Below are 144179 nucleotides of genomic sequence, written 5' to 3'. Positions count from 1 at the left end.
TCTGCCCTGGTAAGACCTCATCTTGAGTACTGCATTCAGTTTTGGGCTCCCCAGTTTAAGAAGGACAGGGATCTGCTGGAGAAGCTCCAACAGAGGGCTATGAGGATGATTAGGGAACTGGAGCACTGTCTGAGGAAGAGAGGCTGAGGGACCTGGGGCTGTTTAGTCTGGAGAAGAGAAGACTGAGAGGGGAATTAATAAATGTTTATAAATATCTGAGGGCTGGGGTTCAGGACAGGGGGGACAGGCTCTGCTCACTTGCTCCTTGTGATGGGACAAGGAACAACGGATGGCAGCTGCAGCACAGGAGGTTCCACCTCAACACATGGGGAAACCTCTTTACTGTAAGGGTCACAGAACACTGGAACAGGCTCCCAGAGAGATTGTGGAGTCTCTGTCCCTGGAGACTGTTAAGGCCTGTCTGGATGCATTTCTCTGTGACCTGAGCTAGATTGTATGATCCTGTTCTGGCAGGGGTGGTTGGACTCGATGATTTCTTTGGGTCCCTTCCAACCTCTGACATCCTGTGATCTTGTGATCAGACACAAATGTGTGAATGTGTGAAAGTTCTCATTCTCAATTTTCTTTCAGTGTCTATGGTGCTGCACTCAAATATTATTTCAGGCTAAAAGTGCTAAAGGCCTGCAGAAGTATTTAAACACTTCAGTCCTAGATAGCTCTTTGGAAGCAGGATACCTGTTTGCCATCCAACACCGTAATTACTTGGATATTCATGGTTGTGTTCATGACATAAAGTACTTGAGAAACTTGACAGCTAAGTTAAGGCCTTCCTCTGCCTGCTCATTTAAGCCTTTTCTAGCATCCGAAGGCTGAAGGAGGTGTTGGTTTGAACACTGCACAAACCACTATTTGTTTCAGCAGATGCAACTTAACACCTCTCACTTTAAACTTGTGGTTCCCCCAGGAAGCTTAAATCTTTTCCACTGCTGTTTTGGACAGCATGAAGAACAACAGGTCACTGAATACATGTCAAGTATACATAACCACAAGAAGCCTTTTCTGCTTTTCAGTACTGAATTTCTATTGCCATGTGTTTCTGGTTGTTAGAATGAATTGGATAGGATAAGAACATTCAATAATCTATAGCAATGAGCTGTTTTAACAGAAACTTCACTCACACTTTGCACTAAAGCCCATGTTCCAACTGTATTAACACAAAATAATTCCACAATTAACAGTTAATATGAAAGAAGTCTAATTTTAACAAGATTTGTCTATTTGAAGAGAATTTTCAATGCTAGCTTCATATTTATTAAAATAAAAGGTTTTGTTCCTTTTCCTTTTTTTTCTTGATGTTTTATTCATAAGATCCCTTTTTTTGCTTTTTTCAGTTTAAATAAGGTACTGTGATTATCTGTAAAACTGATTGCTTAAAGTAATTAATCATTTTCCTTATGAAATTTCCTGGGTAAATTAAGGGTCTTATAATTGAAGGGTTTTCTCTTGTGTAAATGGAACATGCTGAGAGCTTAGGCTGAGAAATAAATGTACTGCCCAGACTCCTAGAGCTGTTTCTTTTATATTCTTTTACTAGAACTAACAGCTGCATGACAGCAGTGTGATAAAGTATTGGTTTTAATTAATAGAAGCACAGTGATATCTTCTTAATAATAATGATTTTCTAAAGGAAAAAAAAAAAAAAGGTGAACCTTTAAAGAAAACAGCAAATGAAAATCTAGTACCAACATTACTTTTGCACTCAAAGTTTATGTTCAGCATGCAGGTCAATTATAAACATGGATGATAAACTGATGTTTACTTACAGGTAGCTCAGCAAAGCTCAGATGCTTCCTCGTATAATGCAGGCTGGAACCACATCCAGAACTCCAGTTGACAGGTAGTCATCTAATCAAAAGACTCCCCATTTGCTCCTAGATCAAAGCCAATAATACTGTGAGGTATCAGGTAACCAGGTGGAATGAAAAACCCCTAAGACATCAGAAACCCCTAAGACATTAAAGAGACAGGATGTATATATGTGCTTAAGCGTGCTAAAAAGAAAACAATAAATACTGAGACTATTAAAATCATCTAAACATGTCTGCTCCTTCAGCTGGTTAAGAAGCAGCTTTCTCTGTCATTGATCGCAGAATCACAGAAACATCCAGGTTGGCAAAGCCCCTCAGGATAACCAAGTCCAACCTATAATCCTACTCTACAAGGCTCACTTTAAACCATATCCCTAAGCACCCCATCCAAATGACCCTTTAAACACATCCAGGGTGGATGACTCCACCACCTCTTTGGGCAGCTCATTCCAGTGCCTGACCACTTTCTCCATGAAAAACTTTTTCCTAATGTCCAACCTAAATCTCCCCAGTCTCATCTTGAGGCCATTCCCCCTTCTTCTGTCTCCAGTTACCTGTGAGAAGAGACCAGCAGAAGCCTCTCCACAATGTCCCTTCAGATAGCAATGAGATCTCCCCTCACCTTTCTCTTTTTCATACTAACCATCCCCAGCTCCCTCAGTCGCTCCTCATAAGATTTATTCTCTAGGCCCTATCCCAGCTCTGTTGCCCTCCTCTGGACCCTCTCCAGCACCTCCACATCTCTCTTGTATTGCGGTGCCCAAAACTGAACACAATACCTGAGGTGTGGCTTCTCCAGAGCCAAGTCCAAGGGGACAATCACCTTGCTACTCTTGCTGGACACAGCATTTTTAATACAAGCCAGGATGCCATTGGCCTTCTGGGCCACCTGTGCACATTGCTGGCTCATATTCAGCTCCTGTCTATTACAACCTCCAGATCCCTTTCTGCCAGGCAGCTCTCCAGCCACACTGCCCCAAGCCTGTAGCATTGTTTGGGGTTATTGTGACCCAAGTGCAGGGCCTGGCATTTGGCCTTGATTAAACTCAACACATTAATGTCAGCCCATTCATCTAGCCTATCCAAGTCCCTCTGAAGAACCTCTCTGCTCTCATTCAAATCAACACTGCCACCCAACTTGGTGTCATCTGCAGACGTACTGCTGACACTCTGTACCTGAATCAAGGTCATCAATAAAGACATTAAAAAGAAGTGGTCCCAAGGATGTTAAAAAGAAGTCATGAGCAGCAGTGAGAAACATTAGGCATCGAAAAATTATGGAAATGTGTAAGATTTTGAGAACAATAACAAGGAGACAGAAGGAGGTGAGTCAACAAGAAAATATGCCAGTCACTTTATGCAACTGACACCAAAATAAATGCTTGAGATGGCGATGGGAGTGGTTGGATTCAAACCCCACAGGACAGAAAAAGATTAAAAACGTAATGAGAGTTTAACAGGAGTACAGTTGTAATAAAGGATTGTTTGTACTGATGGTTGATACTAATTTGGTTCTATTGTGAGTGGGGGAAAAAAAAAACATCATCTTGATTTCTCCCATTTGCTCCTTGGTGAGTTAACTGTGGCTCAGAGAACTCTTGCTGTGTGAATGTGCCATTTAGTCTTATTTACGCCATCATCAAAACTGCAGTAGTGTGGTTATGAAACATTGTCTCTAACACATTCATCAGAGAAACCTGCAATTAACAGAGTTCTACTGATTCAAATTTTGAAGCCAAATAGGCAGTCCCTGCCAAGCTACCCTACAGATAACATGGGTAAAAAGAAGTTCAGAAACTGGCAGTGAATGTTACAAACAGCCCATTTCAAAGAAGGCAAAAATGCTGCACCCTTGGCCCATGCCACTTTCTACTACTCTGACTTAAGTAACAGTCCAAGTAATCCAGCATCCAAAAAGGGGAAGAAAATGCAATTACTAATTCATGCACAAGCTACAATAATCAATGTCTTTCTCTGGAAATAGTTCCTTTCTCCAGATAATTTGTGTGACAACTCAGTATATAATGTAATATTTTGGCTTTGTGCAGGAAGCCTTGGGTCTGAAAATGAGTATCACATCAGAATCGAGGTCGTTTCCAAGGCTAAGTAATATCAGAGGCAGAAAAAGCAGGCAAATTAGAACAAGAAGTAATTAAAACCCTTGTCATATCATCATTTGGATTTTATGAGATTATTAAACAATTTAGAAAATCCATTTTTATTACTTGCAGTCTACAGAGCTTCCTTGGCCAGGGCTGGGTGCAGAAACACCACAGAATATTGAGCCACTACACAGCCTGTGGTGCTGAATACATGAGGATCATATAGGTCTTTACATAGGCACACACTAATGGTTCAACTCCCTTATCTCACACAGAACTTAACAAGGCCAGGATTCCTCTGCCAGCCAGTGTACGACTGCAGAGGTTTAGGCATGCAAATAATGCACAGACAACCAAGCCAGGATTAAACAAGCAGATGTGATAACCAGTGGGTAGGTGCCCAATGGCCCTGCAAGATAGTGCCCACAGAGTGAGGAGGGAGCACAGCAGCCAACAGCTCTCAGCTGGTTAGGGAAAAGCACACTGAAGGAGTGAGGTGCCCGTGTCCACCTGCACAGAACACAGGGGCTCCTACTCCAAGTGTTCTGAACACAGGGCTTAGAGACCTATTTTTTCATCATTAATTTCTCTACAGCTAGAAGTCTGGAGGCAGGCACTTAAGGAATGTGTCTGAGGATCTGAATCTCTAATGGTGAAGATTTCTCACAAGAACTTAGGCAGATAGTAAAAATTCTAAAAGCACTAAAGGACTTAACCTTCATTACACACAGTTCCCATCTGCCTTTTTTTATTCTCCTTCCTGCCAGTGGTTGTCAGCAGCTTTATTTCTTTAGGTGAAATATTAAAATGTTTGCCACAACTGCATGATATTTTTTTTTTTTTTTTTTTTTGGTGGACTGGGGATTTGAAAGCTTCACTTATTTTTATAGGTTGATGTGTTTGAAAAAAAAGTGTTTGAAAGCCTACTTGAAATGAAGCTTTAGAGTTATAGTTAATGGTTGGACTTACTGATCTGTAAGGTCTTTTCCAACCACAGTGATTCTGTGATTCTGTATTAGAGATTGAATTTCTATTAATTGCAATAAAAATTGCATTTCTGTGGGTATTTTGGGTTTGAGTCTATTTGGCTCAGTTCCCAAACTGCAAAACAGGGTTCACAGGACTTGGATTTATAGGAGTTGTGAGAGTTTTAAACACTAAAATTTGCTCAGCTGAAGACACTGAGGTGTACAAATATACCTGAAGGGAGGTTGTAGTCAGGTGGGGTTGGACTCTTCTTCCAGGCACCCACTGACAGAACAAGAGGATACAGCCTCAAGCTGTGCCAGGGCAGGTTCAGGCTGGATGTTAGGAAGATGTTCTTCATGGGAAGAGCAATTGGTACTGGAATGGACTGCCCTTGGAGGTGGTGGAGTCCCCATCCCCAGAGGTGTTTAAGAGGAGGCTGGATAAGGCACTTAGTGACATAGTTTAGTTAATTAGAAGGGTTAGGTGACAGGCTGGACTCGATGATCCTAGAGGTCTTTTCCAACCTGGTTAATTCTGTGATTCTGTAACAGACTATTTTAGAGTGCCTACATGTAAAGCAGAAAAGGAACAAACTGTTACTGAAGTAGAAGAAAAAAAAATAAACCACTATATGATGTTTTTTTTTCTTCATCATTCTAACCATAAAATACAGGAATATTTTACTGTTTAAAGTAAAAGCTACTGAAGGCTTACACAGAAAAGCCCAGTCAAGATATGTTAACAGGGGCTCAGCATCTGAAGATACAATCTTGTGTTCAGTTTGCACAATAAAGACAGATTTCCATAATTTAAATGGAAACCTAAACAGAGGAGGTTCAAATGTAAGTTTGCATTATGTTGAAACAGTTTTCATTCTTAGGGAGTTAAGCCTTCCTTTATACTATAAGGATCAAAACAACTATATTAAGTGTGCACCATTATACAAGGCGGCCTGCCAAAACTTGTAAAATGTCAATGTTGTGTTTTTTCCTGGAATCTTATAATTAATTCATCATCAGAATAGCTTTGGGGCCTTATTCTGATCCATTTTCTAAACAGTGTTACCAGGAAATTATGTTCTGTGCTCCTGTTTATTTAAAGAATATCACTGCTGAATTTCCAATGAGCAAACTAGTTAAAGCAAAGCCTGTGGGGGAACGTAGTAAATTAAAAATGAAAACACAATGAGAATATGGAATATGGAATTTACAACCAGAAAAATCTCATAAAGGAGTGTACACTTGGAGATTTATATAAATCAGATACAGCTTCTGTAAATACTTAGAGCACAATAAATAAACGATCGCTGAACTCGAAGGCTGGTAAGTTACGTTACCATATCCTGCCTGGCTGCTCCATCCTATTACAATGGGAGGCTCCCACCTAGTAAGGGAGAGGGATTTGTTTGTAACTGCAATGAAGTAACAGGAAAAGTCAGGAGGAGATTTACCTTCCGTTACTGGCAAAGGGTCTGACCCAATCACGCTGAAGGTGCTAATAATCTTTGCAAATATCTCGAGGGCTTTGACTCAGAGATATATCAGATTTTAATGCGAATTACTCATGACTCCTTTATGGCCAATTTCAGTGAAGTTGCCTTCACTTACACCTGGGGAAAATATGTTTCCAAAGTGAATTCACCATCACGAGGGATATGTGCATGAATAAAAATAAGTCAATAGGATTACAGAAGACATAAAGTAAGTCCTTGTCTTTCAATAATGTTAGAAAGGTTATCCTAGCAATCTTCTTTAAATGGCAAAATTATGCAGTCTGGATATTAAGAAAGTCTGGATAGTAAGAAAAAGAGCAGAAGTAGCTAGGGTGGGGGAATTGTAGCTTTCCCCATCATGTATTTTTGTAGATTCCATTCTGCTCAGCTGCTTACAAGCTGCCCTGCTCCTAGTATCTAAATAAAGGGCAGGCACTTCCTTTCAGTTGCACAGAACTCTTGCAAAACTAGAGCTGGAGCTACAGTCAGGACTTAGTGAAGATAGCAGAGTACACTCTCAAGTGGAGGAGAGTCAGTGCTTCAAAGGCATTGTGGATGAAAAGGACAAAACTGCTATGAGGAGAAAGACACAACAGGGCAGCAGTAACTCGCCGGTTACACACGATTTAAGCGTTTGGATGTATCTATCTTGCGTTGTTCCAGTGTCTCTGAAGTGTGCTTCCTACAACTTCCCTCTCCTCCCTTCCACATGTCTTGTGACTTCAAGTGCACAGTGTGCTTCCCATTCTTTCCTTGCTCTGCTGAACTTAAGAAGCAACAAGAGAAAACCCTGTTGAGACTAAGGCAAATTGAAAGGATGTCAGTAGTCGCTTGAATCTTCTCACAGATCTTCAGCTGTGAAGAAAAGGAATGATCTGTGAAGCTCATTCGGATGACATCCAGCAAGCAGCAGCCTCTAACTTGACACCTTCATGTGTGCACTAAAAGCTCAGAAGGAAAAGATTAACAAGAGAATGGGACTGGAAGCAGCAAGCTGCAGAAGAAGTAATGGGCAGTATATTGCAGGAGACCTACTTACACAAGCAAGATGAAGTTTGTAGTGGTAGCATAACCCCTCCAAGCTTTCCACAGCAAAACTGCTCTTCCTATAAACCACCTTAAGATTCCCAGTTGCCCAAAAATAATCACTGTGATTTTGCTAAGTCATTTGGTCTACATTTTAGATCGAATGGTTAATTCTTCTCAATGGTGATTTGTTCAGGTAATTCTCAGCTGTAAGTAGCAAAAAAGGTGCACCCACACACAGGCAAGGCAAATTAAAACTCAGATAGATATGGCTATCACTACTCCATAGCCCAAAGCCAACCTAAAGACACAGAGGTTGCTTTGGGTTTCCCTGGGGCAGATTATACCAAAGATTTGTTATCATTTTCTAGAAGACAGAAATGTGATGTACCCCAGATGCTCTGCTTACTATTCCCTATTCTTTTTAGCAGTGAAAGACAGGCTAGTACTTTACCAACTCTCTGCTGCTCCTGAACACACAGAAAACTCCACTTAACAGAATGGTTTGGAGCATCCTCTAAGAAAAAAATTAAAAATCAGTGTGTCAGATGATTATTTTTAAAAGAAAACTATTTTCATTAGGAAAGTTGCAATCTTACCTGGGTAGCTTTAAAGTACAATTCTTGGTAAGCTCCATGTGCAAAATTGTGCCTTGTTTCTCACAGCTTCTACTTGGAGTCTTTCAGGCTTCTGGTTGCTCCTTTCCCTGGGATGGATTTGGTCCATGCCTGGAGTGCACTGACAAACGCAGAGCATGTTTCTGGCACAGGGAAATTGTTTTGACAGTTGCTGACTTAAGGGCGATGGTGATGTCTGATTTATGACCTTTATCATCTTTTATCTGGACACTTCTCATTGTTGAGGGATTTTTTTTCTCTCCCTTTCTCTTCTTCTTTTACTCTACCTACAAGTTTGACCTTCTATTCATTTCATGCAATCTTGGATAGCCTTCTGGCAGGTCTTCAAAATTTAGCCATTTCTCACCCAACTGACAAAACACCCTACCAAAAGACCAGGCACTGTCTTCAAGGCAGCTCTTATTTATTTCCAGAGTACAGGCTAATAGAACTAGAAATTATTTGCATCAACAAACTGTTCAGGAGCAAACCCTGCAATGTTAGGATGTTCTGATGCTACAGAGCTTTTGAGTGTTTGTGGAATGCTCCCAACTATTTGGATTTAGGACTAAGTATTAGTGAAAAACACAGGATTTAGTACTGCATGTTTTGGTTAATTCAGCAGATTTCAATAGAACCTGTCTTTCTGATCCCACACTTTAGATAAGTACTTGAAATCATGTAATAGCTTAGCCACCTGCTGCTGGTGTGATGAAAAAATTGTTTGGCTATGTTAAGGAGTCACATTAGATTATCAGAATGGTCCTTTCCTAACTGTGAATGTACAGGCCTCCTCTACCTGAGCTAATTCCTGTGTGTGAGAAAAGGTTAGTGGAGATAATCCTCTTCCAGCTACCTAACCTTCAAAAGTGAAAGATCATTTGGAGGCTGATGCCCAAAGAACCCTCTGTCAATTTTCTTCTGAATTCCACAGCAATAGAACACAATCTGTAAGTTAAATGAACAAAAGGCAAGTAGTGCCCTTGATGGCTTTTTCATACTAGAGTGGAAAATACTAGCCATTTTGCCCCATAGTAAATAAAACATCTTAAATCTTGCAATAGATTTGTTTCTTTTATTGTTGCATTCTTTATTAAAGGGATTTTATAATTTCAATTACTAAGGAAATAAACTGGAAGACAACAACCACACTGACCAGATACTTAATTCTTTAAACAAGAAGTACAATTTGGCTTCTGTCATGGTTTCAGTTAAACCTGCTGCTGTTATTCACACCATGCTGCAGTCATTATAGCTTCAAAAATGAAAGTGTTAACTGGAGTGAAGCATTATGGAGCTTGAAGTTCAGATGGCAACATGGGAGGCTTCCTCTTCTGGTTGCTGCTTCTGGGTTCCAGTTTCTTGGGTAGGGGCTCTTATATTTCTGCAGGCATGGTGGAGTTGGGTAGCTGCTGGATTCACAGGATCACAGGATGTCAGGGGTTGGAAGGAAGCCAAAGAGATCATTGAGTCCAATGCCCCTGCCACAGCAGGACCATACAATCTAGCTCAGGGCACAGAAGAACGCATCCAGACAGGCCTTGAAATACTCCAGGGAAGGAGACTCCACAACATCTCTGGGCAGCCTGTTCCAGTGCTCTGACGCTTGGAGTTGGGTCTTCTGTTTTATGCTGCTGGCTTTTACCCAATAATTCACTGTGCTGCTTCTGCAATGTGGTGGTTTGGGTGTTCCCTGCCCCCCCCCCCCCCCACACACACACACTTTAGAAATACCCAACTAGACTCAGCCGGCTCTGGGAATATAAATGAAGCTTATATTTACAGCTAGCACAATATACAAGCAGATATTTACAGTATATACAGTTACAGACAGAAATATACAAGGTAAAAGGTAATACAGAAACACAACTCCCCTCCCAGAAACCTGAGTCCCCAGGAGGGGCTCTCAACCACCCCTGCACCTTCCCCCTACCCCTCTCAACCTTACCTCAGTCCTAAGGAAGAATGGAGGTTCAGCCAAGAGGTTAAGAAGCAAAGGTGAGTGGCAGGTGAGGTTAGGGAGATGCAGCTCAGTCAAAGCCCAGCCCAAGAGTGAAGACAAAATGGCAAGAGTATTATCTAATGTCTACATTTCTTGTTCAGCAAGACTCTGAGGGCAGTAGACATCACCGTTGTTTTCCTTTCGCAGCCTATGATCTAGTGTTTCTCACCAAAACATTCTCCCCTGCTTCAAACTAGCACATGCAAATAGGCTAAGATAAGGTAATCATACATTGTACTATTACTTAGATTATTAGCTAATGTATTTAGGCATTGTGCTTGTGATATTTTATGTTACCTTAAACTCTTATCTCTTTATCTCAGCCCTGACTTGTGTGTGCTGCTCTTCACCTCAGTCCTGTGTTGGGGAGCAGGCAGTTTAGCCCTCATGCTAAGCCATTACAACTGCATAAATCCTTCCATGCTGCAGTTTATGCACCTGAAAATCTGTGTATTTTATCCTGCAGAATTACAAAAGTTCAACAAGAAGAATGAGCACCCAAGAAAAGGTGGCAGATAAAGAGCAGGGTTTTGGTTTTGTTTTACAATTTCTTTTTGGAGGATACTGTATCTAGCTACATCTTTCTTAGTGTGCATCTGTAAGTGAAATACCAGTAGTCAGTTACTCTGTGGATTTCTCAAGAGTCTAACTTGGTTGAAAACCATCAAAAAAATAATAAGCATGTTGTAACATTCAGCTATTCCATTCCTACTAGTTGACAACAGATGAAATTACTAACACCTGTGATGGTTTGGGTGTTACCTGCCCCCCTACACTTTGAAAATCACCCAGACTAGACTGAGCCAGCTCTAGAAATTTGAATGAAGCTTATATTTACAGCTTAGATCAATATACAAGCAGATATTTACAGTATATACAGCTACATACAGAAGTATACAAGGTAAAACGTCATACAGAAACACAACTCCCCTTCCAGAAACCTGAGTCCCCAGGAGGGGCTCCCAACCACCCTTCCACCATCTCCCACCCCTCTGCCTTACCCCAGACATTGCCTTCTGCCCCAAGAAAGAATGGAGGTTGGCCAGGGAGGTTAGAAAGCAAGTCGATTAATTAGAGAGATGAGGGTGAGGTTAGAGAGAAATGTAGCTCAGAGCTCAGGTGAGGAGCAACTCCCTTATCTATGTTTGGATTCTTGTTCTTCTACATCTCAGCAAGCCTATGAGTGAAGTAGACATCACCATTTGTTTCTCTTTCACAGCCTGTGATCTAATCCTCCTCACCCAAACATTCTAGCTAGCTTCAAACTAGCACAACATCACAAACTTTTCATGGTTCATGTAGAAGTAACAGCATCCTACAATCATATCACTGAATTTGGCTGTTGTGCCTTTTTTTTTTTTAATCTCAGAATACTATAATTAAATGTTACTTCTACACTGGCATTTTCCATTTTCTATATATAAAGAAATTTTCTCTGACACTAAGTTGCCCTAACTACCATTTGAAATATGCTTTTTAATATTAAACTTCTGCATTGTAATATAATACAACCTGGCCAGTGCTGGAATGCTGCATATTTATATGAGTAACTTATACTGTTATGGAAAAAAACAGTTCAGTAACCCATCAAGAACCTAAAAACAAGTATCCCACAGACATTAGAGAACACAAAAGGAAGCCCTTTCTTTCAACCTTTATAGATCAACCTTTCTTTATTCTACCGAGATCTTCATACACACATAAGAGGGAGACAAGAGGAAACTTTGAAAGAAATTAATTACAGAAATCCAACCTCGTTTCCAAGCCATTCTGTCATTGTGCTGCATAACAGGGATGATGATGTGAGTCCTAGCAGTTGAGGACAGCAGCACACAGTCTCTAGCTGTCTCCACAGCCAGGTGGGGTTGGTCTCCTCTCCCAGGCACCCAGTGACAGAAGAAGAGGGCACAGTCTCAAACTGCACCAGGGTAAGTTTAGGCTGGACATTAGGAAGAAGTTCTTCACAGTAAAAGTGATTAGCATTGGAATGGGCTGCCCAGGGAGGTGGTGGAGTCCATCCCTGGAAGTGTTTAAAAGAAGGCTGGATGAGGCACTTAATGCCATGTTTCAGTTAATTAGAAGGGTTAGGTAATAGGTTGGATTCAATGATCCTAGAGGTCTTTCCCAATCTGGTTAATTCTGTGATTCTGTAATCAGTGTCCTCACAGAATCACTTCCCCAAACTGTTCAAGTAATAGAATCTTTACTTAGCAGCTGTATTTGAACTGCTTGAGAACTGTATGCAGTTCAACCTGTACATGAGGAATATTAGTCTTTGTGCTCCCACAGGAGCTGATTTCAGCATGACTGTCTCAATAGTTGAAAGAGCAACAAAAGCCTGTACTATAATACACAATATCTACATTTCTTTCTATTAATCTTATAATTTCTGCAATCACCTTTGGCTCTACCTGATAGTTACCTTATGAACAGAAGCTATTTTCCAACACCAAAGTATTTATGCTTCTATATACAAAAAACTGTGTTAACATCTTGCTGTAAATCACAGCATCTGTTGACATAGCATTAAGTGCATCGTGACTGAAGAAATATTTGCCTCCTGCAGAAACTGGTTGAAGCTAATAGATTTTGGGTTTTGATTTAAGTGGAAAACTGATACATTTACCTTTTAGCCTGGAGAAGAGGAGGGTCAGAGCAGACCTTATTGCTCTCTACAGCTACCTAAAAGGAGGTTGTAGTCAGGTGGGTTTGGTCTTTTCGCCCAGGCACCCAGCAAGAAAAGAAGAGGACACAGTCTTAAACTGTGCCAGGGCAGGTTCAGGCTGGATGCTAGGAAGAAGTTCTTCACAGTAAGAGTGATTGTCATTGGGATGGGCTGCCCAGGGAGGCAGTGGAGTCATCATCCTTGAGGTGTTTAATAGGAGACTGGATGAGGCACTTCACTTAGTGCCATAGTTTAGTTAATTAGAAAGGTTAGATGCTAGGTTGGACTCGATGATCTTGAAAGTCTTTTCCAACATGGTTAATTTTGCGATTCTGTGAATTGCTGGAGTTTTTTTAGCCTGAAGAAAATAATTTCTGGATTCTTTTTATTTCTACGGTGATGCTGAGGACACAATTCTATTCTATCCATAGTCAGCTATTGAAACTAACAAGATTTAAGGAAAAAAAAAAAAACAAAAAAACAAAAAAACAAACAACAAACCAACAACACTGCAAGTAGAAAGAAAACATCAAGAAAACACATCTTTGAGGTACTGTACTAGCAACACCTTTTTCTTCCATAACCTTTCTTTTACTAGTCTATTTCCCTTTGACGTCTCTGAAAGCACAGTTCTTTCATTCACTGCTTAAAACCCTGTCTGAGATGGTGAGGTGGGCTAACAGGCAGCTTTTTATTGTACTGCTCAATCTAGGGAAATTAACAAGGACACATTTAATTTTAAGCAAGACAGAGAAATTCATGTAGGTCTTGTCAGATTAAGAAAGAGCATTTTAGAAAAGAATACCTTTATAAATACCTGTAGTGAATTTCCAGTATGACCTCCTGACCCTAATGTTTTTGAGGTATACAAGCAAACCCTGCTCTGTAAGAAAACATCTCTGTGCAGCACTGATGGGAAAGCTGATATCTGCCTGCACTTCAGGAAGAGCAAAGCAGAAATTGAAGAGGTTTTTAGAAATATGCTTTGAGAATGAGCTGAATTCTGGAAATCATGGCAGTCTTCACATGAAGAGGATACTCTTCTGTAAATTCCTACTTAGAACAATCTTTCAACCTAGCAAAGTAGAACACAAGCAAGCCATAAAATAGAGACACTAAGACAATGCAATATAAAGCTATAATTTGAGTTCATAGAATTAGAGAATCAAGGGCTGATTCTCAACAGGGGCTGGAAGGGAACTTGGAAGCTCATCCAGTTGAACACCCTTGCCAGAGCAGGATCACCTACACCATATCACACAGGAACACATCCAGGTGGGTTGTGAATATCTCCAGAGGCAGAGACTCCACAACCCCCCAAGCAAACTCTGCCAGGGTTCTGTCGCCCTCACAGGGAAAAAAATTCCTCCTCGTGTTTACATGGAACTTCCTATCCCTCAGCTTCCACCCATTACCCCTTGTCCTGTCATTGAGCATCACTGAGCAGAGCCTGGCTACAGCCTCCTGGTACTCACCTTTACATGTTTATGCTCCTCTCCAAGCAGCACAGCCCCAGATCCCTCAAGCTCTCCTCATAACAGAGATGTTCTATTCCCTTCATCATCTTTGAGGCTCTGCACTTTACTCAAGTAGTTCTATGTCCCTCTTGAAGCTTTAGATCTTTAGTTCTACCTGAAAGCAAAAAATTCTAATGTAAGAGTTTCAGTAGGAAAACATCTACTGAACTATATAGCAACTCATTATATGGAATAATCCATCTGAAAGCTTAAATGATTGGGTTTTGTGTTGGTTTTGTTATTCATTTTGGAGCTTGTTTGTGGTTTGTGTGTGTATGGGGGTGGGGGGTGGAGTTTGTTTTTAAAACAAACTTCTTGAAGCATGGCAAAATTGCTGGTGAGCACTCAGCAGTGTGCCATATAGAGAAATCATAAGGTCAAACCAGCAAATAGCATGGGGTGTTTTCACTTAATCATCCAGCTCTAATATGGGAAGCAGCAGCAGTATGTTGAACACAGTCACTCATTCAGTTAAGTACACATTTATAAGCATGGGGGGGTCACATGTTAGAAAACCAAAGCAGGAAAAGCTATAGTGTGCTAATAAAACAAGACAAACAGGGCTAGACTTCAAAGTGTCTTTTGTTGTGAAACCCTCAATCCTTAATTGTAAGGCATTTGTAGGACTTTCTTCTTTGCCAGGTTCTGAATATTGCTTTGCACAAAGATTTTGTTAAAACTCAGGCACCCAGGGAGCAGTAATGTTTATGATCAATGTATTAGAAGAGTGCTCGAAGCATGAGTGCTACTTATACTATTCATCTTTTCCTGGCAGAAATATGAATGTATATTGCTATTATTTTTAAAACATATTTCATAAGTGAATGTCTTAAATAGACAGAATTTTTCCCCTTTTGGAGGCTTGCTTTGGTTCAGTGGTCTACACTGTAACAACTGCATGTCATAAGACACGCATGGCGATTTGGTCTCCTAGAATGGTATCTATCCACTGATACTCTGTACCTGATTGTACTCTAGTAAACCACAGAATCACAGAATGTCAGGGGCTGGAAGTGACCTTGACAGCTCATCCAGACCAACCCTCTTCCAGGGCAGGATCACCTACACCAGATCACACAGGAACACATGCAGGTGGTTTTGAATACCTCCAGAGAGGGAGACTCCACAACCCCCCTGGGCAGCCTGTTCTGTCACCCTCACAGGGAAAAAACATCCTTCTTATGTTCACATGGAACCTCCTGTGCCTCATCTTTCACCCATTGCCCCTTGTCCTGTCATTGGGCATCACTGAGCAGAGCCTGGCTCCAGCCTCCTGGCACTCACCTTTACGTATTCATAAACATGAATGAGGTCACCTCTCAGTCTCCTCCAAGCAGCACAGCCCCAGCTCCCTAAGGTTCTCCTTGTAAAAGAGATGTTCTAGTCCCTTCATCATCTTTGTGGCTCTGTGCTGGACTCTGTCAAGCAGTTCTATGTCCTCTTGAACTGAGAGGTCCAGAACTGGACACAGTCTCACCAAGGCAAAGTAGAGGGGGCAGGAGAACCTGTCTCGACCTACTAACCACAGCCTTTCTAATACACCCCAGAATGACATTGGCCCTCCTGGCCAGGAGGGCACATTGCTGGCTCATGGTCAACCCATTAGGACTCCCAGATCCTTTTCCCCTTTGTTGCTTTCCAACAGGTCAGTCGCCAGCCTATCCTGATCCCTGAGGTTGTTCTTTCCCAGGTGCAAGACTCTACACTTGCCCTCGTTGAATTTCACTCAGTTTCTCCCTGCCCAACCCTCCAGCCTGCCCAAGTCTGGCTGAACCTCAGCCCAGGCTTCTGGTGTGGCATCCACTCCAGCCAGTTTGATGTCATCAGCAAACTTGCTGACTGTGCAGTCTGTACCCTCATCCAGGTCATTGATGAATATATTGAAGAGAACTGGTCCCAGTACTTACCCTTGTGGGACTCGACTGGTTACAGTCCTCAAAACACAGTTTTGTGCCATATGAGGCCCGAGAAACGCAGCCAAAACAAAGCACAGGACTACAGACAGAGCACCACGTCCTGGTTGTGTGTGCAGGATGGAGCAAGTACTCATCCATGCCTTCAGTTCTACCAAACAAGCTGTCCACTGCTTCCACATGAGTGTTACCACTGGCAAAGCAACCAGCACAGGTGTATAGACATACTTCTGAAGATGATTTTGTTACAGCATTTTATGGAAACTTTAAAAACTGGACTCAAAAGATATTACAATTGCAGCAAAGTACCTGAGCAGAGCAAGAGAAAATAATATTTCATTAAGTCTTTAAAGTCATTGGTTAAGTGTAGTAGTGGCTGTAGGTAACCAACTGGTATTTTTTTAGGTAAAGTCAGCTGCTAAGGTTTTTGGAATGCATCTTTTAAAACAACCACTGTAAACTATCTGTTTTATTAAGCAAATGTTATAAATAATTGCAAAGGGCTTCTGGATTGCCTGAGATGTACAACAACAACACAGGAAACCAAAAATACTATTGATGTGAGCGGTGGAACATCCCCAAATAGAGGAAAACTGTAAAAACCAGATGTACTTTCACCATAAATAGTGCAGGGACTAAAAATATAAGTTGTCAAGTAAAGTGGGTATTTTCTCTTAGTCATATACAGTTTACTTGCTGTAAGCACATGCTTTTTTCTTCCAGTGTAATATGTCACTTTCCCCCTAAGTATAGTGTTATTTTGTGATAAATCCCTAGTCAAGAGATTGAATCACCTCATACAATGCTGACAAAACTGTACTTTTAAAAAACACCACCACAACATCTCCTGAGTTTTAGTCTATGCATAAAAATGAATTATCTCCTGAAAATGCTCTGTATTGTAGATAAGCAGTTGGAAATTTATCAATTTATATGACATACCTGTTGCAACGAAAAGGACAAACAACTTAATGCATGCTTCTTAGCCTTCTGTTAAAGTTTATGTGTGCCTGTCAGAAAAGCCATCCAGAATTGCATATACTGGGATGAGCCCTTTTGATTGATCAGAAACTATCACTGGCCAATCAGCTCTTTTAATTTTTAACCTCCAGCTGTAATTCCTGGCATTTGGCTAGTGCCAACACTAATGAGATCTAAACTATGAAGATTTTTACTCGGTTCAATTCAGATTTCAGAAAACCATTAAGAATGGTTAAATCACTACAAGTGAAAAGCAAAAGCAAGCACTTAGCAGACATCATCAAAATGTTCTGAAGCTGCCCCATAGCCATAAATTGTGCAAAATGTAGATTTGAGTTTGAACTGTCAAAAAACGTATTTGTTTTCACCATGGCTCACACAGCTATGTGAATTTCAGCCATCTGAACAGATTTCCTTTGCTGAGCTTGCAAATTGTAGATGATTGAGTCTGAAAGATACTTACCATGTTGTCATTTTTCACTCCAGTGTACATGCCTTTATTAACCAAGAGCCTGGGGGCTTCTCACTCTCACAAGAAAAGATGTGACACACAGAACTAAACATTATCAGTTATGGGATAAATACATGCACAATATCCAGAGGCTGATGTTAACTTGCAAGCTCAAAGAAGCTCGTACTGAAGATTGAATGATGCCTTGTTAATTTATGAGTTTGTTCCATTGTATTTGGCTACACAAAGCAGTTCTCACATACAGTTGCAAAAATCCAGCCTGTTAAGCTCGTTGGGTTTAGAATCTTAGAATCACAGAATGGTTTAGGTTGGAAGGGATTTCAAAGATCATCTAGTTCCAATGCCCCGCCATAGGCAGGGACACCTCTCACTAGAACAGGTCTCATCCAACCTGGCCTTGAACACTTCCAGGGAGGGAAAATCCACAACCTCCCTGGGCAACTTGTGCCAGTGCCTCGCCAACCTCACTGTAAAGAACTTCTTCCTAGCATCCAGTTTAAATCTCCCCACTGTTAGTTTAAACCCATTACTCCTCATCCTGTCATGACAAGACCTTGTCAATAGTCCTGTCCCAGCCTTCTTGTAGTCCCCCCTCAGATACTGGGAGGCCACTGAAAGGTCTCCTCGAAGCCTTCTCTCCTTCAGGCTGCAGAGCCCCAACTCTCATAGCCTGTCCTCATAGGAGAGGTGCTCTCAATTCCCTAATTCCCTTGCACTGTAATTGCCAGCAGTATAAGGTGTGCAGCACCCTTTGCTAGATTGTATGTATTGCTCCTGTTCTGAGTAGCACAGTCTCCCTGCAGGTTGCCACTCTCTTATACTGATACAAGAGAATCTGAAGAAAAGCACCACTCAGTAGGTAGGAGAATAACTTGAGCCTCAGGAGACCTAATTTTGAGACCCGATTTGAGTGTGCCTGTTCTGATTGTGATTTTCAGTGAGTCACTACATTGCTATAATTCTTGTGTCTACTAAAAGCACATCTTTGACCATTCTGCTCAGCAGCTGGGTTTGCTGGAAAAGCTTGTAGCTGCTGCAGTGAGCATGCATAGGCTGCCAGTATTGGAATAATTTTGGGGTAAAGTAGGTGACAGAGCTGAGTTTAGACCTTTCTTAGTGCAGAAGACAACCAATGTGAGTGTGTTGAAAACATTGTCACCTCTATTCTGTTGCCAGTGAGCTGTGATTACTCAGGGTGTTACTACAACATTCAAAAAATTCTGGTCTTAAACTCACTCAGGAGACCACAGCCTGGCTGGCCTGGTGCAGTGCAAATATCCAACAGGAGGAGTATGGATTTAAAAAGACAACAAGACACCTAAACCTCCACACACATGGCATAGGGTGAGACAAGAGAAAGGTCTGTTGGCTGCGGTAGGAAATCTAATTCAACAACAGAAGCTGCAGCATTTCTGACAGCTCAAAGTCATATTTCACATATTTTGGGGAAAAGTGCCTTAGTAGCAAAAGTGTCTACCAGTGTTTTGCATCTTTAAGTTGTACTACTTGCTATATTAAAACCAGTACACTAAAACTGGATTGTCTTAGAGAACATATCTAGGTACTTTCAACATGGCAGTTAAAACTGGTCTACTACAGCTAAGGTTTCCATATTAAGTGCTGCATGACCCTTTCTAATTGTCTGACTATGTATCAGTTTTTCTTTATGGCAGGATAACAAATCTGTTGTTATTACCATATCAAATGAGACATAATATGTTTTTTTAGAATCTGTCCTCCAAATATCTGGGTTTAGATCATGACATGAAGGATCAATATTCTTTGTTTTCCTGATGATTCAATTGCTACATAATGTATGAGTCACTGAGGATGTTCTATTAACTTTTATTAAGTGCCCCAAGGCAAAGAATACAGATCAGATCTTTGGAAGTTTTGGTAACCATGTTCATGATACAAATACAGTTTAATAAAGCTCATTTTAATTGATATATTTTTCCCTCTAATTATTCCCTCCAGTCATAGGACAGACAGCTTCATCTCAGATAGTGTCACACACTGGTATTGAAATAAAGTATTTTCTCAACTACATAAATTAATTAGCAGCCATAAAGGCTACAGCATGGCTGAAGTAAATGGCATTAGGTATAATTAAGGGTAAACAAAGCTTGTCCCTAAATTCTATGAGGCTATGTACAGTTGGATTACAACTCTATTGGGCAGTAACCTATTTGCCTAGTAATTGTGACTCATGCAAACAATATACCTACACTGATTAATTTTACTTACAGACCCTATGGTAGCTTAATTAAATGATCCATTCTAAATAATGACAGCCTTTTAAAAGTAGCCCTGCAGGAACTGAACTGTTGACTCAAAAGGCAAACAGAATAAACAGACTATAACAAAGGTGAACCATAGAAAATCCATTGGAAAATATATAGAGAGAATACAAAAAAAAAACCTCATTTTGCTTTTCCAAATGCCATGCTGTTGAGTATTTGACTGTCTTGTTTACTGATTTACTGTCCCTTGCAGTAAAAATAAAAACAAACAAAACCCCCAAACAAACAGACAACCACCCAACAACACCAAAAACAAACAAACCAAAATATAACATTTCACAGTATCACAGTATCATCAGGGTTGGAAGAGACCTCACAGATCATCAAGTCCAACCATTTACCACAGAGCTCAAGGCTAGACCATGGCACCAAGTGCCACGTCCAACCTTGCCTTGAACAGCCCCAGGGACAGCCACTCCACCACCAAATGTGGTTGGGATTTCATGATAGAGCACCAAAAAGATATCACATAGCAATATCTTACTAAATAACTCAGTTTGCAGCTGATGGATTCACAAATGAACTAGTGTTAAACAAGTTACCCAGACCTAGCTCTCCACCACCCAGACCTCTTTTGCAAGGTCACTGAAAATGATTCATTTTCATCAGCCTGTAAAAATGTGGCTGCTCATGCCTATGAACTGCACCACAGATTCTCTTTCTAACTTTCAGCCTTCCAGAGCTCAGGGACACTGGGTTTGCAAATAAGATTTTAAAACTACCTTAATTCATCAAAATCACACACAAGTATTGTGCTAAGTCAGGTAAAAAAATGTAATTAGAATAATAGATAACAATCAATAATGCCAAAAATTCTGCTGCTAGAGACAAAACATGTTCATGTAGGGTGTTTAGGCAATAGGAAACAAGAGAAAAGCCAAAAATTCTGCTTCTTCATCCAAGACCCATCATTGTAAAAATATCAGGAGGAGGATCCAGTTTTCTTCTTTACTACCAAATAAATATAATACATATATATTTTTTTAAAAAGAAAAAGTAGCTTTTAAAACAATGCTGAATTCAGGTGAATGGATTAGTGCTCAGCAATGGAAGGATGCCCTATCAAGAACACACACGAGAGACAGCAAAAGGGTTTCTTTTGTCACCTCAGTAATGTGTGAGGGTGATAACAAGGATAACAGTCCAAAGGAACCCTTCAGACTACATAAAATACTTCAGTAGGTTGTTGGGAATTAGTTCTGTTACTGTCACGTCCCTATATCATCCTAAGAAGTATATATGGAGGAGGTTGCTCTCTTCTCTCAGGTGGCCAGCACCAGAATGAGAGGACACAGCCTTAGGCTGCACCAGGGGAGATTTAGGCTTGAGGTGAGGAGAAAATTCTTCACTGAGAGAGTCATTGGACACTGGAATGGGCTGCCCGGGGAGGTGGTGGAGTTGCCGTCCCTGGGGCACTTCAAGGCAAGATTGGACGTGGCACTTGGTGCCATGGTCTAGCCTTGAGCTCTGTGGTAAAGGGTTGGATTTGATGATCTGTGAGGTCTCTTCCAACCCTGATGATACTGTGATACTGTGATATGAGGGGGGGGGGGGGGGGGGTTGGTGTATGTGTACGTATATATATATATATGTGTGTGTGTGTGTGTGTGTATATATATATGGTATATTATGATACATATTGTGGTGGAAGGTGCAAATTATATATAGCATACATATCCATCACACCCCCTAAACACCTGCCTGAATACCCACCTTGGCCCCCCTTCCTGCTTCTTCTTCCCAGGTGGAAGACATGGGAAAGCAGAGAAAAGCTTTGGTGCCTCTCAGTCTATGGCAGCCACCATATTTGGCCTTGTTTTGCAGCCTGCTTTGTTTGTGCTAAACACAGGTCATGGATCCTAGACCTGTGCCTCTTCTTTTTTTTTTTGGACTAATAATTCAGGGTTGGTTCTAGGGGCAGTTTTATCTGTTGCTATTGGTCAAAGATGCTGGTCAAAATGCTTACAATGTAGCAAACTGCTTGTTTGCTGCTGCTGCTCTTGTTTTGTTCACTGTCCGTGTGCTAGTTTGAAGCCAGCTAGACGTTTTGGTGAGAAGCATTAGATTACAGGCTGTGGGAAAAAAAAATAATGGTGATGCCTACTTCCCTCATAGGCTTCTTGAGAGGTATAGGGAAAAGAATCCAAACACAGATAAGGTATTTCTTCTTGGGGCATTGCTTGAGCTGCATTTCTCTCTAGCTTCTCTACCATTTCTCTGCTTAACCCACTTTGCCTCCTAACCCCCTGGCTGAACCTCCATTCTTCCTTGGGACTGGGGTAAGGTTGAGAGCGGTGGGAGAAGGTGGAAGGGCAGTTGGGAGCCCCTCCTGGCGGCTCAGGTTTCTGGGAGGGCTGTTGTGTTTCTGTATTACCTTTTACCTTGTATATTTCTGTATATAAATGTATATATTGTAAATATCTGGTTGTATAGTCTGCTAAGCTGTAAATATAAGCTTCATTCAAATTTCAAAGATGGCTGAGTCTGTTCTGGGTGATTTCCAAAGTGTGTGTGTGGGGAACACCCAAACCATCACAGTCCGTTTGCCTTATGTGCCTCTGTGTGCCACAACACTTTGCACGGCGCTCAACTGGGGTCTTGCCTACGACCGGCAGCCCTGACCCTGCCTGCCCGAGCCGAGGGACTGAAAGCGGCTTGCCCTTAGGCTGGGACACAGCTGCCCGCTTGTGCTCAGCCGAGCCCAAGCATAGGTAACGACACAGGCACTGCCTAGCAACGAGTTGCTGCACGGAGACCCCCGGGCCCGCCGAGCCCGCCCGTCGCTCCAGCCCGAGGGCCGACGCACTGCCATGCACCGCACCCGATCGGACTGCGCCAGCCCGCAAACCGGGCTGCTTTGCCCAGCTGTCTGACCACTGCAGTGGCCTCCCGACAGCCGCAGAGAGCCTGTCTCATGTCCGTGAGCCTCCTCAGACAACGTGCTCCGTCTGGACTAAACGAGCAGCCAAGTCCCATCGCACCACCACCACGCGGCAGCGACTTGTTTCTCCCTTTTGTGCTTTCGGATCGCGAGTATTGAACCCCTTAACCAGGGAGCAAACTGAGTCTCTTTGCTCACGTCTGTGAAAGTTTATGCTTAACCTCTGAGGGGCAGTTGGTGCTGCAAGACTCTCCAGTTACAAATATTTTCTAAAAACACCTTTCCCAAATCATTTAAATTTAATCTGACTTTAGAGATACATTCTGCAAAATTAGTTTTACCAACCACATAATAGAATCTCCAAGTGTTTTAATGGTAAATAAGTTTGGGGGAACCTTATATGTATATATTTAATAAACTATTTAATAGCTTTTATATTGGCCTCATTACAATTCACTTCTAACCCAGATTCAAACCCCTCCTTAACATAGATAGATATAGATATATATCATAAGAAGCATATATATATGAGGAGAGGGACCTGGGAGTGCTGGTGGAGAAGAAGCTCAATGTGAGCTGTCAGTGTGCTCTTGCAGCCCAGGGAGCCAACCAGACCTTGGACTGCATCAAGAACAGTTTAGGCAGCAGGGTGAGGGAAATGATCCTTCCCCTCTACTCCACACTGGTGAGACCCCACCTGGAGTACTGCATCTAGTTCTGGACCCCCTGTTACAAGAGGGATATGGATGTGCTGGAAGGTGTCCAGAGACAGGCCATGAGGATGATCAGAGGGCTGGAGCACCTCTCCTGTGAGGAGAGACTGAGGGAGTTGGGGCTGTTCAGTCTGCAGAGGAGAAGGCTCTGAGGTGATCTTGCTGTGACCTTTCAGTATCTTAAGGGGGCCTGCAAGAAAGATTGGGAGGGAATTTTTTAGGATGTCAGGTAGTGATAGGACTGGGGGGAATGGAACAAAGCTAGAAATGAGTAAATTCAGATTGAATATTAGGAAGAAGTTCTTCAACATGAGGGTGGTGAGACCCTGGAAGGGGTTGCCCAGGGAGGTGGTGGAAGGCCCATCCCTGGAGACATTTGAGGCCAGGCTGGATGGGGTTCTGGACAGCCTGATCTAGTGTGAGGTGTCCCAGCCCAAGGCAGGGGGCTTGGAACTAGATGATCCTTGTGGTCCTTTCTAACCCTGACTGATTCTATGATTTTCCAGGTGACTTCTCTAGTTAAGAGAAGATGAGATCAGGCCTGATAAGTGTTACTGAATTCTCACATGGGTCCACCTCAACATGCAAGAACCTACTATGGACTTACTGCTCCAGCAGTGTGGAGTGACAGTGAAATAATAGAGGATAGACCACCTGTACAAGCAAGGGCATGTACTTGATGCCACCCATACTTCATCCATCCACACCTTGATTCTTATGATTTACATGGGTGAAATAAATTTTTCCTTTATTCAGTAAAATCTGCATCCAACTTGAAAGCCTCTTCTCCTCCAGTTTCTCAGTGGCAGCTGTCAGACTCCATCATCATTCAGCACAAGAATATAAAGCTAATGGGCTTCTTGTAATATCAAAACCAAATGGACTGCTGAAACTCAAAATACTATTGCTGAAAGGATTCTTTTATCTGCTGCTTTGTGCAGTGGGGAAAAAAGATTTAAAGCTTGTCTCCTTTAAATGTTGGACAGTAAATGACTGCTGTCAAGACTAAATAAATGTACTTTTGACTTGAGTCCTTGCCAGTGTTTTTTTAAAAAATAAGTTAATAAACAGCTGGATGTTCTCTGCTTGATATTCTGTAACTGTGGGTTCATAACACAGAGCTATTAGTAGCACATGGGAGGATCAAGAGTTAGGCATTTTTTTAAGTGTTTCAAATTTACAGGATCCTTCTTTTAGCCCTTGAAACACTACTGAATTAGAGTCTTTGCTCTGCACCAGGTCACTATGTGAAGGAGATACCCTACAGCATGGAGGCCAGCCATAATAATGGTGAGATAAGTAATATGACTGACTGTAGAATCATAGAATGGTTTAGGTTGGAAGTGACCTCAAAGATCATCCAGTTCCAGTGCCCTGACATAGGCAGGGAACCTCGCAGTAGAACAGGTCACTCAAGGTCTCATCCAACCTGGCCTTGAACACCTCCAGGGAGGGAGCAGCCACAACCTCCCTGGGTAACCTGTGCCAGTGTCTCACCACCCTCACTGGAAAGAACTTCCAACATCTAGTCTGAATCTCCATTCTGCCAGTTTAAACCCATTACTCCTTGTCCTGTCATTACAAGACCTTATAAATCTTCCCTTCCCAGCTTTTCTGTAGCCCCCGCCTCAGATACCGGAAGGCCACTCCAAGGTCTGCTTGAAGCCTTCTCTTCTCCAGGCTGCAGAGTTTCAACTCTCATAGTCTGTCCTAATAGTGGAGTGGCTGCAGCCCTCTGAATATCTTTGTGGTCTCCTCTGGACTCACTCCGACAGTTCCACGTCCTTCTTGTGTTGGGGGCTCCAGAACTGTACACAGTACTCCAGGTGGGGTCTCAGGAGAGCAAAGGGACAGAATCTCTTCCCTTGCCCTGCTGGCTGCGTTGCTCTTGCTGCAGCCCAGCACACAGTTACTGTTTGAGCTGCATGCACACTGCTGGCTCATGTCGAGTTTTTTATCAACCCAGACTCCCCAGGTCCTTTTCTTCAGGGATGCTGTCAGCCATTCACCACCCAGCCTGGATTTGTGCTTGGGATTACACTTGGCCTTGTTGAATTTCCTGAGGTTGGCCTGGGTCCATCTCTCCAGCCTGTCCAGGTCCCTCTAGATGGCATCCCTGACCTCCAGCAAGTCGACTGAGCCACACAGCCAGCTTCCACATTAAGCTGAAATAAGTAGGCCAAGGATCATCATCCTAGAAAGGAGACAATCAAAGGATGATACAAAGCAGGTCTGTAAAATCACAAACTATAAGATGTGAATTTGGCCTGGTATTTACTCTCCTGTGGAAAGAAGCCCACAGTGGCTCTGACATTTTTGCATTTAATATAGCTTTCGTAACATACAACTTCTCTCCATGCAGATGTCATTGAATCACTGCAGCTACTAGAAGTGAGAGTTATTGCATGCTGCTTACATTTCTGGAAACTGCTTTTCAGGTAGAACTAGAATGGCCCATCACATGCCTAAGATCAAACATCACTGACCAACTACTGTTTCAGACACAAGAAAAATGAACCAGGAAGGAAAATCCTTTTTATGAGAAGAAGTGTATGAACCTGTGGTTTCCTATGCAAGCTTACAATGAACAGATGTAGAAGATATATGTCAGGGTTTGGAAGCTGGCGAGAGGCGAGATCGGGGCACTGAAGAGTTGGCTCTGTAGCTTCTATGCATCAGTACAATTTTATTAGGGTAGTGCAGTGTCTTATATAGTGCTCAGAGGAGGTGTATCCAGCCAGCCTGGGGCTGGCACAAATGAACAGTACAGATTGGCCCAAAGCCACGTGCAGGGTGCAGATAGGTTACCCTTATCCAAACAACCTGTGGTTCCCACCCCAGGAGGCTGGCAGGCTCAGCCCCCTGGAGCTGTGCATGGGTTGCTCACAGTGCCTTCCAGCTCAAGGACATCTCCCATCACAAGTTCTCATGTTTACAGCTCATGTCCCTCTGCAGGAGAAATTCTCCCACAGATGTAGATTGAAGACCATATTCTAAAACAAATTTACAGAGATAACATCAAACATTAGTTGCCCTATTTTACATGCATCTGACTAAACAAGAAAAGCATTTTTCAAAGCTTGGTGCCTTCTCCAGCCACTTGCAGCTGAAGAGTTCTGCTGCCCACTGAGTGCTTAATATCACCAAATTGTTACCTGAAAAGCAGAGCGTCACTGACCACAGCTCTGTGCCAAAATCCTTCTGTTCAGATGCAATGCTCTTGGTACACTAGGAAGCTCAAAACCACCGAATGGATCATCCTCTTTAAAATCTCAGATGTATCAAAGCTTCATTAGATATCCAATTCTAATTATAACTTTTCATTTTGAAATTTAGGAGCTTATACTGGGGAGAGTAATGTGGCAAAGGAAGAAGAAATATTTAAGATTTGAAAGTTATTCCCCTCAATAGCTGAACAATCATCAATGCCTCTTTGGGAACACCTTATATAATTCAAAATAAGCTAAACAAATTAATTCAAATAATCTTTAGCTAGACTTTCCTATATTAAAAAATATTTAGCTTCAATTAATGGGGAAAATACTGAGTATAGGAAGTAGCAGAACTTCACATACCTGTATAGCTGGGAATTGATTTAATGGTTAAATGGTTTTGAGAGTTTTTTTTCCCACTAGGCTACAACAGTTGTGGCTGTACTAATGTTCCATCTGAACTCTCTCTTTGACACTTACCTGATTACTTGTTTTCCTTCTCTTACAGATTACTGGCTAATCAGTAAAGTGCCATAAAGACACTTGTTTAAATCTAGCTCTCTTCCCTCTGCCTTCTCTCATTTAATTTTATTACTGTCTAGCTAATTTGGAATTTCAAATTTCCTACTGTTACTTCAGAAGTGATATGAAAGTGATTAAGTCCCACAGTGAGCCCATCTAAGTGGTACAGGCCATGATATCCTGTAATTTCCACCTGAGACAAATCACAGAGTCATCTTAGTTCTACCCATGACAGTCTTTAGAGAAAAAAAGAGATGAGGCATGGCCAGGCAATGAAAAGCAAATTAATTAAAGAAATAGATACTTTAAGTGGCACTTGCTTTTACGGCAGCTGACATTTTAGGATGATGTAAAAAATAAACAACATAAACCAAATCCCACTTACTACATTAATCAGAGGCTTTTGAAAATATATAGATGTGAATTTTCTCCATCCAGCCACATTAATAGCTAAAACAAGCAAGTGTAAATGTCAGGGAATAGGCAATAGAAAGCCTTCTAAAACATTACTCGTGACATAATTCCACAAAATTCATGTTGTGTCCTTTGGGAGAAAAGGGTGAGTATTAGAATGAATATTTCTGCAAGATCAGAAATGAGGGACACAGTCCAGCTACTACTGTACATATTTTCTTGTTCTCCATAGCTTCAAAGGTAGTGCACACAATTTAAACCTCAGTGACAAGACTCCATTGACTTCTGTGCCAACAATTACTTTGTTTTCACATTAGACGAAATTTATTATTAGGTAGTCTCAGCCTAAATTCAGCATTTAGCTGAGTACACTAATCCGAGGGAATTTCATCTGAGACATCAGCATCTTCACACATCTAAAGCTGAACAAAGTTATTCCTGCTAGGCAAGAAGAATACCTTTCACAGAGCAAGCTTGCTGAGAAACATGATCCCTGTTATAAATTAATGCCAATCAAACACACTCACACTGAAGTCAGATGGCTTCTTACTTTTACCACTTTTCTACCAGTTTCCTTCTTTGGAATAACTGCTACCAGTTCAATGAATTTAAAATAAAAACAAAGCCAAGCATAACAGGAATAATAAGCAATGCCTGATTTATGTTTAAGGTCTGGTATAATCTCGAGTGGTGCACAAAGCTAAGTACAAAGTCAGAAAGACTGAGGTGAAGTAAGTTTGCTGTGAGTAAATGGGATGGCAGCCTCACTCCCTCTGCAACCACATCAAAGACCAACACGGGTAAAGAATCAGGCAATTGGCAAAAGAATCAGAATTATAAACACTAAAGCAAAGCCAGAAATAAATGCTTCTGACAGGTCCCACAAAATAAATAAACTCTCAATGTCACAGAATGTCAGGGCCTTGAAGGGACTTCAGAAGCTCACACAGTCCAACCACCCTGCAGAGCAGGATCACCTAGACCAAATTACACAGGAACACATCCAGGTGGGTTTTGAAAATCTCCAGAGAGGCAGACTCCACAACCCTCCTGGGCAGCCTGATCCAGTGTTTTGTTACCCTCACAGGGAAAATAATTCCTCCTCATGTTCCCATAGAACTTCCTACACCTCAGCTTCCACTCACTGCCCCTTAATTGTGCCATGTTAGCCTTTATCTGAAAATCACATCATCTTTCTTTTTTCATGTGTACAAATAAAGTCCAATAAGAAATACCATAGAAAGTATCTAACTGGGGCAAGGACACTACTAACACAGCTATGTTGATGGAGCACTGCTTTCACATGGCACTGGCCATCATTACAGGCTGGAGTATGAGTGTGGCAACTGTGTCCTTTCTAACCATCACTGGCCAAGGGCAGTGCTGGAAAACTAATATGCAGAGGAGCTCCAGTCTAAAAACCATGTGCAGGTTTTACCTCTTCTGTTGTAATAACTCTGCACACATCACAGAGGCTTGCCTCTTCACTGTTCAGCGGCCAAGACATTCAGAGAGACTGAGAGCCCTGGGGCTGTTCAGTCTGCAGAAGAGAAGGCTGAGAGGTGAAATGATCAATGTCTATAAATATCTGAGGAGTGAGTGTTAAGTGGATGGTTAAGGAGATACAGCTACAAACTGGGACACATGTTCAAGCTCAACACGAGGAGAAGCCCTACGAGGAGAGGCTGAGGGAGCTGGGATTGTTTAGCCTGGAGAAGAGGAGGCTCAGGGGTGACCTTATTGCTGTCTACAACTACCTGAAGGGTGGTTGTGGCCAGGGGGAGGTTGCTCTCTTCGCTCAAGTGGCCAGCACCAGAACGAGAGGACACAGCCTCAGGCTGCGCCAGGGGAAATTTAGGCTCGAGGTGAGGAGAAAGTTCTTCACTGAGAGAGTCATTGGACACTGAAATGGGCTGCCCGGGGAGGTGATGGAGTCGCCGTCCCTGGGGCTGTTCAAGGCAAGGTTGGACGTGGCACTTGGTGCCATGGTCTAGCCTTGAGCTCTGTGATAAAGGGTTGGACTTGATGATCTGTGAGGTCTCTTCCAACCTTGATGATACTGTGAAACTGTGAAACTTCTTTACAGTGAGGGTGACAGAGCCCTGGAACAGGATGCCCAGAAAGGTTGTGGAGCCTCCTTCTCTGGAGGCTTTTAAAACCTGCCTGAATGCATTCCTATGTGAACTACTCTGGGTGATCCTGCCTTGGCAGGGAGGGTTGGACACATGCTCTCTGGAGGTCCCTTCCAACCTCTAAGGTTGTTTGTGATTCTGTGATTTAAAAGTATGGCAACCAGATAAGATTTGCCAGCAACATATATTCATAACTACACATATTCATAACAACAATATATTCATAACTAAAAACTCTGGGTCATATATCACCTACTCTACATGATCCTGCCCTGGCAGGGCAGTTGGACTAGATGGTCTTCCGAGGTCCTTTCCAACCCCTAATGTTCTGTGATATTTCCTGGATGACAGAGCAGAAGGAGGCAAAGGAAACAACAGTTTATCTGCTTTACTGTAAGAGTAACATCTCATTTACATCTCAAATTTAGTCTCTTCAAATGCCAACAATAATTAGGGTAAGCATGGGAACGAAATACAAAGCCTGTGTCAACTGAGAGATCCACACAACCAATTTTTAGCCCTTAAAAACCTTCATGCAGGCCCAGTCACCCACCCTCAGTGCTACATTTCTGATCTGAGACAGGACAGGCTTCACCAGTCGGAGGCAGAATAAGACATCCACCATTTCCCCTCAATTCAAGAAAGATGTTGAGGTGCTGGAACATGTCCAGAGAAGGGCAACAAAGCTGGTGAGGGGCCTGGAGCACAAATCCTATGAGGAGAGGTTGAGGGAGCTGGGCCTGTTTAGCCTGGAGAAGAGGAGGTTCAGGGGTGATCTTATTACTGTCTACAACTACCTGAAGGGGCATTGTAGCCAGGTGGGGGGTGGCCTCTTCTCCCAGACAACCAGCAATAGAACAAGGGGACACAGTCTCAAGTTGTGCCAAGGTAGGTATAGGCTGGATATTAGGAAGAAGTTCTTCCCAGAGAGAGTGATTTCCCATTGGAATGGGCTGCCCAGGGAGGTGGTGGAGGCACCGTCCCTGGGGGTCTTCAAGAAAAGACTGGATGAGGCACTTAGTGCTATGGTCTAGTTGATTGGTTGGGGCTGGGTGCTAGGTTGGACTGGATGATCTTGGAGGTCTCTTCCAACCTGGTTGATTCTATGATTCTATGATTCTATGATTTGTCACCTTGCAAAGTGGGGAGTAGGGAGAAAAAGCATCAAGAGAAACATTCACCGAAGGCAATATGGAGGCAAAAAATGAACACAGCAAAATGAAGCAGCAGTGCCTCATCTTGTTGAGACTCTTGAGGTGGCATTTGTGAGAAGATCAAGGGTCATTGCACCTCTCTCTTCGTACACTGGTGATCATCTGCTTCTGCTTGCCTTGCAAAAACATAAAAGTATACAAAAAAAAAAAAAAGAGAGAGAAGTCAACAATCAAAGTGCAACATAAAAAGTAAACAGTAGAAAAACCAACACATTACAAGTTTCCTAAAAGTTTGCAGCCTTCCCCTTGACACAGTTTAAAAATCTGAAGGTGGTCTGCTTTACCTATCCTCAGATGCAGGCATACAAAATGAATAATTACTATGAAATCTGCAGACAGCCCTCTGAAGAGCAAAGCTTTAGCCTTGCATTCCATGCTTTAATTTTTAGCATTTCTGTCAAAACCAGTTTGCTTTTTTTTCATTCCATTTGTTTCTTTGCTATTGGAAAGATTTACATTTACCTTTCCCGTGGTGAAGGTCACCAAATGATGGATTAAGCATTAAAAATAACCAGGAAGCATAGCTTAAAGACAGAAAAGGCACTGAAAGAATGCATCTTTCTGTGATAACGTTTGAAGATGAATATTTTGTATTCGTGATGAGTGTTTCTTAAAAAGCGAGTTCAGAGTCACATCATTACACATAAAAGATAATAGTTAAAAGAAATTCACGGCACTTTGGTTAATGCACAAGATATTTATAGTTCCAGACAAAATCCATTTTTGAACCTAAGTTTAAATGTGCTTGTTAGTCTTAGTTTTGTATCTCATTAATGCGGTGGTGTTAAACCAGAACAGACTTAGACAATGACTAATGGGGGCGGGGGAATGACACTGGATACAAAGATACAGGGCAGTACAAACTGCCAGATAGAAGACTGCAAATGCCACATGCTTGTGGTGTAACATCTCTCTGGTCAAGCAGAGGTGCAGAAGTATATATATATATATATATATATTGCAGCACAGGAGGTTCCACCTCAACACAAGGGGGAACTTCTTTATTGGACACTGTAATGGGCTGCCCGGGGAGGTGGTGGAGTCGCCATCCCTGAGGCTGTTCAAGGCAAGGTTGGACGTGGCACTTGGTGCCATGGTCTAGCCTTGAGCTCTGTGATAAAGGGTTGGACTTAATGATCTGTGAGGTCTCTTCCAACCCTGGTGATACTGTGATACTGTGATACTGTAAGGGTCACAGAGCCCTGGAACAGGCTGCCCAGAAAGGTTGTGGAGTCTCCTTCTCCTGAGACTTTCAAAACTGTCTGGATGCATTCCTCTGTGACCTGAGAAAGATTGCATGGTGCTGTGTTATAGAGGGGTTTGAGTCTGCGTTTGGGGTGAGATATGAGGCCGATTTGAAGGGATTTAAATAATTTATTAATATATACAAAGGGAATTTCCCCCAGACTTATGTACAGCTAACCCACACAAATTCTTTGTACACGGTTGGTGAAACTATTTTACAGAATGTCTATTTACAGCCAAATTAAGCAATTTGGTAGAGGTTTTGGAAGTGTTCTGGTCAGAGAGTTTGTGGCATAAAGTGCCACTGGTAAAGTCAATGAAATTCCTTAGCAGCTTGAATCAAGGGAGTTCAAATACTCACTAGTTGGAAGTCTCAGTATCTGTTGTCCCAAAATATGTATAGCAAAAGCCTCGTGGTTGACTTCACCTGGAGCTGATAGCTGAATTCGAATTGGGGCAGGCTGCCTGAGAAGATTCCATGGACACGATCGGGCTGATGTGGCAGGCTGGAGCGGCGGCTGGCTGGGAACGCCTTGTCCGATCACCCACTGGATCGGTGTAGAGTGCCGCGGAACTAAGGGTCAGGTAAAACGGATAAAGGTAGCGGCCCCAGGCAGCAGGCAGGGAGAGGTGAGCAGAGAGAGTGGCAAGAGCATCTTGTTTACCTGGACTGCCCTATTTATCAGATGTGGGCCAAGATTGATGGTCCTTCGGCCACAGTATCATCCAATAGGCTTCTGGCAGTGAGCCAGAACACACCAAATTAGGAAGGGTCCACAGGTACCCCAAATATGGAGATAGCATGGGCCCTACACCCGGTGGGCCATAAGCTAAGCACGTGGGCTTCCACAACCACTCACGCAACACATTATAGAACCTGGACCCTGGGCAGGCCAGGCTTTGTGGCACCAGGCCTGTTGTGCCCCTTTTAGCCGTTTAATGTGCTTACCTCTGGTGTGGGCAGGAAAGCATGCTTGGGCAGGAAAACATGTCCAGGCAAGGCAAGCCTGTTTGGGTCTATGTCGTCCTCCACTACATCCTGCTCTGGCAGGGGGGGCTGGACTCGATGATCTCTTTGGGTCCCTTCCAACCCCTAACATCCTGTGATCCTGTCATTTGGCCTTGCCCAGCCACAGGAGAAGCTCTACTGGTCTATTACATGACCCAATTCTCCCGCAATGCCACTTTCTGACCAGTTTTGTAACTGCTGCTAGAGGCAAAGTGCTCCACAGGAGCTTTGTTTCCCGTATTTTGAGTACTCAAACCTCTCCCTTTGAATGCAGTGATGGTTATCTGAAATCAAAAACTAAATAAAATACAGTCCAAGATATCTATTTCATGGTATTTCCAAGTTAACTTGCAAACAAGGAATCCTGTTAGGCTTTATTCTCATGATCAAGTTCAGCTTGTGCAAGATCAGCTTATTCAATCAGTGGGGTAGAAGAAATGAATCACATTTAGAACGAAGGCATCAGGAAAGCTGCTTACATTTTAGGTCACTATTAAAAGGCTAGAAAGGGTCTGATTTTTCAGAAGACTGGCAATCAGTACCTTCCTTCAAAGCATCAGCTTTTCAGTATTTGAAGTTAGGCACATCTTTATGTAACACAAATTTCAAATCTCACTTTCTTCCTCCTGTACACACTTGATTTTAATTGCACTTTTCATGCTCTGCTGAGCTGAACCAACTATTCCTCATGACGTAAGCAAGGACAAGAGTGCAGGTAAGATGCTGTCTAGACTTGAGCATGGTGGGCACACTAGAATGTCATTAATATCTCATTTTGCTGTCCACAACAGCAGCCCTTCAGAAAGCAAAGAGCTCAGAGTGGGTCATGCAGATCATCTCCTGCTGGAACAGTTGTTGCCACAGTCACCAAACAAACCTGCCTCACTGAAACGCTGTTGGAGACTGCAACATAAGGCAGATCACAGAGAGGGAAGCAGAAAAGGGGGACATAGTAACAGGATGAAGAGTAATCACAGAACCACAGAATGTCAAGGGCTGGAAGGGACCTCCAAAGCTCATCTAGTCCAACACCCCTACAGACCAGGATCACCTACACAAGATCACACAGGAACACACGCAGACAGGTTTTTAACATCTCCAGAGAGGGAGACCTCATAACCCACCCTGAGCAGCCTGTTCCAGTGTTCTGTCTCACTCTCACAGAGAAAAAATTCCTCCTCATGTTTACAGGAAATTTCCTATGCCTCAGCTTCCACCCACTGCCCCTTGTCCTGTTGTTTGGCATCATTGAGCAGAGCCTGGCTCCATCCTCTGGGCACTCACCCTTTACATTTCAATAAACATGAGTGAGGTCGCCTCTCAGTCCCCTTTTCTCCAAGCAGTACAGCCCCAGCTCCCTCAGGCTCTCCTTGTAACAGAGATGTTCCATTCTCTTTGTCATCTTTGTGGCTCTGTGCTGGACTCTCTCAAGCAGTTCTATGTCCTTCTTCAACTGCAGGGCCCAGAACTGGGCACAGTACTCCAGATGCAGCCTCACCAGGTCAGAGTAGAGGGTCAGGAGAACCTGTCTCAACCTACTAACCACAGCCCTACTTAGACACCCCAGGGTTTTAACCTAAAGGGTAGAGGATTCATACTAAGGAAACTTGTTATAATGAGGGTGGTGAAACACTGGCACTGGTTGCTCAGAGAGCTGGTAGATAGATACCTTGTCCCTGGAAACATGCAAAGTCAGGTCAGTCAGGGCTCTAAGCACCCTGATCTAGTTAAGGATGTCCCTATGGAGTGAACTTGATGACCTTCAAATGTCCCTTCCAACCCAAACTATTCTATGATTCTATTTTCCACTATTCCCAAAACACCTCTGAAATGGAGGTATAGGGCAGCACAGGGAGCAACAGGAGATGGAATCTGGTGTTGCATGGCCAGAGAGGCAGCTCTGTGCATACAGGGAGGCAAGTTGGAGGAGTTGGTGGCAAGGATTGTAGAGGAGATTGATTGTAGCTCCCTGGATAAGGGCTGAAGGGCTTTCTTTTGGGGCCAACTTACAGCAAGTTGGCTAACGTGTAGGGAAACATGATTGGGAATTCCCTTTCAGACCAAATGCTGTTTGAAAGGATACTCAACTGTTGTCACTCCACCACAAACCTTTCACTACATGGCTACAGCATCTCAGTTTAACAAACTTAAACCTCATACTCCTGTAACTGAGTATGCTTTCACTGCTTCTTAAAGCACCCCACACATAGGTATTACTTCAATAATAAACCCTCACAGTAAATGAATAATCAACCAAAAATAGAATCATAGAATCAGTCCAAATTGAAAGGGACCACAAGAATCATCTAGTTCCAACCCCCCTGCCATGGGTGGGGACACCTTACACTACATCAGGCTGTCTAGAGGCTCATCCAGCCTGGCCTTAAACACTTCCAGCTTCCACCACCTCCCTGGGCAACCCATTCCAGGGACTCACCACCCTCGTGGTGAAGAACTTCTTCCTAACATCTAGTCTGAATCTACCCATTTCTAGCTTTGTTCCATTCCCCCAAGTTCTATCACTACCTGACAGTCTAAAAAGTTGCTCCCCAGCTTTCTTGTAGCCTGCTTAAGATACTGAAAGGACAATAAGGTCTCCTCAGAGCACTCTCCTCTGCAGACTGAACAGCCCCAACTCCCTCAGCCTCTTCTCTTAGGAGAGTATCCTGTTTTCCTGTTTACTCTTCCAAGGGTTTGTCTCTTCCTTCCTGACACTGCTCCTGCACAGCTGGAGCCCATTAAATTTAACAGCAGCAGAGCCGAGCAGAGCCGTTTGCACAGCCCTTAGACCTCCTCCTGCAATAAAAGAACTTTATTTTTAAAATGAAAATTAAAAAGACATAAAAGCAATTGGCTTCCATGTAATGAGATTATAATGGGAAATGATTGAAAGATGAATAAACCCACTTATTTTCACTCCTCTGGAATTAGCCAAACATAGTTCATTCATAAATATTTGAAAGTGATGTGATCCATCCACTCCTTTCTACATAAAAAGCTTCATTTCACTTCTCTCTGGCACCTAATGTTTGAGAGCTTCAGTGCATCCTATGAAGTCTTTTGTTGCAGCCATTTGAATTAAAAAGGGGTGGTCTGCTCTTAGCTCCTAGCAGGACTAAATAAGTGTTAAATGCATACCCAAATTCAGCATTCATCGTTAAAGACTGAATAAGGAGTCCCAAGAGAAGAGAGAGGTTGCTTTACTTAATGTTCAAATAATCTGTTTCTTGCTTTGCCTAATTACTTTTAAGATCCATTTTCAGCAATCTGCTAATAGTGAGACTGCAGTGAGATGGGCACTTTTTAAATGTATTTTTTTGTAAGGAAGACCTTGGGCAAGGAAAATCTGACAAACAATGGATCTCCTAGAGAATTACCATTATTCTGTAAATTCCTCAGAGTTTACTCTGGTGGGATCCTGAGTTGGCAGGAGCCTTGAGGCAGAGCACCTTTTGAAAGAAGACATGCCAAAAGGTTTCAGAATTCTAAGAGCAGCTGTTGTTTCTATGCAAATTACAGAAAGAAATAAGAAAACAGAATAAGACAGGCTCTTTAAACTGGAAAACTCTAAATCTGAGAGACAGGAGGCATTGCTGCAGTCAACAGGCTTAGAGCCACAAGGCTAGTGGGAGGTGTCCCTGGCCATGGCAAGGGGTTGGAACTAGATCTTTAAAGTCTTCTCCAGCCAAAACAATTCTGTGACTCTATGATTTAGAATCATAGAATGGTTCAGGATGGAAGGGTCCTCAAAGATCATCTAGTTCCAACCCCCTGCCATAGGCAGGGACAGCTCCCACTAGAACAGGTTGCTCAAGGCCTCATCCAATCTGGCCTTCAGCACCTCCAGGGAAGGAGCAGCCACAACCTCCCTGGGCCACCTGTGCCAGTGTCTCACCACCCTCACTGGAAAGAACTTCTTCCTAACATCCAGTTTAAATCTCCCCTTTTTCAGCTTAAACCCATTACTCTTCATACTGTCATTACAAGACCTTGTCAATAGTCCCTCCCCAGCTCTCCTGTAGCCCCCTTCAGATACTGGAAGGCCACTCCAAGGTCTCCTCAAAGCCTTCTCCAGGCTGCAGAGCTCCAGCTCTCATATAGCCTGTCCTCATATCAGAGCTCCTGCAGCCCTCTGAGCATCTTTGTGGCCTCCTCTGGGCTCACTCCAGCAGTTCCATGTTCTTGTGTTGGGGGCTCCAGAACTCCAGAATTTCTAGTGTTTATTATATGGATCTGTAAAAATAATCCTGATGTGCTCAGAAGCAAATAAAAATTAAGATGAAATCCTTAAGACATTTTGGCTGAAAGAGACCTTTAAGATCTTTGAGTCCAACCACTACCTAACTACTAGCTCTGGTGCTAAACCATATCCCTCAGTGCCACCTCTTATATGTCAAGTGTGGTTTCTGGATCCAAGAAAGAAAAAAATCAATAGCAAAATAATATTTAATAGTCTCTAATTTTCAGTGAACCTACAATTTTCCCATTGCTGGCATCTGAATTATTAAATCTGCCATGAGTATAACAATTTTGCCTTTGTATTATCTTCCATGTTGCTGAAGAATGCTGTTGCCATCATTGTAGCCACCACTTTACAATTCACATGCTAGGAAAAATGTGGCATTTTCCCATGATCTTTTTGATTGAACAGGAAATCTGTAATGATGGAAAATGAAAACATTAATACAAATGAATCATAGAATGTCTGGGGTGGAAGAGACCTCAAAAGCTCATCCTGCGCAATCCCCCTGCCAAAGCAGGATCACCTATATCAGATCACACAGGAACACATTCAGGCAGGTTTTTAATATCTCCAGAGACAGAGACTCCACAACCCCACTGGGCAAACTCTGCCAGGGTTCTGTCACCCTCACAGGGAAAAAAAATCCTCCTTACATTTAAATGAAACTACCTGTGCCTCAACTTCCACCCATCGCCCCTTGTCTTGTCTTTGGGCATCACCCAGCAGAGCCTGGCTCCAGCCTCCTGGCACTCATCTTTACGTATTTGTAAACATTGATGAGGTCACCTCTCAGTCTCCCCTTCTCCAAACAGCAGAGCCCCAGCTCCCTCAGGCTCTCCTCATAACACAGATGTTCCATTCCCTTCATTATCTTTGTGGCTCTGCACTGGACTGCCTCAAGCAGTTCTGTGTCCCTCTTGAACTGCTTGAGTCCCAGAATTGGACACAGTACTCCAGATGCAGCCTCACCAGTACAGAGTAGATGGGCAGGAGAACCTCTCTTGACCTACTAACCACAGCCCTTCTAATACAATCCAAAACAGCATTGCCCTTCCTTGCCATGAGTGCACATTGCTGGCTCAAAAGTGAAAAATCAAAGAAAAAAGTTCAGTATTTTCAAATGATGAGCAGCACTGAAAAGAGAGATAGAAACAGCACCAAAAATAGGAAGAGAGGAACTTTATCAGAAGCTAACATCCCTAATTCTTCTCCTTCCACTAGTCATTAATGCACTGTTCCTTCTGATTTCACTACCCAACAAAGCAGGAGCTCTATGGTCTGGGGGGAAAAAAAATCAAGGAAACTATCACAAAATCCTCCATACTTATAAAATGCCCCCCCCCCCCAAAAGTTTTAGAATTACTAATAATGATGTCAGTGAGTGACAGAACCTCTGGTATTCATCACTACTTCTCCAGCTGATTAAACCACTCATTGATTGGGCCTTCCTGCTGTATGTTGCTTCATTTACAACCCTGAAAGCTAATCCATTCTTGTGTCTCATTCAAAGCTGAACCCTCTTATCTCTCTGGATAGTGCACAGAGAAGTTCTGCTTGGATATTTTAAGATCTTCCTGAACAATTTTCAAGTTGGCAGCTATTCAGCTCTGTGGGAAATCATAATGGATCTAAAGATATAAGAATCACTAAGGAATTCTTGATCTAGATGACAGCCTCTAAAAGACTAATTCACAATATAAAATCGAGTCACAGAATCAGAGAATTAACCCAGTTGGAAAAGACCTTCGAGATCATCGAGACCAACCCACCACCTAACACTTTCTAATTAACTAAACCATGGCACTAAGTGCCTCATCCAGTCTCCTCTTAAACACCTCCAGGGATGGTGACTCCACCACCTCCCTAGGCAACCCATACCAATGCCAATCATTCATGCTGTGAAGAATTTCTTCCTCAGGTTCAGCCTAAACCTGCCCTGGTGCAGCTTGAGGCTGTGTCCCCTTGTTCTGTCACTGGGTGCTTGGGAGATTTTAATTTCATAGTTCTTTTTAGAACTATGAAATTAAAAGAAAAGATGAAAAAAAAAAAAAGCATAGCATGTTTCTGAGTGAATGTTGTACCACAGGATTAATGGTTGGACTTGATTGTCCCAAGGGTCATTTCCAACCTGAATGATTCTGTAATCTTTCTGGCCCAAAGCACTGACCTGAAAGGAATACCTAAGACTGGTATTAAAAACAAAAAAAAAACAAAAAAAAAAAAACAAAAAAAAACCAAAAAAAAAAGAAAGAAAGAAAGAAAAATCTTCACTTTCAAAGCTGGTTGCTAAGTGACAAAGATGTACTAGTAGCCTGGCTCATTTATAAAAGAAAGAGGTGAAAGCTCTCAAAAAGAAAAGAGGAAGAATGCCTAATTGGCACCAAACATCTGATTACCATATTAAGAGAAGATAAAACACATTTCTGTGTTTTACCTTCAGGAGGAGAGGATAAATGTCTGCTGTATCTGGCTGAGGAATCCAGCCCATCTGTTAGAGCAAAGAATTTCCTTCCGACAGCAAGTTGAGCCAGGAAGCAAGCTGCAGGTTGCATACTTTGATTACTACAGTATTTACTATCTGGAGGATCACAGAATCATAGAATCAAGCAAGTTGGAAGAGACCTCCAAGATCATCCAGTCCAACCTAGCACCCAGCCCTAGCCAGTCAACTACACCATGGCACTAAGTGCCTCAGCCAGTCTTTTCTTGAACACCTCCAGGGACAGTGACTCCAGCACCTTCCTGGGCAGCCCATTCCAATGGCAAATCATTCTCTCTGTGAAGAACTTCCTCCTAATATCCAGCCTATACCTCCTGTCTTGGGTTCAAATGCAAGTTCCCAGAGACTCTTATAAATTTGGTAGACCCAATGACAATTTATAGAATTTATAGAGTTTATAGAGTGCCCTCCCCTCCTCCCCCTCCTTTCCCCAAAAGACAGGGAGAGAGATAAAAGGTAGGGACACCCCAATAAATCAATCTCACTCGATTTGGAAGTTAAAAAGGAAAAGTTTAACAATAACTTAGAAAAAGGGATTGGAGGTAGGGGAGTTTACAAAGGATAAGGAAGGGAAAACAGCAAAATACAAAACAGGGATAGATACAACCCGAGTGTGTGATGGTGTCTCTGCCTCGTGGCTGGTATGCAGTATCAGTGTGTGCGTGATCATGAACGCAGGTAGAGGAGGAACGAGCAAGAGAGAAAGAGAGCGAGGAGCAGGAAGTGCTCCTCTTTTATACCACAGGAAGTGGGGGGAGTGGGCTAACCATCACCTGGAGTGTGGCCCACCCCTGAGGAGGGGCCGAGACCCCTAGGGTCAGGTTCAGGGTCACTCCCCCAGGAGTGTTAACCCTATACATTCCACCCCTTGGTTAGACCACTTCCACCTTCCTATGAAACAGTCTTCTTCTCCAAAGATGGGAAAAAGTGTCCATGGGTTAAGAGTTCGTGAAGTCCTTCTTGGTCCCCGGCTGTATCTCAAGGCGATGTGCTCCTCTGGTCCGGTGCAGGTTGCTGAGATGTGAGCAGGACAGGAACGGAAGAAAAGTCAGTGAAGCAGGAACAGTTCTTGTTGGAACTCAGGAAAGTCTTTTCCCTCTGTGAAAAAAACATCAGGAACAGTCTCTTGGTGTCTGGCATCAGGGGAACAGGTGTGGATGAGATGGCTGTAGACATCCTCTGGAGGGAAATCAGGAACAGTCTCTCACTGCAGGGCATCAGTGACGAATCAGATGCAGGGTTCTGGTTGGACGCCGTGGTGTGATGCGATGCTGTAGGACTCTGGATAGCTGCTGCTGTGATGTAGGTTCTGTTGGACGCCGTGTAGTGGTGAGAGTATAACTACAAAAACAACTTGTAACCCCTTGTGAACTATAATACAAGTATTGCACAACTATGATACAAGTATTGCACAACTATGATACAACTATGATACAACTATAATACAAGATAACCTGAAAGTATCTGGAACACATGGAATCAAGTCTGAGATTTCAAAACCTTTTCAGCTAAAGAGAGATTTCTCTGAGGGACACACTCGATAACACCAGTTTCCATCATCACCCAGTATGTGTGACCAGGACCCTCTGCAGATACCACCCCTTTGATAGGTTTTCCCCCACCAGAGGCAGGAGCAACCCACACAGTCTTTCCCAGTAGATTCCTTTCACAGACTACAGGAACTCCATCTCCCTCAACTATGGGCAGTAGGGCAGACTGAGCAGGACCAGCTCTGTTAACTGATCCCCTGCTGTTCACCAGCCAAGTGGCTTCTGCAAGGTGATTCTCCCAGTTTCTGAGAGTTCCACCTCCCATAGCCTTCAGGGTGGTTTTCAGCAGGCCATTGTGTCGCTCAATCTTTCCTGCAGCTTGTGGGTAGTATGGGATGTGATAAACCCATTCTATCCCATGCTCTTTTGCCCAGTTGCTTACAAGGTGGTTCTTGAAATGGGTCCCATTGTCTGACTCAATTCTCTCTGGGGTACCGTGTCTCCACAGGATGTGGCTCTGCAGGCCTAGAATGGTGTTACGGGCAGTAGCATGAGGTACTGGGTAGGTTTCCAGCCACCCCGTGCTTCCCTCCACCATGGTTAACACATACTGCTTGCCACTGCGAGACCGAGGCAGAGTGATGTAATCAATCTGCCAGGCCTCCCCATACCTGTACTTTGACCACCTTCCCCCGTACCACAAAGGCTTCATGTGCTTGGCTTGCTTTATGGTGGCACAGATGTCACATTCATGGATAACCTGAGTTATGGCCTCCATGGATATGTCCACGGATCTGTCTCGGGCCCATTGGTATGTGGCATCTCTTCCTTGGTGACCAGAAGAGTCATGTGCCCACCGAGCTAAGAACAGTTCACCTTTGTGTTTCCAGTCCAGGTCAATCTGGCAGATGTGGGCAGCCTGGTCAGCTTGGTGGTTATGCTGCTGTTCTTCAGTGGCTCTGCTCTTTGGGATGTGAGCACTGATATGTCGGATTTTAACTGGTAGTTTGTCCAGGCGTGCAGAAATGTCTTGCCAGAGATCAGCAGCCCAAATAGGCTTCCCTTTTCTCTGCCAATCATTTCTCTTCCACTCCTTCAGCCACCCCCATAAGGCATTTGCTACCATCCATGAGTCGGTGTAGATGTATAGCATTGGCCACTGCTCTCGTTCTGCAATGTCCAGGGCCAGCTGGATGGCTTTCACCTCAGCATACTGGCTGGATTCACCCTCTCCATCTCTTGCCTCTGCAACCCTGCGTGTGGGGTTCCAGACGGCAGCCTTCCATCTTCGCTTGCTGCCTACCAGGCGGCAGGATCCATCTGTGAAGAGAGCATATGCCTTTTCCTCCTCAGGAAGGTCACTGTATGGGGGGGCTTCCTTGGCACGGGTCACTGCCTTCTCTTCTGCTGGCCTTCCAAAGTCAGTGCCCTCTGGCCAGTTGGTGATGACCTCCACAATGCCTGGACGTTCGAGAGTCCCCATCCTAGCCCTCTGAGTTATCAGAGCCATCCACTTACTCCAAGTGGCATCTGTGGCATGGTGCGGAGTCGAACCCTTCCCTTTAAACATCCAAGTCAGGACTGGAAGCCTTGGAGCTAAAAGGAGTGGTGACTCCGTCCCAATCACCTCAGAGGCAGCTCTGACTCCCTCATAGGCAGCTAGGATTTCTTTCTCTGTGGGGGTATACTTGGTCTCTGAGCCTTTGTACGCCTTGCTCCAGAACCCGAGTGGGCGGCCTCTTGTCTCATCAGGAGCTTTCTGCCATAGGCTCCAGCTAGGGCCATTCTCACCGGCTGCTGTGTAGAGAATGTTCTTAATCTCTGGGCCGGTTCGAACTGGTCCCAAGGCCATGGCATGGACCACCTCTCGTTTGATCTGGTCAAATGCCACCTGCTGCTCAGGTCCCCACTCAAAGTTATTCCTCTTTCTTGTAACGTCAAAGAGGGGTTTCACAATTTGACTGTACCCGGGAATGTGCATCTTCCAAAAGCCCACAAACCCCAGGAAGGATTGAGTCTCCTTCCGGTTAGTGGGTTCCACCATAGTGGCCACTTTATTCACCACATCCATAGGGATGTGGCGTCGGCCATCCTGCCATCGAACTCCCAGGAACTGGATCTCTCTGGCAGGCCCTTTCACTTTGCTTCTCTTAATGGCAAAACCAGCATCCAACAGGATATTAATGATCTTCTCACCCTTCTGGAAGACCTCCTCTGCTGTCTCACCCCATACAATGATGTCATCGATGTACTGTAGATGTTCCGGAGCTCCACCCTTCTCCAGTGCAGTCTGGATGATGCTGTGGCAGATTGTAGGGCTGTGCTTCCACCCTTGAGGCAGTCTGTTCCAGTGGTACTGGACTCCTCTCCAGGTGAAGGCAAACTGCGGCCTACATTCTTCTGCAATGGGGATGGAGAAGAAAGCATTAGCAATGTCGATTGTGGCATACCATTTGGCCTCCTTCGTTTCCAGTTCATACTGCAGCTCCAACATATCAGGCACGGCTGCGCTGATTGGAGGAGTCACTTCATTCAGGCCTCGGAAATCCACCGTGAGTCTCCACTCCCCTGTCTCCTTTCGCACTGGCCATATCGGGCTGTTGAAGGGCGAGTGGCTCTTGCTGATGACAAGCTGCTGCTCCAGGCGGCGAATCAGCTGCTGTATGGGTAGCAGGGAGTCTCTGTTGGTGCGGTATTGCCTGCGATGAACTACACGAGAAGCAATAGGTAACTTGACATCTTCCACCTTGTGGGTACCAACCACGGAAGGGTCATCTGACAAGCCAGGCATGATAGACAGCTGCTCTTTGTCTGCAGTCTCTACAGCTGCTATGCCAAAAGCCCACTTGTTCCCCTTCGGATCTTTAAAGTACCCTTCCCGGAGAAAGTCGATCCCCAGGATGCAAGGTGCATCAGGGCCAGTTACTATGGAGTGCTTCTCCCACACATTCCCGGTGAGGCTTATCTCAGCCTGCAGCACAGTCAACTCCTGAGACCCCCCTGTGACTCCTGCAATTGTAACAGTATCTGTCCCCCTGTGGCTGGAGGGGATCAGAGTGCATTGGGCACCGGTGTCTACCAACGCTCTGTACTTCTCGGCTTCAGAAGTGCCAGGCCATTTCACAAACACGTCCCAATATACTCTGTTATCCCTGGCCTCCGCCTGGCTGGAGACAGGGCACCTCTAATTCTGAGCAGTGTGACTGCATGAGGCACATGGACCTGAGGTACTGGCTTCACCACCCCTTGAGCGAGAGCGCTGCCTGCGGGACACTGGGGCAACCCCTCTTCTGGAGGAGTTATTCCCTGTGTTTGTCCCCTGCAGTTCCCTTACCCTGGCCCATAGAGCTGAGGTGGGCTGGCCATGCCATCTATCCATGTTTTCCCCATGGTCACACAGTGTTCTCCAGAGTGACCCCCTGTGTGTACCCTGTCTGCTCTGGGCTGGTCTCCTGCGGGGAGGAGGAGGAGGAGCACGGCGGCGTGTGTTCCTTACAGCTGAGACTTGCACCCATTCTGAAGGTGAAGAGCAGTCATCCTCTGCCTTCTGCATTTCAGAGAAAGAGGCTTTCAGCTCGTTCATTTCTTGGGTGAGGGTCTCTACAGTGGCAATTAAGGTTTTCCTCGACAAACTGTCTTCAAACTGTCTTAGGTCATTCACAAACTCCCTGATTGTGGGAAGGTTGTTGGGGTCTCTGCCCAGCAGCAGTGCTCCCAATGTGGGGGCATATGTGGAAGGGGCACACTGAGTCAGTTTCTTTAAGAGGGCTGGCTTCATGCGGACATCATCAGGGTCCGAGGGCCTCTGGTCGGCTCCATAAATTATCTCTTGAACCGCCATTTGCCTCAGGTATGAGATCCCCTGTTCCATATCTGTCCATCTAAGGGGATGGAAAATCATGTCATCCTTAGTCGGGTACCTGTACCTCACAGCTATCAGAAGCCTGGCCCAAAGTGAGTGGGTACCATCGAGCCTTCCCAGTTCCTTATCCACACCTCCATCCCTCGACAAGGATCCCAGTTGCTTTGCCTCCCTCTGATCTAGGTCCACTGTTTCTGCTCCTGCATCCCAACATTTCAAAAGCCAGGCTAAAAGGGACTGTCCGTTTGCCCTTGCATACTCCTGCCTTATGTGCCTGATTTCCTTTCTGGGCATGGAGCTGATAAGGATCACTCCATTATCAGGTCCATTTCCAGCTGGTTGCTGTTGCTGGGGGGTGCTGGTTCCCGAAGAGGTCCCTTGCCCTGGATCGGTATCTGCGGGAGGGTTTTGATTTGATCTTGCTGGCCGCGTCGTAATTGGCGCCAGGTGAAGGGGGCTGGGCTGAGGGGGCAGGGTCCGGGGGGCTGCCCTGGGCGGGACCGGAGGCGGAGTTCGGGGCGGAGCCGCGCTAGGGGCGGTGCCTGCGCTGGGGGCGGCCGGAACGGCCTGACCTGTCGCCCAACCCCCGCAGCTGCAGCTCAGGCAGTGAGGACCACCCCTCCCCCTAAGCACCCTAATGGCGGCGCCCACCCGATATTTCCACGTGTCTAAGTTCACAGCTATCTTATTAATTCCCAAACCCAAATTTACACACAGTGAAATAACAGCTATCCAGTACCATTTTTCCCCCAAAATATCTGGAGCTTCTGTGCTCCAATGCATATACTCAGATTGATTCCATGTTCCAGAAACATTTCTAAACACAGTGATATTACTAACAGAATTCAGGAAATAGGCATAGACTTGGGCAGGCAAAAGCTTAGAATATTCCCAGAGCATATCAATGACAATCCAGAAGACATGGTAACTTATAAACTTTAACAGCCAGCCCCACAACAGCCATGCAAAAGCATTAATGATTAAGACTTTCAGAATATCCATTTTTTAACTTCCAAATCTTCTCTGAAAGAATTCTTTCTACCTAGCCCCACGTTGAGACGCCAAATAAATTGTCTTGGGTTCAAATGCAAGTTCCCAGAGACTCTTATAAATTTGGTAGACCCAATGACAATTTATAGAATTTATAGAGTTTATAGAGTGCCCTCCCCTCCTCCCCCTCCTTTCCCCAAAAGACAGGGAGAGAGATAAGAGGTAGGGACACCCCAATAAATCAATCTCACTCGATTTGGAAGTTAAAAAGGAAAAGTTTAACAATAACTTAGAAAAAGGGATTGGAGGTAGGGGAGTTTACAAAGGATAAGGAAGGGAAAACAGCAAAATACAAAACAGGGATGGATACAACCCGAGTGTGTGATGGTGTCTCTGCCTCGTGGCTGGTATGCAGTATCAGTGTGTGTGTGATCATGAACGCAGGTAGAGGAGGAACGAGCAAGAGAGAAAGAGAGCGAGGAGAAGGAAGTGCTCCTCTTTTATACTGCAGGAAGTGGGGGGAGTGGGCTAACCATCACCTGGAGTGTGGCCCACCCCTGAGGAGGGGCCGAGACCCCTAGGGTCAGGTTCAGGGTCACTCCCCCAGGAGTGTTAACCCTATACACCTCCCCTGGCAAAACTGGAGACTGTGTCCGCTTGTTCTGTTGCTGTTTGTCTGGGAGAAGAGACCAACCTCCACCTGACTACAACCTCCATTCAGATAGCAGTAGGCAGCAATGAGATCACCTCTGAGCCTCCTCTTCTCCAGGCTGCACACCCCCAGCTCCCTCAGCCTTTCCTCACAGGGCTGTGCTCCAGGCTCCTCAACATCTCTCTTGAACTGAGGAGCCCAGAACTGGACACAGCACTCAAGGTGTGGCCTGGCCAGTGTTGACTACAGGGGAAGAATAACCTCCCTTGTCCTACTGGCCACACTGTTCCTGAGCCAGGCCAGGATGCCATTGGCTCTCCTGGCCACCTGGGCACACTGCTGGCTCATCTTCAGCTAGTATCTACCAGTACCCCCAGGTCCCTCTCTGCCTGGCTGCTCTCCAGGCACTCTGTCCCCAGCCTGTAGTGCTGCTTGGGGTTGTTGTGGCCACAGTGTAATACCCTGTGCTTAGCCTTGTTGAATCTCATCCCATTGGCCTCTGCACACCCATCCAGCCTGTCCAGGTGCCTCTGCAGGGCTCTCCTACCCTCCAACAGATCAACACCTGCTCCTAGCTTGGTGTCATCTGCAAACTTACTGATGCTGGACTCAATTCCCTCATCCAGATCATCAATAAAGATATTGAACAGGATTGGGCCCAGCACTGATCCTTGGGGAACACCACTAGTGACAGCTGCCAACTGGATGTGGCACCATTCACCACCACTCTCTGGGCTCTGCCATCCAGCCAATTCTTGACCCAGCACAGAATGAATCTGTCCAAACCAAGAGCTGCCAGCTTGGCTAGGAGCTTCTCGTGGCAGACAGTGTCAAAGGGTTTGCTGAAGTCCAGGTAGACTACATCCACAGCCTTCCCCACATTCACCAGGCAGGTAACCTGATCATAAAAGGAGATCAGGTTGGTGTGACAGGACCTGCCCTTCCTAAACCCATGCTGGCTGGGCCTGATCCCTTGGCTACCCTGTAGGTGCTTTGTGATAGCACTCAAGGTGACCTGTTCCATAACCTCACCTGGCACTGAGGTCAGGCTGACAGGTTTGTAATTGCCTGGTTCCTTTCTACGGCCCTTCTTGTGGATGGTCATCTCATTGGCCAGCTTCCAGTCTTTGGAGACCTCTCCAGTGAGCCAGGACTGTTGGTAAATGATGGAGAGTGGCTTGGCCAGCTCCTCTGTCAGCTCTCTCAGCACTCTAGGATGGATCCTATCTGGTCCCAAGGACTTGTGAGAATCCAAGTGGCTCAGCAGGTCTCTTATTCCTTCTTCCTGGATTAAAGGGGTACTATACTGGTCCGTGGCTCCATCTGCCAGTTCAGGAGTCCAGTTGTCCTGGAGACAACCTGTCCCACTATTGAAGATTGAGGCAAAGAAGATGTTAAGTACTTCTGCCTTTTCCTCATCCTTTGTTACTATATTCCCCTCTGCATCTAATAAGGACTGGAGATTGTCCTTGGCCCTGCTTTTGCCATTAGTATATTTATAGAAACATTTTTTATTCTCCTTAACAGCAGTGGCAACCTAAATTCTAAATGGGCTTTTGCCTCTCTACAGGACCTAGCAACATGCTTGAACTCTTCCTGGGATACCTCCCCTTTTTTCCAAAGGTAATACACCATCTTTTTTCCCCTTAATTCCTTCAGCAGCTCCTTGCCTGTCCAGTTTGGCTGTCTCTCTCATCAGCTCATCTTCTGGCACACTGGGACAGCTGCTCCTGTGCCTTCAGGAATTCTTTCTTGAAGTAGGTCCAACCTTCCTGGACCCCTTTGCTTTTAAGGGCTGTTTCCCAATGAACTTTCCATGCTAGTTCTTTAAATAAGCCAAAGTCTGCCCTCTGGAAGTCCAGTGTGGAGGTTCTGTTGGTGCCCCTCCTGTTTTCACCATATATTGAAAACTCTATAATTTCATGGTCACTGGACCCCAGGCAGTCTCCAACCACCACATCTCCCACCAGCCCCTCTCTATTTGTGAGCAGCAGGTCAAGCAGGGCTGCACCCCTGGTAGGCTCATGTAACAGCTGAGATAAGAAATTGTCCTCCATACACTCTAGGAACCTTCTAGACTGCTTCTTCTTTGCAGTGTTAAAGTCCCAGCAGCTGCCTGGAATGTTAAAGTCACCCACAAGAACAAGGGCAGGTGATCTTGAGGCAGCCTCCAGTGGTTTAAAGAGTAATAAATCAACCTCTTCTTCCTGGTTGGGTAGTCTATAACAGACTCCAACCAGGATGTCAGCCTTGTTGACCTTCCCCCTAACTCCTACCCATAGAGACTCAACCTAATCAACCTTAATCACTACTTCCATGATGTCCAGAGCATCCCTAATATTATAGGGCCACTCCTCCACCCCTTCTCCCTTGCCTGTCTCTCCTAATTGTGTGAGTCATCCCACCACATTTCTATGATGGCAACAACATTGTAGTTTTCCTCTTGTACCAAGGCTTTCAGCTCCTCTTGTTTGTTACCCATACTGTGTGCATTAGTGTACGTACACTTCAGCTGGGCTGCTGCTTTTACCCCTGTATCTGGCCTACCACCCTCAGCCTCCTTCAGTTTGTCTCTAGTGCTGTTGTGCTTAACCCCCTCCCACTTCCAGCCTAGTCCAAAGCCTTTTCAACAAGCCCTGCCAGTTCATGTGTCAGGATCTTTCTCCCTCTCTGAAACAGTTGTACCACATCTGTCACTAGCAGACCCAGCGGCATATAAAGTTCCCCAACATCAAAGAACCCAAAATCTTGCTGGTGGCACCAGCCTCTGAGTATGATTTCCTATTCTCAGCCTTCCAACCTGCAACTAAGGGTATAGATTAAAAGATTACCTGTGCCCCAAATCCCTCTACTGCTTTTCCCGGTGCCTTGAAGTCCCTTTTAATTGCTTTTAGACCTCTCCACCTTTTGAGATATATGCAAAATGGGCAAATTTCAGGCTTTTGAAGATTGATCTCATTCATCTTTATCAATATGTAAAGGTGAGTGCCATGAGGCTGGAGCCAGGCTCTGCTGGGTGATGCCCAATGACAGGACAAGGGGCAATGGGTGGAACTTGATGCGTAGGAAGTTCCATGGAAACATGAGGTCACCTGTGAGGATGACAGAACACTGGAATAGGCTGTCCAGGGTGGGTTATGAGGTCTCTTTCTCTGGAGATATTCAAAACCCACCTGGATGTGTTCCTGCGTGATCTGGTATAGGTGATCATGCTCTGCAGGGGAGTTGGACTGGATGAGCTTTCGAGGTCCCTTCCAGCCCTGACATTCTGTGGTTCTGTGATTCTGTAATTCTTATTCTTCAACTTTTCTTTCACTTTTCATACAAAGCTGAAATACAAGTTAGAGTAGTTTTCAATTTACATTTGCAGTGCTTAGGCTATAGTGGCAAATTTTGCTTTCTTAAGAGCTGATGTTGTGGACAGCACAATGATATTCATTACACCCTTCCAGCCCCTGACATTCTGTGAATCTGATTCCCTGATTTTCCTATGTGGCTCCAAGTGCTGTCCCTTCTGACTTCTAAACTGTAGTGATTAAAGCTGACATACTTGAGAAATGGGGCTAATTGCTATGAAAAGACCCATTCAATCATCCCAGAAAAAATAAGGGACAGATACTCTTGTACAGCAAATCATCAGCTTAGTCTAAAGCCAGACCTAGGTTTAAGATCAATCCCAAACATTTTACAGACACTTAAAACATAAGGAAAACACAATAAACAACAGAAGTTTTAAATACATTATGAGTAAATCTGCTAATGCAAGGCTGCAGGAAAAGTGAATTTGTGTCAGTGCAACACCAGTACCTTTTGCATAGAGTAATTAAAATGGGCAAGAAGTACACTCAGCATTTTCATTAGAGGAACACTCCAGATACAAGAAGTTTTGCAAACTTGCTCCTTCCTTCCTCTGTGCCTAACTCTCTTTTTAATAGTCTACTGGTGCATATTAGAATTTAATTATACCAATTAGTACTGCCACATCAGATATATGATATAGCTCCAATTAGGAGGTACCTAATGGATATTAGTACAATTTAGCTTTGTAATTAAACTTCTAAGTGCAGCGCAAATTCAACATTAGGATCACAAAACATTAAGACAATATTGATGGCAGAGAAATCAAATATTTGTAAAATTACCCCATAAATTAATTTTTATATGTATATGAAATGAGGTCTGAGCTCTCTTCATTCATAAGATGATGTCGCAATCACCGTTGGCAAAGGCATTTTTAACATTTAAAGTATTCTTTGTTAAATCTTGGGGGGTGAGTGTGATTGTCATGTCCATTTTTAGGTATTCTTTCAAGCTCCATTTTTATTAAGAGTTCTTTTAGAGGACTGTTGTGCCGGGGAAAGTATAGGCTGGATGTTAGGAGGAAGTTCTTCACAGAGAGAGTGATTTCCCATTGGAGTGGGCTGCCCAGGGAGGTGGTGGAGGCACCGTCCCTGGAGGTGTTCAAGCAAAGCCTGGCTGAGGCACTTAGTGCCATGGTCTAGTTGACTGGCTAGGGCTGGGTGCTAGGTTGGACTGGATGATCTTGGAGGTCTCTTCCAACTTGCTTGATTCTATGACTGTTGCAAGTGCTGTCATCCCCCTTCTTAGGAATCAAGTGCACCTGGTGCAATGACAGAAAAGAGGTCAAACTCTCCTATCTCTCCAGCTTCTTTCCACCAACACTTCATGGAATCCACCTCTTCTGTGATTATGATTTTTCTTCTTTAGGGCTCATCAAGAGCAGGGACAGCCAAAGATCAGTTTTGAAGAACTACCACTGTGATGGTTTGGGCTCTTACCCGCCCCCCCACACTTTTGGAATTGCCCCAGCTAACTCAGAAAGGCCTCCAGGAATATAAATGAAGCTATTTATTTTACAGCAGCAAATATACAAGCAGCTATTTACAATATATACAGTTATATACAGAAATATACAAAGGATAAAAAATACAGAAGCACAACTCCCCTCCCAGAAACCTGAGTCCCCAGGAGGGGCTCTCAAACCACCCCAACACCTCCCCTTCCCCTCTCAACCTTACCCCAGTTCTCAGAAAGAAGAGAGGTGCAGCCAAGAGGTTAGGGAGCAAGGTTAGTGGCAGCAAGGTTAATGAGATGCAGCTTCATCAAAGCCCAGAAGCAAAGTGAGGGACAAAATGGAGAATGCTATCAAATGTTTTTACTTCTTCTTCCCAGAACTCTCAGCGAGACTGTGAGAGAAGTTGACATCACCATTGTTTTCCCTCTTCATAGCCTCTTATCTACTTTTTCTCACCAAAACATTCTAGCTTGCTTCAAACTAGCACAACCACCCAGTGACTTCCACTGACAACATTAACACTGAATTGTAAAAGTCCCACTGCTTGAGTGGGTTTGCTCATACCCAAGGAAGGGCTTCAGTTTGGTTCTTTAGTGACTGCTGATCGCGCTTCTCTAGAATCATCACAGCGCATGGTGTCAGTGCGAAGCACTAACACCCTGACCACTCCAGAACAACATTTTGGTAACAGCAAGATGCTAATTCAGAGGTGATGTGACAAATGCATTTAGAGAAGCCATAAATGTTATAGTAGTAATTAAAAAACCCAACACGCATTAAAAAGATTCATTACTGTCTCATTGCTGTGTTTGTTTGGTCTTGTCTTAAAAGCTAAAATCAAGTGATAAACTGTGAAGGATCTGCTACACATTCATTCTACCACAAATGTAGCCACAGGTGGTGCTGGACTGGGATTGATAGTGCTGTGCTATCAGCTTCCACTGTCACCTAGAGGATGGCAAAAGGCAGCAAGACAAGAGTCACAGTAAGTAGAAGCAAAGCTTGAAAATGTGCCATACTCACAGGATCACAGGATATTAGGGGTTGGAAGAAACCCAAAGAGATGATCGAGTCCAACCCTCCTGCCAGAGCAGGACCATACAATCTAGCTCAGGTCACAGAAGAGTGCCTTGAAAGTCTTCAGAGAAGAAGACTCCACAACCATTCTGGGCAGCCTGATCCAGTGCTCTGGGACCCTTAGAGCAAAGAAGTTCCCCCTTGTGTTGAGGTGGAACCTCCTGTGCTGCAGCTTCCATCCATTGCTCCTTGTTCTATCACAGGAAGCAAGTGAACAGAGCCTGTCCCCCAACTCCTGACCCCCAGCCCTCAGATAGTTATAAACACTTATTAAATCCCCTCTCAGTCTTCTCCAGACTAAGCAGCCCCAGGTCCCTCAGCCTCTTCTCATCAGCCAGCGTTCCAGTTCCCTAATCATCATTGTAGCCCTCTGCTGGACTCATTGAGCAGATCCCTGTCCCAGACAGGCTGAGTTCAGACTACTTGACAGGGTGATGCTTTGAATCTCAGTCAGCCATATGAGAGCCTGTGTTAGGAAGAGCTGCAGCTCCTCTTTAGCCCATATGCTCACAGTTTTCCTATATGCAAAAAAAAAAAAAAAAAAAAAGGGAGGGGGGAAAGGGCAGCTTGTCACCAGCTCTCTGTATGACACCCAGCTGAGATCTGCTGGGTGCTGGGGAATGTACCACCACACTGTATGCAGCTATAGCTAAACAGCAGCCTGTCTGCCATGCATCTAGAGACCATAGGGAGGGACTTTTTAGCACGTCAGGTAGTGATAGGACTGGAGGGAATGGAACAAAGCTAGAAATGGGTAGATTCAGACTGGATGTTAGGAAGAAGCTCTTCAGCATGAGGGTGGTGAGACGCTGGAACAGTTGCCCAGGGAGGTGGTCGAAGGCCCATCCCTGGAGGTATTTAAGGTCAGGCTGGATGAGACTCTGGAAATCCTGATCTAGTGTGAGCTGTCCCTGCCCATGGCAGGGGGCTTGGAACTAGATGATCCTTGTGGTCCCTTCCAACCTTGACTGATTCTATGATTCATATGAGGAATCTTTTAAGTTTCATCTTTCTACCTGACAAGCTCTTTCATCTGACCTCTTTCATGCACTTTCCTTATCTCCATCAATCATAAATTAGGTTTGGGAGAAAACTGCAATCAAAAAGTTTGTAAAAAGTCCCTGCTGCAGTACAAGCTGCAGCATGGAAAAGTGCACAACCTGCATTCTCACCAGAACGGAACAGAACGGCAAGGTCGAAGTGCTACAAAACCCTTCTAGCAAAAGCATGGAACGGCAAGTTTATAATGGCAAACTATTCTTGTGCTTCCTAGAGAAGATGTGCTTCCTAATTATGATATAATTTAAGTTTTTTTGACTTAGATCTTGCATGATAAGCATATTAAAATTGCCATGATGGGCTACAATTTATCTTGATCATTAAAACCAAGATATTCAAACTGCAGCTGGTCATTAATCATGGTCAGGAGTATAACAAATAAATGGAGTGTGCTGCACCTTGGGATTCCATGAAAAACAATTAATTTGAATTGCCAGAATAATAGAACAGATGAACACTTATATATAAAAGCAAAACATAAACAGATAAACACCATCAACTCTATCAGATACAATTTGGAAACATTTTCATTGCTGCCAGTGTTCCCTTGCCTCTGCCCAGAACATTTGCAGATACATTATTAAAATCTCTCTCAATAGAAGAATACCAACTAGGGCAGGCAGCATTTTGCATGTAGGCAGATTTTTGTACTCAAATTTATCGTGCAGATTTCACTGATAGCTCATTTTCTCTTCTGTGAAATTGAAATAAAACTATGTGGAGTGTTCTGCAGTCTAATTATTATCAAAGACTTCGATAAGAATACTTCAGGATCTTCTGCTGAAAGATTGAAATAGTTTGGGCACAAAAACTCTCAGCTTTGAGGCTGGCAGAGTAGCTAAATGTGAATGTTACAATTTCCTTAACATTTAGCTACACTATAAAATGTGTGAAAATAGTTTCCCATATCACTGGGGAAAAACATGGCGTTGGATGTTGTACTGAAATATTCCCAACCTTCTCTGCCTCCAATAATTAGATGAGGACAAGAATTTAGATATCCAAAGATTTATGAGGAAAATAGTAATGGAGACTGGACTTAGTCCATCTTGGCTAAAAAGCCTAATATAAATGAGAACAAAACCCAGCAAAAATACCTTTATGGCTTCCAAGGCATCCAGGCTGTGCCCACAACAAAAAGTGGATCTGCTGCTGGCAACGGCTAAAATGGTCAGTCCACAGGCTGAGGCAAAAAAAAAATCCAAGGATTTCCACAGTTTCTGTGTGCATTAAGTAAATGTTATTCCACAGAGACTTGGAGGGCATCCAAGAGCTGATTGACAACCTATTGATTATTGAATTGGGCTCACTGTCACAGGAAGAACCTTACAGGATGTAGTGTTTAGTTTAAAGTCTTACTCGATGGTTTGTCTGCTTGTTGGAAAGCTCAGCATATTGGGAAGCAGAGGCTGACGCAAGAGCTCTCATTCTTCATTGAAAAGGAGAGAAGTAGTCAAGTGTTCTAAAGCTCAGGTCATTACTGACCCATATACAGCAAAGCACACTCTGATTTTAAACCTTCTATGAAAAGCTCAGGAAGCCAACCAGATCCTGGGCTGCATCCAGAACAGTTTAGGCATCAGGGTGAAGGAAGTGATCCTCCCCCTCTATTCTGACCTGTGAGACCCCACCTGGAGTACTGCATTCAGCTCTGGAGTCCCTATTATAAGAAGGATATGGTTGTGCTGGAAGGTGTCCGGAGAAGGGCCACGAGGATGATTGGAGGGTTGGAGCTTCTCTGCTATGAGGAGAGACTGAAGGAGTTGGGACTGTTCAGTCTGCAGAGGAGAGTGCTCTGAGGAGACCTTATTGTGACCTTCCAATATCTGAAGGGAGCTACAGGAAAGCTGAGGAGGGATTTTTTAGGATATCAGGTAGAGACAGGACTGGGGGGAATGGAGCAAAGCTAGAAATGGGTAGATTCAGACTGGATGTTAGGAAGAAGTTCTTCAGCATGAGGATGGTGAGACCCTGGAATGGGTTGCCCAGGGATGTGGTGGAAGCTGGAGGTGTTTAAGGCCAGGCTGGATGAGGCTTTAGACAGTCTGATCTAGTGTGTGGTGTCCCTGCCCATGGCAGGGGGGCTTGGAACTAGATGATCCTTGCAGTCCCTTCCAACCCTGACTGATCCTATGATTCTATGATTTTGTGAATGATCATTTTGACATACGCAAAAAATAGCAGGCTGCAGTGATACAGCACTGAGAAACTTCAGCTACAATCAGAGTTCTCCACGGTGTGATTTAAAAAACAAAAGAAATATTCTCAAACCCATGAAAACTGCTTATGCTTTGAAAACTATAATTATCTTTCAGTTACTGAAACCTTGTTCAGAGGGCAATATCAAATGGTGACAGCTCTTGTTTTGGATCAAAAAAAACCTACTGTGTTTTAGGTCAGGGTTTGTAGTCTATTTGTTGATCCACAGAGGTTCTCTCTTCTAACTGACAGTAAGCATATCCACTACTCTAAAAATATGAGGTATTTGGGGCACTTACAAAAGGGGAGGGGAAGTGGAGTAAAAAAATATCAAATCAAACTTTCTTTTTTCTTTTGGTGAATCATTGTGGACTGTGCTCTTTTGGCCCCTATGACCAAGAGAGCTAATTGCATCCTGGAGTGCATCAAGAAAACTGTGACCAGCAGGTCTAGAGAAGTTCTTCTCCCTCTGTACACTGCCCTGGTGAGACCACGCCTGCAATACTGTGTCCAGTTCTGGGCTCCCCAGTTCACGATAAACAGGGACCTGCTGGAAATAGTCCTGCAGAGAGCCACGAGAATCACTGGGGGACTTGAGGATCTTCCCTAGGAAGAGATACTGAGACCCCTGGGGCTGTTTAGTCTGCAGAAGAGAAGGCTGAGAGACCTGATCAATGTGCACAAATATCTGAGGGGTGGGTATCAAGTAGCTAGGACCAAGCTCTTTTTGGTGGTCAGCAGCAATAAGACAAGGAGCAATGGATGCAGACTGGAACAGAGAAGGTTTCAGATCAATACGAGGAGAAACTTCTTTACAGTCAGGGTGACAGAGCCCTGGCGCAGACTGCCCAGAGAGATTGTGGAGTCTCCTTCTCTGGAGACTTTCCAAGCCCACCTCGATGCATTCCTGTGTGAACTACCCTGGGTGGCAGTGGGGTTGGACTCAATGATCTCTGGAAGTCCTTTCCAACCTCTAAGGTTCTGTGATTCTGTGGATTTAAGGGAATGCAGCTGTTCTAGGAAGTTGAAGGTTTAGTTTAAAAAAAATAACATAATGCTTAGGAGTATAAGTTCATACAAAGGGAATCTGCACCATTATCCAACCCTTTAAGACTAGAAGTTGCTCTAGACTTCTGTTCAGGAGATGCAGGACTGAAGCATATCTCTTGTAGCTTTTATACCAGAAAGCTGTGCTGCCATTCAGCCAGACCTGTGCAGGAAGAAATGTAATGAACTTCAGCAAGGGCAAGTATAGAGTCATGCACCTGAGAAAGAACAACCTCAGGGATCAGGATAGGCTGGCAACTGACCCGTTGGAAGGCAGTGAAGAGGAAAGGGATCTGGAGGTCCTAGTGGGTGGGAGGTTGACCATGAGCCATCAGTGTGCTCTTGTGGCTAGGAGGGATTAGAAGGGCTGTGGTTAGTAGGTCGAGAGGGGCTCTCCTGTTCCTCTACTTTGCCCTGCTGAAGCCACGTCTGGAGTACTGTGTCCACTGTTGGGCCCCCCACTTCATGAAGGACATAGAATTGCTTGAGGGAGTCCAGCACAGAGCCACAAAGATGATGAAGGGAATGGAACATCTCTGTTAGAAGGAGAGCCTGAGGGAGCTGGGGCTGTGCTGCTTGGAGTAGAGGAGACTAAGAGGTGACCTCATCAATGTTTATAATTATGTAAAGGTGAGTGCCAGGAGGATGGAGCCAGAATCTTCTGGTTGATACCCAATAATAGGACAAGGGGCAATGGGTGGAAGTTGAGGCACAGAAGTTTCATTTAAACATGAGGAGGATTTTTAACCCTGTGAGGGTATCTGAGCCTGGTAGAGGCTGCCCAGTGGGGTTGTGGAGTCTCCCTCTCTGTAGATACTAAAAACCTGCCTGGACATGTTCCTGTGTGATCTGGTATAGGAGATCCTGCTCTGGCAGGGGGGTTGGGCTGGATGAACTTTGGAGGTCCCTTCCAGCCCCTGACATTCTATGATTCTGTGAATAAAAGGCTGTTTCCTAGCTGGTGCTGAGTTCCTTTTTTAAGGCACATGAGGATGTTTGGTCTTTTGAATTATGCCCAATGCAAAACAATGACAGACAGAAGCAAAACCAGGAGTGAGCGTCAGACACATTCCAGATGTATGCGGTGCTGTGCAGTGACAGCTGTGCCCTGCCCAAAAACTTGATGAAAAAATGGCCAGCAGTTGCAGAGATGACAACAAATAAAAAATGTTATCACCCCTGCAAGAATTGTTGGGAACCAGATGTTAATTTCAGAAGAGAATGTTGTGCAAAATGCTAATAGGGTGTTGTTATGCTGTAATCTATTCCACTTGACTGTTTTATAGGCTGATGTTATTGGTATGAAATGGTTACACTCTAACTAAAGGCAGCCTCTTACAGATCAGTAGCAAAGCAATACAGGGTGACATTAATAAGGAAAGTAGGAGGGGCCTATGACTTTCATTTAGATATAGTTTCCCCTCCTGGGGGGTGGTCTGAACTTTATCCCAGGTGCAATGGTTAGCCCACTCCTACTTCCTGTTTTGGACCCCTATAAAAGCAGAGGAATTTCCTGTTTCTCTCTCTCTGCCCTGCTTTGCCTGACAGTACCACCCTCTTCCAGCTTCTTCTGCTTTGCCATGTGGCCAGCCAACCACGTGGTGGACCAACCACCTGCTCAATCTACCTCCATCCATTTCCATCCAGCCAGCTTTGTATACATTTTGTATTTGTTTCTCTTCCCTATACCTTTTTTGTAACTCCTTAAATACATTTTAGTTACTGTTCAAGTTTTCCTTTTAACTTCCAAATTGGAGCAAGACTATTCTTTGGGTGTTTCTACCCCTTTTACCCTTCTGCCTAAAATCTTTTCATACAGAGAGAAGGGAGAGGGGGAGGTATCCTATATATATTATTGTTCTGTTATGCTTTGGGTCTCCGGAAAGCTTAAACCAGGACATGTAGCTTGTCATAAATACAGACAGAATAGAGAAGATAAAGAGAAAAAATGTAATCAGAAATCAGCACAGAATTATCCTCTGACATACTGGCAGGAATGATTATTTGCAAAGAATAGCAGGAGTTAATTGAGAAAAGCATCCTGGAAGATCTAAGCAGCCTGTCAACCTAAGCACCTAACACTTTGATCAAGGGTAAATATGCCAAGTCCAACTTTGTACCCCACAGCTAACCCAAAGCAATACCCACTCAACAGTGACTTAAACTCACAACATTGCAAATACAACCTGGGGCAAGATTCAGGACTCCCAGGCTCCTGGCTGGACTGAAGAGTGAGATGAGCCACTTGTCACCCAAGGAATGCTCCTCTGGAATAATTTCTCTTAAGAAAAATGCTTTGGGATTATTATCGTAGGCCTGATAGGCCAAAATAAGCTTATACATGTCCTTGCTTGCCCAGGCATGTTTTTCTGCTCTCCTTCTTCTGTTTTGGGGAGAAGCAACCACGGGAAAGAGGACAAAGAACCTGGAGTCACTGTGTCTAAGGACTTAGGCCTGCCCAGACCTGTTTTGCTCCTGTGGTAAACAAGGCACACATGCTTAGCTTGTGTCTGCCTTGTGCAAGGCCTGTGGTTTTCCCAAATTTGGGTAAAGCAAGCCTGTGGCTTCACCTAATATGGTCAAGCTTGGATAACTGCCATTCTGATTGGCTATTTTGTGTCCAAAGGCCCATTAGTCTCAGGTTGCATTGATAAAAGGAGATAAGCAGGTAAACACATCATGTGTTCTGCAATTGTATTCATGCCTGATGCTGCCTGCTGCTGCTGCCTGCTGCTACTGCCTCAGGGCATCCTGTATTGCCTGGAAACTGCCTGCCTCCAGTTTACCAGGAACAGGCTCTAAATGCCTCCACACAATCAGTGTGACACCATGCTTAAACTGCACATCACAAGACACTCCGTCTACACCTGAAAGGCTCCTGCCAAGATTGGAAGTCCTGGAGATACACAGATCATCCAGAGAAGTCAAGATATAAGGTCAGAGATCATCTGCCTCCTTTCCCCATCAGCCTGGGAAGAATCAGAAGTCTCAGTGGCCAACAAGACAGTAACAGAATTCCCTCAAAGTGTTTGGGTACTGTCTGAAGATGTAGCTGGCCCCACGAGTCAGGAGATAATATTTTGTGAGTAAATACTTAAAACCTCTTGTAATTCACCATTGCCTTCTGCCATAAGCAGACAGATGCTCCTTGGGTCCATCTAGTGGGCAAGCAGTCTATTGACTACAAGTGGTGTGTTGGCTGCAAGAATCTTCTCTTCCAGTTCAATTGATGTTTATATACTTTTGCAAGTTATTTCTAGATCCTTTGTTATTATGTGTAAAATGTTTCCACAACTGTGCATTTTTTGTTAAAAATAGTGGTCAGAGGTGGCAAGAGTTTCAAATAGCAGAATTAATAAACAATATTAATTTTGAAAATATCATCTCATAATTAATTACCCCTTCATAACAGGCATAAAAGCAGTTGGGATGGTGGCAGGAAATTGGATTATTTTGGGAAACAAGGACAGGGAATATTGTCACAACCCAGGCAAGAGGTTGTAAGTATAGAAGATCCATGTTTGGACAGGGTGGGGCTCGAAGCTTTTGCTCCAAACATTGGAGGAGTGGGAGCACCACAGCCTAGGCAGCTTATCCTGCTGGGTCATCTCTAATGTCACAATGTATGGGGAGGCAACTTCCAGGGGTCCTCCCATCTGAGACAGAGATGCTGTTTAACAGCATAAACTTTTCAATGCTTCAATGCCCAGCACTATCCTTTGACTACACACAGATGTGCTGATACTAAACTAGTAGGAGTGCTTGCATTTGAAATGCCAGAACCTTTGACTTCCAGCAGTAAACAGAAATTTGAACTAACTCTGCATTAAAATGGAAAGCAAAGCACAGTGAGCCTGACTGCACCATCTATTCAAAACATCAAAGGCAGCAAATAGTGGAAGAACATATTTTCAGATGTTTTTCATTTCATAAGGTCAAAGAACTTCACAAATAAAGGGGCCCAGTAGATTGATATGAGAATTTTGCAAACCAAGGAATGCAGAGAGATAGGGTCAAAGGCTGCTGTCTTTTACAGCAGGCTAAATTCTATCACTGCTTTGGATATATGGCCAGTGTCACAAAGGCAGGAGCAGAGCCCTGCCCAGCTCTGAGTGACTTACCCCCTGCCACACAGCAGACAGTGGGGCTGCAAGGATTAAAGCTGGTTCCAGGGAGTTGATGGAAGTGATGGATCAAACAATACGCAAGCAGACGCAGAGTGCTAAAGTTTCAGCAGTGTCCTGACAGAAATCCCTTGATGGGAATTAAGAGAAGCATGCAACAGAGTATTTTATCTTCTGCTTGGACTTCAGAAAAAAACAGAGGATATTTGGACTGCTAAACAAGTGTTTTACCTCTTCTGTTCCTGGTTGTTTTTTAACTTTTAACCTTGTGCTGCTCTTTCAAAAGATATTCTAAGCAGATGACTTTACAGATGCTCCTGACTGAGCACAGTCTAACAAATTTACCTTAACACAATATAACACAGGTTACTGAAGCCACAAGCAGATACAGACATCTGCCATACAGAAGGCACTTCCCCTGCATAATCTTGCCAATGCTGTACCTGAAATACTGAATTTTGGTAATATTTACATAACCCCTTTCATGTTTTCAAAGTATTAAGATGCTAGCAGATGTGAATTATTACTTTAAAATATTTTTCATTAGGTTTTCAGTGACCTTCATTCTAAAGAGAAAGTTAGATTGTAGTAAATAAGATCACAGAATAACAGAACTTTAGAGGTTGGAAGGGACCTCCAGAGATCATCAAGTCCAACGTCCCTGCCAAGGCAGGATCACCCAGGGTATATCACATAGGAATGCATCTAGATGGATTTGGAAAGTCTCCAGAGAAGGAGACTCCACAACCTCTCTGAGCAGCCTGCTTCAGTGCTCTGTGACACTCTCTGTAAAGAAGTTTGTCCTCATGTTGAGAGGAAACCTTCTCTGCTCCAGTTTGTAGCTGTAGCTGACAAAGGATGAGGAAAAGGCAGAGGTGCTTAACACCTTCTTTGCCTCAATCTTCACTAGTGGGACAGGTTGTCTCCAGGACAGCTGGACTCCTGAAGTGGTGGATGGAGTCAGGGATCAGTACAGTCCCCCTCTAATCCATGAGGAAGCAGTAAGGGACCTGCTGCATCATTTGGGTCCTCACAAGTCCATGGGACCGGATGGGATCCACCCTAGGGTGCTGAGAGAGCTGGCAGCTGAGCTGGCCAAGCCACTCTCCATCATTTATCAGCAGTCCTGGCTCACTGGAAAGGTCCCTGAAGACCGGAAGCTGGCCAATGTGATTCCCATACACAAGAAGGGTCGTAAGGAGGAGCCAGAAAACTACAGACCTGTGAGCCTGACCTCAGTGCCAGGCAAGGTCATGGAACAGGTCATCTTGGGTGCCATCACAAAGCACCTACAGGATAGCCAAGGGATCAGGCCCAGCCAGCATGGGTTTAGGAAGGGCAGGTCCTGCCTCACCAACCTGATCTCCTTTTATGATCAGGTTACCCGCCTGGTGAATATGGGGAAGGCTGTGGATGTAGTCTACTTGGACTTCAGCAAAGCCTTTGACACTGTCTGCCACAAGAAGCTCCTAGCCAAGCTGGCAGCTCATGGTTTGGACAGATTCACTCTGTGCTGGATCAAGAACTGGCTGGATGGCAGAGCTCAGAGAGTGGTGGTGAATGGAGCCACATCCAGTTGGCAGCCAGTCACTAGTGGTGTTCCCCAAGGATCAGTGCTGGGCCCAGTCCTGTTCAATATCTTTATTGATGATCTGGATGAGGGAATTGAGTCCAGCATCAGTAAGTTTGCAGACGACACCAAGCTAGGAGCAGGTGTTGATCTGTTGGAAGGTAGGAGAGCCCTGCAGAGGGACCTGGACAGGATGGATGGGTGGGCAGAGGCCAATGGGATGAGATTTAACAAGGCCAAGTGCAGGGTTCTGCACTTTGGCCACAATAACCCCAAGCAGCACTATAGGCTGGGGACTGAGTGGCTGGAGAGCAGCCAGGAGGAAAGGGACCTGGGGGTACTGATAGATAGTAAGCTGAAGATGAGCCAGCAGTGTGCCCAGGTGGCCAAGAGAGCCAATGGCATCCTGGCCTGCATCAGGAACAGTGTGGCCAGTAGGACAAGGGAGGTTATTCTTCCCCTGTACTCAGCACTGGTCAGGCCACACCTTGAGTGCTGTGTCCAGTTCTGGGCCCCTCAATTCAAAAAAGATGTTGAGGTGCTGGAACATGTCCAGAGAAGGGCAACAAAGCTGGTGAGGGGTCTGGAACACAAATCCTATGAGGAGAGGTTGAGGGAGCTGGGCCTGTTTAGCCTGGAGAAGAGGAGGCTCAGGGGTGATCTTATTACTGTCTACAACTACCTGAAGGGGCATTGTAGCCAGGTGGGGGGTGGCCTCTTCTCCCAGGCAACCAGCAATAGAACAAGGGGACACAGTCTCAAGTTGTGCCAGGGTAGGTATAGGCTGGATATTAGGAAGAAGTTCTTCCCAGAGAGAGTGATTTCCCATTGGAATGGGCTGCCCAGGGAGGTGGTGGAGGCACCGTCCCTGGGGGTCTTCAAGAAAAGACTGGATGAGGCACTTAGTGCCATGGTCTAGTTGACTGGATAGGGCTGGGTGCTAGGTTGGACTCGATGATCTTGGAGGTCTCTTCCAACCTGGTTGATTCTATGATTCTATGATTCTATGATTCTGTTGCTCCTTGTCTTATTGCTGCTGACCACTGAAAAGAGATTGGCCCCAGCACTTGACACCCACCCCTCAGGTATTTATAGACATTGATCAGATCACCTCTTAGCCTTCTCTTCTCCAGACTAAACAGCCTCAGAGCTCTCAGCCTCTCTTCATAGGGGAGATGCTCAGGTCTCCCAGTCAGACTCGTGGCTCTCTGCTGGACTTTCTCCAGCAAGTCCCTGTCTCTGCTGAATTGGGGAGCCCAATATTTGGCACAGTATTGCAGGTGTGGTCTCATCAGGGCAGAGGAGAGGGGAAGAAGAACTTCCCTAGCCCTGTTGGCCACACATTTCCTGATGCACCCCAGGATGCCATTGGCTTTCTCGGTCACAAGATGGCAAATAAAGAGGTTCTGGGTGCTGAAGATAGTTTTTCTTCTTCAGTAGGGTCATACAGCTGGCAGCTCTGCCTTCAGAACAGTGCATATGTGCATGTACAGGTGAGCACCTCACACGCCCAGCAACATGCTCAGCACATTGACCACGGCTCTCTCCACCATTCTCTAATAATGACAGTATCCAAGGACAAAGCTTTGTGCACGTTGTCCAAATTCCCTGAATGTGCCAAGCACATCAGCAGTGGGCAGTGTCCTGTTACCGGTTTTATCCTTGCTGAACTCTATAGCGTCTCTAGGGTATGTGGCCCCAGTGTGGAACTGGTTAATACAGAATCACAGAAACATCCAGGTTAGAAAAGCCCCTCAGGATCACCAAGTCCAATCTATAATGCTACTCTACAAGGTTCACTTTGAACCACGTCCCTAAGCACCACATCCAAATGACCCTTAAACACATCCAGGGTTGGTGACTCCACCACCTCCCTGGGCAGCTCATTCCAGTGCCCGATCACTCTCTCTGTGAAAAAAATCTTTCCTAATGTCCAATCAAAATCTCCTCAGTCTCTGCTTGAGGCTATTCCCTCTTCTTCTGTCTCCAATTATCTTTGTGAAGAGACCAGCAGCCGCCTCTCCACAATGTCCCTTCAGGTAGTTGTAGACAGCCATGACGTCTCCTCTTTTTCAAACCAAACATCCCCTGCTCCCTCAGTTGCTCCTCATCAGATTTATTCTCTAGGCCCTTACACTAGAGATGGGGTGAGCATGCAGCTGATGGTCAAACCAATGTGTCACCTCCAGCACCTCTAGGCAGCAGCCACCCCAACACAACTCAAGCCAGACCTGGCTGCCGTGCAAGGAACCAGCTGCCTGGTAACATCAGCATGTCAGTGCTAGCAGTGTCCTTGAACTCACCCACTCATTCCATAGGGGACCTTTTCTTTCACTAGCTGATTTTTGCTATTAGTGCTGCAAGAAAAAAATCACTGCTGAATGAACAGCAACAACAGAAAAAAAAATCCCAGCTGAATTAAATTATTATTTGTAAGACATTCTGAGATATTGATCTGCCTGACTTATAAGTAATTCATGCAGTTTAGCGCCGAACAAAAGGGACAGTTTTAAGGAAACGTGCTGGAGGGCACAACTTGAGGGATAATTAAAACCTTAGAATTACTTCTTTTGACTTAACACCCTCACTTTCAACTTCAAAATAACGTTGCATGACTCAATAGCATAATGACAAGAGGTTTATGGAGAAAATTAGGAGCAAGTTTTTTTGTATTAGGCCCGTGAGAATTTCTCTTGTATAATCTGATCGATACTTTGCTTCTCCCTTTGACTTTCATATGCTGCAGATCCTTTAAGTAGACAGAAGAGGGATGAAGCAAAGACCAGTCCATTTAAATATTCAAACACAACCATGCTGAGAAAAGTGTAGATTCTGTAATTACTCTCATAGAATCATAGAGTCAACCAGGTTAGAAGAAACCTCCAAGATCATCGAGTCCAACCTAGCACCCAGCCCTATCCAGTCAACTAGACCATGGCACTGAGTGCCTCATCCAGTCTTTTCTTGAAGACTTCCAGGGATGGTGACTCCACCACCTCCCTGGGCAGCCCATTCCAATGCCAATCACTCTCTCTGGCAACAACTTCCTCCTAACATCCAGCCTATACCTCCTCTGGCACAACTTGAGACTGTGTCCCCTTGTTCTGTTGGCGGTTGCCTGGGAGAAGAGGTCACCCTCCACCTGGCTACAGCCTCCCTTCAGGTAGTTGTAGACAGCGATGAGGTCACCCCTGAGCCTCCTCTTCTCCAGGCTAAACGCCCCCAGCTCCCTCAGCCTCTCCTCATAGGGTTTGTGTTCCAGGCCTTTCACCAGCTTTGTCACCCTTCTCTGAACACCTTCAAGCACCTCAACACCTCTCTTGAATTGAGGAGCCCAGAACTGGACACAGTAGTCAAGATTTTGTTTTAAAAAAAATGAGCATGTTAGAGGTCTTCCTTTTGATGCTACCAGCCATCCAAATTCTTGTGCTGGACATAAATGTATTTTTAATGCCACAACTATGGGCAGGAGGGGAGGAGCGGTGATAGAGAAAGATTGATAGGAAATGACCTTAATAGGCTTTAGAGATTGTTTAATCTCAGAAAAGAAAAAAAAAAGTTTGCAGCTAAAGATCCATTAAAAATATGCCTAATTTGTGGTTTAGCCCTGCATTTGACATTTAACTTGGTTTTACTGATTCCTTAATCCTCCTGGCCTCACAGCCAAAATATCTTTTAATTAAAAAGCTATAAATGTGCCCCTTTGGCCATCTCTTAAATCTGAAATCCTCTTAGATTTCCCCTTAAAAGCCTAATCCCCTTAGTTCCTTACAGAAAACCCCTGGCTCACTGAGGCTGCGGCACATTGCCTAGCAGAGCTGAGCAGCCTGGCCGGACCCTGTGATGGGTGAACAGGACACTTCTGCTCCTCACATCACCTCAGTTGCTTGGGGACTTGCCCAAAACGGGCCCATGAAGCAGGACTGGCACAAAGAGGCATAGACAGAAATCCTTCTCTGTTTGGCTGTTAATATAATAGAATATACATCTGTATCTATCTATCTATCTATAGTTATGTAATAACATAAGTATTTATATATAAATGTAATAATATAAGTATTGTGGCCTTTCAGTATCTTACAGGGGGCTACAAGAAATCTGGGGAGGGACTTTTTAGGATGCCAGGTAGTGGTAGGACTGGGAGGAATGGAACGAAGCTAGAAATGGGTAGATTCAGACTGGACGAAGTTCTTCACCATGAGGGTGGTGAGACCCTGGAATGGGTGGCTCAGAGAGGCAGTGGAAGCCTTATCCCAGGAGGTGGTTAAGACCAGGCTGGATGAGGCCCTAGACAGCCTGATGTAGTGTGAGGTGTCCCTGCCCATGGCATGGGGGTTGGAACTAGATGATCCTTGTGGTCCCTTCCAACCCTGACTGATTCTATGATTCTATAGTCACTGGGTATAACACCTGTGCTAGTTAGAAGCAAACTGGAATGTTTTGGTAAAAGAACTAGATAACAGGCAGTGGAATGAAAAACAATTGATGTCAACTTCTCTCACAGTTATGCTGAGAGCTCTGGGAAGAAGAAAGACTTTTTCTCCATTTTGCTTCTTCTTCTGCCTTTGCCTTCAGACCTAGTCACATCTCATTAACCTTGTTCCCACTAACCTTGCTCCCTAACCTCTTGGCTGCACCTCTCTTCTTCCTGAGAACTGGGGTAAGGTTGAGAGGGCCGGGGGAGGTGTTGGGGTGGTTTGAGAGCCCCTCCTGGGGACTCAGGTTTCTGGGAGGGGAGTTGTGCTTTTGTATTGTTTATCCTTTGTATATTTCTGTATATAATTGTATATAACTGTATATATTGTAAATAGCTGCTTGTAAATTCTGCTAGCTGTAAATAAATTGCTTCATCTATATTCCCAGGGTCCGTCTGAGTTAGCTGCGGCAAATACAAAGTGTGTGTGTGGGGGGGGGGGGGGGGGGCGGGTAAGAGCCCAAACCATCACAACACCACATCTCTGCTCAGCACAATGAGGAGTGCCTCACTGCAACTGGTGACAGAGCCCTCCTGGCATGGTAATACCCAGGATCTCATTTCAGATGTTTCCAGACACCTCATGAGAGTGGGACTGCTGATCATTGTGATGCTCAGTGCCATCTCTCTTTGCTACCTAGCCTGGATCCTGACTAATTATTACTGTTTAGTTTGAACAAGAAAAAGTAATTATTACTGTTTAGGGCTGTTTACTTTGAAAAAGAGGAGGCTGAGGTGGCATCTTATTGCTGTCTACAATTGCTTAAAGGGACATTGTGAAGAGGCTGATGCTGGTCTCTTCTCACAGGTAACTGGAGACAGAACAAGGGGGAACGGCCTCAAGCAGAGACTGAGGAGATTTATATTAGACATTAGGAAAGATTTTTTTAACAGAGAGAGCGTCCAGGCACTGGAATGAGCTGCCCAGGGAGGTGAAGTCACCAACCCTGGATGTGTTTAAGGGTCATTTGGATGTGGTGCTTAGGGACGTGGTTCAAAGTGAACCTTGTAGAGTAGCATTATAGATTGGACTTGGTGATCCTGAGGGGCTTTTCTAACCTGGATGTTTCCGTGATTCTGTGATTACACATCAGCATGCAGCTAAAGCATGAGAATAGGATAGGCTGCTAAATTTGTGGTGTATCAAACAGTGAATCCTTTTTCTCCAACAACACCTATTTAGTAACAACTATACCAGCCACATCTTTGAATGTTCATTTTCCATCACAAACTCTTGGTATCAAGAGGAAACAAGCCCAGACACATTAATTCCAAACTGTAGTTCAGAAGAAGAGACAAAAAGTAGCACCTATGAGATAGGTAAGGGAAAACTGGATTTTCCTGAAAAGATTTTGTGTCTTTGAAGAAAACACATTTGTACTTAACGAGGGAGAGGGGAAAAAAAGTGTATATGCTGTGCCAAATTATTGTTCTGCCACAAAATTTAAAATCAAGATTAGAAGCCAACCATATTTCTCAAACATGACATGTTCTCTACACCATATGCTCTGAAGAGAGATTCATTTAATTGTTTGGAACAAGTCCATCTCGTTGTCAAATTCCAGGATTCCACCCAAAGTCATGCAATAGGTTTCTTCAAGGTGCACAGCATCACATTATGCTGTTTTCCAGAGCTGAATTGCATTCTTCAACATAAAAGACATTGACAGCATCTCAGACTGATAATAAATACCCACCCTCAGAAGGCAATGAGAGCCTGATCAGTGCTTCAGTGCTATAAATGACAGCTCTGAATAAGCCCCTGAAATCATTCATATTAAACATAGAGAAGTAGATCTTTAATGGCGTGTTTACAACAGCCAATCTGCTGGGACACCAAAATCAGCCAGACCAAGGGAAATAGTGATTGAAAGGCAATAACTAATCTGGATGTAGCAGAATCCAAATCATCTCCTTGGGAAACAGTTTTCCATACCCAAGGAGGTTGCTTGACATCCAAAACTGGACAACCCAAGTCTGAGCAAAATGCTAGCTGAAGGTAGCAAAAAACTTCTTTGCAGTCTTACAAACATCCTGGCCTGATCTGCTTGTTTCAAAAATCACTTATTTTTTTATCATCATTATTATTTATTGTTTGTTTCAGTTCAACCCTGAAGGAGCTTATGCTTTTTACATGCAGACAGATCAACAAACTTTAAGAGGGGGCATCTGTGGAAATGTAACTCACCTTTTAGATAGCAATCTGCGGCTCACAGTCCTCGCCGTGGCTGCTGTTTATGGAGGAAAGGGTCTGTGAGACAAGGAAAGAACTAGCAGGTATAACACAAACTGAAGAGACTTGATGTGAGCACCTCAAATGTTTACTTGTGTGTGTGTTTTCATTATGTTTAAAAGCCATTTCCACTGGAAAGGAGGGAAAGTAGAGAATAAACTGAGTTATAGCAGTGCATTGTGTGTTCCTATGCCAATTACACTTTAGAGTCTGCTCCCAGTACTGAGATACAAAAGTTAATTTTTATTTAGGAATGTAGTTCATTGTTCATGAGTGCACTGTACACTTTGAAGTTAAAAAAAACCTCTTTCAGAATTACCTGTGAGGAATGAGAAGAACTACAGAATCCATCCTTTAACAGAAGAGTCAACCATTAACTGTGTGCAACTGAAATAACAGAAACGACAAGCACACATTCAGCTGGAGATGGTAGCAGCCTGAGGAACAGAGTCAGCAAGAGAAAAAGAATGTGAGGTCAGAAAAGCAAAGGCACCTCAAGCTGGGATCTGTTATCCATTACAACACATGAAATCCTTGAGTCTTGCTATGACTGAGCTATACCATACAAGAGGAGAAGTAGCAAATGTCCTATCTCTTGCTGCACTGAAGACAAAGACTGTACAGCAGTTATACTCCAGGAATTAATGAAGTCACCTTTTTGTACATGGTTTTCTTTTTATCTGTAAAGTAATGTTATTTATTAACATTTATTAATGTCATTTGCATGATGCATCTCCACTAGCACGTAATGTGGCAGAACTGGAGGGTGGAGTATCATAGAACCACAGAATGTCAGAGGCTGGAAGGGATCTCAAAGGATCATCTGGTCCAGCTCTCCTGCCAGAGCAGGATCACCTAGAACAAATAACATAGCAGTTGATGCTGAGGGCCTCATGTCCATGTGATACCCATCTGCTTCAGATATTTTACTTTAGGAAGGCTATAGCCTGGTTCTGTGGGGCTGGCATCAATTAAGCACTGGGGCAGGCAGGTGGATGCTAGGAGCACAGCTTTGCCCTATGCTCCTGTTCCAGTGAGTTCTTGGGGCCAGGGAATGCTCTCACACATGGGTACCCCTCTCTGAGTACAGTTTCAATACTTTATTATAGCTTAAACACTAAAACCATAAGAAGAAAGGTATACTGGAAACCACAGCACTTATCACTCACATGCTACAGCCATAGGGAGAAAATACAATGCTGAATAATGCCAAGTAGCTCTGTTGATTGAAGGGCAGGCTGTACTCACCCTATCCCACTGGCCAGCAGAGCTCCTGAGATGTGTAGACAGCAGAGCTGGTCAGCTGCCTTCTCGAAAGGTAGGCATCTCCACCGGGAACTGCACCATCCTGATGGTGAGACTGATGCTGCTCCAGCTCACCTACCTATGCTCTTGGTTTAGAGGTGTTCAGAATTCTGTGGCACATGTCCAGTGCATCCCAGAGAGATGAACCAAGGAGAGCCAAGCCCCTCCCTTATTTCACAGTTTGTTACAGAACGACTTTCCCTACTGCCCCTGTGCAGTGTTGACTTCAGTGGTCATGTGACCCCCTAATAAGGGGAGCCTTCATCATCTTCAGCTCCCTCTGCAGCTGGTTGCCCTCTGCAGAGCCTTTCAAGGTCATTGCTGGCTCCACATACTGTTCAGCCAACACCACATTCCAGCCTCTGATTACAGGGATGGCAATTGCCGGCTCTGTTTATCACTTGAGAGCTCAAAGACCCTGTAGTTCTCAGGTCTTATCTTCTAGTAACCTGGCAACTGTTTGGCCTATTGTCTACTTCTGATCAAAACACATAGCAACTTTTTCATCTTACAGCTCCTCAGAAGGAAACTGACTCAAATGCTTTGAGATCGTTCCTCAAAGCAAACCACAATGTAGTGAGTGGAGGGGGGATTCACTTCACAACCTCAGGTCTGTTTGAAGGTAAAATGCTGACATCGGCTCTTCCTCAGCACTATGTTCCAGTATTAACTGGGTGAGAATGTGCCAGGAGAGTTTTACTAAGAAGCCTTTTAAATTTGAAACTATTGTTCTTGCCACCCATCTGCCTTTTAAATTTGAAGCCACTCTTCTTGCCCACCATCAAAACCCAGAGGAGAGTTTAACACTTAACCAAAATAATATCTTCCAAATAATGCCATCAGAAAATATTTGTGAGAGACAGAAAAGGACCTGTTTATTTCAGACAAGATGATCACTGAACAGTGTCTGGCTGAAACAAGAACTTCCTCAGGCTCTTCCAAGGACTGACCACCATTTTTCTCTCTTAGAATCATAGAATGGTTTAGGTCATAAGTGACCTGAAAGATCATCTATTTCCAACCTCCCACCATAGGCAGGGACACCTCCCACTAGAACAGGTCATTCAAGGCCTCATCCAACCATCTCTTCCCCAAATAAAGTTGAAATAGTCATAAATGACAATACTAATAAAACTGTTCTTACTCAGTAGGAAGTATTTTTATGGACAGCAGAATAAAAAACAGTTCAGGCTCTCTTCTGTCTAAATACCACTTGAAGACCCTCGGGGATGCTTGACTGCCACAGCTCCTGAGCCCTTCCTTTCTTGGCCAACATTTGATGCTATTTTTCCCAACCACTCAAGGACCCAAATTCCACAGGAAGGAGCACAAAATAACTGCAGGTCACCCCTAGCTGCAGTGGAGCCCTCTTAGGCAGAAGGCCAAGCAGCTGTCCCTTGGGAAGCACCTCATGCCGGTGGAACTATAGGCTGCAGTGGTTGACCTTGCTGCTTCAAAGCTGCAAACCACATATGTAGATGATCATAGCTCTCCTGTAATTGGCAGTAAGCAAACCTGCCCAGAGTTAACCTGGTTTCTGCAGTTGGTTTAGGGATTCTCTAGGTAGTAAGAGTGTATAACCACTAATATCTGCAACCAAATGCACGCTCATCATCCTTTTGCCTTGTTACCTCGGGTATTTGGATGCAAGAATACAGTTTAAAGAAAAAAAAATATTTTAAAAGCTTAGAATCAATCCCTAGCACTCCTGCTGCCTGTATTAAAGAATATTGCTTGTTAAGTTTCGTTCTGAGTTAGGATGAAGCAAGATAGATTGATTTCAGGTTTAGTCTTCTCTTTATATATTCATGGACATTGTTGTTCTTTTGAAATTGAACAATGTATGTACTATGATAATTTCCTTTATGTTTGATAGCACTGGGTGCTGATAAAAACAGTCTCAAAAGAAACCCATAAGTCTTTCTCCAAATGTGTTTATGTTCATCAACATGGTGATATTTACTGATAATTCTTTTTCTGAAAGGAAAAGCACAGGATTTAACTGTGTACCCTCCATAATTTCTGCCTAATTCTGCTCCTTTGATCAAGCCTCTATTTGTGTTGCAGATAAACACCTCAAAGGATCCTTTTTCTATGCACAAATGGAAATGGCCTTCTCTGAATTACAGACCAATACCTCTCCTCTTTTCTTTGCTCATTGTATGGAAGCTCTTAAAAGCATTATAAATCGTTAAAAGCTAATGGCTCCCATCTAGCTTTTTACCTTCAACACAGCTCTAAAAAAAGGAAGTTAAATTATATTTTCTACTTATGACAGTCAGTTGAACTGCATTCATCTCTCTTTGTGCCTTCTCATGTATTCTGTCAATAATTGCAACATCCAGATTTCACTACATTCAGTATTTCTAGACACAACACATACATATTTATTAAAAGGCTGCAATTTGGAATGCTCCTGACATCACCATAACTAACTTCTTCACTGTAAAACATCATACTAGTACCTATCTATATCTATCTCTCTCTATATGGGCTGCCCAGGGAGGTGGTGGAGAACACCGTCCCTGGAGGTGTTCAAGAAAAGACTGGATGAGGCACTTGGTGCCATGGTCTAGTTGACTGGATAGGGCTGGGTGCTAGGTTGGACTGGATGATCTTGGAGGTCTCTTCCAACCTGGTTGATTCTATGATTCTGTGATTCTATATCACAGTATCATCAGGGTTGGAAGAGACCTCACAGATCATCCAGCCCAACCCTTTACCACAGAGCTCAAAGCTACACCAGGGCACCAAGTGCCACGTCCAATCTTGCCTTGAACAGCTCCAGGGATGGCGACTCCACCACCTCCCCGGGCAGCCCATTCCAGTGTCCAATGACTCTCTCAGTGAAGAACTTTCTCCTCACCTCGAGCCTAAATTTCCCCTGGTGCAGCCTGAGGCTGTGTCCTCTCGTTCTGGTGCTGGCCACCTGAGAGAAGAGAGCAACTTCCTCCTGGCCACAACCACCCCTCAGGTAGTCGTAGACAGCAATAAGGTCACCCCTGAGCCTCCTCTTCTCCAGGCTAAACAATCCCAGCTCCCTCAGCCTCTCCTCGTAGGGCTGTGCTCAAGGCCTCTCACCAGCCTCGTCGCCCTTCTCTGGACACGCTCAAGCATCTCAACGTCCCTTCTAAACTGGGGGGCCCAGAACTGAGCACAGGACTCAAGGTGTGGTCTAAGCAGTGCAGAGTACAGGGGCAGAATGACCTCCCTGCTCCTGCTGACCACACCATTCCTGATGCAGGCCAGGATGCCAGGAATATATATATATGTATGTGTATATATATATATATATATATATATGTATAAAAAACTTAACTCTACATAGATCCTCAAAAGGAAAGTTATATTTGAAGCAACTGTTGGTCATTGCATTTGTCATGGAGGGCCTGTAGGCCCAAAAAGAGGCTTGTTTATGCTTTGCCTTGCCTGGACATGTCTTTCTGCCAGGACCTCATGTTGTAAACAGATTGTGTAAGCCCGCACACACCCAGCTCGTGTCTCCCTGGGGCAAATCCATGTGATCCCCATATTTGGGAAAGTCCAGGCAAGTAGCTTCTACCTATTATGGTAAGGTTTGGCTAACTGCCAACCTGATTGGTCCTTCTAGTGGCCGAAGAGGCCATTAATCTTGGTCCACAGTCAATAAATAGGGCTGCACAGGTAAACAACGTGCTCTGACCCTATCTGCAGCTCAGCTCGGATCCCATCGCAGTGCCCTGCTGCTCTGACTCACCTGCAGCTCAGACACAGCTCTGACCCTCACTTGCAGCGCTCAGAGGCTCAGACCTTATGCTTTGACTTAGCCGCAGCTCACCTGCCTGCATACCTTTCTTGCAGAGCTCATTTAAGCCTGCACACACACACACACACACACACATATATATATGGAGCCTATAGCCTCCTAAGCCAGCTGTGCACATCTGCAAGCTATACTGCTACCAGGACCAGATCCTGCATTGATTTACCTACGAAGCTCAGACTCCCAGCAGCTGCGCACACTTTGCATGCCCACTGCTTATCATTGCCCGATAAGGCCACTGCTGCTGAGATAACCAGGAAGCAGACTCTGGATTGTCTGCACAGACACATGGCCTGAAGCCGTGAAGAACCATGCCAGAGACAGCACCGATATTCTCCTGCTCCTGAAGTCCTGCCAGCTGATAATCCCTGGACACAGCATCCAGAAGAAGCCAGCAGCATCAAAGGCAGAGATCATCCCTAGCCAGGAGAACAAAGGTCCAAAACCTATTTCCCCAAAACTGGGAAGATTTATCCTCTCCCCTCAAGCCGGGAAGATTCCAGCCTCCAAGTCCACAGGCAGAGATCCTGGAGAATTGGACATTAGGCACAGGCTGTGACACAGCCCCAGAGGGTGATTAATAATTGATAAAGGGTTGTGAGTAAAATCTTTGATACCTCTGTAATATAAGTTCCCTCTGCCTTAGAGCAGAAAGAGTTTCAGCCTGCTCTGCATATGACCTCAAGTGGCAGTAAGCCAAGGGGAAAACTCCTCTCTCTGTTTATAGTTTGAATGTTTGCTAGTTAATTAACCACTTCCCTGTACATATTTTATCCTAAGTTGTTTTCATAACTGTGTACTGAACATTTAATATTAATACACAGTGGTTGGGGGTGGCGAGAGTTCAAAATATTGAATTTAATAAATTATATTTTTATATAAAATTTATATCACCCCAATTAATTTCTCTCCTCTGCCAAATAGGCATAGGCACTGAGAAACCCCCCTCTGAAACAGCATTACAGCTGAGTAAGAGATAGGCTTTTTGTATCTGCAAAAAAGGAAATGGTGAAGAGTAAGATATGTAAGAGGGACACGGAAACCTTGCATTAAACAACACTGAAAAGTTAACAATAAAAAAACCAGGAAAGGACTGTTCACAAGGGCTTATAGTGATGAGAGGGAATAGTCTGAAGCTTGAGGATGTAGATTTAGACTGGATATCAGGAAGAAATTCTTTACAGTGACAGTAGTGAGACACTGGCACAGGTTGCCTAGGGAGACTGTGAATGGTCTGTTCCTGGCGGTGTTCAAGGCCAGGTTGGATGAGGCCTTGAGCAACCTGGGCTAGTGGAAGGTGTTCCTGTCTATGGCAGGGGTGTTTCAACTGGATGACCTTCAAGGTTCCTTCCAACACAAACCACCTATGAATCTATCAGCCCCTTCCACTGTTTTTAACTTCTTGCTAATGCACTAAACAAAGTCACAGATTAATGTTGAGATAAATCAGATGCTTTTTAAGAAGGGACTGCATTCTGCTCAATGTCTTTTTCAAGACCATATTCTAAGGGCTTCCAAACAGTAGCTTGTTTTAGAGCTGGTGGTACTGGTGAGCACATAGGCATATCAATTACCAAAGTATTTGTACTTGTGTGTATCAACAGGAGACCTAGAAAATAAAGTGCCCATCAGTCATAGTGCTCATTTATATATCTATTTACATATACAGGTATTAAGTAGCATCATCAGCTGTAATGCTGCTTTTCACTACTTCTCTTTCATGCTACAGCAATGCAGCATTCTGTTCTCTGTCCAAACTGGCATGCTTTTTATAGCCCTTTCTTGGAGAAATTCTTCATCTATATACACTGAATTCCTGTGACATCACAGAGCATTACTGTAATCAAAGATACCATTTGTGCCCACAGCACTAATTCATGACAGCACTGAGACAGAAGAAGCGGTTGGATGAGAGATGTGAATCTTCAGCTGCCCATATACAGACATATTTTCCTTTGGCATCACTGACCCTTTGACCACATGTATGGATTTGTTTAGACTCAAACCTGAAGACAGACAAAAGCATTTCTAGCAGATGTAATATCTTGCCTCAGAGAGGAGACAGTTACTGTAAATCACTGCCTATGGGACTGATGTTATAATCTTGCTCTGACTTAGATAAAAATTATCTGTATCTATATCTGAATGACCTGAATGAACTTGCCAGTGCATTATCTAGAGATAAGAGATGCAAATTGCCATGACCTCCTCAGACTTCAGTGGTTTGGGATGTTTCACAATCTCAACTGTTCCCTTCCTCTCTCACTATCACAGAAATGTTCTTATCAAAATGTTATTCTTAGGGTAAAACATATTAAACACCTAAGTCACATTTATCTCAAAACATTATAACTCATAACTACTGATTCTAAAGGAACTGAAGTAGCACAGAGGTTTTAATATGTAGCTGCCTTTATAGAGGTCTGTGCTAGGAAGTTCTCATACACTATGAAGAGCTCCCATGTCACAGGATCACAGGATGTCAGGTGTTGGAAGGGACCCAAAGAGATCATTGAGTCCAACCCCCATGGCAGAGCAGGACCATAGAATCTAGCTCAGGTCACACAGGAACACATCCAGACAGGGCTGGAAAGTCTCCAGAGATGGAGAATCCACAACCACAGCCTGATCCGGTACTCTGTCACCCTTACAGTCAAGAAGATCTTCCTCATGATGAAGTGGAACTTCCTCTGCTGCACTTTACATCCATTGGCCTGTGTCCTATCATAGGGTGTAGCTGAGAAGAGTTTGTCCCTAGCCTCTTGACCTCTAGCCCTCAGGTATTTATAAAGATTGATTAAATCCCCTCCAACTCTTCTCTTCACCAGACCGAACAGCCCCAGGTTCCTCAGCATCTCCTTCCACGGCAGTGCTCCAGCCCCTTCAGCATCTTGGACTCCTTCAAGTAGATTCCTGCCCCTGCTGAACTAGGGAGCCCAAAACTGAGCACAATATTCCAAGTGAGGTCTCACCAGGGCAGAGTAGAGGGAAAGGAGAACCTCCCTCCATCTGCTGGCCACACTCCTCTTAATGTCCCCCAGGATCCCATTAACCTTCTTGGCCACCAAGGCACATTGCTGCTGCATGAATAGCTTCCTGTCCACCAGCACTCCCAGGTCTTTCTCCACAGGGCTGCTCTCCAGCAGCGAATTTCAAAGTGTTTGGGCTGGGAAACACAGCATCTAATGCATAAACAGTGTCTGTCACACTGCAAATGGTACCAGAACATGAAAAACATATAAAATAAGCAGAACTGTGCAGGCTATGCAAAAAGAACTACAATTGTCTTCAGCTAAGCCTGCCCACAAGAGGTATGTTCAGAGAAGTGTGGCATGGCAGACTGGGGGCTCTTGATTTCTTTTTATGTTCTGAGCCCCAGGAAACACCTGCTGGCTTTGTGGTAGTTTGGACAACTGAAATCATTCAAAGATTAGTGGATACAAGAGAGGAAGAGCAAGCAAAGGAACTTAATTTACACAGCTTAGAAAAAAAGAGATTAAGGGGATAATAAAACTGTATAAATATCTTCAAGGATTCAAGGAAGTAATATTGAGGCAGGAAAAGGATTTTATATGTTACCTAAGAAAGGTTAATAAATTTACTACCCTAAAACTATAAAGTTTTGGTTAGAAAGCAGGAAAAAATGGTTTAAGAGATTAATAAATGAAATACTCAAGCAAAGAAAACAAGTGAGGTGGCTGCACCATAACTTTTAGGACACAGAACAATGCTAAAATTGCTTGCAACTGTGCATTGAGAAGAGCCTGTAAAGAGCAGGGAACTGACACTAATGCCTAAGTTTTGTTGTGTTCAGATGTTTAGGAGCAGGGCCTTCTGAACCTCGAACTATTTCTGTGGCTTATTGTGGGATTGGTTTTCTTTACATGAGATATGGAGAGCCCCCATTTTGGTCATGTTTTGCAATATCACAGAATCACAGTCACAGAATGTCAGGGGCTGGAAGGGACTTTGAAAGCTTATCCACTTCAACCCCCCTGCAGAGCAGGATCACCTAGACCAGATAACACAGGAATGCATCCAGGTGGGGTTTGAATATCTCCAGAGAGAGAGAGAATCCAAAACCCCCCTGGGCAGCCTGTTTCATGGTACTGTCACCCTCACAGGGAAAAAATCCCTCCTCATGTTTACATGGGACTTCCTATGTCTCAATTTCCACCCATTGCCCCTAGAGTTTCTAGAGTATTCTCCTTCAAGTCATTGTATGTGAAGACCTGGCAGCCTCTTTTGCCCTTTCAGCTTTTCAAGCAAGAGGAGGGAAATACTAAGAACTTCAGAAGGGCTGACAGAAACTAATTTGTATTAGAAGCATGAAACTAAAACCACTTCTTATTCAAATCCTGCTTACACTGTGATTCTTGAACACATCTCCTTCTCTAGAGAACCCAGAGAGGTTGTAAAGACTCCTTCTCTGGAGACTTTTAAGATCCATCTGGATGTGTTCCTGTGTGACCTGAGCTAGATTCTATGTTTCTGCTCAGGCAGGAGAGGTTGAACTCAGTGATCTCAGGAAGTCTCTTCCAACCCCTAACATCCTGTGATGCCATGATTAGATTAGCAGCATGGGAAAAGCAAATGAATGGTCCTAAACACATTTTTTTAAATGTGTGAATCCATGAAAACAGTAATGAGCACAACACTGGTTTCAAGAAAAGGATTTAAGTGAACCAGAAATAGACTAAGATGGATGTCCTTTATCCCATCCTTTCCCTATTAACTTTTGAAAATATCACAGAGAGTTCTTCAACAGGAACTGAATTCCAGCAAGTTTAAAGGTAATCAGCATCTGAGTAGAGAAGAGAGACTCAAATAAGTGTCCTGACTACACAAAAAGCAGGAAACTAAGTGTACCGTTCCCTGTTCTGCTCAACACTCCAGGCACGAGGCAGCTGGATACCCATAGGCAGCTCTGAGCTGTACACAGCACAACCTGCCAGGTGTTGGTCCAGGGGAACAAGAGGCAGCTGAGGGAATTTGCTCCTCTGCTTTGGAGGCAGCAGAGATGCTATTTTGTGGAAGAAAATCCAGAGGAATATGGTAGTGTGGTGGGTTGAGAAACTCATGCACACACACACTATTGAAATTTACCAGACCAGCTCAGAGGGCTTGGAAGTTGGCCCAAGCACTACTTACAGCAAAGCAAAATTTACAAGCATATATACACAATATAGTTGCAGGTATTTACAAGTAGAATCATAGAATCAACCAGGTTGGAAGAGACTTCCAAGATCATCCAGTCCAACCTAGCACCCAGCCCTATGCAATTGACTGGACCACAGCACTAAGTGCCCCATCCAATCTTCTCCTGAACACCTCCAGGGACAGAGACTCTTGGCCTCTTGAGAAATAATACAGAAATCCAAACCCCCTCCTGGACAAACAAACTGCCCCAAAGGGACCCAAAGCCACCCTCTCTCTCTCTCCCTCTCTTTCCCAGACAGACAATCCATCAGTAAGGTTTACTTGTTATGTTAGTGGAAGATGTTAGAGCAGAGCAAAGAAGTGAAAGGAGCAAAGGTTCTGAGGCAGAAGTAACAGAATTATTTACATTTGTTTTTTTTTATCACCTGTAGCAAACCAATGAATGATGTAGACTTCATCATCATTTTATTTGTATAACCCGTGATCTAATTTCTCTCATTAAAATACTCCAATTAGCCTCAAGCCAGCACAGTTAGGAAGCTGAACGCAGTCTAGCTGAGAACAGAGGACTTGAAACATGTAAGGAACGAGAGTTGGGAAGTTTTGCTGGCTGCAGAATGGAACTTTTTTTGCTATAAACTGGGTCACATAGGCAATAACAGCTATTCTCCTTTGTTTCTGTCATGTACATGTTCTGTTTTGCTTCTCTATGCAACCCCTCTGAAGCCTGTATTCTTTTATCTAAACCCTTCTAACCCACCTTAAAAAATTAAAGGCCTGTATTATATTGATCTTTCTGTTTAATTCCATGTTTTGAATAATACATCACAGAAGTGGCAATGCTTTTATGATATGTTGGTGCCATACATCATAACTAGCACCACTGCTCTAGTGATGTATTATCCACACAGTAGCACTAACCAGAAAGATAAATGCTAGTATATGGACATCTGCGTAGGTCCCTTGAGAAATAAGGGGGAAAGACAGATTAATTTATACACATGTTAAAATACAGAAATAAACAAAATGTCTACCTGGCACAGATTGCATATTACTTTTGGCAGGGTACATATACATCTTTACAAAAGAAGCAGCCAGAAAGCAGTATATTTGTTTTCAAGTCAAGTATTCTGCAAGCACATCTTGATTTTGATTGAAAGGTGCTCCAGGAGGAGCATACAGCATTAGGTACCCTTCCCTCACTGATAGGAGAAGCTCAATCAAGGATGGGTCATTTGTTGATGGCTTCATCCCTTTTCCCAAGAACCAATCTTTTCTCTTATGTGTCAGCATCATGATATCCACAGAATCCACAGAAGTGTTTCAGCCAACTTTCTTCCATGTTGAACAGATGCTGTAAATTTTGAACAGTATCTTACATGTTTCCACCTCTGATTTCTTGTTTCTCTTGCAGGAAGAGTAGAGCTGCATTACCCTCTCATTCACATCACTAAAGCCACAGGTCATTATTTGTCTGCAAACAGCTGCCTATTGCCTTTGCTGAGCTCCTTGACAGTCCTGCACAGAAGGGAGGTTTGCAAAAGGGCTCCTCATTCAAACATTCACAAACCACGATGCTTCTCTGTGCCATGGTTAGAGTGAGAACAGAGCTAACTGCTCTGTGGGTTTGCTTTTAGAATCGTAGAATTGGTTAAGTTGGAAGGGACCTCAAAGCTCATCCAGTTCCAACCTCCCACAGGTAGGGACACCTCCCACTAGTGCAGGTAGCTCAAGGCCTCATCCAACCTGGCCTTGAACACCTCCAGGAAGGGAACATACACAACCTCCCTGGGCAACCTGTGCCAGTGTCTCACCACCCTCACTGGAAAGAACTTCTTCCTAACATCCAGTTTAAATGTCCCCTCTGCCAGTTTAAACCCATTATTCCTCATTCTGTCATTACAAGACCTTGTAAATAGTCCCTCCCCAGCCTTTCTGTAGCCCTTCAGGCTCTCCTGCAGACAGTGCCTGCTTCTAGCAGGGATAATGCTGATGGTTAGTTAATGCCAAGGGTGGGTGTCCAGAGCCCAAGGTTGCCGATAAATCTTGTGTGCTGTGCTGGGGGTGCAGAAAGCAGGAGACTGCACATACAGGGAGGAGCAGACAGGACAGGTGTCCCTAAACCAACCAACAAGGGCTTCCATTCCGTATATCTCACATACAGTGTAGAGCTGAGGAATCACAATGGAGAAACCTATTCCCCAGTGACTAGTGTCTGAAGAGGTCTCTGTTTTGCCTTTGATTCCAATCTCTTCATTAGTGATTCAAATCCCAGTATCGAGCTCCTGAATCCAGTTCCCATCTGCTGCTGAATCCATTCTAGGTTCAACATTGGGTTTGTGTATATTTCTACATATTTAATATTATTGCTACCTTTTTCATCAAAGCTGGTTTAGCTTTCTTTCCCAATCCATAAATGTCTTTCACTTATTCCCTTTCACTTTCTCTTTGGAAAGGGGAGGGAGGAATCAACAGCATTTTCCATTTGTCTAGTGGCTGGCTCAGCCCTAACCCCTGACTGGAAAATTATCTGTATTCCTAGCCTTGATACCCACAGATTTGGGAAGTGCCTCTACACAGAACAGTAATTGTAGAATCACAGAATGGTTCAGGTTGGAAGGGATCTCAAAGATCATCCAGTTTCAACTCCCCACCATAGGCAGGGACACCTCCCACTAGAACAGGTTGCTCAAGGCCTCATCCAATCTGGGCTTGAACACCTCCAGGGATGAAGCATCCACAATCTGGGATAAAACAGAAGAACCCCACACCCTACTGCCCACTCCACCAGTGCCTGCTGCAGTACTCACCATGCAAAACTACTCCCTGAGAGATGCTTTGAATTAATGCTGCCATTTTACCTGATCCTTCTTCATGCTGCAAAGCAAACACAAACAAAAGAACAGGATTTAGGAAGGGCAAGGATTCAGCTTTATGAGTAATCTGTCAGATAAGATAATTGTAATGCTTCCCCTTCCCACCTATGCAAACAGAGTTGAAGAACAGAAAATGCAGTGCACGGCAGAATATTTAATTAGCTCATAAACCACAATGGCTATTCCAGATTCTGTGGTCTGTGAGAGAATCATATTAATTAGGGCAGGATGAATCAGCTCAGAACTAATGGACTTGACACCATGCCCATCCTCTCAGCAGAACCAAACCCAAAGCTTTTCTGAGGCTTAAAATATTTTGTTTACTTTTATTAATTAATCAATCAAGGCTAGGCATGAAAATACCTTAAGGAAGATTTAAATTCCTCTAAATCATTCAAAACTGAGTCACTATTGTAAGTAGTGGTTATAGGACAAGAACATCAGTTCTTGTGAGGTTTCTAGCCTGATTTTCTGCATTTGTGCCTGAGGATAATGCTATTCTTTTGGCTTCTAGCTTGTCACCTTACTGTGAAATCACCACAAATACTTAGGAAATGCAGAAGAGAACCAACTCGGGGGGAGGTGTAAAAAAATAAACGTGCACGCACAAACATATCCTTCAGCCAACTTCTGGCTACTGATGGATTAAAAGTAGTAGCAACAATTGATTTATCAGTCACTGCTGTGCAGTAGGTAATGCTAACAAGTTGGTGTGCCAAGTCTCTCAGCAACATTAAAGCAGTCAGTCAGGTGGCAAGGGGGGCAAGACGAGGCACAAGGCAATGGAATTTTCCAGATTTGTTCCACTTGCTGCGTTTTGCCTTGCTTTGCAGCACAGGACCTTCCTGCCTACACGGTTAAAGCAACACATCTCTCACCACCTTGTGGGCTGGAAAAGACTCTGCAAGTGCTTTCTTGTCCAGCGAGTGGGAGGTGAAGATGTGGTAGAGTTGTGTAGATCAATTAAACAAATGACAATGGCAGCCTTTGGTGTCTGGACGCCTCTGTTGTAGATTTAATAGTGTATGTACTGGCAAATTTGCCAGGTGCTTTGTTTAAAACAATCAGCATGCACAAGTTGTAAGACCATATTCTCATGCTTAATTACAGCATCAGCACAGGTTAAACACAGTGGCTTTCAATTTCCAGTATTAATCAGAAGAAAACAATGAAATTCAGTCCAGTAGGCTTTCAATTCCCTGTCCTCATATTGTAGTTTCATCATTTTCTTCTCTGAAAAGGTTTCATTCAGCCTCTGCCTTTTATATCAAGCCCTGTGAATCATCTGAAATAAAATGCAAGACTGATAATTTGTTGTAAGGCTGAGCCTGCCTGTACATCATCAGTCCTGCTGCAAAATGATTTTGTAAAAATGGTTGCTGGTGTTGGTTAGTTCTGTATTTGTTATTTTTCCTTCTCTTTATGCTTTTGTATATCTGTCCCCAGAAGATCATAAAATTATTTTAATTAGGGATGTCAACTTCTGCCTGAGAAGCTGAGGGGGTAATTACATCATTTATATGCAAAATGGGTAATTTTCTCCCTGCTCTTCACCATTCTCTTCTTTCCATTTATTCCCCCGTATCTCCACTCTTCAGAGTTGAGCTATTTAATTTTATTTTGGTCCATCTGGAATATCTCTGCCACTTTTCCATTCACTTTAAGTCACAAAAGTAGGAGTTACCTTTACTCTGAATCTTCACAGCTCTTTTTCTCCATGGACTCCTGACTCCATTTAATATCCTTAGGGAGTTTAAGGTCCAGCACAGACACACCAAAGTGGCTTTTGACCTCTTGCCCATCAGTAACATTTTCCTAAGTATTAATAAAGAAAGTAAAATTACAGGGAAAGCAGACCTGAATATCAAATTTGCTTTAAAAAAGGACAGTGTGTAGAAAAGGAATGTCATTTAGAAAGAACAGATTTAATAAGTTTTCAAAATGCTCTTAAGAAACAAGACAAACAAAACCAACAAATGGGTTAGGATTGAACAGTGACTGAAATCGCCATTGACTGGAAAAGCAAGGAGCAAAGGGACTCAAGCTGGAGCCAAGCACTCATCATGAAGCAGCAGTGCACTGCTAACCATTCATGCTGACATCTTTTTGGCACTTGGTCTTTCTGAAGCCCTTCATTTCCTCTAATATTTTATTTAGTTATTTCATGCAGTGGCAATACACTTTGAAACCGCTCATTTGGAGAGTCAACAATGTGAAGCAAAGTGAGACATCTGAAAATATGCCCTTAAATTGGAACAAATGTAGAAGTGGGAATCACTGAATTAAGGAAGTCTTTAAATTTGCAGGGGGGGATTAGTTGCCAGTAGGAAACTAAAGACTCATTGGCAACTGGGACAAAATACTTTGGCTACTGAAAGATTCACTACTAACACCTGGTTGAAAACTTGACTTCACCAGAGTCTCAGTCAATCCAAAATAACTTTCATGCTCGTAATCTGAAAGAGTATCTTCATATGAGATGAAAAGAGGCCTGAATCATAGAATCATAGAATCAACCAGGTTGGAAGAGACCTCCAAGATCATCCAGTCCAACCTAGCACCCAGCCCTAACCAATCAACTAGACCATGGCACTAAGTGCCTCATCCAGGCTTTTCTTGAAGACCCCCAGGGACGGTGCCTCCACCACCTCCCTGGGCAGCCCATTCCAATGGGAAATCACTCTCTCTGGGAAGAACTTCTTCCTAATATCCAGCCTATACCTACCCTGGAAAAACTTGAGACTGTGTCCCCTTGTTCTATTGCTGGTTGCCTGGGAGAAGAGGCCACCCCCCACCTGGCTACCATGCCCCTTCAGGTAGTTGTAGACAGTAATAAGATCACCCCTGAGCCTCCTCTTCTCCAGGCTAAACAGGCCCAGCTCCCTCAACCTCTCCTCATAGGATTTGTGCTCCAGGCCCCTCACCAGCTTTATTGCCCTTCTCTGGACATGTTCCAGTACCTCAACATCCTTCTTGAATTGAGGGGCCCAGAACTGGACACAGTACACAAAGTGTGGCCTGAGCAGTGCTGAGTACAGGGGAAGAATAACCTCCCTTGTCCTACTGGCCACACTGTTCCTGATGCAGGCCAGGATGTCATTGGCTCTCTTGGCCACCCGGGCACACTGCTGGCTCATCTTCAGCTTACTATCTATGAGTACCCCCAGGTCCCTTTCCTCCTGGCTGCTCTACAGCCACTCACAGACCACTTCTGGCACATAAGGAGAAAACCAACCAACCAACCAAATAAACAAATAAATAAATAAATAAATAAAAGTTTTTAAAAGAGAAACAAACCCCAGGAGTTTCATTGGGCTATTTCTTTGCAAGAGATTGCAATGGCAGCATAATACAATATGAGCAGAAAAGGTGATTACCTATTCAGAGGATGTTTTTCATAGAAGCAAGAGATGCAACTCCAACAAAAGATGATTTAGATGGGAATGTATAGTTAAATCTTCAAGTTAGCTGGACCCTAGGGTATAAGTCAAAGTAGCAGCAGAAGTAATAGATAGTCACAAAAGTAGACAGTCAATGGTGACATTTAGGACTTACACCTACACAGTGAGTGTGCTCATACCTCTGCTACAGAAGAATTTCCTCCCTTCTCCTTCCACAGCAAGGAAAATTCAGGAAATCAGCACCTGAAATTATCCAGAGGAAAACTGCAGCACTCCTTAGGTGAAATGAAAGTGCTAATTCCTTTTAAGGGAAGATGAAAAGAAAGTAAGCTGAGCAAGTAACACAGGATGCAGAGAAGAAAAGCACTCTTGGGTAGAAAAACAGCCCATACGCTTGGCTTCATAATTCCACACTTAACAATCAAGCAGAAGGTCATGAGAGGTGGGCACACTGGAGAACAACTCTTCATGCATAAGAAACTTCTTAGCAGAGTTTCTCAGCTATCCCACTCTATGTGCCTCCTGGAGAGTGGCCTAGATGCTAATGCAGAAGCTGGACAAGTTCCCACCTCTGGAAGTCACAGGGGGAGAGGAACAATCAGCTCTGGCCTTTTCAGAAAGAGGGAGGGCAAGGGGAAGAATTGTCCCTGCTTGTTTATTTGCTAATCTCAGGCATCTGGGAGAAAGAAAAGGCAGCAGATAGACAGCTTTGTTGAATGCTTGTTTTGTATCTGAGTGGTCCTAATTATGTCACTGTACATTCAAAAGCACGTGAAGAGATCATAGAATCAATGAATGGTTTAACTGGAAAGGACCTCAAAGCTCATCCAGTTCCAATCCCCCACCATAGGCAGAGACACCTCCCACTAGAACAGGTTGCTCAAGGCCTCATCCAACCTGGCCTTGAACACCTCCAGAGAGGGAGCAGCCACAACCTCCCTGGGCAACCTGTGCCAGTGTCTCACCACCCTCACTGCAAAGAACTACTTCCTAACATCCAGTTTAAATCTCCCTTCTGACAGTTTAAACTCATTTCTCCTCATCCTGTCATTACAAGACCTTGCCAATAGTTCCTCCTCAGCCCTCCTGTAGCTCCCTTCAGATACTGGAAGACCACTCCAAGATCTCGAAGCCTTCTCTTCTCCAGGCTGAAGAGCCCCAACTCTCATAGCCTGTCCTCATAACAGAGCTGCTGCAGCCCTTTTAGCATCTTCATGGCCTCCTCTGGACTCGCTCCAACAGTTTGATCTTCCCTCAGATTACAACTTGGGCTATTCCAAATACCCAGTATTTTTTTTCCTGCTACAGATGTTTTAGCTGCCTGTCACAGAGCTGTTCCATTGCTGGGTTCAAATTCAGATGTAAATTGTACTCGGGAATGATTTTTTTACTTTGACCTTCCCTATGCAAGAATTTAAATCATACATTTTTCTTTGTTCTCTTGAAGAAATCATTATCATAAGCAAGAGGTGAAGGAAATGTAATCAGTTTTCTATTGAGCAGGCAGCACAATTACTCAGCAGAGTTTGGTTAAAGAGGAGGAAAGCAAAAAGAAAAAAGTAAGATCTACAGCTAAGGTATTTTGAGAAACAATAGCAAAGCCTGAATGGAAGCTTTAACAAGTCCAGGAAAGAGCCAGACTGCAGGTCTAAACCTTGCTTTAAAAAAGGAAATTGTTTTACATTTTCATTTTCTTAAAAAGCAAAGGCATGGAGAGAAAGAAGTTAAAATAGTCGAGTGCAGCAGTGCTCTGAAATCATCACAAGTGTGCCTACCTTCGGCACAAGATGTATGCAAAACTCTTTGAAACAGCAAAATACATAAAGGTGTAAGAACTCTAATCCAGCAACTCAGCCTCCAAATCTTAAAGAGGTCTTGTGCTGAGATATCGCAGTAACTAAAGATTCTCTCTATTCATTGCCCACAAAATGATTATTTGTTGCCCATGAACAAGCTTGATTTGCTGGAGGGCAGCACTGTGGGGAAGGCTCTGGAAGTGCTGGTGGACAAGAAGCTATCCATGAGGCAGCAATGTGCCCTGGTGGCCAAAAAGGTTAATGGGATCCTGGGAGGCATTAAGAGGAGTGTGGCCAGCAATTTCAGGGAAGTTCTCCTCCCCCCTCTACTCTGCCCTACTGAGACCTCTCTTGGAGTGTTGTGTTCAGTTTTGGGCTCCCCAGTTCAGTAGGGACAGGGATCTGCTGGGGAGAGTCCAAGGGAGGGCTATGGAGAGGCTGAAGAGGCTGGAACACTGCCCTGTGAGGAGATGCTGAGGGATCTGGGGCTGTTTGGTCTGGTGAAGAGAAGACTTAGAGGGGATCTAGTCAATGTTTATAAATATCTGGGGGTGGGGGTCAAGAGGGAGGGGACAAACTCTTCTCAGTTGTATTCTGTGATAGGACAAGGAGCAATGGATGTAAGCTGCAGCACAGGAAGTTCCACCTTAGCATGAGGAAGAACTTCTTGACTGTAAAGGGTCCCAGAGCACTGGAACAGGCTCTCCAGAGAGGTTGTGGAGTCTCCTTCTCTGGAGACTTTCCAGTCCTGTTTGAGTGTATTCCTGTGTGACCTGAGCTAGATTCTATGGTCCTGCTCTGGCAGGGGAGTTGGACTCAGTGATCTCTAGAGGTCACTTCCAACCACTAACATCCTGTGAACTCCTGTGAATGAAGGCTCTGCACCCTCATTTACTCAAATCACTCCTCCAGCAGCAGGGCACATGTCCCAGAAAGTCTGAGCCTTCTCACAATCCCAGCAGGGTATTTTACCTTCCTTAATCCACTGATGATGAGTAGAGAAATGCTGTTTGTTAATTGGCTCCATGATGTCACCTCAAAGGAGCAGTGCAAGTTACCCTTGAGACCCCCTGCTAGGAAGCCCCTGGGCCCTGTGGGTCATTGCTCCTGAGCGGGGCAATGCGTGGCCACCAGTGCCGACATGGGGAATGGACACAACAGCCTGGTGGCAGCTTGCTTGCTTCCCCAACCGTCCCTGACTGCTTCCACCACTTCTGCTGTGACCATCTTGAGGGCGAATGAAGGAGATTTCTCTCTCAGTTTTATATTCTTATTATTTATAAGTTAATGACTATGAGTAAGAGCTTCAGTGCTCTCTGCTGAAACTGCAGCGAGATGTTGTTGCTTTGTGGGATTCAGGTTTATTTAAACACCCTGCATCTGTGTTCCATCTGGCTGCTCATACAGAGCCATCATGAAAATTTGCACATGTTATGGTACAAGGACTAGGGGACCAGAGCTTTGTGATGATTTGCTGCTGTTTTAAACAGAACACCATACCACTGTCAGCAAACCTCTTGGCAATTTTCCAAGCCTGTTGTCAGTGACTAGGGTTGGACCAGCTACTGGATGAGTGATGCTGAAGAGGTCCCAGAATGGACACAGTGGAAGATGAGAAATGGATTACAGAGCTGGATTCTGAAACTTGATTCAGAAATGCATGGATTGGAATCAAAAGCAGAATGGACAGAATCCTCTTCAGACACTGGTCACTGAGGAACAAGCTTGGCCTTTGCAATCCCTCAGCCTTATGCTGAATATGAGGTATACGGAATGGATCAAAGGGTCACAGGATTACAGGATGTCAGGGGTTGGAAGGGACCCAAAGAGGTCATCGAGTCCAACCCCACTGCCAGAGCAGGACCATACAATCTAGCTCAGGTCACAGAGGAATGCATTCAGAGAAGACTGGAAAGTCTCCAGAGAAAGAGACTCCACATCATCTCTGAGGAGCCTGTTCCAGTGCTCTATGACCCTTGCAGTAAAGAAGTTCCCCCTTGTGTTGAGGTGGAGCCTCCTGCGTTGCAACTTAGATCCATTGCTCCTTGTCCTATCACAGGGAGCAAGTGAGAAGAGAATGGAATCCCTTGTTAGTTGGTTTAGGGACACTTGTCCTGTCTGCTCCTCCCTGCATTACTTACTGCACCCACAACATGAAGCACAAGATTTAGCGGTGACCTTGGTCTCCATAGAAGCAAGTATAAGCAAAAGCCTTTCTGCATACCAGTGGTTGGTAGTAGCTCTATCCATCAGCATTATCACCATCTTCAGCACCCAAAACCTCTTTATTTGCCATCTTGTGGCCAAGAGAGCCAATGGCATCCTGGGGTGCCTCAGGAAAAGTGGCCAGCAGGGCTAAGAAGGTTTTCCTTCCCTTCTACTCTGCCCTAGTGAGACCACACCTGCAATACTGTGTCAAATTTTGAGCTCCCCGGTTCAGCAGAGACAGGGACCTGCTGGAGAGTGTCCAGCAAAGAGCCACGAGGATGACTGGAAGACTTGAGCATTTCCCCTAGAAAAAGAGACTGAGAGCCCTGGAGCTGTTTACTCTGGAGAAGAGAAGGCTGAGAGGAGATCTGATCAATGTCTATAAATACCTGAGGGGTGAGTGTCAAGTGGCTGGGGCCAATCTCTTTTCAGTGGCCAGCAGCAATAAGACAAGGAGCAACAGCTACAAACTGGAACAGAGAAGGTTTCAGCTCAACATGAGGAGAAAGCGCTTTACAGTGAAGGTGACAGAGCCCTGGAACAGGCTGCTCAGAGAGGTTGTGGAGTCTCCTTCTCTGGAGACTTTTTGGATCCACCTAGATGCATTCCTGTGTGAAATACCCTGAATAATCCTGCCTTGGCAGGGGGGTTGGACTCAATGATCTCTGGAGGTCCCTTCCAACCTCTACAGTTCTGTGATTCTGTGAATTAGCTCTGTTTTAACTCAAACCAGGACAACTAGTCTGTCCCAATCGACCTGGGGATGCTCAGGGACTTTCCTGGCAGGAACACCTCAAGCTAGCCAATTTTCCTTACCATCAGGAGAAGCTAGCAGGGAGGCACTTCAGTTTCACAAAAAGGCACATTCCTCTGTTGTCCCATGCTTTTGCTTTGAGGCAGGAGTGGTGCTGCCTATTGCAAGAGACTCTGCCTTCAGTAACCAGCCTCCTCTATGGAGGCTTTTACCATATGCCCATTGCCATGGTACCCAGGACGGCAGAAACCAGCTGGAGCATTAACTGCACGACCATTTGTTCAAGTCCGAGGCTGCAAACACAATCAGTCATTATGCAAATGAAGGCTGTAATTCAGCAGAGCACTTGAGCACGTATGTAGGTGCAGAAAATTCTGGCACATTTTTGCAGGCAGGATTCTGAAAATCTGGTCCATTATAGGAAATGAGAAGCTTGTAATTTGTTTGAGGCTGTTCAAGGCTCTCAGTGAAACCTCATCGATGTGCATGCCACGGGGAAAAAAAATACATGGCAGAGAATCAAATAAATGTGGAAAATCAGAAGAGTGTTTCACCTTGTATCTACGTTCAAAATATAGTGTTTGGTCTCAAAGCCATAAAAATCTGTCACTAAGAAAACAATTACAAAAAACACTGAAAAAAAATGAAGCAGTCCTGGTATCCTTTCAAGCTGAAAGGATAACTTCTCTTTTTCTTAGCTTCATAGCCTGAACCGATGCTCAAACACAACTTTGGGAAAGAAAAGTTTGTAGTTTTAACAAAGGATGATAACTCAATTTAACCTCACAGAATCACAGAATTAACCAGATTGGAAAAGACCTTTAGGATCATCTAGTCCAACCTGTCACCTAACTCTTCTAATTAACTAAACCATGTCACTAAGTGCCTCATCCAACCTCCTTTTAAACACTTCCAGGGATGGTGACTCCACCACCTTTCCAGGCAGCCCATTCCAACTTATATTTTCCTTTGCTGCACTATGAGAAGCTAAAGCAGAAGGAATCCAAGAATATCATTCCTTTGCCAGGTTCACATCATTTATCTCTGACTTGTTCCCTAGGCTTCAGAATCAGAGATAATATGGATAATATGTCTAATATTTCCGTCACCCTTGCCCTGAGTAATAAAAAACTGTTCTGCTACTCAGCTTAGATTCTAATTATCCTGTCTCCAAGGTTAATTTCAATGTGGAGCTGTAAATAGATTAATACACTGTGTTCAAATAAAGAAAACATTTACAGAAAAATCACCATATGGACCCTATTTAGACAGATGATCTAATTATCATAATGCCCAATGAACTGCTGCAGGAAAGATTTTAGAGCAGGAGGCTTCTTTCTGGACTTTGCCCTCCTATCTTGTACTACAGTAGAGGTGAAGTTGTTCTCTGAAACCTGCAAGCAATTTGTTCTCACTGTACATGACAAAATTTATCATTTGTAGTATGCAAGAGGTGTCCCTTAGCTGCAAATGAGCATTAATTCCCAAGGAAAGAAGCATTAAATAACAAGAAAAATAAGATTGATAATGAAGACTGAAGAGGTAATTTTGTGAGAGCTGCTTTAAGAGAGAAGGAAGGAGAGTGATTATAATATTACAAGTGACAGCCAGATGTAAGTCAATATGCCTATTTTTGAACTAATCACTTTAAAATCTGAGCCTAAATTGTGTTTGCACTTCTTTTCAGATTTTTCCCTCCCTATTTATATTCTCAAAAAAAAATACTCCTGGCTTTGTTTTGCATGGACAATTCAAAATCTACAGTAGGTAGCCAGTTACTTTTAGTGGGAGGCTAAATGACACAGATCCCTGGGAAACATAACTGCTCACAATCTTTACAATCTGTGCTAGTCTGAAGCAAGCTAGAATGTTTTGGTGAGAAGAACTAGATCATAGGCTGTGAAAGGAAAACAATGGTGATGTCTACTCCCCTCAGAGTCTTGCTGAAGAAGAAATTAAAACATTAGATAACACTCTCATCATTTTGTCGCTCTCTGCTTTGGGCTTCTGACTGAGCTGCATCTCTCTAACCTCACCTTCCACTCACCTTTGCTTCTTAACCTCTTGGCTGAACCTCTGTTCTTCCTTAGGACTGGGGTAAGGTTGAGAGGGGTGGGGGGGAAGGTGCAGGGGTGGTTGAGAGCCCCTCCTGGGGACTCAGGTTTCTGGGAGGGAAGTTGTGTTTCTTTATTACCTTTTACCTTGTATATTTCTGTATATAGCTGTATATACTGTAAATATCTGCTTGTATATTGTGCTAGCTGTAAATCAATAGCTTCATTTATATTCCCAGAGCCGGCTGAGACTAGTCTGGGTGATTTCTAAAGTGGGGGGGGGGGGGACACACACACACACACCCAAACCATCACACAATCAAAAGGCTGTTTTTACTACCACTGTGTACTAATTTAAAAGCAAATCTCCTAGTTCAGGCAGTCACATAACCTCAATGCACAGAAAGTTCATATGGAAACTTCTGCAGTGCCCTTATCCTTACAATCCCTCTGCCAAAATGTTTGTGCACAAGCAGCCTAACCAATCATGCAAGTTAAGTGACATAGCATTGCTAAGAGACATCTAAGATATGGTTTTAATAATAAGGTGTGTAGTCCACATGATAAAGGACCATGATATCAAGGACAGGTAAAATACTTAACAATGTACATATTCAGATCATCAGCACAGACAGAGACTAGAGCTTTCTGGAGAGTTTTTCTCAGCAGTAATGAGGGGTTAAGCCTTTAGAGATCCTGCCAAATTTACTAAGCTTGGAGTTGAGTTGTACCCCTTTACTCTGCTCTTGTCAGACCCCACTTGGAGCACTGTGTACAGTTCTGGAGTCCTCAACATAAGAAGGACATGGAGTGAGTCCTGAGGGCATGAAGATGCTAAGAGGGCTGCAGCAGCTCTATTATGAGGACATGCTATGAGAGTTGGGGCTCTGCAGCCTGGAGAAGAGAAGCCTTCAAGGAGATCTGGGTGTGGCCTTCCAGTATCTGAAGGGGGCTACAAGAAGGCTGGGGAGGGACTATTGACAAGGTCTTGTAATGACAGGATGAAGAGTAATGGGTTTAAACTGGCAGAGGAGGTTCAAACTACACGGTAGGAAGAAGTTATTCACAGCGAGGGTGGTGAGACACTGGCACAGGTTGCCCAGGGAGATTGTGGCTGCTCCCTCCCTGGAGGTGTTCAAGGTCAGGCTGCATGAAGCCTTGAGCGACCTGTTCTAGTGGGATGTGTCTCTGTCTATGGTGAGGGGTTAGAACTAGATGATCTTTGAGGTCCCTTCCAACCTAAACCATTCTATGATTCCATGAACATTTCTTAGCAATCACTGGACTATCAATGTCCTGTGGCTGTCATATATGAACCATGAGTGCAATCTTAGATGAAGAGGAGATACACCAGTTCAGTTCAGCATCTATCTTAAGTTACTTTCACTTGCCAATGACCAATCTCGGTGACTGTTTCCAAGTTCAAGTTCTCAGATAACCTGGTTCTTACTTTTTTTGGCTCTGAATTCTTTGCTTTTATCATGCATCTCAACCTTTAACTAATTACAGCCCTGCCCCCAAATATGCTGTTGTACAGAATATATCATACTGAAAAAATGGAAGATTTCACGAGATAGAAACTGGCTTTTAATAACAGCCAACACATACTTTCTTAATTGCTGCAAGCTCTGACTTTTTATAGGCCATTTCACCTCAACATCTACATAAGGTACCCACCTCAGCAGCAAGAAACAGGTTCAGCCAGAACCCCCTTGACATCAGGAACACTTCTCAGTATGATCAGAGATCTGTGGGTGGAAAGATGTGTCCTCAGGAGAGTAAGCTTAGCTTTTAAGTTGGATAGAGATACTGCAGAGATGGTTAATGAATCATGATGAACAACAGGCTCACCTCTCACTTGGAACAGCCAACATAAAGATGTAAAATGAATACCCATTTTTTTGTTTATCATAATTCTTTTCAATGCCATCAGCAGCCTTGGAAGGCAACCTGAGACAACGTATGATGAAAACTATGTATGTTAGTAATGGCTTTGGTTGTTTAAAAAACAGAAGGCACTACTGTTAGTGATTTTACAGTAAGCTGTGATATCCTATAATATTCTTTAGTATGAAGTGTGTAGATAAAGGAAAAAAAAAAACATTGAATGTGAAAAGAGAGTTGTCTTCAGCACATGGCTTGTGTCTTCAGGGTTAGTTCAAGGCTCTCAGTGACGTGAATGCTGCCCACATCAGTGATTTTCGTGAGAGCTAGACCAGAATCTATAGCTCTGATTCATTACAGTACCTTAGCTCATAAGTAGGACAGCACAGTTCAATGACTTTGGTCATTTGCTTAATGTCAAGCACATGCTCAAGTGTTTTGTTGGATTAATGCCTGTAGGTAAAGTGCTCTATATGGGCAGTATTCACCAAAAGAATGAAAGCAAGCAAGTAAAATGAATGGTGGGAAGGCAACAGCTGTCAGTTTTACACATGGAAGCTATCTGCACACCCATGAAAGCTATTAAGATGAACACATAGGACAAAGAATAGCCCAGGTTCCACCACAGATCAAAAGTAACTAGCACAATAAGGGTCTCAGAGCACTGGAACAGGCTCCCCAGGGAGGTTGTGGAGTCTCCTCTGGAGACTCTCAAGGCCTGTCTGGATGTGTTCCTCTGTGATTTGTGTTAGATAGTATTGTCCTGCTGTGGCAAGAGGGTTGGACTCGATGATCTCTTTGAGTCCCTTCCAACCCCTAACATCCTGTGATACTATGATCTTATAATACAAAAAAGATTTTACAACAGAAGGCACCTCTGCTATGAGGACATGAGAGTTGGGGCTTTTCAGCCTGGAGAAAAGAAGGCTTCGAGTAGACCTTGGAGTAGCCTTCCAGTATCTGAAGGGGACTACAGGAAGGCTGGGGAAAGACTATTTACAAGGTCTTGTAACGACAAGACAAAGAATAACGGGTTTAAACCGTGAGAGGGGAGATTTAAACTGGATGTTAGGAAGATGTTCTTTGCAGTGAGGGTGGTGAAACACTGGCACAGGTTGCCCAGGGAGGTTGTGGATGTTTCCTCTCTGGAAGCGTTCAAGGCCAGGTTGGATGAAACCTGTTCTAGTGGGAGGTGTCACTGCCTGTGGCAGGGAGTTGGAACTGGATGATCTTTGAGGTCCCTTCCAACCTAAACCATTCCTCTATCACTGAGGAATTTGAGGCTATGCAGACTTTGCCCAGGGTGGGGTCTTAGCAAATAGCATGGGTTGGTGTGCAGGAGGGGAAGAAATCTGCTTTCTCTGTGTTAACATGTGCTTCTGTTTCTCAACAATACACAATTATGGAAGAAAAAAGATAACAGCTGTACAATTCTGTAACGACCCCATTTCAAATGCACAGGTTGTTGGTTGGTTTATTTTTTTTTTAATCATTATTTTTGGGTTTTGTTGTGTTTTTTGGTTGGTTTTTTTTTTTTGAAGCATGTAAGCATAAATGCTGCAGTAAAAGCAGCTTTTATCAGTAGATGAAAATATTCACAGGAAACATTCTTAAGCACATTTTAGCTTTAATTTGCAGCCCTAACCTATGTTTTTTGGTAAGGAAAACATTTTAATGGTTGGGCTAGTCATTTCTGTTAAAGGTGACATACAGAGGTGCCTTAAGATGCTCATATTTTATCTAATATCTAAAAAGGGAATAAAACATCGTCAGGAGGTGCGCAAAATTGCTTTCATCTTTTGTTTCCATATTTGCCAGCTTGCTGTGCCTTTTGCAGAGATCACTGTACCAAGACGCTATCTCACATGTTAAGATGATTCACAGCAGGGAAGCACTTTCTTATATTATTTTCATCAAAAGGAGCTTATATTTCTTCTGCCCATCTGAATATTACCATTAGGCTGCTAATTTACACCTCAGTAAAAGGGTCAGGAGTATTCCATTTTTTGATGGCTTGATATTAGCTTGAAAAAGAATTTTTAATAACTCCTGTAATTTGCCACTGTAGTTTCCCCATCCAGCACCTTTGAATTATATATGTTTTGTAAAACAAAACTCTGGGAGAATTACTATTTGAAGGCACTAAAGTCTCTCAGATTTAAGAATAGCCTTTATTACTATCATCAATAGCCTTTATTACTATGAAAGGCCTTGTCTCTCAGTGGGGGCATCTTGGCATACTTGGCACTCAGTACTTATTTGATACAGAAATTAAAGCAACAATGCTTTTCACATCAGCATTCAGAAGCACACACATCCTGCTTATGGTAAGGTTGGAAGGGACCTCTGAGGTTAGACTAGATTACAGGATCACAGAATGTTATGGGTTGGAAGGGACCCAAAGAGATCATCGAGTCCAACCCCCCTGCCACAGCAGGAATCTAGGTCAGGTCACACAGAAACACATCCAGACAGGCCTTGAAAGTCTCCAGAGAAGGATACTCCACAACCTCTCTGTGCAGCCTGTTTCAGTGCTCTGGGATCCTTACAGTAAAGAAGTTCCCTCTTGTGTTGAGGTGGAACCTCCTGTGCTGCAGCTTCCATCGATTCCTCCTTGTCCTATCACAGGGAGCAAGTGAGCAGAGCCTGTCCCCTTCCTCCTGACCCTCAGCCCTCAGGTATTTATAAACATTTATTTAATCCCCTCTCAGTCTTCTCTTCTTCAGACCAAAAAGCCCCAGGTCCCTCAGCCTCTCCTCATCAGGCAGTGTTCCAGCCCCCTAATCATCTTTGTAACCCTCCGCTGGATTCTCTTGAGCAGATCCCTGTCCCTCTTAAATTGATGAGATCCCTTTCAACCTCTACCATTGTATGATTCTATGATCTTTCAGCACTGTTTCTCCTCACAGAAGAAATTGAAATTCCTAACAGGGTTAGCAGTAGCAAGAAATGTAGGAGGGGTTTCATTCCACAGTGAAGCACTGTGGGACACTGGAACAGGCTGCACAGGGAGGTTGTGGAGTCTCCCTCTCTGGAGATACTCAAAACTTGCCTGGATGCATTCCTGTGTGATCTGGTATAGGTGATCCTGCTCTGGCAGGGGGGGGTTGGACTAAATGATCTTTTGAGCTCCCTTCCAGCCCCTAACATTCTGTGATTCTTGAAAGACACACACACCTACTGGTGCTCATCCCATTCAGAATCATAAAGTCATAGAATGGCTTGAGTCAGAATGGACCTTAAATAAAACAACAGAGCTTTTCCAAGAGACTGTAAAGTATTATTGCCAAGTACTACATGTGGCACAAGGATCAGTTTGTAGAATTCAAATACTGTCTCAGGAAGAAACTTATTTGATCAGAGACTCTTTAAAAGTAAGGATCAAATCATCCCAGTGGCTGAACTGATTGATGATAACAGTTGGTAGCCCACAGACCAGCTCAAGTAAACAGAGGAGCTTGGTCAATATATGCTGCCTGTTAAGAGAGTGGTAGCACACAGAAGTGTTGCACATGCTGAGAGTGAGGGTAATGAGAATAAAAAAGCTTTTTTTCCCCCCTCTATCTTATTGACATCAGGTCAGATCTTACACCCTTGTAAACTGTCCCAGTTGCACTGGCCATAATGATGGTACGAAAAATTGGCAGCTACTGCAGATGATATGGTCCATAAATCTGTTAATCTTGAAGAATGTTTATAATCCAAAGGGGGCCAATATTGTAGGGGGGAATTGACAGGCCTTCTGTTTGTTTCACTCAGGTAATTAATTATGGAAGAATTATAAGACAACACTCCTATCTCCTGCCCTTTTCAATGTTCTTTCGCATGTGAAGAGCTTAATGATATAGTTAAATATAACCTATATTGCATCATTTACATTGCCAAGTGAAAGGAAAAATTCTCTGCCTAGGGATAACCAAGTCTTTACAAAGTTTGGGCAGGTTCTGCCATGAGTTTTCAGGCAGGACTGAAGGAGAATGAGGATATAAGAAAAAACATGATGCTTAATCAAAACCACAGGATTAATTCCCAGGCAGATGTCTTGCTAGTTGAGACATAATTACAGGAAGAGAACCCAGCCAAATAAATGAAAGTGGCTCCTGAGGTACACAAAAAGCATTTCTGTCACCAGAAATGAAAAGGACCTGCTGCTCACAGCACAGGCAGCATGAGCTAAAGATTGTGGCATCTCATGCCCTGCCAGCTCCCTCCCACGCAGACGATGTCCAAACTGAAAAGCCATGAGCTTTTTCTGCATCTGCACAAGTGTCCTTTCTTCTTCTCTATCTGGGTACTGTATGGATGAACCCCACAGGAGGAAGAAAAAAGGGGACAGAAGTGCTTTATTTTGTACTCTCATGTGGATAGTCAGGCACAGAAGGCACAGGGGGACAAGGTGTGCTCTCTGACCAGGCTCTTTCCAGCCCTGTGGCCACACAAATCACAGTCACACTGAGGATGATGCTGCACATCACTGACCTAACGCAGCTTCCCTGGCAACAGCTCCAGCTCTCAGTATCCTGCTTTACAGCTTGCTGTTAGCATCTCTGGCCAGTGGGCAAAGCAAGGAGGATTTCTTCCCCTCCTATTTAAATGTTTTTAGATCTGGATCAGGTAAAATGCCTTTTTTTCTTTTCTGAATGTTTCAGTGTAAAAGGGCTGCCATTCTGTTAGTTTTAAAACTGCCTTTGGCTCAGACTTTGAGCAGAGATGTTGGGGAGGATATGGTTAACTATGTCTGTGTATACCTGCCTAAACATGATCATTCTCTTCCTGGCTTCCTCTCAGTTCATTTAAATGACCCCTTCAGCTCCATTCCAGCAGCTCCTTTCTCACAAGCTCTGCCTTCCTTCCCTGTCAATATCTTCAGATTTTTCTGGCCTTGGCCAACTCCCCATGCTATTATTCTTCTCTTACCATCCACTCGTCCCACTACACAGATTAACCTCCTCCCCCTAACCCTAGCACTTGGCCCATGGAGAACTGAGGACAGGTATTGACTGTTGGACACAAGTAATTTCTTTAACCTTACCTTCAGATCTGCACTCTGATGACTGAATCCCTTTGCAGTCACCTCAAGACACTATACCCAATTAAAAAGGTGACAGCAGTATTTGGATTCTCCAGACAGTTACTGCAGGTGCCTTGGTTTCTGTCATTAGACTAAACTGTTTGGCGCTGAAGTGGGACAAGGCAGCCACAAAAAAGTGTACTTGAGCAGCTTGCCACTGTCAGTAACATTACAGCTCAAGAGGAAATTGTCCCGGTGAGAATGACAGTATTCAGAAAGATAAATGCCTTCTGGGAGGAGTGCTAGACGGTAGCTAGAGCTTACACTGATGTATTAAGAAAGATGCCCAGGCAAATTTTAGCTCATTTCTAAACTTGTACAAACAGCACAAAACCATATTTGCACTCTCTGCTCTCCGTGTATCATACCTGTTGCTCTGTGCTCCTCCTGAGTGAGGCACAGGGGAAAGACCGCTGTGAGGAGACATCCAGAGCTGCTTCTGGGACAGTGTAGCAGCTGCATAAAATAAAGTCACGTACCTTGTGTATCCAAAGCCAATAATATCCCTGCTTCCTAGCAATGGCAGTTCACCAGGATTAGCACATATAAGACCAGAAATATCCATAAATATGTTCCCACCCTGCAATGTATCAAGACAGTTCAAAAATGCTTTGGTTTGGCAATGACAGGCCCAAAACAGAAACCACTCTTAAAGAAAAGGACTCCTCAAGGCATGTGGCTTATCATCATCTGTCTAAGAGCTGTACTGATTGTTTTGGAAGAAGTGAGGAATGCCTATGCTTGCTGGTGTGCATTAACAAATTTATTTGCATTTGTGTACTGAGATAGCTTGCAGAAGAAAGATTTACCGGAATTAGTACCCAGTGGAATAAGTGACCTTGAGATGGTCTTACAGAACCTAAGACAAGTTGGAGCCAGAAAGACATTAGTCTGTATGATGGGGGTAGTCAATTGAAAAAGTGTTGTATTTAAAATGCTTTATCTGACAAGCACTTGTGATCAAATGACTGTGTAAAGACCTCATCTCAGATTGCTGAAAGCATTCCAAATAAATATTGCTAGAGAAGGGTTAATATTGAGCTGCAGCTCACCTGATATAAACCTCCCAGGCTTTACTATTACTTAGTTGAAGCTTTAGAACTTTTCCAACCCTTCAATCCGTAAGTTATCCTAATTCCATTTTACTCCCTAAATTATCCTAATTCCACCTTAGTCACCTGTTATAATCACAGATCTGTTTCAAGTCTCCAGTGGTCCCATTCGTTACCTCTACTACATATTACCTCTGTTGCTTTGCAGGATGAATTTGGCAGAAGAGAATCTTGTTAGCCTGTAGACAATCCTATTTTCTGGATACACTCTCTTCAGTACATTCTTACCAATAACCCTGTTAAGGATCACCTCACACTCACCTTTGGTCCATTTTGTTAAGTGAATCATATAAAGTCTACAGCTCCCGTCTGGAGAGCAATAATGGCTTTACCAGTTGGCAGCTGAAATATTTCACTCAACTACTCTCAAACCTTTGAACTCCATCTTACAATAAGCCATTGTTATAAATACTAATTAAGTAATACATTTTGAGGGAAGGAGTTGGAAATAGGGACAAGTAAAACAGGAATTACCACAAAAGCAAAAGATGAATGGTCAATTTATCTGCAGCAGGAGGCGATGCTCGATGTTCCATTAAGAGACATTAAACTTCTTGGCTAATTATAAGAAGCAGGATAAGGAGGAAACTTCTTAGTGAGCTCAATGGGACATTGATTAAGCCAAAATCCTAAGATCTCCATCCCCAGTGCAGGTGAAGTGTTTAATTTTATGGAAGAAGAGTGACTGTTTTATTCGGCTGGACTCCACAAAATCTTCAATGGATTCACCTTGTTAAAATTTCAAACTGGAAGCTCATTTATTTCAACCTTGTCTACCTCTTCAATATGTTTTTTAAAAAGCAGAATACTAAACCCACTTTTCTGTCACAAGCTATGACATCAAACTCTTCTACACCTGCTGAGAGACATCATGTTGCTTTGTTTAATCTTTAAAACTCTTTTTTTTTTTTAATGTTTGCATTTATATACAATCTTTATACTGTGATTTGCTTTGAAAGCATTAAACACCTCCTAGAAACACAATTGCCTTTTCATATGTGTCCACTGCACCTGAAAATAGGTCTAGCAGCGGGCTCCAGATACCATAGAATCAGACAGGTTTGGAAGGGACCACAAGGATCATCTAGTTCCAACCCCCCTGCCATGGGCAGGGACACCTCACACGAGATCAGCCTGTCTAGAGCCTAATCTGTTCTGGCCTTAAACACCTCCAGGGATGGGGCAGTGCTCTGACATTTCACTAACCATGCAATTTGGAATATCCTCTGTTAGGAGAAAGAATGCATTCAGGAAGAAAAGGAGTTCATATTTTCCAGCAGCTTTATTATCAATACATTCATGACACAAGCAGGAGCAATGTCCACTTTAGAATCATAGAATGGTTTAGGTCGAAAAGGATCTCAAAGATCATCAAGTTCCAATACCTCACCATAGGCAGGGACACCTCCCACTGGAACAGGTCGCTCAAGGCCTCATCCAGTCTGGTCTTGAACATCTCCAGGGAGGGAGCAGCCACTGGGCAACTTCTGCCAGTGTCTTACTGCTCTCACTAGAAAGAACTACTTCCTAACTGTCCTGGAAGGCTAATAGGTCTATTAGATATCCTGGTTTGCCTCGCCCTTCTGCTGATGGGGGAAGCAAGGGCATGAGGAAAACAAAGGCTTGGGCCATTATGTCTCCTCCCAAAGTGATAAAATGGTACCCACAGGTCGTTATGTACTTGTTGGTGTCGTGCCCAAATAAGGATGAGCAAGCCCTGGTTTCACTAATGTGGTCAGTTTTGCAAATGCCATTTTGATTGGTGAATCTCTGTGACCAAAGGAGCCACTGCACTCAGGCAAATAATATAAATTGAGCTAAGTTGCAAGCAGTTGGGCTGCTTCTGCCTCATGGGGCTGCCTCTGACTCACTGCTCTTGGACAATGTGTTCTGCTTTGCCTCGTGCTTCAGACCAGCTTAGCCTTGATGCTTTGAGCTTGAACTACCTGGAAAGTTAAATGCCTCAAGTTTCCCAGGAGAAGGCATTAAGTGCCTCACAATGTGGCAAGAAGTGCCACTGACATGGTGCTCTCTGCACATCTGCCAAAGATCCTGCCTGAACCTCTGCAAACCTCCATGCCAAGAGGAATCAGGATCAGATCAGAGATCATCTGACTCATTCCCAGCACCCTGGGAAGATCTAGAAGCCTCTCAATGGCTGAGCAGTACTAACACTGCCACAAAGGAGCCAGGGACTAGCTTGAAATTTCTAATCCATCGCAGTGAGTAGAACAGACTTCCCCACTCGGGCTCCAGGCTACCTATTTCTAAGTGTGGCAAAGCCATTTTGTGGCTAAACTTTTCCAGTGTTCTGATTCTCTTAAATGAATGAACTGACCATAAGCATCCTTGTGAAGATCTTCCCGACTGAATTGAAAGCCAAATTTAACTAATTTCTATATAGTTGTGGATGAGGCTTTCTGGAAATAAAATTAACTACATGTTTTATACTTCCTGCCAGTTATTTGCCCCAACTAAATCATTAATATCCAGCATAAATCTCCTCTCTCACAGTTTAAACCCATTACTCCTCATCCTGTCATTACCCTTGTCAATAGTCCCTCCCCAGCCTTCTTGTAGCCCCCTTCAGATCCTGGAAGGCTACTACAAGGTCTCTTGGAAGCCTTCTCTTCTCCAGGCTGAAGATCCCCAACTCTTGTAGCCTGTCCTCGTAGCAGAGGACTAAATCAGGATTATCATTTTGCCTCCTACTCTTCTCTTAAATTATGGATAGTTCAAAACTCAAATATGTGAGTACAAAAAAGGCACACAGGCATTATCATCCTCTCTTAAATACATGGATACAGAGCATCATGCTCTGCAAAAAGTTAGATTGTGAGTAAAATAGTGTGAGAAGCTAATGTGGAGAAAAGCAGGTGAAAGTAAGTGGGTAGTCAGTTCCTTCTTATGCCTTGAAGAACTCTGTTGGGAAAGGACACACACTAAGCTTCCTGATCTTACTAGTACACAATGCAAATTCTAGCTGCTCAAAATCAGAGAGAGGCAAAGGGTTTCATCCCCGTATCAGGTACAGGAAATAGGCTGCACTCTTTAATCATCATAATGTGACACAATCAATACAAAAACCAAACAACAGGGGAACACTGTGCAGCCTCCACCTGCATTTTGACTGAGTTCCTGGAAAGACCAAAATTAGATGACTTCTTTCAAATGAAACAACTCCACTGGGAATGTTTTGCCCAGTAAACTGTTCCAATAAGCCACCACTTCAGTGTTTTACAGTGTTTATTGTGTTACCCATTGTGGTTGTTTGCTGCCAGAATTTTTACAAGAAGTTGCTTTGGGTTTGGGTTTTTTGATTTGTTTTGGGTTTGATTTTTTGGGTTTTTTTGTTGTTGTTGTTGGGGGTGGTTGGTTGGTTGGTTTTTGTTTTGGGGTTGGTTTGGGTTTGGTTTCTTGTTAGTTGGGTGGCTTTTGTTTCTTTTGGGGTTGTTTTGTTTGGTGGCTTTTTTATTGGTGTGGTGGTTGACTTTTGTTTGGTTTGGGGTTGTTTTTGTTGGTTTTTCTTTTTTTGTTATTGGGTGGTTGGGTTTTGCTGGTTTGGATTTGGGTTTGTATTTTTGTTTGTGGTTGGATTTTGTTTCTTTCAGGGTTGTTTTGGGTTGGGTTTGGTTTGGGTTCATTTGGGGTTGTTTTTTGTTGTTGTTTTGGGTTTTGTTTGTTGGGGGTGTAAGTGGCTTTTTTGGGGGGTTGAGTTTTTTGTTTGTTTTGGGTTCTTTTTCTGACAGGTTTTTGAGCTTAATCATATTTGGATAATCCTGACAGGAATTTTATGAAGACCTAGACTGGACAACTTGAAGACACATCACTTTCTTTTCTCTAACTGAGCATGCTGACCAAGAATCAATCATAGAATCACTCAGGGTTGGAAGGTACCACAAGGATCATCCAGTTCCAACCCCTCTGCCATGGGCAGAGACACCTCACACTAGATCAGGCTGTCTAGAGCCTCATCCAGCCTGGCCTTAAACACCTCCAGGGATGAGGCTTCCACCGCCTCCCTGGGCAACCTGTTCCAAGATCTCACCACCCTCATGGTGAAGAACGTCCTAACACCCAGTCTGAATCTACCCATTTCTAACTATGTTTCATTCCCCCATATCATCTCCAGGCAATCTATTGACTGGACAGGAATACTAATACTTTTTAAAGGGAAACTTCCAAACCAGATTGGGTTTGCTGATTCTGTGTCTGTCTCTGTTAGATGAAAACAGCACGTATTTCTCTGAGAGATGCAGATCAATTTTACCTTTCTCTCCTAGTAATCATACAGGATTACAATTTATGCTATCCACAAAAAAATGTAAACAGAGGAAAGCTTTGCTGCTTGAAAAAGCAAGGATCTACAATTTGACATTTTATTCCAGCTCAACTTGTAAAACTGCTGGACTATGACTTAGCAACACTTGCTTTTAAATGATCAGTATCTGGGACTTCCCACATTAGAAAATATAGAGCAGAGACAGCTGTTAAAAGACTTACAAAGTGAAACAAGCTGTGAATATGACCTACAGAAATGAGGAAATGTGGGCTTATTTTGGATGGCAGGCTGGCACAGAAAAGCCAAGCTAACACTTAAAGAACCTGCTGTTAGTTGTGATGATGAAAGCTATTGCTGGTGTCAGTTAGATGAAAACAAAGGACACCATACATGAAGAAATGTATTCGATGTCAATGCCAAAACACTGTTACTGTGTTAACTCAAGTGTTGAAATTTACGCTTTTGGGGGACAAAAACCCACTACAATAGCAGCAATTCTCCTTTAAGGAGAGGAAAGCAGAGTCACCACAATGACTGCTCTCATTAGTGAGATTATTTGTTACAGTAGCTCTATCTAAAATGCCTTCTTACTAAGCACTGACTGATCCATAAAGATTCCCCAACCATGTCAGTTCCTCTCTTTTGCTACTAAATTGTTCATTGCAGACTTCATATTCATTACAGGAGATGTAACTTTTATAGACCCTTTCTCTGCTGAGGATGTTACCCTCATTACAGAAAACAGTTCTGGTAGCCATGTGGGTTAGTGTTTTTATGATTTACAAATTCTAAGTATTTGCTACCACAAATGTTGCAATTACTTTATTTATTCTCTGTTTTTTATCTTTTAATTCAGTTGAACACATTTGGCTATTCCTGTCAAGAATCTGATTTAAGCAGCCTATCAAAGCTCATTAAAATTCTTGTTCTGCCCAGTTTATATGCCAATAATATGTCTGTGGATCATATTTGCAATGGTACATTAGGTAAGTGTCTGATTGCTTATGTCATATGTGCTGCAGTTAATCTGTTTCTTTTTCATCTACTGCTGTTTTAATTAGTGGGTAGAAGACAAATTTTCAAACATGCCAGCTTGGAGGCAAAACATATTCCAAATGATAACCAGGTTTTCATGAACTCACCACAGAAACACCAGAGAAGGTATTTTAAGGGGAACTTGAAGCAATAGGTGTCTACCTAACAATTGGGCTCTGTGGTTGGTGATGGGAAATAAGAGCTAAACTAAACCCCAGAGTTCTGTCACCGCTGGGTCATAAATGGATTCTGCTGAAGGCTGAAACACTCCAAGTATGATGGACAGGTCTAGCACTGAGACTAGAGCATCACTTCATAGAACCATAGAACTACTCAGGTTGGAAGAGCCCCTTAAGATCATCAGGTCCAACCACTAAGCCTGCGCTATGAAGTTCACCACCAAATCACATCACTAAGCACCACATCTAAAAGACTTCTAAATACAACCAGGGTTGGTGATTCCAGGTGATTCCACCACCTCCCTAGGCAGCCCATTCCAATGCCTGCTGAGAAAACATTTTTCCTAATGTCTACCCTAAACCTACCCTGGTGGAGCTTGAGGCTGCTCCCTCTTGTTCTATCACTAATTACCTTTAAGAGGAGACCAACACCAACCTCTCCACATTGACTTTTCTGAGAGTAGTAGAGGATCTTGTCAGGATGATCCATTACCCTGTCAAAGACTTAAGAAGGCAACTGAGAACCTATTGCAATGGCAAAAAAGTTGTAGTAGCAGTGATAATATATATCTTATATCTATCAATATCTATAAATACACTATAGATATATATATAGTGTATTTATAGATACAGATTAGATAGAGATATATAGATACAGATATAGGTATAGATGATATAGATATACAAATACAGTTAGCATCATGTGTGTGTACATATTTATATGGCACTTCAAGAAAATACATGCAACTAGGGGTAAAGACAGCCAAAGTAAGAGTTGTAAGCATTAGGATACTGTCTGTCAATCTCTGACCCCAAAGGAGAGATAAATATCTTTGTGAGCATGCCTGACAAACCAGGCAGGTCAAGAGTGACACGTGGTTGGCAAAAGAATTATGACACATTAAGAAACAAGGGAGAAATGAACAGGACTGTACTAATTTTTTGCTTCTACAGTAACCTTTCAAATATAAAGCTTGCTGAGTGGTTTGTTTTGTTTTGGGGGTTTCTGTGGCTTCTTAAATAACTTAGCACAACATAAAACTAGCACCAAGAAAACAGCAGCTTCACTAATAGAAGCAAAACAGCATTAAGGTTGTAGACAAGCAGTGACTGGCTTGAGAGCAGCCCCAGGAGAGGGACTTGGGGGTGCTGGTGAATGAGAAACTCAATATGAGCTGTCAGTGTGCTCTTCACAGAATCACAGAATGTCAAGGGCTGGAAGGGACCTCCAAAGCTCATCCAGTCCAACTCCCCTGCAGAACAGGGTCACCTAGACCAGATCACACAAGAACATGTCCAGGAGGGTTTTGAATATCTCCAGAGAGGGAGACTTCACAACCTCCCTGGGCAGCCTGTTCCAGTGCTCTTGCAGCACAGAAAGCCTACCAGATCCTGGGCTGCATCAAGAGTAGTGTGGGCAGCAGGGCGAGGGAAGTGATCCTTCCTCTCTGCTCTGTGCTGGTGAGGCCCCACCTGGAGTACTGAGTCCAGTTCTGGAGGCCCTGTTACAAGAGGGATATGGATGTGCTGGAAGGTGTCCAGAGAAGGGCCACAAAGATGATCAGAGGGATGAAGCTGCTCTGCTGTGAGGAGAGACTGAGGGACTTGAGGCTGTTCAGTTTGGAGAGGAGAAGGCTTTGAGGTGACCTTATTGTGAGCTTCCAGTATTTTAAGGGGGCCTACAAGAAAGCTGGGGAGGGACTTTTTAGGATGTCAGGTAGTGATAGGACTGGGGGGCATGGAACAAAGCTAGAAATGGGTAGATTCAGACTGGGTGTTAAGAAGACATTCTTCACCATGAGGGTGGTAAGACCCTGGAATGGGTTGCCCAGGTAGGTGGTGGAAGCCTCATCCCTGGAGGTGTTTGAGGCCAGGCTGGATGGGGCTCCAGAGAGCCTGATCTAGTGTGAGGTGTCCCTGCCCATGACAGGGGAGTTGGAACTGGATGATTTTTGTAGTCCCTTCCAACCCTGACTGGTTCTATGATTCTGTATGTAACGGATGTGAAGCAAATTGTATATATGTTGAACAACAGCCTCTTTTGCACCCAAAAGATAGAAGCTTTCTTCATGTGAAAATTCAACATTGTAGCTCCCTTCTGAGTAGAGAAGTGCAGTTTCATAGGGTTTTCTTAAATCTCTAGGACTCTGGAAACTGTAAGTTATCATTCTCAGGTTTCCAAGGGAGGTTGTGGCTGCTCTCTTCCTGGAGGTGTTCAGGGCCAGGTTGGATGAGGCCTTGAGCAACCTGTTCTAGTGGGAGGTGTCTCTGCCTATGGTAGGGCCAGGTTGTAACTGGATAATCCTTGAGGTCCCTTCCAAGCAAAACCATTCTATGATTCCACAAGCAATTCAATTAAAGTAATCTTTTGAGATTTAATAACTATTTTCTGTAATGATCATAACTGTGAGAGGGGAAGATACAAAGTGTTTGGGCTTACTGCAGTATTTTACACTCTGCTGCTCCACTAATTTATAAGCTATATGTTCAAGACTTAGAAGAAATAAACTTAATTATAAACTAGACAGAAGAAGTGATATTCTGTTTTATATTTATTCTGGTCTAATTCCAAATCTAGAAAATGGGGTTTATAGTCTCAAGGACACTACACTAATCATTTAGGGCCAGAAAGTGCTGTTCTGTGTAAGCACAAAAGAAAATAGATTTAAGTCCTTTATTTTAAGGACTGTGTGGAAGCAGTTGCAAGACCAGCAGCACAAAATGACAGCCTGAAGAGAGCCCGCTCATGAAAATTATCTTCAGCAAGTGACTAATACAGAGGTACAGTGTCTTCAACACAGCCAGAGGTGATCTCTGGGCTGGCAGAGCCCTGCCTCATTCTCCAGAGAGGATGAGGTGTATATATTCACCTACCTGTGACTGTCTGAAGTCAGTGGATAGTTCATATATCAGCTAGTCCAGAAGCAACTGTCTTCTGCATGTTCAGGAGGTATTTTTAACTTGCAGATAGATATTTGGCAGTAGAATGACTACATAGGACAGAAAATTAAACTAAAGCCTCTGTCTATTCTCAGCCTTCTACAAAGCACTGCTACCTGGTACTTCACTCTTCTCTCCTGTCCTTTTTCTGTCTTTAACACCTTGCTTTACCTGTGTCTCTTTTTCCTCAGACTCACTTTTCAGCCTTCAGTTTCCATCATTCCCTTGTGCAGTCCCTTCCTCCAGACCTTCCATCAGTACTTCTGGTCTATCTGTCCAAACATCAGGTTGTGCTCAATGTCCATCCCAACAAGAAGAATCCACATGTTCATCCTCATTGGATATGCTGGGTCAATCCTAGACTCCTGGAAGCAAAGGAAGCTGTATCAGAGGACAGACCAGACCCCCTTGAGATAGTCTCTGACTTTTGACAAATAACACAATTGCAAGGACTGCTTCCTCTTTTTTCTTAGAAATATATGGGAGGTGTGAAGCAAATGAACATGGGGCAGGTCCTAACCAAAGCAAATGAGCTATGTCCTCAGGCAGTGGATATTACAGTGCAAAACTCAACAGAAGCCTGATCTTCAAAGTTATAAAAATGCTGACCCCACCATCCAGAAGATGACAGTTGCATGCAAGGTGATCATAGGAAGGTATGGATATAATCTTCAATCACTAGGAAATAGATGCACTCTCCTATCTCTAGGAAATAGTTCTAAATACAATCCATACAAATTTCTGTATCATCCTCAGAACAAAAAACAATCAACCACCAAAACCAAAACAGAACAAAGAGCAGCAAGAAAATCTAAGGTTTGCAAATCTTGCTAAAGTTGTCTTTTCCCCTAGAAAAATCTTCATAGAGGCTGGTAAATAGTGAGCAGCCCTTCTGAAGGACTTCAAAGGCCTTCCTCTCAAATAGGAGGGACTGGCAACCTCCCAAAAGTCATCTTACTACTATTGTACTGGCTTTCTTCACTTCTAAGCAAGAAAAATCTGGCCTGCAGACTGTGTAGAAATCAAAAGGGCACTGAAAACCACAGGGAGCTACCCCAGCTAAATGGAAAACAAAAGCCATTGCATTTTGCCTCTTCAAACCAAGGGCACCAAAATGTTGCTTTTGTGCTCAAGTGTTGATTTCTTTCCGAAGCTTCCCAAGTCACTCAGCTGGTGGTGTAAGCACACACACAGCCCTCTCACATTCATGTGCCACAACACAAAACCAGACAAAAGAACAAAAATTAACAGGAAAGCAAAGTGAACAAAAGCTTCAGTACCCAATCTTGGAGGCATAGCTATTTATCTTCATCACGACTGTCAAAGCCAGGCTCTGACGCTCCCACAAAGGTCCAGAAGGAAACAGCGCTCCCAGCAGTGGCAGCAGAGGTAAAATTGTCACCAGGTGTGAGGTTTTCAGGTCCACACAACAATTAGTGGGAGAATACCAGTGCCTCTAAAGGCTCAGCTTGTCAGTCTCCTCAGCCTTCTGTAATGATTCATCTAAATAATGTATTTTGCCATTTAATATTTCATTTACTTTTGTGATCAAGTTACATAATGCATACATCAAATTGCACAGCCTGCTGCTTCTTCATTGAATTATGTACATATTTTTCTAGTCAAATTATTATGCATATGATAGATCAATTTGCATACTTTAATAATCAGGATGCATAATTTACTACTTTGTTTTGCATATTTTAGTAGCAAAGAACTGTGTTTTGTCGGAGCCATTTCTTCTTTTAGAGTTTCAACTGACGGCACCTTCCAGGATGAGTTACTGTACACACATTAACTGCTAACACTCCACAAAGCTTTCTTTAACTGGCTGCATATTTCAGGAGTTGGATGTCTGTACATGATTGCTGAGCTGCATACCTTACCACCTGAACATACTTCAGCAGTGGAGATTTGCAGTCATTATAAAGTTTCCCATACTTCCACAGAATCACAGAATGTCGGGAAGGGACCTCCAAAGCTCATCCAGTCCAAGCCCTTGCAGAGCAGGATCACCTATAGCAGACCACACAGGAACACAGACAGGCAGGTTTTGAATATCTCCAAAGAGGGAGACTCCACAATCCCCCTGGGCAGCCTGTTCCAGGGTTCTGTCACTGTGGTGAAGGGCCACATAGGCCCAAATAGGCTTACATATGCCTATATTTGCCTGGACATGTTTTCCTGCCCAAACATGTTTTTCTGCCCAAACCAGAGGTAAACACATGAAACGGACAAAGGGGGCACAACAGCCCTGGTGCCACAAAGCCTGGCCTGCCCAGGTTATATGATGTGGATGTAAACAGGTTCCATAAGCCAATGTGCTTAGCTTAGCGTGTGACCCACCTATTCTCTTCCCATATTTGGGGTACCAGACCTGTGGACCCTTCCTAATTTGGTGTGTTCTGGCTGACTGCCAGAAGCCTATTGGATGATACTGTGGCCAAAGGACCATCAACCTTGGCCCACATCTGATAAATAGGGCAATCCAGCTAAACAAGATGCTCTTGCCACTCTCTCTGCTCACCTCTCCCTGCCTGCTGCCTGGGGCCACTACCTTTGTTCGCCTTACCTGACCCTTAGTTCCAGGGTGATCACCGATCCAGTGGGTGATCAGATGAGGTGTTCCCAGTCAGCCGCCGCTCCAGCCTGCCGCATCAGCCCGATCGTGTCCATGGAATCTTCTCAGGCAGCCTGCCCCAATTCGAATTGAACTATCAGCTCCACGAGAAATCAACCACGCAGCTTTCGCTATATATATTTTGGGACCACAGCTGCTGAGACTTCCAACTAGTGAGTTTTTGAACTCCCTTGATTCAAGCGGCTAAGGAATTTCATTGACTTTACCAGCGGCACATTATGCTGCAAGACTCTCTGACCAGAACGCTTCCAAAACCTCTACCAAGTTGCTTAATTTGGCTGTAAATAGACATTCTGTAGAATAGTATCACTAACCGTGCACAAAGAGTTTGTGTGGGTTAGCTGCACATAAGTCTGGGGAAAATTCTCTTTGTATATATTAATAAATTATTTAATAACCTTCAAATCGGCCTCATATCTCACCCCAAACGCAGACTCAAACCCCTCTGTAACAGCCACTCTAACAGGGAAAAAAATATCCTCCTCCTATACCTCAGCTTCCACCCATTGCCCCCTTGTCCTGTCATTGGACATCACCAAGCAGAGCCTGGCTCCATTCTCCTGGCACTCAGCCTTTACATATTGATAAACATCTATGAGGTCATGTCTCAGGCTCCTCTTCTCCAAGCTAAAGAGCCCCAGCTCCTCAGTTTCTCCTCATAACAGAGATGTTCCATTCCCTTCATCATCTTTGTGTCTCTATTGCACAAATGCGTGCTTCAGGTGAGGACACCTACATCACAAAAGAGGACTGAGCTCAATATTTCAATGCTGTCTAAAACTCTTAGGATCACAAAATAATTTAGCTTCATTTTACTTATTAGAAATGGATTCCTCCATCAATAAACCTATGAAAAATCAATATATATTTCTCATTTAGGTGTTGTTTTTTTTTTTTCTTTTATAATATATGGATGAGCATTTGTCTTTTAAGTTCCAGTGCTGAATATACTTTTCTCTCAGAGAACACATGATGCATAGTGACAGAGTAAGAACAGCTAGCAAAACTTCACCTTCTAGTGGCATACCTCTGGAAATCTCCTCTCTCTTGCAGACATCATTTGCTATTGAACAAACTAATATCTTTTCCCAGAACATGAAAAACAAAACACTACAGTCTGAATGCCTTAACATTCAATACTCCTGGGTTATCCACGATTAGCTTAGCAAAAAGCCATGTCCCAGTAAGGCTCCAAAAGACCTCAAGGACACATTGGGCCAGCAATATGCCCTTGTGGCCAAGAGAGTCAATGGCATCCTGGGTGCATCAGGTAAAGTGTGGCCAGAAGGGCTAGGGAGGTTCTTCTCCCCTCTGCCCTGTCCTAGTGAGACCACACCTGCAATACTGTGTCCAATTTTGGGCTCCCCAGTTCAGGAGAGACAGAGACCTGCTGGAGAGAGTCCAACAGACAGCCACAAGAATGATGAAGGGACTTGAGGATCTCCCCTATGGAGAGAGCCTGAGAGCCCTGGGGCTGTTAAGTCTGGAGAAGACTGAAAGGAGATCTGATCACGGTGTACAAATATCTGAGGGGTGAGTGTCAAGTGGCTGGGTCCAAGCTCTTTTTGGTGGTCAGCAGCAATAAGACAAGGAGCAACAGCTACAAACTGGAACAGAGAAGGTTTCAGCTCAACATGAGGAGAAAGTGCTTTACAGTGAGGGTGACAGAGCCCTGGAGCAGGCTGCCCAGAGAGGTTGTGGAGTCTCCTTCTCTGGAAACTTTCAAAACCTGCCTCAATGCATTCCCGTGCAAATTACCTTGGGTGATCCTGCCTTGGCAGGGAGGTTGGACTCAATCTCTGGAGGTTCCTTCCAACCTCTAAGGTTCTGTGATTCTGTGACACCATTCACTGTTACTGAACAAATTAATATCTTTTCCCAGATCATAGAAAACAAAAAACCTGAAGTCTGAATGTCTTAACATCCAATACTCATGCGTTACCCATCATTAGAATCAGAATTAATCAGGTTGGAAAAGACCTTTGAGATCATTGAGTCCAACCCATCTACTAACCCCTTATTAACTAAACCATGGCACTAAGTGCCACTTAGCTTAGCAAATAGCCATGTCCCAGTACGACTCCAGAAGACCTCCACACATGGTAGAAATATAGAAAAAAATAAAAAACTATTCATTAAAATTGAACTTCTGTAAAGGTTTTTAATATTCTCATGTCTTTAAACTGTCAGAGTTTTCTTTTCCCCCTGTTTCTTTTACCACGAGCTTCAAGTACAGAAAGCCAATGGCTAGTGCCAATGCTAAAAGCACTCAGGTGAAGATTGGGTAGATGACATCACAACTTGTGTCCTTTTGTGTTATTTTTAATTGGGTGATGCTGGGATGATACACAATGCTGGAGTGCCAGCATATTAATTGGGCATATATATCTTTCTCTAAAGTATTTGTCTGCACACTGAGAGCTATTAAGTCACTTCAGCAGCCCACCACATAATTATACTTTGAAGAAAGAAAGAAAGAGACAAAATGTTGTATCAGGAATTACGTCCAGGCTCTTAAAACACACCCGAAGCCAGGAAAGGAGGAGGGGTGCTAGGAAAAAGAGGATGTGAGCCTAACAAGCCTTCCAGAAAGAAGAAATGGGATGAAGATATATTAAATGTAAATGGAATTCCATTTTTAGCATGTGGTCAGTGATGTATGAGCTCAGAGCTGAACACATACTGTGTGAAAAATAGGAATGGCTGGAAATCAGCTGCACTCCCAAATGGAAAATCTCAGACCAAAGCACCACTGCTGCTCAGCTCAGCAGATTTACATAGGGAAGAAAACACCTCTTCTTTTAACAACTCACATCTATTTTACTCAGCCTAGCAGTATGCATCAAGTACTTCAACCTGGGTGCCAGAATCACTTGAAATAGAAAATGTGGACCCTGAAACAACATCAGGAAATGAAAAGACTTAGGTCAAGCTGGGCGCTTAACACATTGAAATAAATCAAACCACCATCCAGAAAGAAGAGCATGCTTAGAGGTTAAATGTATATTTTAGTATCTCAAATAAACCAGGATTCATTAAAAAAATAAAAAAAGGCAGTAAGGATAACATGGCTTGGCTAGAAAATTATAACCTAGACACTGACCTTTAAGGACTCAGCCTGAAAACCTCATGTGTGCATGTTTATTATAATCTTTGTTTTAAATGGGCTGGAATCAGAACATAACCTTTTTTTTTTTTGTCACAAATGAAGATTACTTTAAACATTTATTTAAAGGGTATGCATAATTCTTTATGAAAACACACAGTGTTCAGCAGTCCTTATTACCATTGCTCATTTTACTCTATGAAAGCTAATGATAATACCAGCGTCTCTCCTCTCTTTAAAGGTTACAGAACACAGTGTCTAATAAATCCTCCTGCATGTTTCATACTTGACTGTATCTACATTTATCCCTTTTTCAATACTCACCTTGAAAGGTTTAAAATAGGCCTCTCTCTGAAAATGGTGTTTTCAACTGAATTGATGTTTTGGGGCGGAGGGTTTTTTGACCCAGTCAAATGCTGACAACTTCTCTTCAGAAGCCAAAGTTGAGAACTGACTTCATCTCCTTCAGAAAATGTCTTCATTTCAGGAACATTTGTTTCTCCAGTTGAAGACAGAGGCTGGCTATTTAAGGTCATAGGAATTTTGTCTGCAGCATGCTGCATGCTCACCTGTAGCAGACTGGATGCTTTTCCATTTGAAGTAAAATAATGGAAAATGTGCTTACAGTTAATCACATAAATCATTACCTCCTCACAATCCCCCTAGAATCCAGGCCCTAAATGAAGCTTTATGACCCTTGTATTGCCCTGTCATAGGCCATAGAGCCCTATTTTATCACTCTAACATTCGATTACCTCATGCCTTTTAACAGAGAGTGTTGAAATGTCACATTGTCTTTGAGTAAATATGAGTTAAGAGTTTATTTTAGCACCTTGGAAATGCAGAAGCTATCAAAATACTGAAGTGGTGGAGCATACATGTCCCTAAGCAGCTCTCCAACAGGAAGAGCATCATCATTTCTTCACTTCTCTTAATCACTAAGTAGATACTTTGCATGCAGAAGCCCTACCATTAAGATGAGCTAAAAGGCAGCAATGGCAACTAATCTGCACATGGATGTGCAAGTGAAACAGGAAAAAAAAAGTGTTTTCTAGGCCTTTCCAGGGCCTGGTTGTCATCTAACATGATCTTCAAATTAAGACATCAGTCTGTTGAAAATATCTCAGAGAAAGCAGGCAGTGCCTTAAAGTTATTTTTTTGAAAGAAGAATTTTAAGGTGCTCACATTTCAAATTTTTAGAAATGAAACTAACTAATAAATCAGAATCCCAAACCCTCAGTGCACTTCCCTCCCTTGACATCATTGTACTGTAATACATACACCCATGAACCTGCAAATACATAATCTATCTGGTATGCAAGTGAAGCCCAGCAATGTATCATGCACTTGTGCTCAGAACTGCACACTGGACATTCTTGAAGAACACCAATAAGCTCAGACTTGGCAGCACGGAAGCAAAATTAATACACACCATGGATGTGGAATTTCTGACCTCTAGATGATCTTCTTCATCTTGAGGTAGTGCTTTATTATAAAGGATACTGTAGTAGGTTGGGAGCTTCCCCCCCCGTAAAAAGCTAAAAGACCAGCTCAGATGGCTTGTGCCCTGGATACCCCAAAATTCCTCTCACTCTGTGGTTTGAATGGGAGAGGAAAGGCATGAAAAACCTGTTTCCCCTCCTTACTCTGCAGGTGTTGCACTAGTTTGAAGCTAGCTAGAATGTTTTGGTGAGAAGGATTAGATCACAGGCTGTGAAAGAGAAACAATGGTGATGTCTACTTCACTCATAGGCCTGATGAGATGTATAAGAACAAGAATCCAAACATAGATAAGGGAGTGACTCTCTGTCCAGGCTCTGGGCTGCATTTTCTCTCTAACCTCACCCTCCATCTCTCTGATTAATCCACTTACTTCCTAACCCCCATGGCAGACCCTCTATTCTTCCTTGGGTCACAAGGCAATGTCTGGGGTAAGGTAGGGGAGTGGGAGAAAGTGGAAGGGCAGTTGGGAGCCCCTCCTGGGGACTCAGATCTCTGGGAGGGGAGTTGTGTTTCTGTATTAGCTTTTATCTTGCATATTTCTGTATATAACTGCATATACTATAGATATCTGCTTGTATATTGAGCTAAGCTGTAAATATAAGCTTCATTCACATCTCCAGAGCTGGCTGAGTCTAGTCTGGGTGATTTCCAAAGTGTGTGTGGGGGGGTCAGGTAACACCCAAACCACCACAGACATGAAGCGGGGGGAGCAAAGGGTCCTTCCGGCACAAGGAGTGCCCTGTGCAGATGCCCACTCTGGAATCAGGCTGGTGATTGGCTGTGTACTTCACACCTAGGAAATGGCAAATCGACTCTTTGTCTAGGAGAGCTATAAATATTGGGGTGCTTACCACCTTGGGGTTCTCTCCCTCCTTGATAGCTCCTGCAGAGAGAGTCCTCTGAAGCTGCAAAGGACAAGCTCCCAAGGAACTTGATCATCCCTGCTTTGGATGGCTTCCCATTGTAAGCACTCTTTTGTGCAAGCTTAGTAGGCTTAATGAACCTCATATACCCTTTGAAAGAGAGAGAGCTGACAAGCATCTGGATTGCCCTTTCTCTCGGACAGCCTAACTCACTTGGTGAATAACTTTTCTGCTCAGCCTGATTGATAGTGGGAAAAGCTGTGTTTATAGCTTAGCCTTTTCCATTTCCTGACTTCTAAAATAGACAAGTTTATCTATAGCATCCTTTGTAAGATATTCTCAATGAAACTGAGTCTGCTAATTAAACTAAATTAATTTCTGTATATAGTTTTGGGGGCAGGTTTCAGGAAAAGAAAATCATTTTGGTTTTATACATTCCCTGACTCAGCCATGTTAATTCCCTGCCTCCACAACAGCTTGGAAGTAAGCTAAAGCTCTATTTACAGCAAAGCTAAATGTACAGGCATGTATACACAACATATTTACAGGTATTTGAAATTAGATGAAATCTTCCCCCTTGGACAAAGAAAGCACAGAAGGGAGCAAAGAAGCAAGAATTGCTTATACATTGGCTTTTTATCCCTCTTAGCAAACCAAGGAATGGTACAGACTCTATCATTATTTTCTTTTTATAACCAATAATCTAATTTCTCTTATGTGTTACCTGGTCAGCCAAGGTTAGTGGAAGAGATTAGAGAGCAGCAAGCACATCCAGTGCTCAAGAGTTACAAGAAGGAATTGTTTATACTTCAGCTTTTTATCCCTTTTAGCAAACCAATGAATGATACAGACTTTATCATTGTTATGCTTTCACAGCCAATGAACTAATTTCTCTCATTAAAATATTCCAATGAGCCTTAAACTAGCACAGATACTTAACATATTACATATAGCACACACAAAGAAAACCACGGAAGAGGTCCACAATTGCTCTTGCTTGGGTTAGTTTTAACCTGTTTGATGATCAGAGGGCTGGAGCAGCTCTGCTATGAAAACAGGCTACGAGAGCTGGGGCTCTGCAGCCTGGAGAAGAGAAGGCTTTGAGCAGACCTTGGAGTGGCCTTCCAGTATCTGAAGAGGCCTACAGGAAGGCTGGGGAGGGACTATTGACAAGGTCTTTCTCTCAGTTCTTGTTTAAATTTCCAGAGACTGAAACAAATTTGATAGAAGCAAGAACAATTTTTATAGAGTGCTCTTCCCTCTTCCCCCTCCTTTCCCAAAAGAAAGGGAATAGATGTAGAGAGAGAAAAGTAAGCACACCCAAATAAATGAATCTCACTCAATTTGGAAATTAAAAAGAAAAGTTTAACAATAACTTAAAAAGGTATCTGAGGAAGGGAAGTTACAAAGGGTACAGGGAAGGGAAAGCAAATATAAAAGGTATAAATACAACCCGATTTTGATGGTGATGGACCCATGGTACAACAAAGAGAAACCAGGAACAGGATGGTGATGGCGGTACGCAGGCAGCAGAGAGTGCAGAGCAAGAGAAAGAGGAAGTCCCCCTGCTTTTATAGATCTTTAGACAGGAAGGGGGGGTGGGCTAACCATCACCTGGTGGTGTTCAGACCCACCCCTGGGGAGGGGTCAAGACCACCTAGGGTCAGGTTCAGGGTTACTCCCCCTGGAGAGTTAACCCTTTATGGTCTTGTAATGACAGGATAAGGAGTAATGGATTTAAACTGTCAGAGGGAAGATTTAAACTGGATGTTAGGAAGAAGTTCTTTCCAGTGAGGGTGGTGAGACACTGTCACAAGTTGTCCAGGGAGGCTGTGGCTGCTCCCTGCCTGGAGATGTTCAAGGCCAGGTTGGAAGAGGCCCTGAGCAATGTGTTCTAGTGGGAGGTGCCCCTGCCACAGGCAGGGGATTGGAATTGGATGGTGTTTGAGGTCCCTTCCAATCTAACCCATTCTATGATTCTAACCTGTTTTCATGAGCGCTCAAAGTATGCCAGTCACTATTTGCGCCTATCTGATACAGGAAACTCACTTGAAAGTGTACTGGAAACAAAGTGTGAAACCTGCTATGTAAATATAATAAAACAATTGAAGAGGAAAAAAGTGCTTCTAGCTGAGCCCTGCAAAGCTGTTACTATAGATGAGCATACCTCTGTGAATACCTACTGAAGTCTGGTTCCATTATACTAATAGTACATCATAAGGTAGAGTGCAAGCAAAAAAAGCCTTATGGGAGAGCATCTATTTTAACATTTTTAAAGGGCTTTGATACCTTTTTAGGCCATCAGTTTCTGAAGAGAGCCCATTTTTCAGCTATAAATGGTGCCTTCAGTGTCGTAAAAATTACTCATGCTGAGTCACCTGAAATAATACAGAGGAAAGCTGCACAACAAAAGGAATACTAGAAGAGATCCTTATCTCTGAATTCTTACACTGCTTGACAAAAGAAAAACTTAATTCATGTAAGAAAGCAAAAAGGTTCAGTGTGTGCAAAGTCTTTCAAATGATTAGCATGCATTGCTTGGTGGAAAGGAAGCAGAAAGCAAATTTGATGAAAATATGCAAAAACTGAGGAATATTCAGAAGAGAGCAAAGGAATTATGACTCAAAAGTATTTCACTGAAACAATTTGCTTCCTTTTTCTTCTTCCTGACTGTCAATTTGTAAAAACGCATGTCTCAAAATAGTTTTCACTGGAAAACTTTATGTTTTTTTTTCCTCCAAGATATAAATTCTCATCTAAATAAAAAAAAGGACCCATGCAAACTTCAGATAGGCACTTAAGAGGCTTGTGCTTGTGTCCAAGATAAGGAACCTAGCTACTAGACTAATCTGAAGCAGCCCTCTCATGAAGTTTTTGAGAGATCATGACTTTTCCAGATGCAGAATAGCAACATCAGCCTCAAGCCTTTTCCTTTTCTCACCAAGTAATGATGAAACCACCTATACCATACCAGTCTTTAAGGAGGTTCTGAAAACAGGATAGAAACAAGGAAAAATGAAAAGACTATCAAAATTGCTTCCCCTAATTCACCTCTAAACTGGGGTTTCAGTGATAAAATCGTCTCTCATTAAAAGAAAGACTTTTTAAAGGTGCTCCTTCCCTCCACCTTCCCACTCCCCCCCAACAAAAGGACATTTCCTGAAGGCAACAGAAGGAACTGCATCCAGGACCAGCCCTTTGACAGAAATCAAAAAGACCTCATGCTAATGAGTTCTTTTCTCTGAAAATGAGCTCATTACTGCTCATTTGCCTCAGCTTTTAACTTCTTCTTCAAGTGTGTGTCATCTTTAAAAATTTCAAAAGGCATTTTGTGAATCTCTAACAAAAGCAAAGTTAAAAACCAGACTTACTCTAATGAAAAGAACAGTCCTGCTTCAGTCATCAAGGTGGGAATTTAATTACTGAAAGAGAAGAAAGCAGAGATGGGTCACAGATGACAGGATCACAAGATGTTAGGGGTTGGAAAGGACCTCCATAGATCAGCAAGTCCAACTGCCCTGCCAGAGCAGGGCAATACAATCTAGCTCAGGTCACACAGGAATGCATCCAGATAGGGCTGGAAAGTCTCCAGAGAAGGAGAATCCACAACCTCTTTGGGAACCTGTTCCAGTGCTTTGTGACCCTTACAGTCAAGAAGTTCTTCCTCATATTGAAGTGGAACTTCCTGTGATGTAGTTTACATCCGTTGCTTCTTGTCCTATCACAGGGTGCAACTGAGAAGAGTTTGTCCCCTCCTCTTGACTCCCAGCTCTCAGATATTTATAAACATTGATTAGATCCCCTTAAAGTCTTCTCTTCACCAGCCCGAACAGCCCCAGATCCCTCAGCATCTCCTCACAGAGCAGTGTTCCAGCCCCTTCAGCATCTTTGTAGCCTTCCCATGGACTCTCTCCAGCAGATCCCTGTCCCTGCTGAACTGGAGAGCCTGAAGCTGAACACAATATTCCAGGTGAGGTCTCACCAGGACAGACTAGAGAACCTCCCTGGATCTGTAAGCTACACTCCTCTTAATGCCCCCTGGGATTCCATTGGTCTTCTTGCCCACAAGGGCACAAAGATCAGCAAAGAGAACTAGGAAGAAAAAGTGGAATTTATAATGAAGGAGAAAGAAAAAGCAAGCCAAGAAGCCACAGGTGTTAGATGAAATGCACAACAAACCACAATTTAGGATACAAGTATATATAATTACCTGCTGTAGTGTGTTCTGGCTGTGCTACTCTTAATGTCACAATTTACAGGTAAATAATTCAATTTAGGATAATTTCTAAATAAATCTGACCCATAACATTTCAGATTTTTCTAGGTCTGACTGCATCATTGCTCTCTACCAGGCTGTGGACTGATGGCAACACTTTCCTTTAGAATACTCACTGGCATTTAAACCTTTTCACTTACCTATGTACACTAACAGGCTTAGATGGAGTGACCTGATCTGTGATTCAAGTTGCTTAGCAAATAACTTAGGAAATCCTTGATTCCTTTGGAGAATCACACATTAACTTCTAAATAATGCTATTTGTAATAGAATGCATGCTTTGCTCTCTTTTAAATGTCAACAGTAATCTAAAGTTTGCTGCCTGGACCTTGCATTGGGGCTGCCTTCCAGTGTATCTCTGATGGTGTGCATAATTTACAGTCATCACATTTTTACAACAGAGAAAAATGTTCAATCTTGTTTTCTACTTCCTCACACATTGGTGAAAAGTAGGAATTACCTCTCTTGTGGACAAAACAAACCCCACGTCATGGAAACTTCTGAAGTAAATTCAAGTTTCTCATCATATGATCACATTCCTCTCGTATATATTATAAACAGTAACGAGATATATTTTTTCCTTTCCTGCAAACAAATAAGAAATAAACCCTGGAATCAGATGACAAGCCAAATGTTTTGGGGTTTCAATTGTTTGGAAAATGTATTGCTGACTTCAGTGAATTGGAAATTAAGTTCAGATACAACAAGAAGATTGCTGGTGGTGTGAGAATCAGTGTGTCGTGGAGGGCCCATAGGCCCAAAATAGACTTATCCATGCCTTGTCTTGCCTGGACATGTTTTCTGCCCAAACCAGAGGTAAACACGTAAACGAACACAAAGGGACATATCAAACCTGGTGCCATAAACTCTGGCCTGCCCAGGGCCCCTGATTGTGCAATGGGGCTGTATAAGCCTATGCGCCCAGCTCATGGCCCATGCTAGCCCCATATTTGGAAGGTCCAGGCCCGTAGCTTTTCCCTATTATGGTATTGCTCTGGCTAACTGTCAAGCTGTTTGGTTATTTTGGTGGCCAAAGGGCCATTAATCTCAACCCACATTTGATAAATAGGGGTACACTCACTTACTCTCATTATTATGCTTAAGCCTGCCTGTATCTGTGGAGCTCAGACTCCTGTGCACCCTATTGCACACCCACTGCCTTATCCACTGCCTGGTAAGCTCCCCTGCCGACGAGTTACCAGGAGCAGACCCTGGATTGTCTGCATGCGATCAGCCTGTGTGGTCAGCGTGACACCATGCTGAGACTGCATGACATCGTACTCCTCCTGCACCTGAGGTCCTGCCTAAGAATCCTTGGACAGAGCGTCCAGAAGAAGCCAGGAGAACAAGATCAGAGACTGTCCTTCCCCTTGAAGCTGAGGGAATTCCAGCCTCGATGTCCACGGGCAGACTCCCCTGAAGATTGGACACTTGCATAGGCTGTGACATAGTCCTGGAGGGTGATTGATAATTAATCTGAATTTGTGAGTAAATGCTTTAATGCCTCAGTAATTTCTATTGCCTTCTGCCATAGAGCAGAAAGAGCTTCAGCTCATACTGGGCAAACAGCACATTGACCCCAAGCAGTATTTGCCACGGGAAAATTCCTCTCTGTTTATAGTTTGAATGTTTGCTAGTTATTATAATAGTTACTGATTGATATTATGCCTAAAATGTCTTTCATAACCATGTAAGATCCTAAATAATATTAAAATCCAGTGGTTGGGGGTGGCAAGAGTTCAGAATATTGAAGTTAATCAATTATATATTTTTATAGAATATCCTCTCACACCAATTAATTTCTCCCCTCCGCCACAGTTGGTGTAGGTGGCAGAATACCTCTCCACAACACAGAGTATAGAGTTGAAGCAAAAATTATTTTCAAGCACATTTAAAAACACCAAGGTTTCCTCTTAGTGTTCAAGCAATTGTAAAATTAGTACATCCCTTCCAAACCAGCTACTTACAACTGCTGAAATAATTCAAAAACAACACTGCCAAACATACACCTTCATCTTGTCCACCTAGTAGCACATCTAAAACAGGTAGTAATTTGCATTCGTGGAGCCTATTCCCTTCAGCATCTCAAATAGTTATTGAATATCTCAGTTTTCCTTCTTAGTCAAACACCCTAAGAGGCACACTGAAGACAGATTACTTTGTTTTTATTCTTGTTTATAATTACAGATTTTACTCCTTATTCATTACTGACCATGAGCCAGCAGTGTGCTCTTGTGGCCAGGAGCACCAATGCTATTCTGGAGTGTGTGAGAAGGGCTGTGGTTAGTAGGTAGAGAGAGGTTCTCCTGCCCATCTACTCTGCTCTGGTGAGGCTGCGTCTGGAGTACTGTGTCCAGTTCTGGGCCCCCCAGTCCAAGAAGGACACAGAAGTGCTTGAGAGAGTCCAGCACAGAGCCACGAAGGTGATGAAGGGAATTGAACATCTCTGTTATGAGGAGAGCCTGAGAGAGCTGTGGATGTGCTGCTTGGAGGAGAGGAGACTGAGAGGTGACCTCATCAATGCTTATCAATATGTAAAGGGTGAGCGCCAGGAGGCTGGAGCCAGGCTCTGCTGGGTGATGCCTAATGACAGGACAGGGGGCAATGGTGGAAGTTAAGGCATAGAAAGTTTCATGGAAACATGAGGAGGAATTTTTTCCCTGTGAGGGTGACAGAACACTGGAACAGGCTGCCCAGGAGGGTTATGAGGTCTCCCTCTCTTGAGATATTCAAAATCTGCCTGGATGTGTTCCTGTGTGATCTGGTATAGGTAATCCTGCTCTGCAGGGGTGTTGGACTGGATGAGCTCTGGAGGTCGCTTCCAGCCCCTGACACTCTGTGATTCTGTGATTATTGCACACAGTTTAAAAGCACCATTGGATGTTTGCTCTGTATTGGTGTGTGACAAATAAAAGTTGCCATCTGTGTTTCCTGGGAACACAAGTAGCAGACATTCCCCACCCCCCCAGATAAAGTCCTATTTTACAAAATGCAGTGTTTTATATTAACTTTACTGTCACTATTTCACCATACAACTAAATAATTTATGAAAATCCATAAAGTAGAAAATTAATGCAAAGGTCACTCGGCTATCAGAAGAAAAAGTGACCTTTGAATCTGGAAATCATTGGAGAGTTCTCTAATTCTGCATAGATATATTATGCAGTGCTTTACTCAAGACATTTTAATGCTAAGTGTGTGCGTGTGTGTGTGTGTTAAAGAAAAAAAAAGGCATATATGAATAAACTTACCCACAGAAATCCTTTATATCATTGTAAAGCTACTGAAGTGAAAGACACTGATGAACAGGGCTGCATAGCATTTTCCAAAACAAAAATTAATCACAAAAATGAAGTTTAGTATTTTATTAAATATGCTGAACATCCTTCTATCACTTTATCAGTCTCCAGCAGAAAGGTTACTTCAGAAGTGCAAAAAGGATTGCCAGGATTTTGCTCCAGCCAATCACAGGAAGGAAGAATAGGATTTTACAATATAGCACACCAAATACACAGTTTGTTCATTAAATACTTCCTTTTATCTTCCTCATTTTCACTCAAAGGAAAAGGAACCATTTAGTGTAAACAAAAAAGCTTTTCTTTCTTTTTGTTTCACGTAAGAACCCAAAATGGAAGTAACTCCATCTGTTAGTCAGCTGAGGTCAGCCTCCTTTAATACACCCCTTTATTTCCAGTAGCTCCTCATTGCTTACTCACGAAGCAGAGGAAGAATACATCTTTTCATTTCTCCATTGCCCTCATTGCAGAAGACAATATGCCCATGAAAAGCTCCAACTATAGCTAGGGATACTTAAAGACTTCTGGATTGTTGCCTCTAATCAAAATCTTGCAGGAATCCTTTATGCTTCTACTAACAGCTCACTACAGGGAATTTTGTAACACGACTTTTTTTGGGTTTTTGCACTGTTCTGATGACTGAGGTATTCGAAGAACTTTTAAAATCGCATTTCCAGTTTTGACACTGTCTCAGTTCTAATTCAAATTTCCAGAGACTCAGGTAAATTTGATAGAACCAATAACAATTTTATAGAGTGCCCCTCTCTCTTCCCCTTCTTTCCCAAAAGAAAGGGATGAGATAGAGAGAGAGAGAAGTAAGCACACCCAAATAAATGAATCTCACTCGATTTGGAAGTTAAAAAGAAAAGTTTAACAATAACTTAAAAGAGGCATTTGAAGTAGGGAAGTTACAAAGGATAGGGAAAGGAAAAAATAGCAAATACAAAAATGGTATAAATACAGTCCGATTGTGATGGTGATGGCTTTGTCCACCTCGTGGGTGATGGCCACGTCGTGAAACAAAGAGAACCCAGGCACAGATGGTAATGCTGGCATACAGGGAGTGCAGAGAGAGGAACAGGCAGTCCCCCTGCTTTTATGGGACAGGAAGAGGGGGTGGGCTAACCATCACCTGGTGGTGTTCAGACCCATCCCTGGAGAGTGGTCAAGACCACCTAGGGTCAGGTTCAGGGTTACTCCCCCTGGAGTGTTAACCCTATGCAGACACATCAGCAGGGATTATGTAATAACACAGTTTTATTAACGGTGATAGCAGAGCTATCAAAGTACACTTCAGGAAACATGCAGGCAAGTGCCCATAACTTCCCATCTCATCCATGCAATGCCAAACAGAATCAAGCAGCAGGAAGACAGACTTAAGGTAGCAGTTTACCCTGGAGGCTTTTAAGACCAGGATGGATGGGGTTCTGAGCAATCTAATCTAGTGTGAGGGGTGCCTGCCCATGGCAGGGGCGTTGGAACTGGATGATCTTTAAGGTCCCTTCCAACCTTGACATTTCTGTGATTCTGTGGTTTACCGCTACTGGTGAGAAATGGGAGAGCAGCTACCGAAGAGAGGTCCAGAAATAGAGCCAAAGCAATAGTGTTCCATTGTGAGATTGGACACAAAACAAGAGCAGTGTGTTTCAATATTTCAACCTGCTAACTCCCTGCACATTTTCCAGGAGCATGACTCCCTCTACAACAAGTTTAGGCACTTGAAAATCCTTGGACTTTTCTAGCTATCATTTCCTTGCTTCTATGGAATTGAAAACTACTGAATAATCACCAGGCAGATTCAGTGAAAAAACATCTTCTATTTTCATTATGTGGAGCTTAGAAAACAAAGCAAAGATGAACAAAACTACAGGAGGAAGGAGTGGGTAAAATTATTTCTTCACTTAGAAATGTTCAAGAGACTTATTTGTGTTAAAATATAAGAAATAAAAAACCTAACTTAGGTTATCAGCTTAGCTCTTAAGAATCAGCACATTAGGGTTTTTCCCTTATGATTTTCAAAGTGTTAAAGGAGAAAATGAAAACTGCAAATGGAGTGGCTAGAATAAAACTTCTGCCACTGCACCTTACAGCACCAACGAGTCCTGACCCGATCTTTAATCTTGCACTCAAAACAAATCTGATCTCCAACTTGTTGCCATGAATAATTCACACATTCCTTACCTCTTTATGTGGAAAGAAAGTTATCTTTTTAGAAATGATTCCAGCATGTGAAATTCAGTGAACTCAACTATACATCAATGGGGTTCTTCCAAGCCCTCTTTAACCAGCACGTTAGGTCAGTTTGCCTATGTCAGAACTACATCTATAGAGTTGGCATTGTGGTACAGCCAACTGTTATTTCCTGCCTGATGTTGGAGGTTAAAAACATTCAACCAAAGCTGTGACAACAGGAGTGACCAGCCTCAGGGTCATGGAAACCATCTGTTAGTTTGCTGACCACTCTCATTGTGCGTTTTTGCTGCCTGTATCACTGGGTCTTGCTTTATAGAGGACATCTGACAAACTTCACAGAATCACAGAAACATCCAGATTGGCAAAGCCCCTCAGGATCACCAAATCCAACCTATAACCCTACTCTACAAGACTCACTTTAAACCATAACCCTAAGCACCACATCCAAACGACCTTTAAACACATCCAGGGTGGGTGACTCCACCACCTCCCTGGGCAGCTCATTCCAGTGCCTGATCACTCTCTCTGTGAAAAACTTTTTCCTAATGTCCAATCTAAATCTCTCCAGTCTCAGCTTGAGTCCATTCCCCCTTGTTCTGTCTCAAATTACCTGTCAGAAGAGACCAGCACCAACCTCTCCACAATGTCCCTTCAAGTAGCTGTAGACAGCAATGAGATCTCCTCTCAGCCTCCTCTTTTTCAAACTCCAGCTTTCAAATTCCCAGCTCACTCAGTTGCTCTTCATGAGATTTATTCTCTAGGCCTTTTGGCAGCTTTGTTGTCCTCTGCTGGACCTACTCCAGCACCTCCACATCTTTCTTGTACTTCATCTGTTTTGCTCTGAGTGTCTCTTGTTGTCCATCTTTTCTCAAGTCTCTGACATTGGTCTTGTTGAAATCAAACTTCCCATGCCCACATACAACCAGTTATATATGCATTGCTTATAGCAAGCTCATTAAACTGGTTTTCCCTCTGAAACTGATGCACAAGAAAAGCTTAATTTTGGCTGTAATGTTAGTTATTGTACTACCACAGGTTCTAAAAAGACAAATATGAAATAAATTGAGGGAGGAGGGTGCTCATGCATGATTCCTTCAGCTACTGGCTACTGAGGAGGTAACTTTCAGTCATTTTTTTTTTTTTTTTTTGCTGGTAGGATCAGAGTAATACTGAGGAAAACTACAAAAAGAAGTGGAATACTCCCATAATCACCAGTAGGATCAGGATTTGATGCACAGTGTATGGATTGCATATAGAAACACTGTAAGAAGATGGCTGTCAGCACTGTGATACGCAATGGCCCCGTTCACTGCTCAGACTCATTTTATTATGCTGCCAGTTACACTTCTTCTGAATCTAATGAGCTGAGGAAAGGACAGAAGACAGTTGGTAGGCAATTATGTTGTCAAAGAGCTGATCGTATTTAGCGAGTCTTGCTCTAAGCCTAAGTACCTTCTAGGAATGTGAAATGGGTAATGGTAGACAGACAAAGGAAGTGCCACTGCTACACAGTGTCCCGTTCAGATTCAGCCAGCCCTCCTCTACCTAATTTTCTTCGGCCTTAGGCTCCCAGCAGTTGACATCTCTGGCTTCAGAGTCATCTGGTGAGATGGCATGATGGCGAGAGCAATTAGGCACACAAATATGACTGAGGGAGGTGCAAAGATTTTACTCTGGACTGAAGGAAGCATTTCAGGTCCTATTTCATTTTAAGATAATATAAGCAGGATTCATTTCTTCCACTGACTTCAGTACAGAATCATAGAATAGAATGGTTTCAGTTGGAAAGTATTTGCAAACGCCGGTGGAGCACCTGGGTACAATGACTCTTTGTTCACCAATGTGGTTAGATGGTCATAGTCTGCTTTATTTCCGTGATGCAGTGACTTATATGCATTCTAGCAAGAGGTGTGCTCCACCAAGATTGGTTACATACAGAGGGTACAGGGTTACACGTAAGGCATGGATAGGTCAATATACCATAACAATCTGAGGATCAGCCTCTGGGGCTGGCTAAAGTCTGCCCACCTGCAGCTGCCACTCCATCCCCTGCAGCTGCATGTGGGGGGAAGCTACCCAGTGCCTGCTAACTTAACTTCCAAGATGGATTCAAGGATGCTCCCAGCACGGGTTGCTCATGTTTATCATTTTGTGTCCTCTACTAGCAAGAATTTCTCCAACAGGAAAGGACTTCAAAGATCATCCAGTTCCAAACCCCTGCCATAGGCAGGGACACCTTCCACTAGAACAGGTCGCTCAAGGCCTCATCCAACCTGGCCTTGAACACCTCCAGGGAGGGAGTGGCCACAATCTCCCTAGGCAACCTATGCCAGTGTCTCACCAACCTCACTGCAAAGAACTGCTTCCTATTGTCTGGTCTAAATCTCCTTTCTGTCAGTTTAAACCCATTACTTCTCATCCTGTCATTACAAGACCTTGTAAATATCATAGAATCATAGAATGGTTTAGGTTGGAAGGGACCTCAAGGATCATCCAGTTGCAACCCCCCACCATAGGTAGGGACACCTCCCACTAGAACAAGTCATTCAAAGCCTCATGAAATGAACTTTGAAAAGTGAGCTGAAGTTTGAGTGGGAAATATTGAGTGAACTTGTGGACAAAAAATGGGAAAAAAACATCTAAGTACATTTAAATGGGAGCCAAACTCTATTTTTTTTAAAATGTCTGCATTCATTTTGAATGCAAACCAAAAAAAAAAAAAAAAAAAAAAAAAAAAAAAGGATAGATGGCACAGGAACTCAACAGATCTCTTCCTCATAATTCCACACAACAGTTCTACCACCAGTCATAAACCCATCTGCTTACATAACTCAGAGAGTCTTCTTTTTTCTGTTCCTAACACACTGTAAAATCTGTATTCATGACAAATTTAACTCTGGATCTTTCTCCTATCTGTAGACATTTCTCTCTAAGGAAACTAATATCCCCCTTGCAGGGCAGAAGAAACACCAAGCCCTTTTCTTTTAGGTTCCAAAACCAAGAACATCCTGCTTAGCAGTGTATATCAAGGTAATTCTGGGTCCTGGATCTTCTTCCAGGATAGCATTTTTATTTCAAGAGTTAAGCATCGTGCTGCAATCTTTTGGAATCCCAGCAGAGGGCAATACAATGAAGCCAGTTAGGAAAGGCTTCTCAAGGCAATTACTGTACAAGCTCCTCCAGCCATGTCTCAGCTTTTGTTGCTGCTGTGGGTTTGGGTTCTCCTGATAAATATTTTTATGTCAAAACTGCTACTGATCTCAGAAAGGCTCCTGCTGTTTATTTCTCTTTTACCACCCCAAAGGCACTGGCACATTCTTAACACCTAAAAACATCTCTATGGAAAATCAAGACACAGTGCTCTTCACTACCATTTTTGCCTTGTTCTCAGTCACCCACCTGAATGTAAATGCAGGTACAGTATGCCTTGCACCTGTAAAAAACCTGCACCTTAATATGTAGTTTTAAAAAGAATCTCAGAGGTACCTCTCAAAATGCATTAACAAGCAAATTGCAAGCAAATCAGTTGAAAGCACATGATAAATGATAGTTAATTCATCCTATGGCTTTGCTTTGCACACACATTCATCTGTGCAGGCAGACACTGACATACATATGAAATGAAACCTCACTTTCAAAGTGTAACTGCAGGGAAAACTGCACAGAGAACAAACAACAGAGCATCATTTTACAGTATGCAAGTTTATGGGTCACAAGAGAACCTGCAACGTTTGTAAGGATTATCCCAACAATAAGGCTCTGTGGTTTTATTTACTAAAGTCTAGACACATTCAGACACTTATGAGTTGTTAAAAAGACAACCAAAGCTCTAAGACAAGAACAGAACAGCCACCTGGCAGATTCTATAAAAACTCACAATACAACAAACTGCATTAGAGTTTCATAATTCATGAAGGAGCAATATCCCTACCGAGCATGATAACCAGTCAAGATAACACTAAGAACAGCTGGTATGTCTGTCAGTGGGATTTCCCTGCTCTGGAGTGTAGAGACACAAGTATGAAACAGCTGGAAATAGAGTCAAAGTATGATTGGCACAGTGTCACAGTAAAAGTGCCAGGTAAGCTGACTGCTGAACAGTAGCTTTATTTATTTCTTGTCTAATTTGTAACAAGACTCATGTGTGGACGGAAGTGGTAAACAAAATGACAATGCATATCTCTTGATCTTAACATAGATTCCATAAATCCAAAGAGAGTGGCTTTGCACTGAAATACTTCATTGCAGCATTAAAAACAAAAATGAGTCTTCTCATCATTGGTTTATTTAACAAAGCACTTGGCATCTCCAGCTCACTGCATGTAAAATGACAACAGCACTTCCTGTGTGCCTGTATGTCCGTTACAGCTTCTGAAGCAAGAAGAGATTGCAGCTCCACCCTGAATCAAATGTTCATTCTTTGCTGCACATTCTGCAGAGAAAGAAGCAGCCTATGCTACATACTGAAATATATATACAATAATATCTTAGAATGGTTTAGGTTGGAAGGGACCTTAAAGATCATCCAGTTCCAACCCCCTGCCATAGGCACCTCTCACTAGAACAGGTCACTCAAGGCCTCATCCAACCTGGCCTTGAACACCTCCTCGGGCAACCTGTGCCAGTGTCTCACCAACCTCACTGCAAAGAACTGCTTCCTAATATCCAGTTCAAATCTCCCCTCTGCCAGTTTAAACCCATTACCCCTTGTCATGTCATTACAAGACCTTGTAAATAGTCCCTCCCCAGCCTTCCTGTAGGCCACTTCAGATACTGGAAAGCTACTCCAAGGTCTCCACAAAGCCTTCTCTTCTCCAGGCTGCAGAGCCCCAACTCTCAAAGCCTGTTCTCATAACAGAGCTGCTGCAGCCCTCTAAGGATCTTTGTGGCCCTCCTCTGGACTCGCTCCAACAGTTCCATGTCCCTCTTGTTTTGGCAGCTCCAGAACTGCACACAGTTCTCCAGGTGTGGTCTGAGGAGAGCAGAGTAAAGGGGAAGAATCCCCTCCCTTGCCCTGCTGTACACATATACACTGTATACAATGCAATACAAAGTGCAGCTGAGAGTTTTCAATGGCGTTGTTATATAACCAGTAAACAATAACATAAATCATGAAGATGATGTTTTTACCACTCAGAAAAATCTTTTGCACAAAATGTGCCAGTTTTCCAGTAGACCACAACAATCTGAGGGTAAGCATCCTTACTGGTACCTCACTGGGTGCATGATGCAGGAGCCTGTGCACTCTGCCTCTTTGCATTTCCCATTTATTTTCTCATCAGACGTAGAAGAGAGACCTGTGAAGAGAGAACTGACATCTTCTGCTTCTATTTCATTCCTTTGCAGGTTAGGAACTTACCACAACCACCAATTAAATTTTATCAGACCATCTCAGATGGCTTGGAAGTAAGCTAAAGCTCTATTTACAGCGAAGCTAAATGTACAGGCATACAAACACAATATATATACAGACATTTACAATTAGACACAACTGAGAAATAATACAGAAATCCAATCTTCCCTCATGGACATAAAAAAGCCCAGAAGAGGCCAACACCACCTTCTTCTCTCTCTCCATATAGAAAACAACCAGCAAGGCTTATGTGTTATCTGTCAGCCAAGGTTAGTGGAAGAGATTAGAGAGAGAAGCAAAGAGATCCAGTGCCCAAAAGCTAAGAAGCAAGAATTGTTCATACATTGGCTTTTTATCCCTCTTAGCAAACCAGTGGATGATAGAGACTCTATCATTATTTTCTTTTCTACAACCAATGATCTAATTTCTCATATGAGAATATTCCAATAAGCCTTAAACCACTGCAGCAGGGCACACAATCTAGCACACACTTGCAGCTGTAAAACGGCTTTGTTTTTTTCATGGAGGTAGCTATCACAGAAGCAGAAATTTTTTCTCTACCCTTTTTATCTGTAGTGTTCTGCTAGCTTTTGTTCACATGAAGCAGCCAGGGAAAAGGATTAGATGACTCAATACATTAAGAGGTTCATACTGAAGATAAAAACCAAAACTTGTCTTCCTTGTGCTGGAGACTGACAAACATGGAGAAAAAACTTAAAAAATGCTTCTCAGAGTATCTCTAGAAGTCATGTTTCCTGAGAGGTAGATGATGATGACAATAATGACAACAACAATGATGATGATGATAATAATCACACACACAGAAATCACACACACACAGAAACATGCAGGTTGGCAAAGCCCCTCAGGAGCACCAAGTCCAACCCAGAACCCTACTCTACAAGATTCACCTTAAACCATATCCCCAAGCACCACATCCAAACCACGCTTAAACACATCCAGAGTGGGTGACCCCACCACCTCCCTGGGCAGCTCATTCCAGTCCCTGACCACTCTCTCCATGAAAAACTTTTTCCTCAAGTCCAATCAAAACCTCTCCAGACCCAGCCTGAGGTCATTCCCCCTTGTTCTGTCTCTAATTACCTGTGAGAAGAGACCAGCAGCAGCCTCTCCAGTTGTCTCTTCAGGCAGTTGTAGATGCAGTCCCTGTATCCCTGTACCTTACAGCACTGCAGCACAGTAGTCATAGATTGTTGGAGAAATTCTTGCTAGCAGAGGACACAAAATGATAAACATGAGCAACCCGTGCTGGGAGCATCCTTGAATCCATCTTGGGAGTTAAGATACCAGGCACAGGGTAGCTTCCCCCCACATGCAGCTGCAGGGGGTGGAGTGCAGCTGCAGGTGGGCAGAGTTAGCCAGCCCAGGAGGCTGACCCTCAGATTGTTATAGTATATTGACCTATCCATGCCTTACGTGTAACCCTGTACCCTCTGTATGTAACCAATCTTGGTGGAGCACACCTCTTGCTAGAATGCATATAAGTCTCTGCATCACGGGAATAAAGTGGACTGTGACCATCTAACCATATTGGTGAACAAAGAGTCATTGTACCCAGGTGCTCCATCAGCATATGCCAATAGTAAACGTTGTTGTTATTGTTATTGTTGTTGTTATTATTTTTACAGTTGAGAAACAGTGGGGCACCAAAAGGACAGTGAAGTTTCTATTCTTGCAGGTTAAACAAGCATCTGACAGGAAAGGAAAACAACAGTGATCACCCTGCTGCGGGACAAAGAGAGTGCAGAATCAGTCAGGGTTGGAAGGCACCACAAGGATCATCCTGTTCTAACCCCCATGCCATGGGCAGGGACACCTCACACTAGATCAGGCTGTCTAGAGCCTCAACCAGCCTGGCCTTAAACACCTTCAAGGATGAGGCTTCCACCACCTCCCTGGGCAACCCATTCCAGGGTCTCACCACCCTCATGGTGAAGATTATTTTTAACATCCACTCTGAATTTACCTGTCCTGCTACATTTCTCTAGTTCCTCAGCTGTGTTCTTCATCAGCAAGATGCTGATGAATGAAAGAGTTTGCAGTTTCTCCTGTTGCTGGGATTCTCATAGTCTCTTTTTCTTTCAGGAACTGAGATGACACAGCCTCAGATGGCACTTTTTAATGAACCTTTTGGAATCTCAGCATCCAGGAGACCACTACCCTCTTTAGGTAGGATTTCCATCAGTCAGCAGTGCCTTGTGTACATGAGAGTCATTCCTTTAAGAAACATGATTGATTCTGTTTAGACAAAGTACTTTTTATTTCAGTTGAGTTTGACCCTTTTGCTTCTAACATTTACCCTATACTATTGGATGCAATAAAGCTGCTGTTAGATTTGGTTGTGTCCACCCAGGCGTCACACAGGGATGATTAATGGTTTCTGTTCATGTGGCATTGCCAAAACTCCACTTTCCTGTGCAATGCAGCAGCAAAAAGATGATATATTGCAAGGAGTTCAGAGTTCAGAGAATGCCATCTAAATTAATTACCAGTTTGGAGGGACTGATTCATCAAGCAAACTTGAGATAATTATGTGCATGCAGCTTTGCCTAAACAAGACCTAATACAGGGGGAGAAATGAATATTGAAACCTATGTAAAGATTTTAACATCAGTAAAGAGATCTCAATGAAAAAGTCAGCATTTCATAGAGCCATAGCAATTTTTTTTGGTTGGAAAAGACCTCAAAGACCATAGAGGTCAACTGCTGACCTAACACCACAGAATCGCAGAATTAACCAGGTTGGAAAAGACCTTTGAGATCATCGAGTCCAACCTATCACCTAACCCTTCTAATTAACTAAACCATGGCACTAAGTGCCTCATCCAGCCTCCTTTTAAACACCCCCAGGGAAGGGAACTCCTCCACCTCTGCAAGCAACTCATAAAAACCCATCAGGCCCACTAAAAAAAACACATCCCAAAGCGACAGGTCTGCACATTTTTGGAACTGCTCCAGGGCCAGTGACTCTACCACCTCCCTGGGCAACCTACTTCAGTGCCTGAACACTTTTTCACTAAAGAAATTTCTCAGAATGTCCAATCTAAACCTTCCTTGTTGCAGCTTAAGGCTGTTTCCTCTCATCCTATCACTTCATACTAGGAGAAGAGATCAATACATAGAATCTTAGAATCAAGTAGGTTGGAAGAGACCTCCAAGATCATCCAGTCCAACCTATCCAATCAACTAGACCATGGCACTAAGTGCCTCAGCCAGGCTTTGCTTCAACACCTCCAGGAATGGTGACTCCACCACCTCCCTGGGCAGCCCATTCCAATGCCAATCACTCTCTCTGTCAACAGCTTCCTCCTAACATCCAGCCTAGACCTCCCCTGCACAACTTGACACTCTGTCCCCTTCTTCTGTTGCTGCTTGCCTGGGATCAACATCCACCTCATTACAGCCTCTTTTCAGGTAGCTGGAGAGAGCAATGAGGTCTCTCCTCAACCTCCTTTTCCCCAGACTAAACAATCCCAGTTCTCTCAGACACTCCTCATAAGCCTTTTTCTCGACACTCTTCACCAGCTTCACTGACCTTCAGGGTTTGCATATCTTCACCACTGTGGCATCACAGGTCATGACATTTGCAGAAAAAGAGGTCTAACTGCAACCTACAGTGTGGAACTACATAGAAATGGACTGAAAAATACATCAGCTTAGCATTAACAAAATGGTAGTGTAGTTCTGATTGGTAGTAACTTGCAGCTGTTCAGAACTAATGGTTACACAGCAGTGCTCCGTGCTGGCAGGGACATTGCAGAAAGCAGTAGCCCTAACTGCATTTCAGAATGAAACTTTACCCTCCTCCTCAGAGAGCAGCAGGGTGTGCACTTTAAAAGGCCATCCCATTTTCAGCATTTTAGAAACCACTTTGTATAACAAGGCAGAAAAGTCACTGGAAATTCAATGCAGACCAGGGAAAAACTGAAAAAAACCAAAAAGTTTTTCAACCTTGATGCAAAAAAAAAACCCCAAACCCTGGAACTTTGAAGAGCCAGTTAAAGCTGAAACATTTTATTTTTTCCCACCTGTAAAACACTGCTCCAAAGTCAGACAAGAGAAAGAGAGAACTCCTTTGCTACTATATTCAGTGATGTGCATTTTGACTGAAATAGTTTCACACACCACAGTTTATTTTTGTGTTAGCCATAAAAATGACATAGATTCATACACTGAAGAAAAATATCTTACATCTGATAAGAACAATCAACAATAAGAACTAAATATACACCCAAGCATAATGCTAGGCTAGGTGGAGAATGACTGGAGAGCAGCCCTGAGGAAAAGGACGTGGGGGTCTGGGTAGATGGAAAGCTCAACATGAGCAGGCAGTGTGAGTGCAGCCCAGACAGCAACCATGTCCTGGGCTGCAGCAAGAGCAGCATGGGCAGCAGGGCAAGGGAGGGGATTCTGTCCCTTTACTCTGCTCTCCTCAGACCACACCTGGAGTACCCTGTGCTGTTCTAGAGCCTCCAGCACAAAAAGCATATGCAACTGCTGGAGCAAGGCCAGAGGAGGCCATGAAGGTGGTCAGAGGGCTGCAGCAGCTCTGCTATGAGGACAGGCTATGAGAGTTTGGGCTCTGCAGCCTGGAGAACAGAAGGCTTCGAGGAGAACTCGGAGTGGCCTTCCAGTATCTGAAGGGTCTTAGAGGAAGGCTGGGGAGGGACACTATTGACAAGGTCTTGTAATGACAGGATGAGGAGTAATGGGTTTAAACTGGCAGAGGGCAGATTAAAACTGGATGTTAAGAAGTTCTTTACAGTGAGGTGAGACACTGGCATAGGTTGCCCAGGGAGGCTATGACTGCTCCCTTCTTGGAGATGTTCAAGGCCAGGTTGGATGAGGCCTTGAGCAACCTGTTCTACTGAGAGGTGTCCCTGCCTATGGTGGGGGGTTGGAACTGGATGATCTTTGAGGTCCTTCCAACCCAAACCATTCTATGATTCTATTCTGTGATTCTATTGTGGACAATTGAATGTTTATCTGATTTGCTGCTTCATTGCAAAATAGTTTGTTTGCCTTTGTTCAGAATGTTCTTCACTCATATTCATTTAAGTGATCCAGAAAACAGCTTCCTTTTTTTTCCCCCACTCTCAAAATGTTCAGGGCATCTACTGATTCCGTTTCATCAAGCTCATTTAATTCAGAGCTGCAGATTTTGTATGGGTTCTGTTTTAACTCATCATTGCATATCATTTCCACAGATTTTCATTTTAAAGAAGAATCATTTGATCATTCTTTCATGTTCTAATTAATATAACTTGCCAAAGTTTTATGGTTTGTGGCTTTTTGCGTAAAATTATCTGTTTCTTTTGAACAAAAATGGTCTCCTCTTAGTGCTAAAAAGACAGACACTCAGAAAAAAAGAACTGCTGAAGTTTTCAATAAAAACTTGCATTGTGTGTTGGATGTTAGAGATGCCAGTTCTGGCTGAATAACGTGGCAGCATTAAAATACTCACTGTGCAAGATTATATGACTTTAAAGCATAAGGGGCACAATCCCATCTGTTTAAAAGTGGATCACATCGAGTGTCTAGGTAGACATCATTGTTTCAATACCTCTTACAGCTGCTGTGTATGGTCTCAAAACTAGATCAGTACAGAATCAAACACTCTATCTTCTCTTGGCCACACTGGAGCAGTTCCCTTGGCCTCTCTCTTAACATTCATTCACCAGAGAATCACAGAATCACAGTCCCGTTGGAAGAGACCCCCAGCATCATCAAGTACAACCAATATCCCTGCTGTACAAAGTTCACTCTTAAACCATATCCTCAAGTACCACATCCAAACGACTTTTAAAGACATGCAGGGTTAGTGACTCAACCATCTCCCTGGGCAGCTCATTCCAATGCCTGAATGCTCTTGCTGGGAAAAAGTGTTTCCTAATGTCCAGTCTAAACCTACCCAGTCACAGTTTGAGGCCGTTCCCTCTTGTTCTGTCACCCGTGAGAAGAGACCAGAGAGGGTAACCCTGGCTCATCACTTCCTTGACATTACTGCTGACTCTCCAGAGATTTAAACATAACCATCTTCAAGTCACAATTCTATACTTTAAAGCATCATGAGGATGAGTTAGGTGAAGCAGATGTAAAAGAGACACTAAACAGAAGCATAACTTTCAGATGCAAAACCAGGAGCAAAACCAAATGGTTATGGTTAAAAAAAGGAAAAGGACAAAGAAGCTCTAAACAGAGTTACCTGCTTAGCTCCTCAATGCTGGAGCCCAGTTCACAAAAAGGACAAAGAAGCTCTAAACAGAGTTACCTGCTTAGCTCCTCAATGCTGGAGCCCAGTTCAGGTCTCCATGTGGCTGCTCCAGACCACAGAACTATGCAGCCACGTGAGGCACAGCCCTGTAAATACAATTTCTGTCACTTGTAGCAGATGGCAACAGGCTTTGAGATGACCTGACCCAACTGTGCCAGGTCCCAGGGCTGAGATGGACTTGTCATGGCCCCAGCCAGGTTTACCAGTGACAAAAGGTGAGTGTCTATTGTCTCCTGCGCATTGCTGATAATTACTACAGATAATAAACTCTGAGTTCCATATGTACATACACAGATATATGTGGGACGTTGCCTTTTGCTCATGGCAAGAATTTGAATGCAACAGATCACACAATCATCATCAGTAGCTTTTATCCTTTTGCCCAAGTGTTCTTTAAAATGGCTGATAACAGACACCTTTTAAACAGCATTCGAAACAATAACACTTTGTTTTCCTCTCAAACTATTCTGATGTTTCTAGTAAGCAGTTTATGGTATGAATTTCCATTTTCCATCAATTATTCACTGGAATGAAACAATCTACTGGAGGGAAAGAAAAGAATTCACCTCAGAGTATTCTCCCACCATCTGCTCTTCCATAGAGATGGCTGTCAAATCACCTTCACTCAAGTACTGAGCTTCACAGCAAGTGTGTCATTATTTTTTTAATCTTCACCTGAGATTAGAATGAGGAAATCACAGAGGGTTCATCCACAGATAATTCATCTCACAGGACTTCTCTAAGTGCATCCTTTTTCCTTTTCCTTTACCAGAGCTGAAGAAGAGTGCTCTTGATGCAATCATTATACTTGTGACAGTTACATGATTGAAGATGATAATACCATATCAAGAAGCACAGAAGCAAAGAATATCATGAATTGGAAGGGACCTCTAGAGATCATCTCCTCCAACCACCCTTCCAAATCAGGCTCACCTAGGGCAGACCACACAAGAACACATACAGGCGGGATTTGAAAGTTTCGAGTGAAGGAGACTCCATAACCTCTCTGGACAACCTGTACCAGTGCTCTGTAACCCTTACCATAAAGAAGTGTTTTCTTGTGTTGAGGTGGAACCTCCTGTATTCTAGCTTTACCCACTGTTCTTTGTACTGTCACTGGGCACTACCAAAAAGAGCCTGGCACCTTCATCTTGACACTCACCCTTCAGATATTGGTAGACATTGATAAAAGCCCCCCTCAGTCTTCTCTTCTTAAGACTAAACAGCCCCAGGGCTCTCTTGTCTTTCCTCACAGGAGAGATGTTCAAGTCCCCAAATCATCCTCACAGCTCTCTGTTGGACTCTTTGCAGTAGATCCCTGTCTGTCTTGAACTGGACAGCCTAAAACTGAATACAGCATTCCAGGTGTGAAATAATATCAATAGTGCTTTGGCATTAATTCTTTCAAACATCCAAAATACAGAAAACAGGGCCAGAGAGAGCACAGTGAAATTTGTCCTTATAGCAGATTGTGTTTTTGATGTGTTTCAGAATGGACAGCCACTAAAGAATACTTAAAAGCAGACAAAAAAAAAAAAAAAAAAGATAGGGAAGACAGAAAATTGGAGGAAGAGCAATTGCTGACAATATGAAACCATTCAGAATGGCTAAGACAAGGCAGGATGCCATAGTGTAAACTGGAGGAATGGCATTCAATACAAATGCAGAACAGACAGGTACAAGGCAAGGAATGCTTGCAGAACCATTTCAACTGTTTAAGCACATTAAATTAGATGAAGCAATTGCCTGTGGCACCTAGAACAAAATGATATTTTCATATACCTCAATCAGTGTTAGCCACTGAGTGAGACCAGGATACCACTAACTGGTCAAATTCATGTCTGATTTACAGTTCTGTAAGACTGAATTAACACTAATAACCTGAATTATCATGATTAGCTCTAACTGAGTATTAACTGACCATAAGCATACAATTAGCAATGATATCTAACTGAAGATATCTCCCAACATGCAGCAAGAGTTAAAATATAAAATTAAATTATTCAGATGTTACTGAGATTGGCTAATGATATGAACATAGTAGTTTTATCCATTTCATGGGCCAGTTACGTTCATTGCTAGAACTGAAAAGAGAATTGCACAGAGTAGGAATTTATTTTTGGTCTTGGCTGTTGTTTCTTGAATCCCAATAGCATGGTTATTGCTCCCAGGCCTCAGGGGGTCCATTTCAAAATGCTTCAGTTGTACCATATAATCGACAGGAGAAAGACAAAATAGGAAGGGTTCAAGGAAATATTCTCACCCCAAAAATGGATTTCATAGTTTGCCACTACCAACAGTCAAACCTCTTGTTTTGCCCTTGTAGTGCTTTAACACTCATTGGAATATTTCTGTAAGAAAAAAATAGATCATAGAATCAGAGAATGGTTTAGGTTGGAAGGGACCTCAAAGCTCAGCCAGTTCCAACCCTTCCATAGGCAGGGACACCTCCCACCAGAACAGGTCACTCAAGGCCTCATCCAACCTGGCCTTGAACAGCTCCAGGGAGGGAGCAGCCACAACCTCCCTGGGCAACCTGTGCCAGTGTCTCACCACCCTCACTATAAAGAACTTCTTCCTAACATCTAGTCTAAATCTCCCCTCTGCCAGTTTAAACCCATTACTCCTCATCCTGTCATTACAAGTCCTTGTCAGTAGTCCCTTCCCAGCCCTCCTATAGGCCCCCTTCAGATACTGGAAGGTCACTACAAGGTGGTAAAATAATAATCATTATAAAGTCTACACCATTCGTTGTTTGCTAAAGATAGAAAAGCCAAATTATAAACAATTTGTCCCTCTTAGCTCTTGGGCTCTTGCTCCTTCACTGTTCTTTTGCTCTGCTCTAATCTCTTCCACTAACCCTGGCTAACAGCCTTGCTGCTTGTGTTCTGTCTGGGGAGACAGAGGGTGGTGTTAGGTCTTTTCTGGGATCCTTTTCTTTGGGATGAAATTTGGGATTTCTGGGATTCTTTTCTTTGGGAGGGAAGTTTGGATTTCTGTATTATTTCTAGATTGCATATAGTAAATATCTGTAACTATACTGTGTGTATATATGCTTGTAAATGTTGCTTTGCTGTAAATAGAGCTTTAGCTAACTTCCAAGCCTCCCAAACTGCTCTGGTAATTATAACTGGAGAGGAGTCATAAGTTCCCAATGCACTACAGCCCTGTTTAGTGTTGCTCCTTTGACTGCCATCCTTCCTTGCTGCTATAGGTTGGAGAACCCAGAAATGTCTTCTGGACTTAACATATCACATTCTAGCAACTCATTCACGCAGCCACTTACACATCACAGGCTGCATTGGCACTAAATTCCATTCGCATTTCTGTTGCATGGTGTGATGGTTTGGGTGTTCCCTGCCCCCTCACACTTTGGATAAAAAATCACCCAGACTAGACCCAGCTGGCTCTGGAAATATGAATGAAGCTTATATTTACAGCTGGCACAATATACAAGCAGATATTTACAGTATATACAGTTATAGACAGAAATATACAAGATAAAAGGTAATACAGAAGCACAACTTCCCTCCCAGAAACCTGAGTCCCCAGGAGGGGCTCTCAACTGCCCCTTGACCTTCCCCCCCTACCCCTCTCAACCATACCCCAGTCCCAAGGAAGAATGGAGGTTCAGCCAGGGGGTTAGGAAGCAAAGTGGATTAGCCCAAAATGGAGGGTGAGGTCAGAGACATGCAGCTCAGCCAGCAGCCCAAGCGAGAGTGGTGTACCAAGTGTCTTATCTATGTTTTGACTTATATTTTTATACATCTCAGCAAGCCTGTGAGTGAAGTAGACATCAGCATTGTTTTGCTTTTACAGCCTGTGATCTACTTCTTCTCACCAAAACATTCTAGCCTGCTTCAAACTAGCACACATGGAATGTAACAAGAACAGGATTGGTAAACCAGGAAACTGTCATGATGGTGATTGTAGTAGGGAAGGAAAAAAAAAGGAAAAAAAGGTAATTTTCCTCTGTTCTTATGCTCTAAAGATTAGACTTGTGTCCCCTGAGTGACATACAAAGAAATCAGGGATGTTGGTAAGAAGCAGAAATGCCTGAGTATCGTAACTTACAAAGCCTGCAGACTCCTCTTGAACATATATACACATGGAATCAAATTGACTATTAATTAGTATGCTATATGTAAGAATTAATTAGCAGTCAGAGTGGCAGCAATGTGAAGTTTTTTCCAAAGCAAACTCAAAGCAAAGCATCGTTTGTGAAACTGCTGCAATGGAGCAGAAACAGGGTGGGTATTTTTTTTCCCCAGCACAATTTTCTGCCTTAATGGAGAAGCACACATTAAAACTCATTCACAGCATTCCAAGATTATTTGTAACACTGCAAAACTTATTAAAGGTGAGGTGATTTTTTCCTTGCCTTTTGTTCAAACTTCAACGGAAATTATTTTGAGCCAAACAAGTAATTGGATATTATCTGTGCCCTGTGGCATTTCACTTGGACTAGCATGTGGAGACAACAGACCAACAAAAATCATCTTCTGAAAGAAGCAAAGGATACATAGAATCATAGAATGGTTTAGGTTGGAAGGGACCTCAAAGCTCAGCCAGTTCCAACCCCCCACCATAGGCAGGGACACCTCCCACTAGAACAGGTTGCTCAAGGCCTCATCCAACCTGGCCTTGAACAACTCCAGGGAGGGAGCAGCCACAACCTCCCTGGGCAACCTGTGCCAGACAGTGTCTCACCAACCTCACTGCAAAGGACTTCTTCCTAACATCCAATTTCAATCTCCCCTCTGCCAGTTTAAACCCATTACTCTTTGGTGTGTCATTACAAGACCTTGTAAATAGTCCCTCCCCAGCCTTCCTGTAGGACCCTTCAGATACTGGAAGACCACTCCAAGGTCTCCTCAAAGCCTTCTCTTCTCCAGGCTGCAGAGCCACAACTCTTGTAGCTTGTCCTCACAGAAGAGCTGCTGCAGCCCTCTGACCATCTTCATGGCCTCCTCTGGCCTCACTCCAGCAGTTCCATGTCCTTCTTGTGTTTGTGGCTCCAGAACAGCACAGGGTACTCCAGGTGTGGTCTGAGGAGAGCAGAGTAAAGGAGCAGAATCCCCTCTCTTGCCCTGCTGGCCACACTGCTCTTGCTGCAGCCCAGGACATGGTTGCTGTTTGGGCTGCACTCACACTGCTGGCTCATGCTGAGCTTTTCTTCAACCCAGATCCCCAGGTCCTTTTCCTCATGATAGATGTGTTACACCATC

The sequence above is a fragment of the Pogoniulus pusillus genome, chromosome 10, assembly GCF_015220805.1.
Source record: "Pogoniulus pusillus isolate bPogPus1 chromosome 10, bPogPus1.pri, whole genome shotgun sequence".
In the NCBI taxonomy this organism is placed as follows: Eukaryota; Metazoa; Chordata; class Aves; order Piciformes; family Lybiidae; genus Pogoniulus; species Pogoniulus pusillus.
This window is presented reverse-complemented; position numbering follows the sequence as displayed.